The sequence below is a fragment of the Ambystoma mexicanum genome, chromosome 12, assembly GCF_040938575.1.
Source record: "Ambystoma mexicanum isolate Mex_15411 chromosome 12, UKY_AmexF1_1, whole genome shotgun sequence".
Lineage (NCBI taxonomy): Eukaryota > Metazoa > Chordata > Amphibia > Caudata > Ambystomatidae > Ambystoma > Ambystoma mexicanum.
In genome coordinates this window covers 598,059,621-598,203,799 of record NC_090936.1, presented here as the reverse complement: position 1 = coordinate 598,203,799, position 144,179 = coordinate 598,059,621, and the positions used below count along the sequence as shown (strand labels likewise).

The 144,179-nt window shown below is 46.8% G+C and overlaps 1 protein-coding gene and 1 non-coding gene across 3 annotated transcripts; one reads left to right on the top strand and one right to left on the bottom strand.

The window, feature by feature from the left end:
- Positions 1 to 63,547: 63,547 nt before the first annotated feature.
- On the top strand, positions 63,548 to 117,866 carry ALDOB (aldolase, fructose-bisphosphate B). 2 transcript variants are annotated; one of them, XM_069628984.1, is made up of 9 exons: positions 63,548 to 63,804; positions 91,500 to 91,621; positions 92,200 to 92,411; positions 93,254 to 93,308; positions 101,443 to 101,603; positions 105,273 to 105,356; positions 112,001 to 112,175; positions 113,012 to 113,211; positions 117,482 to 117,866. In XM_069628984.1, the coding sequence occupies exons 2-9, from the start codon at positions 91,510 to 91,512 to the stop codon at positions 117,575 to 117,577; spliced, it is 1,095 nt and encodes a 364-aa protein (XP_069485085.1). In that variant the 5' UTR covers positions 63,548 to 63,804; positions 91,500 to 91,509; the 3' UTR covers positions 117,578 to 117,866. The 2 variants fall into 2 exon arrangements, with proteins under 2 accessions (XP_069485085.1, XP_069485086.1); XM_069628985.1 differs by lacking the exon at positions 63,548 to 63,804 and adding an exon at positions 64,644 to 64,727.
- Positions 70,626 to 70,756, bottom strand: LOC138514825 (small nucleolar RNA SNORA17). Its single transcript, XR_011281971.1, has one exon. It is a non-coding gene; the product is annotated as a small nucleolar RNA SNORA17 (small nucleolar RNA).
- Positions 117,867 to 144,179: the final 26,313 nt, after the last annotated feature.

Genomic DNA, 144,179 nt, shown 5'->3' with positions numbered 1-144,179 from the left:
CGCCACTTCTTCTTCTACCGCCTACACATCAAAATTGATAAATACCTGCAGACCATTTTTGCCCACTAACAGCTGTAACACCCTTGCAAGAGCTCTTATACTATCCAAACTGGACTATTGTAACATGCTCTCCTTCGGTACTAGCCAGAAGAAACTTCACAAGCTTCAAGTTCTACAAAACAATGCACTCAGAACTGCATTAGGTATTCCCTGATCTAGCCACATCTCACAAATCTGTCGCAACACCAACTGGCTCCCTATCCAAGATAGGATCACCTTTAGAACGCTTATGATTACTCTTAAATGCCTAAACAACTCAGCTCCCAAATATCTGATAGACAAATTCTCCAGAAAAGAGTCCACCAGAACGAAGTATGCCTACTGTCTTAACATTCCAAAATTTAAACTTAACAAATCGAGAGGAACTAGCTTTCCAGTATTCACGGCTAAGACATGGAACAAGTTATCTCTAGCACTCAGGAATGACCCCATGTTCCTCTCCTTCCGGAAGAAAGTAAAAACTTGGCTGTTCTCACAAGCTAACTAAAGTACCTCAGCTAGCCTGTGCTATCGTGACTACCTGGCCCTGCTTTCCTTTTGACTTGCCATAGTTCAGTTTGGAATTGCCTAGAACATCTGCAGCCTCATGTAACCGATGACACAAGCTCTGTTATGTTACTTACACATGTTGTATATATCCTCCGCTCTGTAATGACTTGTATATTTGTATATTATAACATTTAATTACTGCATATTCTATTGCATTTATTACTGTATTGTGTATATATTGTTACCATGTACCTAAGAAAAGCCCCTCGGGTTCAGTGCGCTATACAAGCAAATAAAACAAACAAACTTCCTGTTGTAAATTGTAAATCTGCCTCTGAGACACGTTAAAAAGATAAGACCTCACTGTTTGTATTTGGGGACAGAGAGGTAGAGCAGGGGGCACTAACATTTGTGCCTAGTCCAAATGTTAAAACCACCTTTGCACGGTTTAGGAAATATTCAAATACTGCTTTTTACTCTTAGCAGATGTACACCTTTGCCCGCAACCTTACAGGAAACACTATTTTCTCGTGTTATTTTACAGGTGTTCATGTTTCATTTGCAGCACTGCCTTAACAGCCAGCACCCAGGATTTACATCATACTTTCCAAACGAGACCCACAATACACATGATGTATTCTGTTTGTTGCAAACTATATAAAGTTACTCAAACAGTGTGAGGTTATAAAGTCAGTACTTATCAGTTTGAATCATGAAACTTTCTCGCAGAGTAGTGAAGGTTTCCACACAGACAAAGATGCATTATATTTAGGTTGGAGTCCCACTGCTAAGCATGCATGAGAAGATCTGAAACTGGTCCATACTTGCCATCCTAATCTTGACTTATTCTGGTTGGACCAACTCAGTGAGGTGCAGCTTGATTCCCTAGGAGTAGCAAGCAAGAAACCAACATCTAGGCATAACTCAATTTGACTGTAGCTGATTTGATTGTGGTAGGCTTGATTGAATGTGTGGGTGACCGTTTTGCCACAAATGTGGTAGTTGGGTTTAGGGTAATATTTAATATGCGGGGGTTAGAGGGGACAGCAGGGGTCTCCCCCTGCATATATTTGCAGCAAAAGCTACCCAAAAAGAAAATTCAATCAATTCCAGCACGATCAAATTAACTCTTAACAAATCACACGGATCCGGTGTATACACATTCCCTTAGGAGACAAATGGAAGCCAACATGCATTGGCAAAGCCAACAGCTTGGGCTTTTGATTAGGCATGGATAGGCATTTGTCAGGCACTGCCATAAGGGTACCACATTGCCATAAGATGGAAACATCTGTAAACGGTGTGAGTACCTGGCCATGTGATGGCATTACCTGGCAAATGTCTGTCTAATACCTATACTCTAGCCACAACTGTTGGCTTTGCGATGTATGTTTAAGAACTCAGTGCAAGGAACAGAGGCATTGACAAAGATATTGCTTATAAAATCAACTGGCTGAAGACCCACATTAAGAGATTTATATTACACCAGGAGCTCATTTACAAAGGCCATTAAATACTCAAATGAATGCTTAGATATAATATTGGCAGGCCCTATAAAGCAACACTTTTGGTGTTACTTTGTGGTTATGTTTTGGTGGCAAGGGGCAGGTAGTTGGTGGTAATACCATAGGCATTAACATAGCCATGGCTAGTCACTGGGTTGGTAAATGATCAAACGCACCCATATGCAGGACAAAGACTGATATATTGTGGATATTTCTCTTCAGTGAACGGGATAGTGAGTTAAATGATGTGGCTTGAGACTCCCCTGAGGCTGGTAGAGGGACTCCCAGAACCTCCTGTTTTGCATCCTCTCATTTTATCTCCATCCTATCTGTATTCCACTGCATGAGTTCTGGCTTGCACCTAATAAGCAAAAGTCTCAATCAATTATAACCACTGGCATTCCTCTGTCCAGTCACTAATGTGAGAAGCCCTTCTCAAACTGCTAGACAACAAGGCATAAAATGCATGTGTTCCAGTGCAGAGGGGACATGGGGCCTCATTACGAGTGTGGCAGTCCGGTGAAACAATGGTGTCAGTAAGCTTACCAGCACCCCTGTTGCCGGACCGCCACACTACAAGTCTGCCTGCCGGGCCGCTGCGCCCCGGCAGGCAGAGTTGTCATGGAATCACTGACTGCTGGTGCTGACTATTAACGGTGCTGGTGCTTCCGAGTCCCCATTCCCGTGGAGTCCCGACTCCACGGGATTGTGGACTTACCGAATCCCCTGCCTGACTTCCGGCTCGTTTAATTCGAAACCTTGCTAGTATCAACCTTATCTTTTCACTTCTACTCAAGTAGTTAATGCAGCAGAATATATACTTTAAATGTAATTTGTTAGTGCCCCCAGTCAGTTGATGCACCGTCTACAGAAATCTGTGTTCAAGCAACATCACCTGTCATTTATTGTTTGATATAGTTAACCATTTTATTAAGCATGATGTGAAAACCTGCTATATTCCCATAAAGAATAAACCTACTAAATACAGAAACCAAAATTGTGATTTTAGGTTTGAGGTTTCGAGTTGCCTTTAAAATACTTACTCTGGCCCATACATTTATTCTGGGAATTGCCCCTCAGTACCTTAGGGACAGGCTGACAGTACATCGGCCCATGAGGAATCTGCGCTCAGGAAAAGCTCTTCTCAAAATAGATTGCATAAGAAGAGCACAGGGAGGAGGACGCTCCTTCCCGGTCTTGGCAGCGCGGGCATGGAATGAATTGCCTGAGTGCATGCGAAAGGAGGAAAACCACCTGGTGTTCAGGAAAAGCCTGAAAACCAGGCTTTTTGTGTGGGATAGGAGCTTCAGATTATTTTTGGATTATTTTGAAAGTCTCTGTAGGGATGGTACCTGGATGCCTAAGGGCTATTGGCGCTGTATAAATTACCTGACATAGCATAACAGAAACGGTTTTTGACAGCCTACCAGCGCACCACGTTAATAGAGAAGTGTCGTGCCCGTGCTGTGAGCAGTTCACACCACCCCCCACACCTTAACCTGGTGCTCTCTCCCCCAGGATTGGTGGGGTATGGGTTCTTCACAACAGACATTATCTAACCCCCTAGAAGCACCCGACCATGTGAAATGTCCTGCTTAATAAGGCCCTCCTTTTCATCACCTTGAAGACTCTGCTCTCAGGTTGGCTACACTGGCAGGGAATTGAGTTGATGGTTCTGGCATATGGCAATTCCCTTGCAGAGCAACGAGGTGACCCTTTTGATTTCCCCCACCACAGTTACCTTCCGATGGCTGTAGACCGATGTCGCCAGAGCCGCAGTCAATCCTGTGGGTACCAAGTCCAATGTTTCCACATCACCAGGTGTGCTGCAGTCCCTGCCCTAAAATGAAACCCTTCGTTTGCAGTGCTAGGTGTGTGCATGGGCCTGCTCATAAACAGTCTACTGGCACCGACCCAGAGTTCCATTCACAGAGCGTTTTCCAGGCTTTTTGCCAAATCCCCTGCTTTGCTATGGATTCTTTCCAATATAAAGGTAATGATTGAAGGGAATGGCCGTTTTTTAATATAATGCCTAATGTTGGCGGTGAGCCTGGTTCGGAGTACTCACTTTTTTTCTGATAAGAGATGAGAGAACCGAGAAGCAGCAAAATCAAATCGTTTGCCAAGAGCACACAATGGAATAAAGTGCGGAAACGAGGAGTACCACCCATCTTTTTTGGTTCCAAATCAACACATTTGTTGCGATGCCGCGCAGTCCTGCATGACCAGGAGAACAGAACCATTTCTGACATTGTCCACCACCATGCCCCAGAGGAGAGAATTGCTCCAGTCTTGTTAGATAGTGGATCCCTGCCTCTCTCGAAGGAGAAGCATATGCTATCCTACTGTGTCCTGTCTCAATAATGCCGTTCAATCCTCCCATAGAGCAAGCCGAACAGAGCGGGTGAGTAAGGCATCCACACTACATTCTGAGTTTAGGGCCATCACACCATGGGACTTGGTGATCCAATAGGAATAGCTCACCACTACTTCCAACTGTTGATGTAGGAGTTGGTATCAATTACTTTACACCAATATTTCATCTGTTAATCAGACTGTCCTGGACTATCATTTCCAACTGAGGTATGAGCGATATCTCTTCTGTTAAGCTGACTATCTTTGACTGGCTATTATTTAAAGCTGAACTGGAAGTGATCTCTATTCAGCTAAATACCACCTCGAACTACACATAAGTGTTGTCTGCTTGAGGGGACTAAAATGAGCAGAATACCGATTGATCGTCAGAGAGGCGGAAGGATTTCAGACTGGTACAACGCGCCACTTCACTCTCTCTAGTGACAACAGCGACAGGTCTGGACACAAGATGGTTCTTGTACTATTAATTACGACTGGACATGGCCTGACGCAGAAATTAAGTTTATTCCGTCATAGATGCAGCCAGGAAGGTGAACCACCATAGCAAACTAGCCATGAGAGAACTTCTGCCATCTTTGCAGAGGACTGAGCACCTCCAGGGGGAGACAGTTTGTATCTTTAAACTTGCTGTATCCCAGGCGTTCACTAATAATTAGGAGACGTCATTGTGGCATAGTGTTCGAGGCAAAGACTGGGGAAGCAGGTGTCCAGAGTTGCAGTCTTGGTCTCCTTACTTGAACACACGGCGATGATTCACAAACAGACGGGTTACTCTTAAAGAGAGATTGTGTCACAAAGAGTGTACCAAGAGCAAATCTTATTCTTGGAAAGAGAAAGTAAATCGGAGTTCGTAATGGTGATTTAGTTGTACATCGAATAATACTGCTACAGAAGGAATTCTGGAAACTTCTTTGTTGATCGACTCTGATCCTGCGCACACTCTTTGGGTCAGCTTCCCATAACATTTTTCGAGCATGTGATGTGATGCGATGCGAAGCGCCTCTCATGCGCCAAAAAGGTGTGCCCTTTTCTCAAGGGGTATCGGAATGTGCATGCCACGGAAGTGCACCCTCAGAAACCCGTTTCTACCCCTTTGCCCATGTATGCAAGTAAGGGGGCATTCCTGCGCACTACATTGCATATTCCGAATGCAGATGCACAGAAATGAAACTCCGTCTCCTGCCCTTAATGGAAAAGGCGCAGTGGCAAGCAGTCCATGACAGGGACCCTGCCGCCATCTTGCTTTAAGTGGAACGGCTGCTGTCCCACTTCTGTCCCTCATACATGTATAGACTTTTTTTTAAATATATATATATATATTTTTTTTTTAATGCAGGGTTGTTTTTGAGAATCTGACCCTGTGTCACATTTCCTCTCAGCCCTCTTCTTTCTTTATAAATATTAGACGAGCTAAGAAACAGACTAAGATGTATTATTAAAGGCAGCAAACGATTGACAACACGTAAAACATGAGTTTCACAAACGGTGAGAGCGTTTCAAAAGGAGGGCCACAGCTGTGCCCAGAAGGGCGTCATGTTTGTGTAGGACTACTGACTAAACGTTAATCTTGGTTGAACATTTCAAGGACTCCCCGCCTCTGTTTTAGGGGCACTTTAAATTGTATTGCTAATAAACACCTTCAAATGAGCACCCACAGGCACACACCTAAACGCAAAGGTGGATTGTAGAGCCGCCTTGGACAATGCAATCTCCTGTCACCTGACAAGGGGCCCCGCAATTACCATTCCTAAACCTGGTCAGATGTGAGGGCGTGGGCCCAATGGCAAAGCCCTGCCAAGAGTGTACAAAGGTACCAGCCCGGGTGGGCTCCTTGAATCCAGCAATGTGCATATGTCCATTAAACGGATGTCCTAATGAGGGCGCAGAGGACCCCACCCCAGATAGAGGGAAGTGTTGCTATTTTATGTAGTGCTTCGCGGTGGATTCCTGGTGCTATTAAGCACTTTAATAAAAGCTGTAACTATTTGGGCGCTACTCAGCAAATGGATCTCGGAGGGATCAGTGACTGAGTTGGCCATTGAACCTGTGATGGCACAGGTTGGGGAGGACCTGAGCCTCAACTAACCCCCTGTGCTATTTGACTCGCAGAAGCTAAGCTCACTTTTGAGTCGTGGCTCATTTGGTGCGTGGTCTGCAGCCTCAGGAAGCAGAGTGTATTCACTAGTCATTTCTGACTTTGCTCGAGTGTGAGAAACCAGCTGTTTAATTGAAAGGGAGTCACAACACAAGTGCCACTTGTCGTTTAATAACGTTATTTTTTGTTCTCTTAATATCTGTTTGTAAAATGAGCATTCTAAATGCAGGCATGCAACTAAATGTCAAGGTGGAAACCTCCACTAACTCACTCTGCTGTGCCTATAGTTGGTTGGTAAAAACGTAACTTTGCCTGCAGGTGTCTTCCGCCCCCCCCCCCCCCCCCCCCAATCATTGGGTTACTCCACTGCTCCAGGTGTTATGCTCGGCTGCAAACTAACGAGATTAGCTGTGCCAACACGGTAGGTCGGGGATGCTCTCCGGGGTGGGCTGGCCCATAGGGAACTCTGGAGATTTCCTGGTGGGCCTCTGCACCCTGGGCCTCTTTTGTGTGGTATTTTCAAATGTTCCCATAGGAAAAGGGTTGGGGTTGCTGAAAATGTGTGACATGGGGCCACTTTTGCTTCCCTGTCCACCCATGGATGCTCTGAAGGTGACAACGGGGACCGGAGGGAATGGAGGGGGCACCCCGATAACCGGGGCAGGGGCCTTCCTCCTTCCGCTCTCTCGTCCCTCCCCCCTCAGGGGCAGGGGAGAGGGCGGCAAAGGAGACAAAGAAGGAAAGGGTGCCAAAAGCCCACGAAGGGCAACAAAAGAAGAGGGAGGAGCTCAGGCTACATAAGCGACGGGCGCCCGGCACACGAGCACTTGCAGCTCTTCCAGCAACCAGGCGCCCGTCAATGTCGGAGGATTTCGTTTGCGCTCCCCCAGTCCGCAAAGACCTGCAAGGGCAGGCGGTTCTCAGACTCGAAGGCCTTGGGGGAGTTGTGCCTGCAATGGACATGGAGGTAAAGGGGGAGGCAGGACGAGGAGCAGTCGCCACACTTTTTGGAACTATTTTTAATACCTGTTTGCAGTGGTTGTGTATATGTAAAAATAAATCTGCGGCCTTGTTATGCCAAAACAAGAGAAATGTCTCATGAAGCACCTTACTGGAGGGGAAAAGAAAGGGGCTTGCAAATGTGAAATGTTTTATAGAAATGGCATAGCTAATGGACAAATGCCCAGGTTATGGGTGGGATGCGAGTCCAAATGAAGAGTGCTAAGTGTGCTAGTGCGCTATATGATCAGACAGGCCATTGTGAGGCGCGTGCTTTCGGGCTGATGCATGGGGTGTACGGTGACAAGAGGGAGAGTGGTGACGAGGTTCATGGGTGGGGGGAAGGTTGGTCCTTAGATGCCCTGTCCATGGAGCCCCCGGTTCCTTGGGTCAACGCATGGGTCAGTAGAACCTGGGCTTACCCGTGCGTCCCTGAGGTTGCCATGATCAACTATACCGAGGAGGTATTCCCTTGCTTATGTGCAGTGCCTTAAATGGAAACTCAGAAGTGCAGGTACTCACTATATCAGAGGACCGGCTTACAGTTGAGAAGTACCGGTACTACGCCATTAAAAACATTGGCTTCCTGCTGAGGAGTGCCAGTACTATGCCTTGTAAATAAAAGACGTGCAGGTGCTCGGGACCGGCAAGTACCTGCCCATTTAAAGCACTGCTTATGTGGCTGCATGAGTTACTTGTTGCACTTGATTTGCCTAAGCCTTCTTTGGGCCGACTCCTGTATTAAATTGTAGCAAAGAAGTATCTCTTCAGTGTGAGTAAGGGGTCCCAGAAAGGTAATGCTTACTTGATCTCGGGGGATTTGGAGCCATTTTACAAGGTGCCCGAATACAGGGATACTCTTCTTGTGTAAGGTGACGTGCTGCGTTAGGTCCTGTTTATAAGCATTATGTAAACAATTAGCTTATTTATTTTTTATTATGATGTTTTAATTTTATTTTGAGTGATTGGGAATTAGCATGCTGTTGTCACGTAAATAAGCTGGTGCCTATCCTGTGGCTATAATGTCTGGTTGAGGGATGTTTTCCAAGGTGCATGCTGGTCTGTGTAGTTGCCTGTCCATCTGAATTAGCAGTGTCAAGCAGTCCATATGTTTATTACCGGGCATCGAAAGAACCTTCTGTTTCCGGCTCATGCTGCTGGTGGGATGCCCAAGTTGTGGGATGTTCTTCTAGACAGTGCTCTTCAAACTGTGGGGCTGGCACCGAATATGATACTCAAAGGGGGTGGGGGAGGGGTGTGCGCAAAGTCCTTTAAAACAGGATTTCATGGCTGTTTTCATTATAAAAATATAAGCAGGGATACCCTTCTGGTGTAAGGTGTCATGTGTTGCATTAGGTCCTGTTTTATGAGCATTATGGAAAACTATTTTCTAAGGTGCATGCTGGTCTTTGTAGTTGCCTGTCCATCTGAATTAGCCGCATCAAACAGTCTGTGTTTATAAATGCAAATATAAGCATTTATGGCTTGTGGGGGCCCAGAAACAATATTTTTACTCAAGGTGGGACTCGGCATAAACAGGTTCGAAGACCACTGTTCTAGATTCTTGGTGTGTGATGTTGCCTCTGAGAGAGAGAGAGAGAGAGAGAGAGAGAGAGAGAAAAAATATTCTCAACTTTTGGGTATGTGAAGGTTGTTTTCATTGGTATCACGCGAGGTATTTGGTTCATGGTGAGTGTTCTTGTTGAATTGTCCATAGTAAGTTGAGGGGTGTCACCCTGGGCACATGCTGGTGTGTGCTGTTGCTGGCCCAGTTTAATAAGAAGTACCACAAGGCATGCTTTACCTTTGGGTATTTGAAGCTCCTGAGTTCACTGGAAGCGGGTGGGACAGCTGGTTCATGTCCTGAATGTGGACTGTCCAGGCTGTGGTATGTCACCCACTGTATGTGGCAGTGTTTGTTTGATGCCCCCAGATCGCTTGTCACAGGGATGGGTGTGTCTGAAATTTCAGTCCTTCGCAGCTTACATAATGGCATTCTTACTTCCCATAGCCTGGTAAAGAGCGAAGCTTTCAGCAGTGCATTGAAGGTCAGGCGGTCTCCCTCTATTCAAAGCTGTCTGGGCATGGTCGTTCAGGGTTTAGTTGACATAACAGCATACGAGGCCCCTTCTTGTCCTTTCCTGTTGTACCGTTTGACTGTCACCAAGGCTGCCTCACTGGCTTGGCATCTTGCCCAGGACCTAATGGGAATACTCCTTTAGAATTACTACGAACAGCTCGGTGGGCAATGCAGGTTGTTTCGAATTGGATCTTGCATTTGACAAAAAAAGGGTGCAGGGTTCAGACTGCCGGGGGGGAGGGGGGTGGGGGGGCTCCCCCATCTCTTCAGGGTTGGGGGGCTCCCCCATCTCTTCAGTGTCTAGCAGGTGTCTGATGTGTTTTGTGCTCTTTGTAGGCAGCCCAGAAGATAATCCAGCAGATCCATGTAGAGGCTGTTGGCCGAGTCCAAAATAGATAGTACAGGTGTGATAACCACAAGGGTTTGTTGTGGCAATAATAACAAAGGGGATCATACATTACTGTGCATTTTTTTTTACTGCGACAACCGAAAATGTATATTTTTGAACATTCCGATTTCACTCCATATATATATGTGGGGTGATGGGTAAAGTATATCATGAATGTAGGAGGCAGTAGGTGGGAATGCGGGTGTCTCCCCAATATATATGCAGTGAAAAGGGGTACAAATAAAAAATAAAATTGAGCATTTTCAGTTGCTGCAGTAATGCCTGCCTTAAATTCTTACGATATCCCCCTGAGGAATATAATTAAATAAAGAGATAAAAGTGGAATTATTATTCCGGTTAGAAAAACTGATTTTCATGTTATGGTCTCAAGTCCCACAATTCCCAAGTACGGGGATGAGGAAGAGGGTTGCAGAGGCCCAAGACTGCAAAGTGCAGCCTATTGGTGGTAATGACCCACATGTAAGGGAGAGTAAGAGGCATAAAAAGCCCTCTGAGATGCAGGCCAGAAGGGCGAGCAGTAGTAGAAGGTGGGGTCGTTGTAATACCTCCACGTGGCAGCCGAAGCAGAGCAGAGACGCTGGGACCATTTTGGTGCATCGAGTGGATGGCGGACCTGAGAGGGTCTTTGCTGTTCCAGACCGTGAATTCAGAGGTGGCGCAGTGGGAAGCGTTGGAGTTGATGGCTTTTCCCCCCGAGGACCATATCAGCAGAGGTCGCGCAGCAGAGAGTGCAGAATTTGAAAACCTTTCCCTGTCAGTCAGGGTTTCAATGTCAGACGAGCACCGGTGGGCCGCAGGAGCAAGGAGAACTCCTTTCGTGACTGGCGCTAGTCACAGGAAGCCGGGAAGTGGATTCCAGAGTGTGAGGAAAAGCAGCAATAGAGGACTAGGAGGCAGCGAGGCGAACGGACGCACACGCCAGACCCAGTGAGTTCACTAAGAGATTGTGACCCTGGAGCGCTCCGTAACCGCTCGCTTGCCAAGTCTGGGTACCTAAAACTTAGAAATAATTCCAGCAAAGTCAAATTCAAATGGAAACATGATTTTGAATGCCAAACTGAACTAAAGCAGAATAAACATTATTTTGTGAAGCAAGCTGACTGTAAAAAGAGCGAGTGGAATAATAAGAACATAATTACCAGACCATAAGGGTGTGATTTATGTATCTGGGTTTGATAAGAGACCAATAGGCGGGGGCACTAGGGCAAGAAACTAAGTCAAACAACCATTACTAAAGACGAAAGAGAATTCTAACAAGGCAATTGAAAGAGAACAACTATTGCCAAAAGTCAAGAAGGGGCAAATGAGAGTCTCGATGGTTGTAAAACCCATTGCCCAAATATAAAGAGGCTCAGAAGAGTAATTGGCTTAAGACCACATAACCAAAGCCGCAAAGGTGTAAGAGAGAGAGGGAAAGCATCATAGTCAGCATTGGACCAAAGCAGAAGTGGGGAAACAAGAGTGGCATGAAGGCTGCCCTTCTGATAGAAGGAATTCAGAGGGAGTGGTGCATAACCTACATTGTGTGTGGCAATCGGGAAAGGTGTAGCACACAGCACCAGTGTGGTTCTTGTCCCCGAAGACAATTTGAACTTGATGTTGTGAAGCAAGAGGCATTACTAATTTGTTGAAGGTTAACCTTTACCACAGAGGTACTTGCAGCTAGCTGTTTATTTTGCACTGATAGGGGAGTAGAAGGCGTTGCAGTACTTTTCTCTGTTCCGGCAGGAGAGTACACCAGAGCAGAGAACTTTGTGGTAGTCGGCCTGGCAGGAGAGTCGACCAGGTGGAAGTTACTGAAGTACTGTGGTGTGGTTAAAAATCTAAAGTAAACTAAAGGTATTTCTTTTGAGTTGTTGATAAATCATCCTGACATTACTGAAGCAAGTTGTGTGAAGTGGTGCAGAATTATATACAAATGCTGAAACAAGTGTTTATGAACTGTTGCAGAAATATTCTCACAATAAGAGTTATTTGTCCCATGTGGAAAGAGGGACAAACACTGGTACACTATTTGTTAAAGTCAAGTTGAACCAAACAGAACTGTGTTGGAACTTTTGTCAAACTGGAACTCTGGGAATTGAATTGGAATTGTATTTCAAGACAGGATTTCCTTTTTTCTTTTTGAACTGTTAAACAGAATCCTGCTCTAATCTGGGGAAGGGGAATCCATCCAGATTATAAGGAGAGACACATATCTGATTGTGAACCTGTTATAATTTGCTTTGCCACATATTGCCTTATTGAGTTGTCATATGTATAAGTGTGAGGGATAGAAACCTTTGGTTAGAGTGTTTCCTTCTGATTATTTTAAGTAGGGAAATCCTTGCCAGGGTAGGGATAGTGAGTCGTTTATCCAACCTTTTGAGTTAATAAAATGGCATCTTTTGAAAATCTTCACAAAGTTGTCCGCCTTACATTTCTGACCCCTCACTCACACTCCCTTTTGCTCACCTCGGTCTCAGGCTTGTACGCATCTTCCGACGGTTCTTTGAAGTTGTTTCCTGTATATGTGCAGCCATACATGGCTCTTGTGAGAAACCTGAGGGTATTATCCCAAGCAGACCCAGATAATCCCTTGTTCAGGTGGCCAGGAAGAGACTGTCGCTTTCAGATTCCAACCCTGGAGGCGGACGAGTGAAGGAGGATCACCTGAATAGGGGAACCCGGGTTCGTGCACAGGGAAATACCCCAGGTGAGACGCGGTATTATACCGAGGAAGCAGCTGAGGGGGACGAAGTTCCTGAAGCTTTTATAGGCTGTTCCACATTTATCTCCCTTCCACCCAAAGAACCTTTTATCCGAAACCAACAACCCCTCTCTACCATATCTGGTAAATCCACTAGGAGCCCAAACACTGTTGCACTTGAAAACCACACCTATCACATTTCCTACCCGAATACCCCCAATTGTTCTTCTCCACGTCCTAATTATTCTTTCCCGAACACCCAGTCTACTTTAACAAAACACTACCGTTTCCATAACCCTCCCCCCGTTCATTTCATGATATGTCAAGGATGGAGTAAGGCCTAACTTGCCCTATGCTAAGGTGGGATTTCCCTTCCCAACAAAAACTAAGGATAGTCTTTGTCAGTTTCAACTCTGTCTGTGTCCAAAACCTATGCTTGCCCTCACAAGTAAATATCTACAATATGTAGGGATGTCCGCAACAAAAACAGTGTTCCAAATAAAGTTCCCAGCTTCTTCCAGCTCCTGGTGTAATTTCAGCTTACCCTTCCCCAAGTTCAAAAAGGTTAAAAAAGGCCTAGGGTTTCCCTTCCCGAAGAGTTCAACACAGTTCACAAAGTCTTGTGGTCCCCTTCCTCAAAAACTCAGCTGTTGCAGCTTCAGTTCAAATCTCTTGGCTTTAAAATAAAACAGTTGCAGTTCATCTTCTTAATCATACAGGCTTTTCAATAGTTCAATTGCTCTCTTTTACTTATGCAACTGTTATAAAATGCAGCTTCATTATCTTTGCTTTCCTTGGCTCTTTTCAAGCAGAGGTCACTGTCTAGGCGTAGTTGTCAGACCACACGGGCCACCCATTACAATTCATGCAACCGATAAGCCTTGGCACTTTGTTATGCTTCTGTATTATTCAAGCTTTTTGCCAACACAGGTTTTTTCTCCCTGAACCTGGGTCATTGGTCAACACTCATTTTGATTCTCCTTGGCAATCTCTTGGCTTTGCCACAACATGTATTTCACCCAACTCGCTTCGTGGTGTTCACCCTTTTCCACCACCTTGCTTTCACATTATTCATAAGTGCTCATCACTTGCTTTTCACTTTATTCATATGCTCATCCTGTCTTTTCTTTAGTTCGATATTCAGTAATACTTTTTGCACTCTTAAAAGTGCTGATAACACTTAGCAGCTTGTTCAGCATTCAAACACCCTCCATTTGGTCTTCCAAAGTAACTGTAATAGTTTTCAGTTTGTTTGGCATTCAAATATGCCTGCTTCCAACCCCTGAAGTGCCCCGGTATGAGTGCTCCCTTCTTTACACTCATCGGTGTGCTGCAGCTACTCCGGGTGTCTTGTTTCCCCTTTCCGGCTTCCTTTCATTCTGCTTGTGTTTAACAGGAGCCACAATAAGCACTGCTCGCCGTCCTCGATTCCTCCGCGTAGCTCTGCTCTTCTTTCACGGAAGCTACTGGCGGCCTGCAGCGACTTCAGTGTCTCACAGCTCCAGCAGTGGACACAGGACAAGGAGGATTGCAGGCTTCTTGACCCTCTCATGGCCCGCTCTGGTCCCAGTGTCTCTTTTGCCCTCCTGCAGTCAGCTCTCCAGCCTGCTCGGCTTCTGCCAGCCACGTCCTTCTCTCCAGACCAGTTTCTCTTCTGCTTTCTCAGATGTGTATTGTGCACCATGGGCTTGTTAAATGGCTGCAGGTGTAAATCCGTCACTTCAGTTGCCTGTCCATAGTTAAGCCTATTAGATTGACATGCCTGGCTATTACAATGCTACTCCTCCACAACCCTCTTCCTCGTCTCCGTACCAAAGTGGTGCAAATGAATGGAAGTGTGCATAACTCCCAGTTGCCGCCTCCTCATCCTAGTCTTAAAGTGAAATGGCTGTGGGACATTTTTGCGCAAGAAAGAGGTAAAGACTGACAAAAGCCTATGACGGTAGGGTTCATAAGGGAAAGGGGGATACCATGTCTCACTCAAAGACATCCTCTCCCCATTCCCCAGATTCCCTGCACCCAGGTGATTCTCTATCACATATCCATCCCGGTTTATAGTCATAATGTCGAAAAAAAAATGTCGACAGACAAAAATGTCGAAAAAAAAATGTCGAAAATAATAATGTCGACATCCTATACTTATAATGTAAAAAGTCATTTTTTCGAAAAAAAAATGTCGACTTTTTTTTTTTGACATTATGACTATAAACCCTTAAAACTATCAACACCTCACCCAACACCCCCCTGCCACCCCCCCCCACACCCCCCAACCACCCTTTCACCCCTCATACTCAACACATACCAATTATTTATTTATTTATTTATTTATTTATTCAATAATTAAATAAATAAAAATTGTATTTACTATGGGGGGGTCCCCCCCCAACCCCCCCTCACCCAACACCCCCCTGCCGCCCCCCCACACCCCCCCAACCACCCTTTCACCCCTCATACTCAACACATACCAATTATTTATTTATTTATTTATTTATTCAATAATTAAATAAATAAAAATTGTATTTACTATGGGGGGGTCCCCCCCCAACCCCCCCTCACCCAACACCCCCCTGCCACCCCCCCACACCCCCCCCAACCACCCCTCATACTCAACACATCATATATATATATATTTATTTATTTATGCATACACTAAATTAATGTCGAAAAAATATCGAATAATGTCGACATTTTTGTTTGTCGACATTATTGTTTTTCGACATTAATTTGTCGACATTTTGACTGTCGACATTATTGATGTCGACATTATGACTGCACACCATCCATCCCCAGGGTCAGGATCCAAGAGCGATGGCCTTTCCCTGGCTATCGGAGAGGATCCAGGGGAGTAGAAGTGAGGATGACTTCAGGTTCCTCACACGCCTCCCCAACTAATCATGTCACCCTTCAAACTACCAACAACCTTGCACTCCCCCCCCACCCTACAGACAGACAGCTGATTGTTTTGCCTCATAGCACAATCCCAGTCTCAATAACTTTGGAGAAGCTGCTCAGAACCCACTGCACAGCCCACTCCTGTTTAACGTGATCACATCCCCCATCACCAGTGCATTAAGTGGCATTGCATATCGAGGTGGTGGGGGCTCTTCTAGTGGGGATGACCTAAAGGTGTGTAGTGTAACTGGTGGCAGGCGGCATAGGCAAGTACCACTCGCTGATTCCTCAGCCCGAAATCTCTCATGTGGCGAAGGGACAGCAGTCGCTACCTGATCCTGACCCTGGGGTGGTATCATGAGGAAGGATCACATGGACGGAGGTGGCTATCAGGGAAAGGTGGTGAACCCATCAGGAGAGACGGTATTCTTCCCCTTCCAGAGAAGAAGACCTCATAATCCCTGAATTCCTAATGGTTTTGAAGAGAGGGTACCTGGACTGTCCCTTTGACCCCCATATGCATGACCGCTTGAAGAGCCAGAAATGCAAGATGCCAGTCCCTGTTTGCCCAGCCCCCCAGGAGGACCAGTGACCTCTACATATGCAAACAGATATTCTCTCAGACAACCATTCAAACCTTATCCAGCTGACATCTTCCTGATCATGGATGCATGTGCCTCACTGGACCTGATCGACTAATGATCAATATCCAGCTGTGCTGACGTCATTCGAGACACCACGGCATAGTAACATTAGCCACAAAGCAAACTTGCATCCCTGCATGAGGTTACACTGACACACACAAAGAACGTGCTTGCACAGTTCTGTAGATAAAGAACATATATATACATATATATATATATATATATACTGTCAGAAACTTTTCCTTTGCACTAGTAAAAGGCAGAAATGCTAGAAAAGCAAGAGATGCAGGGCAAGCTTGCAGCAGTTTATTGCGCCTAACCATATGGAACTACAGGATCGTATTGGGAACCTAGAAGGACCACGTACGACTAACCCATGAGGAAAATAATACAATATAGACATTTAGAAATCATAGTATAAGTATAGTATTACATGAAGCCACAGGCCTCAGAATATGGGATGAAGTAAAATAGATTTTGCAGCACACTGTCCAGGGCTGGTGCTCACAGCCAAGGTCAGAGGTGAGCAGAATATTCCTAAACTCCAGAGACCAGGAGCCACCTGCAAAATAACAGAATAAATCCTCACTAATTTCAGACAGAAAAACTCAATTTTGCAGACTTTATCCACGTGATCCGGCCAAGACAAACAATGGGCATTTAGCCACAGTGGAAAGAGGAGAGGTTCCCAGTGAAACACACAAACTGATGCATGTGTTTTACAACGTTGCGACCTGCAGGCGCACTCTAAGGCAAAATGGTTATACCAGTAGCAACAATGGGGACACACAATGGGGACACATAGTCTTTCTCATCACCTTGAGCAGGTACACAGAGTGCTGAGAACAGAGCTGGGTCCCAGGACTGAGGATACCCACTCCAGCCAATCGGCAAACACAAATACAGGGGTGGTTGGCAAAGGGCAAGGGCCAGTGGTAATCCTGTGACCCTGCAACAATGTAATAGATCGTTTTTGGGGAAGGCACAGACAAAGCCACCTGATGAAAGGGCCAGTCAGCTAACTTCTATGGGTGTCGGCTGTAGGTACTTCCACCCAATCATGTAAGCTCGTAGGTTTTTTGGGGAAGAGCCCAAACCTATGATCACACACCCCAACAAAATCCCTGGACACAGGCTCAGGAGCTGTGATAGTTGGAGATTTTCCTATTTCGTGTATGATCCCTGTCTATTATGGAAAATAAGTTCTAACTTGCCGTTGGCTGAGTCCTCCGTCTGTACACCGGGGCAGGGTTTGTTGAGCCTTCGGGGCTCCAAACGGTGAAAGTGTAGTGTTAACCCCTGTCCTCTGGTATAACCTAAACAATTGGTAGCAGAGGATGGTTCACTATGCCCATTCGGCATAGAGCCGCCTCTTCTGTTGGAGTGCCTGGAGGGCTGTGAGGCACCCTGCGGTGCATGCAGAAGCCGCCAGGAGCCGTCTTGGGAAATATCCTTCCTGTGATCCATGAGGAGCCCAGCAGACCAGAAGGGCGGTGTGGCAGTTTTGGGGAGAACAATAGGAGGCTATAACCTGGCTCGAGTCATTCTTGAGCAACAGGACCATGAAAGTCTTCTCACCATTGACCTCAGCAGACCCTATCCCTATAACCTGCGGTGTACCACAGGGATCTTGTGTCACCAACACTCTACAATGTATTCACTAAGTCCCTCTTAGACGAAATGGACCATTTGGGTATCGCCTACACGAACTATGCAGACGATACCCAAATCCTCCTACCTCTTACTGGAGAATACGCCGTGGATTTGGCTATGGTGAATAGAATTTATAGCATTGTTCAGGCGTGGATGGCCATCCATGGATTACGCCTGAACGATGACAAAACATCTTATTATCTTAGGCACTTCGACCCACCTATCCAAACCCAGCCCAGATTATCCCAATTTCACTATTGATGGAAAATAACATAAAAGTAGCAAAGGAAGTGAAGACCTTAGGCTTCTATCTAGATGCCACCCTGAAATTCACCAAAAACTCCCTAGCCTCTGCTACCGCTTATACGTGCAGAGCTAGTAAACAATTCCTCTCCACTGACAGTTGCCTTACTCTCGCTAGAGCTCTCATACTTTCCAAATTGGATTACTGTAACGCGCTATACATTGGTGCGAACAAACAGATTATCCATAAAATACATGTTCTCCAGAACAATGACCTGAGAGCAGCACTTAAGATCAACAGAAGTGAACATATTTCCTCCACTAGAAGAAAATACAAATGGCTATCCACCTTTGATAAAATCCAACTTAAAATTGCCTCACTCACATACAAGTGCCTTAATAATAGAGCACCGCCATACCTTACTGACAGAATCTGCAGAAAAACCTCTTTCAGACTGACCAGAACAGCTACCTCCAAGTGCCACGATTCAAACTCTCCACTATCAGAGGACACAGCTTCCCAGTTAAGGCTGCGAAATTGTGGAACTCCCTACCTCCTGGTATTCGAGAACCTCAGTCCTTCTCTAAATTCAGACAAAATCTAACTAACTGGCTAAAAGAAAACGATAAATAATCGTTTGATAATCATTCTCTTGACATCCTATACTCCCATCACGTATACCCTTCTGCATATTGATTTGCTTATCATGTGTTAGTCCTTTGGGACACCCTCTCTGATGTACTTTGATCACTTTAATTCTATTTGCTCATGTAATTTACATTGTATATATGCCGATGTATCTCATTTACCCATTGCTGCCTATGCATTTCATGTTTTCATGTAACCACATTGTATATATGCCAATGTATTTCATGTACCTATTGTTGCCCATGCATTTCATGTACCCATGTAACCAAGCTGAACATATCCTTGTATCCTGCGCCCTGATGCCCCTGGGTCTGGTGCGCATTACAAATAATAAACTAAACTAAACCAGTGACCGAGCAGTGTCAGTGGATCACAGAGTGAAGTATTGACTCAGCCACACAGCAATTGAGGGGGGTGGTAAAGAAATATTGGGTGTGGGATGGTGATGAGCATTGTTGAGTATCATTGAAGTATTGTGAAGTATAGTGGAGAAAGGAGCAGTAGTAGATTTCATTTGTTCGTGCTTAGGGAACATCAATCTTGTGGTAAAAGGTTCAGGCGGTTAGCCTAGATTATTGACTTAAGGGTACGGATAACAGAAGTTATGTAAATATTGGATTTCCTGTGGATTGGGCATTTTAGCTTGGGTCATGGATGATGGTATCCCCGTGTACAGGGTTTAGCAACAGAGGTTAGCTCAAACAGGGGAAGGTGTTCTTCTGGTTAAGTCTCACAGAAGCATTTTATCTACAAGGCGACGCTGTAGGTACAGATTGAGCATTTGAAATATTGATATGCTCTGTTAGGAGGCAGGGCGACGACTATGGGTATATGTTGGTTTGGTTTTTGAAAATATCTGTGTAGTGGGACAATATTGTTGTGTGCTCTGTTAGTGATTTCTATCATTCCCTTACTTACTGAAGAGGTGAAGTCACCAATGAGGTCTGTGTATAGGGCTAGGATGGCACAAGAAGGTGCAGAATTCGGTTTTGGCAATCAAAAATTAACGGAGTAAGCTGTTGAGGTGCGTGGAAGGCATATGCTTGAGATTGGTGGGTGTGCCTCAGGAGGCAAAGAGTTGCAGAAGGGTGGTGCACGGAGCACGCCTGAGAAGTTGGTTGGGAGCCAGAGAGGCTTGTGATATTTTGTAAAGAACTGGTATCTAAAGTTGAAGAAAAACAAGATAAACTGTATTTTTATATCTGAATAACAACGGAAGTGTTGAAAGCCTTGACTTGAAGTAAAGTAAGTATTAAACCGCAATGTATTGTGGCAAAGGTGTGGGGGACACACCGCTAAAGCACCTATGGAAGGCCCTTTCACAATATAAGGACAAGATTTGTAAATGTAGCGCGGAATGGACGAAAAGCATAGAAGGTAAATTGACTAAGCCGTGGCCAAGCTTCTCCAAATATGTGAGGAAACCATTACACACACATTTACAAGAGGTTTATAAGGGGGGAAAAGTTGAGTAATCGTATGGCAATATTTGAGCTCTAGAAAATGTTTCTGGAAGACGGAGGGGATGTGGCGAGATGTCTATGGATGCTGAGCCAACAGGAGGCCCTGGGCGAAAAGCACTCGGCCCCTGCTTCCCCACCTCCTCCTGAACATGGGAACGAAGGGGCTGCTTCGTATAGGGTATTCTCATATACCCTATACGAGAATTGAGAGCAGCAGAGGGGTACACAAATCCAACATTCGCACCTCCACAATGCACCGAGGAGGGGCAGAAAGGGGTCACGCCAGCAGGTGATTGGAAAAGGGGTGCACAGCGAGACCCAGACAAGCGCAAGGGAGGGCCTGGAGAATATAGCATCGAACGAGTGGGTAGGAGGACAAATGCTCCTGAAATTAGACCAGAAGGCAGCAGGAGAAACCAGAGGGGTAAGGAGGTAGCTGGTTGCAAGGAGAACAGTGAAAGATGAGAGTGGTGTGAGATAATGAAAAGGTGGAGAGACAAGAAAAGGAGGACCGTGAGAGAGTGTGAAGAGAAAAGCAAAATGCAGAAGAGATGGAGCAGGAGCAGTGAGAGATGAGGAGAAAGAGAGAGCTTGAGGAGAGAGAGGAAAATGGAGAAAGACGAGAAGGAAAAGCAAGTTTTGGTAAGGAGGGAAAGGGGGAAATGGCAAATAGAGCAGCTCATAAGGGAGCGCATACGCAAGGAGGAGGAGCGTGAAGTGAGAGACTTAAGACTAAGATGGGATCTACCCCTTTTGATGACAACGTGGGAAGGGATAGGCAAGCCGAGCAAGATCGGGGCAAGAAATATGATAGGCCAGCTACGCTGCCAGACAAAACCAACACAGAGTCCTCCGTGAGGAGGGACTGCGACAACTTGATTGACATAGAAGTGGAACCAAAGGGAAGCGTGCTACTGAGGAGACTGAGCGTCCATGAGGATTTGGGCAGTGACTTGGGAGACACTGATCGTAACTCCACATGGGGAGCAGACAAAGATACAGGGGATTGCGGAGCAACAAGGACGAGAAACAACGGTCCAGGGCTACATCGTGCAGCACAGATGACATAACCCTGTATGTGCAGAGACTTCGAGACCTTCTGGCACGATGAAGGGGATAAATGGCAAGGGCATTCACTGCCACCGAAGACACCATGAGATTGGATAGGGAGGATTGGCTGACACAGTTCCCGTTACTGGAAAAGGGAGGTGAGCAACCTCAATACATACCATGGAAATATCTTGACAAGGAAAATTTGAGGTGTAGGCTAACCTCGTTGACCGCAGTTGCAGGGAAATGGATATATGAAATGGAAAGGATGACAGCAGGGCAGACGTTTAGTTTATTATTTGTATAGCACAACCTAACCCTAAAGTATCTGGGCGCTTTTAACTTAGAACATAAAACAGGTTGCACGTACAATAAAAGAAAAGAGAGTACAATATTGATACAATGCGAAGAGTATAGATACAGTATGAAGACCAGGTTACATAACGGTCAAAGCAGGATGTCAACACAGGTATTACAGATGCATTAAACATTATACATTAAGTGAGGCAGGCAAACCATTTAAATTGGCTATAGAGATGGTGAGACTGCGATGCAATGTTTTATCATTGCTGGGTGAAGAGAAAATCCTTCACCTTAGCTCTAAAAGACCAAAAGGAGGATTCAGCTCTAATGTTGATGGGGAGCGAGTTCCAGCACTTTGATGCTAGCAGAGGGAAGCTCGCTCCACCATGTGTTTTCAGGTTAAATTTGGGGATGTTCAGTAGGTGTAAATATGGGGCCCTGGTAAATCTGGTGGAGCACTGTCTTGAGAATTTGTCAGATATGTATTGGGGAGCTGACAGGGATAGGCATTTGTGAGTAATGACAAGGGTGCGTAGTTTAATTTTATCACGAATTGGAAGCCATCGAGCATCATTGCTGATGGTGGAGATATGGGTGGTATGTGATAGGTTGAAGGCACATCTAAGGGCATTGTTCTGGAGAACTTGGAGTATGTTTAGGTTGGGATTAGTGGAGCCGAGAAATAATGTATTACAGTAACCCAGTTTGGACAGAATTGGTGCTCTTGCTACAGTGAGGCAGCTGTTAGTGGACAGAAAGGGTTTGCAAGCATTGATGAGTTTATTAGTGTAGGCTGTGGTGGAAACTGTAGAATTTATTTGATTTTTGAGCGAAAGAGTGGAGTCCAGATAGACTCAAGGTTTTGACTTCTTTGGCCACTTTCATGTTATTGCCATCAATAGTGAATGACTGGTACCGGGGGTCAAGCTTGTTGAGACGGGCCTGGGAACGGACAATCAACAGTTCAGTCTTGTCGTTGTTTAAACAAAGCCTGTGGGTAGCCTTTCAAGCCTGGATTTCAAGGTACATTTCATTTAGTTTTACAGTATCTTTTTCATAGCCGCCGGAGAGCGTGATGAGGACCTGGGTGTTGTCTGTGTAATTCGTATATGTGACACCCAGGTCGTCAAGATGGTCAAAAATGAGCTTAGTAAAGATATTGTAAAGCGTGGGAGAAACACACTCCACATTGGATAGGGACTGGGTCAGCCGCAACAGAAGGTACAAAGACCCTGGTCGTTCTATTGGAAAGGAGGGATTGTATCCAATTGGAGGCATTTGGGGAGAATGCTGCAGCCGAGGTCAGGTTTTTATTAGGATTTGGTGATTGACCAAATCGAAGGCTGCAGACCAATCCAACAGGATGAAGATGGCCAGCTTGCCTTTGTCTTTCGCTTCGTCCATTTTGATTTTTTGGTCCAGGAGGGCTGTTTCAGTCCCATGCCCAGGACTAAAGCCAGATTGTCGCAGACCTATGCGGTTGTCTTCCAAAGATTGTTGTATTTGGAGATGTGCTACTCTATCTAGAATCTTCAGGAGAAAAGGGACAGTCGTGATAGGTCTATAGTTAGTCGGGATGTTTGGGTCTAGGTTGGGTTTTTTGAGTAGCGACGTGACCCAGGCTTCTTTAAGGTTATTAGGGTCTGAGGAGTTCTTAACGGAGGAATTAATCAAGTTGGTAATACAGGGTGCTAGATCTTTGGCACCATCCTTGATAACTGACGCTGGGCAGAGTCACCTTGACGATTGGAAGGTTTGAGACTTGCAATTGTATTTACTACTTCATCCCTGGTGACTGGGGAGAAGTAGAAAGGGGGACATGATGGCTGAAGAGAGCTAGGCACATTGCATAGGTGGGCTTTAGGAGCAAGGCTAGCTTTTTTAGACTCTCTCTTGGCTTGCAGGAGAGCTATTTTGTCTGATAAGGCTTGCTGGATGTTGTCGCACCAAGCTTTGTCCTTGATGCAGTCATCCATGGGCAGTGCCGGGGATTTTAGTTGTCTTAGGATAGAGAAAAGTTCTTTCGTACCAGATGTAGCATTCTGAATTCTGGTATATGAGTATCTCCTTTTTTGTGTTAGTAATGGCAGGTTTGTATGTGGCAGCTGCGATGGAGAATTTTTCCTTGGTGGGGGAGGAAGGAGCTTTTCTCCAGCTTGCTTCCGACGTTCTTTTAATATTACGTAGCGCTTTTAGTTCAGCAGTGAACCATTTATTTAGATGGGCAGTTGGTTTAGTCTTTCTCAGTTTTAGTGGTACAATCTGGTTTAGGGCTTGTTCCAAGTTGACATTATAGAGGTCAACCCGGGAGGCTGGGTCTGTGATGGCATTGGGCTGAAGGTTGGTGATTGGCTGAAGAAGTGTTCTCAGATTTTCCAGTGTAATGTTGCGTTTGTTCCTGGACAGCACTTGTGGTGCAGAGGTAGTAGGTATGCTGTGGTGCGTATCTTTGGGTATGGTAAAGATAATACAGTGATGGTCTGTCCATGCACAGGCTGTGATGTTAAGTAAAGAGATGTCACAGTTTGTGTCAGCCAACCAATCCAGAGTCCTGCCTCTGGTGTGGGTGGGCTCGTTGATGCGTTGAGTGAATCCTAATTGTGTGATGGTATCGTCGAGCAAGGAGGCATTAGCATTGTTTGGGTCATGAAGACCTAAGTTAAGGTCGCCCAATAAACTAATTTGGGTACTTGGTTTGGTATTTGATAGTAGAAGGTGGGAGATGCCTTCCTCAAAGGAAGAGATGGCACCTGGGGTTCGATTAAATGAGATGGAGTAGTATGATGCGGGTGTTGGAGAGTGAGAGTTTGACTGATAAGAGTTCAGCTGATGGTCGTCCTGGACTGGGGACTTCTCGGAGGTTCTAATGGGATTTCGCTATGAAGACCACTCCGCCTCCTTTCCCTCTATTTCTGTCTGCACGGATAATAGTGTAATTCTCCGGAGTGGCAAGAGATAGAGGGGGGCCTGCAGCCAGGTGTAGCCAGGTTTCTGTAACCGCAATGAAGTCCAGATGGTTGGTTGTGATTAGGTCAGCAATATCGGGGGCGTGTGCCACTAAGGAGTGTGCATTGATCAGAGCTCCCTTGAAGGTGGGGCTGGTGGTAATGGGGTCTCCTTGAGGGGTATCGCGAGACGTGATGGGATTAACCTCCCTATGTAGGCCAATAGTTGCAGGGGGAAGCACTATGTTGGACTCGCTACGATTGTATGGAGCAGGTGTCCATCAGGATTTGGACTTAAAGCAGAAGCGAGAACCTGGTTTAGTGTTTCTCAAGTGGGTAGGGCATGGAGTCAGCGGATTTGGAGGGGTGGTGAAACGGGTAACCCATTCTATAGGTGAGAGCATGGTATCTAGAGGCTGGAGGATCTTGAGGCAACGGGGCAGGTAGGAAGTAGGTGGGTGTTATGGCATGAAATAGTGGGAGAATAGTTGCCATTGTGAACATCACTCCCCTTAAAGCAGCCATAGATGATGGGTACGATACTAGACAAGGTGATGGGAGCTAGAAGTAGGCGGGAAGGTATTGAGTTGGTAATAGAATAGCCACAATTCGGTACAGCCCCAGTATAGATCCAGTACTGTGAATGACACTTGGGTAACATTGAGGCAGTTGATATGCACAGTACAGCCACGGTATAGATCTAGTGCTATGAATGACACTTGGATAACACTAAGGCAGTTGAATTGCACAAGCTAACACAGGTACTTTGTTGCACACAGGCAGTGTGTGGGATAGCATATAGTGTGAAACTATTGAGCAACATGAATCAAAAATGTGATCAAATCGGTATGATTCGCAAATGTTGGAGTGTTAGCCAGCGAGCATAGCAATGTTTCACAGATGTTAACCGGCAAGGCGTGGCAGCATGTTGTAATGATGTTGACCAATCGTGCCTGGGGAGCCGTGACTCGTAGGGGTGAGCATGGGAAGCACGGATGCTTATTTTGCTCTGAGAAGCGAGTGGGAGGTATACATCGATAATGTTAGCCAGTGAGCATTGCGAGAAATACAGTGATGGTAGCAGTAGAGTGGGGTGAAACACAAGGCCAAGTAATGTTAGCTAACGAGCAATGCGGTAAAATACAATAACGGTAGTCAGTGGGTCTCGAGATGAGGTAATACACAACAGGCCAAATAGGACGGGAGGTGTTGACACCGTGCAAAGCAGTATCATTCAACCGTATAATGCAGCAGTATAGGTATACGAGCGGTTGTATACGAATTGTTCGTTTTACAACTGTTCGAATTACAATTGACCTTTTCACAATTGACCGAATTGTGAAGGTCAATTGTAACATATATGTGGGGGGAAACCCCCCACAACCCCCCACCTAACGCCAAAACCCATATATATATATATATATATATATATATATATATATATATATATATATATGGTCAATTGTGAAAAGGTCAATTGTGACCCTTTAAATTCGGTCAATTGTTCATTCGAACAATTGTAAACGAACAATTTGGGTAATACCATACGCGCGCAGGGAAGCGTTACTCATTGATGAGCATGTAGAGCAGTGCGTTTAGAGCATATAATAAAAAAAAAATTATTTGTTGATCTTCGAGAATAGTGCACCGATGCCTCAGGGTCGAGCAGAACAGCGTGTGAAGCCAGTGCTGCAAGACAAGGTATGAGGCATCAAAGTGACAACACAGTTGCTAGAAATACTGCTTAGTGTGGAGAGCATAGAGTTATATGTTCTGAAGTTTATTCCATGAAGTAATCAGACTACAGCCATGGTAAGGAGGGACATTATGAGCAGAGTGCGGGGCCGCGTTGAAGTGCCGTGGGGTTGATGGTTTTACCATAGTTGCGGTGCTGGCACACGGCGGGGGTGGCGGCTTAACGGAGAACTTGCTCCCAGTGTGCTGAAGGAGGCAGGGAGCTACGTTGTAGGTAGGGGCATTGGGGAGCACCCGCATTTCCAGCACTCAGACAGGCTCGGACAGGAGTTAGCCTTCCTCCTGTGCCTTCACAGTGGGCCGGCGTTCGCCTGCCGGCGACCCCGATTGGTGGATATGCTGCAGGGCAGCCAATCCACAACCAGGGACAGATTGGAGGCAGCAAAAGAGATTCAGAATTGGGCGGTGGCCATCTTGGAATATGTTAACCCTCGTGGTTAACTGTAATAGCGCTGGTTACAAATGCTGGAAGGAGTACTCGGCTGCACTCAAAATACCTAAGATTCAAAGGCAATGAATTGTAGGATGGAGCAGCAGGCTAGCAATGGGGGCCATAAAAGGTTTACTAGTGGTGACCCTTGGAGAGGCTGCCGATGGCGTGTGGAAAAGGTCTGGGTACCCAGGAGTAACCACCCAGAACATGGCCCACAATGGTTCAGCGTTTGACAACTGCCAAGCAGAAAATTGGCAAGCTCCAAGGGCACAGTACCCAGACTCGTCAGCTGTTAGTGCCATTATGGAATGCAGAATGGGGGAAGACGAAGACCGCCTACAATATATTCAGGCTATTCAAGAGTTATGGCACCTTGAAATGCGTGAACCGTGGGTCAACACTGTGGCATTATTCTATCATATATTATGCCAAGGGTTACCAGTGCAGGTACAAAGGCAACTAAAGAAGTGGGGGGGTGGAGGCAAAACCGTCGTCAGAAATACACCTTATAATAGAACATTACTGAAGGTTAATGCAGGAAAGCACAAGGAAAAAGCGTGAGGAAAGGAAGCAGGAGGAGGTGAAGGGGCAGTGTTAACCTGCATGGGAGGACAAGGCACACCACAGAAACAGTACCCACCACTGCCCGTGGGAGGAGGGTTCATGGGGCAGAGGGATGCGCAGCATGGGTTCCGATGAAGAGGGGGGCCACCAAGGGTATGCGGGTATGGGCATCAAATGCAACAAAGCCAAGGGTGATTTTTGGGAGGGTACTGCAGATATGGGCACCCAATGCAGCAGTGTCCAGAAGAGTTCTCTGGAGGTTATCAGAGGCAAATAAAAGAACCACCCCAGTGCTGGGTGTATGGACAGATAGGACATATCTCTAGGGTATGTAAGAGCATGGGGGGGATACCATAGAATGTGGGAATGCAATACCAGCCAGCATATCCAGGGGAAGAGAATTGGTTGTATGGCCAGGACCAGACACAACAGCAAGGACAGGCACCAAACGCATACCCCCGGACACACCAGCCCTTGACTCGGATGCCACAAATGCAGTTGCCAGTGCAGCATTACCCACTGACGTCCCAGGCACCACAGATACGGCAGATGCAGAATAATACACAAACATCATACACAGCACAGCCAAACTACAGGACAGTGGCACGCACGGACTCCATGGCAACGACTCCCATTAGGAAACTAGGGGGGGGGTTACTGTACTGGGGGGGATCGACCCATTCCCAGGAAATGGAATGTCATTATATCCTCAATAGGACAGCCCACAGAAAGACCTGATGTGTTCTATCCTATCGATTACACCCAACACGGCGGAGGAACCACGCATAAGGGTGACGATAGGAGACAAACGTTCTCCTTTCTCTAGACACGGGGGCAACTAGATCCTGCATCCGAGAAGGGAAGTATAGAATGTCAGGCGATGCCATGAATGCTCGGGGATTCTCTGGGGTGACAACATTGGTTCCATTTAAAGACGATATTGCACTTTCTGTAGGAGAGCACGACCTAGCTTTACCCTTTTTTTTTTTTTCCCTGACCGATGGCGGTAAACCTAATGGAGAGAGACATCATGAGCAAACTTAACATGACCTTCTCATTCACTGACAAGGGGATAGTGTGTTCCACACCTAGGATACACCTTCTACACGTGAGGGAAAATTATTCAAGCTTATTGTGGACGCAATGTACAGGGGGGGTGCCAGCAGATGAGGAACTATTTTGATATGGGACTGAAATAATAATAGCATGGCACCCAGAGATTAGGGGAACAATGTGGCGCCTTCCAAATGAGTATATGTTCAGGCTAGAATTGCGGAAGGAAGGAAGGAAGGAAGGAAGGAAGGAAGGAAGGAAGGAAGGAAGGAAGGAAGGAAGGAAGGAAGGAAGGAAGGAAGGAAGGAAGGACGGACAATCATAGTGGGGGATGACTGGACAGCAGTACATGGGACAGGTGACCCAGGACGAGCATGGCAATCAATGATCACTGTGGCAGAAGGGTACAGATTGACTACAGTTACAGGTGAAGAACTGTTCAAAGACAATCAATGAAATCACAAGGTAGTGTTTGAAATTAGCAAAAATACATTACACAGAGGTACCACAGAGAATGGCAATGATGCTACGAGCACCGCCGACATTTCTCGAGGAAGACTTGGCATAGGTCCCCAGCATTTTATGGACCACAAGTCCCGTTGATGTGGGACTTCTGAAAGGGATCGGAGCAGTGAAAATAGAACTGAAGCCAGGAGCCCTTTTTCCACGAGCTAGGGAAATATCCCCTATCCAGGGAGGCAGAGAAGGGTATTTATGAGACTATTGCAGCAATAGTGAAGCAAAGCATCTTAATACCATCAGAAACACTGTGCAACACGGCGGTGTACCCTGTCAAAAAGGCAACGTGGGGTCATGGTGTTTTATACAGGACTTGCGCCCTCTGGACCACATTGTCGAGGCAGAGTTTCCTTTAGTTCCGAACACAGCAACAATTTTGTGTAGCATTCCAACAGAAGCTACCTACTGCATTGTCATAGATTTGAAGAATGCTTTCTTCTCTATACCAATAAACCCAGACTCACAGGACTTAACTTGATTTCTATATGGAAATAAGAAATGGAAACATACAAGATTTTCTCAAGGGTACTGCAAATCACATTCCATATTCAACACTTGTTGAAACACTTGTGTACGAGCGTGATAGAAATTAAATATAAAAAAAATATCAAACTGGGTCCTTCAAATGGACTTGGGGAAATGTAAAATTAGAGAACTTTGTTATACAGTACGTAGACGACATATTGATTTGCAGCAAGACTTGGACACAGTGTAGGGATGACTCTGTGCATATGTTCACTGTACTAGAAGAAAAAGGGTACAAGGTAGACCAGGCTAAATTGCAATATTGCGAGATAGAAGTGTTGTATAGTGGATAACTGATATCACAAGCCAGGGGCGAAAAGTGACACCAGAAAGAGCAGAGGCAATACGCAAGACAGAAAAGAACACAACCATAAGACAAATGCAGCCATTTCTAGGACTATGTAATTATTACAGAGCATGGGTATTTGACTACAGCACTTAAACTAGGCCCTTACTGAGTGCACTAAAGGAAGCACAAAGAGGGGAGGCTACAATAAAATGCACAAAAGAAATGACTGAGGCATTTGACCAGCTGAAAGAAGAAACATGCACATCTCCAGTGTTAGGGATCCTAGACTATCAAAGTGAATTCTTATTCTCGCGCTCCACTGGAGTGGTTATTACTGCAGTACTGACACAAAAGACAAGCATGGGGCACAAACCTCTAGCATATTACAGTGGGAAATTAGACCCAGTAATGAGAGGACAATACGCATGCGAATAGGCGTTGGCTGTTGCCACATTCGCAGTAAACAAATCGGTGAGTATCACCATAGGATGCAGTACCACTGTTTGTGGAGCACGCTCTCTTCGAAATACTGGGAAGGTCCATAAGTACAGTAACAACACGGAGAGCTTCAGGGTATGAGGTGTTACTGTCAAACCCAGCTCTCAAGATAGTGAGATGCCGACTTGTCAACTTGGCGACTTTCATCGCTGAATCCGTAGGGGAGGTCGACTATGTGCACAACTGCACAGCCAACATGGAGCAATTCAGCGACATCCCTAAGGTACAGGAGAACACATTGAGGTGGGAAATGTGCTTTATATTGACAGGTCATCAACAATTGACCAAACAACTGGGGAAAGACATACTGGGACAGCAGTAGTGCGATTAAAAGAGGACGGGACAAGTGAGGTGGTGACAAGCGCACGTCTACCATCACATTTATCAGCACAAGCAGCAGAATTAGTAGCTTTAATATTGGCACTAGAGCACAGCAAAGGCAAGGAAGTAACAGTCTATTCAGATTCAGCCTACATGGCAGCCACAGTGCATTCTGGGCTGTCGCGTTGACTCAGGGGCTTCAGACATGCTAATGGGTCACACGTGCAGCACGTACTCCTGTTGGGCAGACTGACAGAGGCACTCTACCCATTGCGCATGGCAGTGGAGAAGTGCCAGGCCCACACAAAGTTGGGACCTCATCTCTCGGGCCAACGAGGCAGCGGGCACAGAAGCAAAACATGCCGCCTATTTTGGGGACATTTTAGAAATGGATGCTTCCTCACCAGCACACAATATTTGTGCTAACCATTATACTAAAGGAAGGATATAACACATTACCATTGACACAGATTATGGAATTGCAGGGATCTGCACCCAGGGAAGAAAGGGAGTTATGGGTAAAGAGGGGATTTACAATGTCTCCGACAGACGTCTTGTGGCAGCAAAATAACACAGGAAAAGTGGTAATACCCTTCTCATTATTGCACACTGCAATGGCACAATTGTACCATCTGACCCATATTTTGGCGGAACAGGTAGCAGAATTCATGACTAATTATCTAGTCTATAAACCATTTACAGCAAGTCTTAAGTAAGGGTAGTAAGAGGAGCCATACCTCGCCCAATGGGTCTATTCCAGCACCTGCACATTGACTATGTTGCATTGCTCCAAGTATGCCAGGGATATTGATACATGATGGTGGTTGTGTGCCCGTTTCCCCAATGGATTGAAGCCGGTCCCTGTTCCCATTCTGATGCCCATAGAGCAGCAAAATTCCTGGTTTGAGTAATCTTCCCATGATGGGGCGTGTGTGAGGTCCTGCGGTCTGACAATGGTCCTCGCTTCGCCAGTGAGATGTTCCAAGACATAACAACCTTGTTGGGAATACAACACATTATCTTGGATCTATCACCCCAAGCAAACTGGGTGTGCGAGAGCCTCAATAGGCTGTTCAAAGAAGGCATCACCAAAATTAAAAAGACACTTATTAAAAGTTGGCTGCATGCACTGTCTTCCATTAGCATAATTCGCATTACGTAATAAACCAGGGTCTGACCACCATTTAACCCCACATAAGGTGGTGATAGGACGGTGCATGAGACTTCCCCTGGCTCCTCCCAGTAGGACTCTAAAAGATGCAGAAAAAGATTTCTGATGTATTGGGTCAGGAAATGTATGAGTACATCGCTTCCTTGATGACTAGTGCCTCTTTTATTTCTCGCCAACTGCAGGGACAACAGGAGAGCCCTGACGCAAGAGGAGAAAACAGTGACCCTGAAGCAAATAAGGACCTTTTGAAGCAACCACAACTGTATCCGGGGATCAGGTTTTGCTAAGGGACTTTACAAGACTGTGTTATAAGCCACGCTTTACCAGACCTTACACGGTGGAGCAGGTGACTGATTGAGCAGTAAAACTAGAAGGGATGAAGACTTGGAACTACCTGGTGGTCATCAAGCCCTGCAAAGCGATGGCCTCTCCTAGCACCAACAATGAAATGGGCCAATGATCCACAAGCAGAAGAACAAAACAATTGCCTCGAAGCATCACAAACCAGCAGAGGCCAACCTATGATTACACTCTCCAGAGCAAGAGAGATAGGGAAAGGACTTACTACACGTCCAGAGTGAGGGCACACTGTCTGTTTTATTATTTTTCTTTCAGCACATGGACTGTATCCATTATTGCATTGTTGAATGCTTCCTCCTTTTTCCTCATCCCGAGACCTTCCAGGGAAAATTACTCCAATTTGTTAGGAGATCCAATAGCTCAAGAAGGCACCATCCTAATTTGTGTTTTTCATGTTTTTATAGTTTATCTGGTCCACGTATGCCCACACCTAGAGATAGGTAACCTGTCTGTGCTTGCAGTACTTTATTATCCTAGAATACACAGTTTGGGAACAACTATTCCTTCTTGCAATGACCCAACAATTTCCCAGTGCTTGAATTAATCAAATACTAATACAATAAAGCCTTTTTTGGCACATTTCAGGCAAGCAACAAACATTTTCAAGACTACACAGGAATCCAAGTAGGCGTCAGTGATGGGGCATGGGGGGCATTATTAAAAGAATGCTTACTGTTTCCTGTATCTTATTTTCATGTGATATTTTTCTCCTTCTCTTTTGGCGAATGTCGCAAACAAGGGAGAGATGCTATGTCTGATCCCTAATCCCCTGTGCCATGTGTGCCTCCAGAACATTTGTAGCAGCTGAAATACCAGCAGAAAGAGCATAATGCCTTTATGTACCTGTCCATATTTACAACCCGAGGAAGATTCCAAGGGAGAACAGCAACATTGCGATGGGTGTCCAAGGCAACCGTCCCCTAAGAAGATAGTTATATAAGAACACTTGACCTGATGGACGATTATTGGAAACAAGACCAGGCTATACAATACATAGCTGACAACCCACAGAAAGGAGAAACAATAACACTGAAAGAATTGCCATGTCCTAAGAAGGGAACCAAGGAAATGGGGGGAGAAACAGGATGTTGGGAACAACCACAGATGCTTGTATATGGCCAAGTGTACACAGCTGAAGGATGGAAGGGGGGGGGTAGTAGGAAGCAAAGCACATATGCTCCAACAAGTTTCAGTAAACACCATACAAGCAGAAAATGATAAATGCCTGAAAGAATGGGCTGCAAGTGCAAAGTTACTGACATGGGTGGATAATGAAGCTGGACCACTGTCCATAATACCACAGAAGAAAGCAGCATTGTGTTTGCAGAATGATGGTGCAGTTAAGGTTGGAGAAAAGCAAAGAGCGCAAGTACACAGAAAAGCATCCAAGCATGAAGGTTGGGATGCCAGTATTAATGGATCATTATTGAGCGTGCGGATCTAAGGTGTATCAGAAGCTGCCACCAAACTGGGGAGGAGTATGTTTGTTGGTACACATCAATAGTACCACAAATGAACATCAAAACAGAAGACTCCCTGAGATGGATAATGTGAGAAGAAGGAAGAGGTCAGTAGAAGTGAGTACAGTGTAAAGAGGGAACTTCTTCTCATCAGCATCGGAAACCTCTCTGGATGACGTACCGCCTGAACGTCGATTGTTCAGTAGGACAGATATGTTCTTCACGTCAGTAGTTCCAGCTGTACAGACATACACAAATGCAAAATGGCTCCAGATTACAAGATGGGAGCTGATGAAGACCATAAACTCAACTATAAATGGCTTCAATGTAATAAAAGAGCTCTGAGCAGTAAGGTTGATGGCTCTCCAGAACAGATATGTTCTAGACCTTCTCAGGGCAATGGAAGGAGCCGTGTGCGCCAAGATCAGGTCTTCTTGCTGTACATTCAGCCCTGCAAATGATGAAGGAAATGGCACACTCACAGAAGCAGTTACAAGATTGTCAAAAAAAATGCATGCCAAGATGGATGAAGAAGCCAAAGGAACAGGAAAAGATAAATACTGGCTGTCATATATATTCTCATGGATACCAACATGGATGGAAGATGGACTAAAAGTATTACTAGGAGCACTAATATTGGTACTAGTAGCACTGTGTGATTTAAGCTCTCCATCATGCAATGCTGCAAAACGACACACAAAACAATAGGGATGAAAGTACCAGTAGATATATACAAATGGTGAAGAAGATAAGATAGAAAAAGAGAGAGATAAAATATGGACACAGATAAGAGTGCCCATTATTCCCGCCTGAGATGATAACATTCGATGATCCCGTGGACAAGAGGTACCGGGCAAAATGTGTATGGTGTAACCCAGAAGGAGATTGCAGTTACATGACATGGAGTTTCGATGACCATGCAAATTACTATGGACATCTTGGAGGACTCACAAAGTTATGGCTACCAAAATCAACAGTGAATTGGTTTGGTAGAATGGTCGACAAGTCGACCAGAGGGGGGACTGAAGAGAGGGTCCCTGGAATGCCCCTCCTTGCCCACATAAGCATGACAGTCCGAAGAGCAAGAAATGCAAGATGCCAGTCACTGTTTGGTCAGCCTTCAGGAGGGCCAGTAACATCTACATATGCAAACAGATGTTTTCTCAGACAACCATTCAAACCTTATCCAGCTGACGTCTTCTTGGATGCAGGTGCCTCACTAGACCTGATCGACTAATGATAAATATCCAGCTGTGCTGACATTATTAGAGACACCATGACATAGTAACGTTGGCCTCAAAGCAAACTTGCATCTCTGCACAGAGCTACATGGACACACTCGTGCACACATGAAGAACGTACTTACACAGTTCTGTAGATAAAGGACAGATACATATACATACTGTCAGAAACCTTTCCTTTTCACTAGCAAAATGCACAAATGCAAGAAAAGCAAGAGATGCAGAGCAATCTTGCAGCCGCTATTGCAACTAACCATGTGGAACTACAGGATTATATAAGGAATGTTCATGTTAAAGGATATTTGTACCACGCACTTTCCCCACCAGAGTGGTCCCCTGGTGCTCTGGTGGATATGAAAAGGGATGTGGTGGGGGGGGGGAGAAGTTAGTGGAAATGAGTGGGATAAGTGTAAGAGAGCAGTGATGTGCTGTTGGCAGCTTCAGTTCAGTTAACACCGTTCACTGAGCTTGGGGGTGCTTTCCTTTCAGTATCCATTGTGTGCTGTTTTTGCAGAGCTATGTGTGGTTTGTTTTGTTGTTGCAGTTTAGTGATGTTTGTGGCGTTTTAGGGTTGTGTTTGGTTAGTTTGAGAGGTCTATGCAGAGGGGGAAATTGTTAGTGGGTTGGTTATTGGCCTTGCTATCTAGAAGTGATGTGTGATGAATTTCTACGTTCTTTCTAGATGAGGTGTGTGATTATCTCTGCATTTCTATCTTGATCCTGCACTGGCTAGCATTCACAATCCTGTCTATATGACCCATGCAAATATTCACTGTTATATCCAGATGTGGCACTAGCCCTCCTTCAAACCTATCTAGATGCAAATCAAGTTGTATTCACAGTTCTATCTAAATATGGTAGTGGTAGTATTCTTAATGCAGTCTAGATGTGGCAGTGGCTAGTATTCGCTACTCTGTATAGATGTGGTACTGGCCGACATTCACACTCCTGTCTAGATGTGACGCAGGCCAATGTTCACAACTCTGTCCAAGGGTGGCACTTGCCAACATTCACAGCTCCATCAAAGAGTGATATTGCTAACCCTTGCAATCCCATCTAGATGGGACGCAAGCTAATGTTCACATTAGGTACTTTCTATCTTTTGCAATTCTGTCTGGGTCCGGCGCAGGCTAATGTTCACGATTCCATCCAAATGTTGTCCTTGCTATCGTTCACAACTCTGTCTGGGTCCGGGGCGGAAAAACCTTCCCAATTCTGTCTAAATGTGCCATTTGCCAACATTCAAATCTCTATCCAAGTGTGGCACTTGGTAATGTGCATGGAGTGGGTAAGGTTGTAGGTAGTGTTGGGCATGTATGCTAAATCTGTCCTCATGGGGTTGTTGCTTGTGTTCTATTCCACCTAGCGTTATCTCTTTGTTGTTGTAGAAGTTTCCTTAGTCAGTTATGGGTGTTGTCTGTGCCATCATATATTCTGTCAATCTGTTCTATGTGTTTCCTGTTAGATTGTTTAGTTGTTTCAGTTTGGTTCCAAGGTGTTGAAGAGCCAGGTTTTTAGAGGTTTTCTCAATTTTAGGTGGTCCTTGGTGTTTCTTATTTCTTTCAGGAGGTTCTTCCAGGTTTTCACAGCCAGGTGGGTGAAAGAGGAGCCCCCTAGTTTTTTCTTGACATATGGTTTTGGTTCCAGGCGGAAGGACCAAGTACCACTAACCCAAGAGGAAAATAATACAATATAGACATATGGAGATACAGAGCATAACTATAGTAGAATTACAGGAAGCCACAGGCCTCAGAATATGGGATGAAGGTAAAAATATTTTGCAGCACCCTGTCCAGGACTGGTGCATGCAGTCAAGGTCAGAGATGAGTAGAACCTTCCTGACCCCAGAGACAAGGCAAAATAACAGAATAAATCCTCACTAATTGCAGACAGAAAAGCTCAATTTTGTGGTCTTCACTCGCATGATCCGACCGAGCCGAACAATGGCCATTTAGCTACAGTGGGAAGAGGAGCGGTTCCCACTGAAGCACACAGTCTTCCCCATCCCTTTTAAGTAGGTAAACGGAGCGCTGAAAGCAGACCTGGGTCCCATGCCTGAGGACACCGGCTCGAGCCAATCCGGGTACACAAATCCAGGGGTGGATGGAAAAGTGCAAGGGCCAATGGTAATTCTGTGGCCCTGCAAAAACGTAATAGTTTTTGGGGAAGGCTCATGCAAAGCCACCTGACATGAGGGCCAGTCAGCTAACTTATATGGGTGTCGGCTATAGGCACTACCACCCAATCGTGTAAGCTTGTGGGTAAGCCCTAACTTAAGACGGAGCACCCAAAAAAAAGCCCCTGACAGAGGCTCAGGAGCTGTGATTAGTGGAGATTTTCCTATTTCCTCTGTTATGGAAACTAAAGGTCAGTACTAACTTGTCCTTGGCTTAGTCCTCTGTGTGTATACTGGGCTAGGGTTTGTTGGGTCTTGGCTGCTCGGAACCGTGAATGTGTAGTGTGAATCCCGGTCCTCTGGTATATCTAAAGCTGAGGAATGTGCGGCAGCAAATCTGTTGAGGACGCGGTCGTGCCAAACAGCATCGTAACCGGTGAGTGAATGCAGAGCCAGCTGAAAAGCTGAAAGAGGGTCTGCAAAGCGAGAGACGCTATCCCTGAGTGAAGACTTTGTTGCAGCCACATGCTGCGGGTGGGAAACACTATCAGACACAGGTGAGTCTGGCCAGTGGTGGTGGGGACCCTGGAGCATACAGACAGGCACATGAACAATAAAAACTCTGTTTCAATATTGACCAAGTGAAATGGAAAGACAGAATTTGCACAAATCCTCATGCATTTGCTGTCAATACGGGGAAAGTTGGAGCACGTATTACCACAAGCAAATGAATAATGACGAAGAAGTTAAACAGAACTTAAACAGGTCTCTGTATATGAGATGTCGATATGGGGAAAGTTGAAACATGTAGTATCTAAAGACAATGAATTATAGACAGTGCAGGAATACAACTGTGTTATACTGAAAGACAGAGAAAACATTGAAAGAAGTCCTGGTAAATGAAATATACCAGGCAGTGAGCCTTTGGTGGGAAGATACCTGGCAGGAGAGTATACGAGGGGATCAACAAAAACTAGAAGGGGATTCCTGGCCGGAGAGTACACCAGGAAGTTGTCCTTAAGAAATTGTTGTGTTAAAGAGACACTTGTGCCATCCTTGAAGTAGTTAATTAAAAGACACTTTTTGAGGAAGTTGTTGAATGGAAGAGACATCCCTACCCGCCTTAAGGAAGCATTGTTTGGAAAAGACACATTTGCCCTCCTTCCTGAAATAATCCAGGGGAAGGGAAACACCCTCTGGATCCAAGGACCCTTCTTTAGAGGAGAATATTTTGTTGGATCAATCTATTTGCTTTACACGTGAACACTTTCTGCTGAACCTAGATCAGAGATATTTTTCCTTGCACTTTTCAGTTGTTCATTTCTAGTGTGAGGATCAGACATATTTTGGACACAAAGGGGGTCATTCCGAGGTTGGAAGTAAGGAATTACCGGCACCGGTAAGGGTGCCGATGCCGGTAATCCCTTACCTCTGTATTCCGAGGTCCCTTTGTGGGTCCTTCCTTACCTCCTGCTTTTAGCAGGAGTAAAGTACGGGACCCGCAAAGGTACTTCGGAGGTAATTACGCTACCGTAATTTACGGTGCCGTAATTACCTCCTTCCCCATTCCCAATGAGCCCTAAGGGGCAGAATGGGAATGGGGAAGGGCAAAAGGTGAATGGGGAATTACCGGTCCCTCCAACCCTGGAATGGACCGGTAATTACTCCATTCACCATGCCGGATTTGGGACGGTTTCGGGGGCAACCATGGAGCTAATTACTCCATGGTTAACTCCAAACCCGGAATGGGGCCCAAAGACAGTTTACATAATTTTGATGACGATACACAGGCCCTCATTACGACCCTGGCGGAATACGAAAAACGATGGCGGAAATGCAATACCGCCATCGAATACCGCCCGTTGCGATCATGACCCGTCACCGTAAAGTACGATGCCATTAGCGACACCGTAGTGAACGCCAACGCTAACTGCACCAAGTACGCGCACGCGCGCCTTGCAAAACCGCAATATCCGCCATGGCGCAACGGTACGCGAATGCTGACCCCAGCGGACATTCACTTAACGCCATCAAGCATGGCGGAAAGTACCATTCCGCCATGGCGAGAACTACGGCATCGCGAACCAACCGTAAATGGCCCCACTGAGTGCCTGTACTCCACTCCCTGGCCACATTGCACAACTCCTCGTAGGCGCAATGTAGACACACCATGCAACCAGTGAAATGTACAAGTCACCCATGCATGCCAACGAACAAATGCATGCAGGGGCCCCAAGTGCCCTGTGAGTGGCCATCCACATTTGGCAAGACACCATTGCCGTACTGATGCAGCACAGGCATCTGAAGGTGCAAGTACACCAAAATGAACTGAAAATCCCATGAGACAAAACAACAACAGTCCCCCATCGCCTGCCACCAGTGTAAATCAACATCCAAAGCAGTAACCTGAGGGAGACTGCACCAGCCCTGTACACCTGCCAGTAGTCAAACCAACCATCAGCATAAGCACGTACCACACAACTGTACCCAGAAGCCGGAACCCAATGCAGATCACCTCACAATACATCGCGCCACAAATCGGAATATGCCACATTACTAGCAAAGAATAACGCTACACGGTTAATATCTGAATATAAATTTAATGCACATCAAAATCACCAAGCCCATACAGCCATTTGAACATAAACTCCCAAATGATCATCATTACTGTGGGCTGCATCCGCAATAAATGACCAGCTTCCCCTTGTGTGACGCCCTGTACCTTCATGGTACACAGGGGCTACATCAACGTCCAAAAAGGCAACATGGAAGCGCCTAGGACCGCAGGGCCGTCCCATGAAGTAGGCACTAGTCCAGCTGGAAGGTAGGTATGCTGCTCCTAGCCACTAGTACTGCGTAAGGGCATGTGGCCCATTGGCGATCGTCCCATAAGATCGTAATGGTGCTCCACTGATTAACTCGAAGCTGCAGGTGTCGACTGTAGAAGCCATCTGCAGGAGTGGCGTACAGATGGCAGCGGCAGAAGGGGAGGAGATACCTATCACCCAAATGAAAAAAATAATAGTATGGGCATCCGAACTTCATATGTATTACTCACTTCATTCAACACACCAAACCTACAACCATATGCATGCTAGCCCACTCATAAGGATCAATTGCACCCAAAAAGTCACTTGCGAATCATAACGACATAAATCGAGGTGAATACACTATTACAAACGAGTGTCTGTGTGCATGCGCCTGTCAGAACAGGATCCATCAGATGGGATTATCAACGTGCATAGACACAAGTGATTGAAGGCGCGTCGAGACAGGGAGGGTTCAACAAGGGCAGACAGACGATGATCCCACTATGGCAGCCTTGCATCACATAGAGCAGGGGAAGGGGATAGATTCCAAATAGGCATGTACATGGCAGACTCCCAATTAAATCATCTGTCCATGCATCCATTCATCATTCCCTCCTCCCGGTATGAAAACGCCTGAATATTTACTCACATAACATTCGAAATTTCCATTGAGTCTGTGCGTAATGCAGTCTTCAAAATCCACTGTGCTCCTGCCCGGATCCCTTGTGTAGTGAAGTTACATGTATTTGGGAACGTCCTGCCTTATCGTCCACTACGCTATAGCGCATCCCATTCAAATCATATCACTCATTGCATTCCCGTCATGGGCCCTGTCCCAAGGACATTCAACAATAGAATGTTATATTTCCAGTCAGACCTGTGGGCGTCTCCACGCCGCTAGTTGAAAACCGAAAGCGCTGTCCTTCGAATTCCTAATTTGCAACATCACGTCGAAAAGGCATCTGTGAACGCTTGTATTCACAAATACATCTATGTAGTGCGGCTGTGTGTGAAAATGGTAACTGGCCTCAATCACTAATGGGACTCCCCGCCCGTCGGTGAACGTCGGTACAGTTGCAACCGGAAACAATATCATTCTATCAATGTACAAATGGTGTGTGACTCCAACAGGATCTTTACACATTGTTGTGCCCGATTTCCAGGATCAACCCATGATTCTATGGTCTTGCGGAACTCTACAATACCACGCTACATGGAGCGACACGCAGGGCACCGATCCTGGCTACTCGGTGAGTCTCATTTAATGCATGAGTATGTGGGGTAGGTGATGCGTGAATGACCTGGCAGGAAGGGGGGGGGATGCGTACGTAGCAATGACATTCCACAAACATCCTTTGTTGTCCACATACAGGTGATGCCGGGTATCCACTGAAGAGATGGCTCCTTACACCAATCCGGAACCCACAGGACCAGCATGAGGAGGACTATAACCATGCCCACTCACGTACCCGTGTGGTCATAGAACAGGCATTCGGCCTACTGAAGGCTCGTTTCCGCTGCTTCAGCAGGTCTGGCGGGGCACTCCTGTACCGCCATGAGAAGGTTGCGAAGATGGTCATGGCATGTGTCATGCTACACAACATGTGCGTACGTAGGAATGTGGCCATGCCCCCCGACGCAGAACTGCAAGCACCTGAAGATGGTCATGATGAGGGTGGGGATGTGGCAGCACCTCAAGGGGTCCGCGAGGCACAGGAGGCCCGTGAATTACGTCAGAATATCATAGATGCATGCTTCTAGCACTCACGCCTGGTGGCTGTTACATGGACACGGGACTTGTGGCACTGTGTGTGTCTGGAACATGCACAATGTGGACTGTACGCCAAGATAGGCCTCGTACACAGAGATCAATGTCCACACATCTCATTGGATGAATATGTAGAATTGTATTGCAGATGTGAAATGACATTACACACCCAATCGACCCGCCACCCAATGAAGCACAACACACCCCCTCCACCCTCCTACCTCCCCCCCGAACACCAGTGTCCAAAGACGCTCATTGTCAGTGGGCAGACGCTATTGCAAGCCCCCTCTCCGGGTATCAGGGGCACCCCTGCCTGTGGAGCGCCGGTTCCTCCCAGATCTACGTTGGGGGCTGCCCTGGACGGAACTTGCAACGGATGATGTCTCTGCCTGCTCACGTCCATGCATGTCCCTAAGGGTTTGTGAGAGCTCAGTGAGCACACGGCGCACAGCGGCAAGTTCACCACATACGTCTTTGGAGGTCGCATGCAGTTCCCCCCTCAGGCTCTCGGTGCTTCTCTCCATTTGTCCCCTCAGGCTCTCGGTACCTCTCTCCATTTGTCCCCTCAGGCTCTCGGTACTTCTCTCCATTTGTCCCCTCAGGCTCTCGGTACTTCGCTCCATTTCTGCCCTAAGTGTCTCAGTAGATGTTTCAATGGCTGCCTTAGAACCCTCACATTCAGCAGCATGCTCCTTGAGGAGCGTGGCCAGTTGCTGCTGTTGCACAATCATCTGCTCGAGGGACTGTTGCCTCTGCTGGGCCATGCCCATTTGCGGTGGTGTCACAGAGGGGCTGGACGCCTCATGTTGCCTTGCCACAGGCCTTGTGGGGGTTTGCCAGTCGTCGTCTTGTGGGTGCCCCTGCGTGGTTTCCTCATGGTGTACGGGATGATACAAACAGGGGGATTGAGACAGGTCATGGATGGGTCCTACTTCGACAGCACCGTTTTCTGTGTCGGAGCATGCTGGCATGTATGCAGTGTCACCTAGGGTGCTGCTGCCACCAGAAGCAGTGCCTTCTGTGGCATCCATTGGGGGGACCTGTGGTGCTGCTGTTGTGGACATGCTGGCTGCTGGGGTGCCTGTTGGAGTCCCCTCCAGTGTGCTGCCACTCGATTTGTGCTGCTGCCGTGTCTTGATCCGTGCAGCTGAGGTGGAGGGTCTTTGGCCGTTGGTCTTGGCCCTCTTTGCAGGTGTGCTGGTAGGGGTGTCCTGATGCTCGTCGTTTGAATCGGACCCTGTGGTGGAGTAAAGGAGGGCGAGCGTTATTTATGAGTCTGTGGTAATTGTAATGGCAATGTATCACATGCATTGGGGTGGTACCTGGGGGTGATTTGGGTCAGGGCCTTGGTGGTGGTCTCATTTTTGTGTGGATTGGGGATGCAGTTATTTTGCAGTCTGCAGTTAGGGTGTGCATGCTGCACATGTGGAGTGTGTTTTGGGGATTTTTAATTATTTATGTATTTATTCTGACTTTTAAAGGGCGCTGTCATGGCAATGTATGTGGTCGTTCTCCTGGTCATGTGTTTCTATTGCACTATGGGGACACATGGTACTTCACATGGTTGGTAATTGTGGATTTAGCATAGTTTTATTTGGGACACCTACCTGATTCTTCGGATGTCTGCACTCCTTTCTCCATCCCTCCGACTCCCTCTATGCTCTCCATTCCAATGGTGGAGGCACAGATTTCTTCCCAGGGGGTCAACTTGATGGGTGATTCCGATCCTCCCCCGGTAGCTGTGGCAAGGTTCCGGTTGGCAGAGAGTATGCTCCGGACGCGTATCCGTAGGTCGTCCCATCGCTTTCTGCATTGCTGTGGGTTGCGGGGTGCGGTCCCCACCGCACTTACCCGCTGTGCCACCAGGGCCCATATGGCCTTCTTGTTCGCAAGTGCCGTCCTGGTCATTTGCGTCGAGAAGACGACGGCAGCATTCTCCTGGAGGGTCTCTGTGAGCACGGTGAGTTGCTCATGGGAGAAGTGGACCTGCCGCTTGCGATCGCACGCTTTTTTAGCAACTTTTCCCATATTTATTTTTTTGAATGGGGTGGCTAACGGGTTGGGATGTGTCTCAGGGTCGGTTTTGCAATGGTTGTGTTGGGATTCGGATTTTATGGGTGTACGCCGTGCTGTTTCCCGTTCCGGCCCCATGTTTTTACTTCCGTTTCCGTATATTTACGGTGACCGTAGTTTGCGCTGGCCGGTCATTACGGTGACCGCTGAGATGGGTGGCGGAATTGCACCTAGGGCGGCGTACGACGGCGGTAAGGGGCGTTTTGGGGTCATTTCCGACGTCGCGGACTTTGCACTTCCGCCATGGCGTATGTCATGATCTCTGCTTCCAAAAGGTCAGGGTTTTCCCAACTCCCTTGGAAGCAGATCCATAACCCAGGTTCCGAGTGCCAACCAGTCCCAATGGGGACCTTTTGGACCCAGTCCTGGCGCCAGTGGCACCAGGCTCATAAATATGCCCAGTCCCAGCGCTGGAAGCGCCGGGCTCATAATGCTTGGGTGGACTTACCTGCAGCAGACCATGCTGCTTACTTGCCTGCCAGTTGAGCCTCTGATCCTCTTCTGTTTGGAACTACCATTCCTGTTGGGTGGGGCTGGAGCCACTCCCTAGATTCTGAACACTGGAACTCTTCTGGAAGGCAGGAACTCTTTTCTTACCAGGAACTCTTTTCTTACTTAGGCGTGGCTGTGGAAGGAGACACCTAAGCACTACAGGAGGCTATTTAAACCACACCCGGTGGATGAATCTTGCTTTGCGTTATTCTGCATCCTCTGCAGCAGAACGCTCATCGTGTCTTCTGCATCTGATCCTGGGCCTAAGGAAAAAGGCTTACCATCCTGAATCCAGTCTTCAGCAACACCTATAAAGACAAGAAAGAACAGGTTAGCATTCCGGCATCTGAAAGGCAAAGGCTTACCTACTCTTCGTGCGCTCCGGAGGTCTTCACACTGCATTCCGGCATTTGAAAGACAAAAGCTTACCAACTCTTCGCACGCTCCGGAGGCCGTCGGCGCTGCATCCCGCATCTGAAAGACAAAACAAGGTGCGTTTAAAGACATTGGGGAACTTTAATACTCACGTGCCATTACTCCTTTCCACATCTAATCCAGTGGGCATCCCGGCACCCTGCAGCCGCTCTGAACTTGTACCTGCAAAATAAAAAGACAGTTAGAGCGCATTGTGAAGCTGGCAACAAGCGCTTACTTACGTGCTTCCAGGCGCTTCTATTCATCACACGGGCTACATCTTCAAGGCACTTCAGCCCGTCATCCGCCATCGCCGGAACCCTGCAAAACAAGAGACATCATTATTAAAGACTTTAAAGACATTTGAGTTACTCGGCACTTACCGTTCGTGCAGTAAACGACGGACAGCAGTCCTCTGAAGTCAAGAGGCCTGCGCTACCTATCCGGTGAAGAAACTGGTTACAGCACCCTGCCCCGAGGCAGATGGAGAGCTCGGCATTCACTTACCTAAGGTGAGAGCGTTAACCTGTGGGGGTCTACAGGAGAGGAGAAGAGGAAAGAGATAGGGACACCCCAATAACCCCAGTTCATTAACCCCGTATTTTCTATCTGCAGACATCTTACTCTGCACGTCAGGCATACAGGGCACAGAGGTCCAGCCCAAAGAGCCAACCGGGTGCTGCACATCACCTTTGAAGATACGGTAGTCGCCCAGTCAAGACCGGCGCCTCTGCGAGAATCAGGTGAGCGTTACAGCGTAATGCTCGTGCCCGATGGGTCGGAATCAGCCGCACTTTGCTCCATCGTGCAGTGGCGGAAACGCTGTTTGCGCTATGGCGGTGATGTCAGTTACTTTCCGCCAGGGTCGTAATGAGGCCCACAGACTGTTATTTAGTTTTAGTTTCCTAGGTAGGGAGACTCTTTAAAATAGGGACAGAAAGGTCTTTATCCAACCCCTTTATTTTAATAAAGATGTCAAATGTTGAAAACATTACAACTTTGTGTCCGCCTCTCATTTCTGCCCCTCACATTACCCTCTCACCTGGGGTTGAGGGTTATGATCCCTGCATTTCAGAGATACCTGGTGGGAGTCATCGCCACAATTAAGGAAGACATGGAAAGGCTGCTAGACGCCAAGACCTTTTTTCTACAGCCTGAAGTTATAGCTTATGCCATAGAATTGTCTCAGGCACCAATGCAAAAGTGGCCCACAGATGAAAATGGCAATTCATTACTTTTGTGACAGAGTAGTACCCAAGGGGGCGGGGTTGATCAAATGTGATTCGAAATTGTGCATTTTAAAGAATATTTATTCAGTAGCCCTGTTCAAAACTACAAGCTGCATGGTGAAGTAACTTGACAAACTGGCCCACGAGTGCCAAAGGAACTGACCCACACTAGCCTTTTTTCTGTTTTTGGATCGGACGTTGCCCTATAGGCCAGTACGATCAGTAACCTTGAAGTTGTTTTAAGTGATGTGTTGCATGTGAGACTGTCTTTCAAAGGTGAAATGGTGTGGCCTATGGTGGCGTAACACCATTGAGCTGACCAGGATTCAGCCTCCACCCAAACCCCAACCCCGCCCACTGGGATAGCAGGGGCATGTGCTGGTGGGGGGGGCCCTCAAAATTTATTTTTGAAGTCACACACCTTCATAAATAGTGACTATTGTTTAAGTCCGATGGCTGCCTCCACCCCATGACATGGAAACCTCCAGGATGGAGGTCTCCATGTCATGGGGTGGGTGGAGCTCTAGGACTTAAAAAAGAAATAGTTTCTTTTTGAAGTCACTCTGCCTTCATTAAGAAATTATTTCCGTTGCGGTTCGGTCCTCTACCAGAAATAATGTCTTTATGAAATAAGAGTGACTTCAGAAACCATTTCTTTTTGAAGTAATAGGACTCCCCTTCACCCCATGACATGAAGGCCTCAATATCCTCTGCAGATGATGGGAACAAGCGTTCCTAGCGGCTGCAGAGAGCTGAAGGCCTCGTCCCTAGACCAACGGATTAAAGGTAAGAAAATGTATTTTCTTTAAATGTGTTTGTGTGCATGTGAGTGTGTTTGTATATATGTACTTGTTATAATGTGCATGAATGAGTGAGTGTATGATGTATGGGTGGCTGCCTGGATGTGCCTCTGTGAGTTTATGGTTAAAGGGTGCACACTTGAATGTATGGTTGGTTTAGTGTGCGTGTGTGCACTAGTGTAGTGGGAGCACCTGCGTTGCAGGGGGGCCCCCTGACCAGGGGGCCCCCTCAGACAAAAACTTTTTTTTACTAAAAAAGAAATTGTTTCTTTTTTAAATCACTCTGCCTTCATAAATAACTTTTTCTGGTAAATCAGAACAGAATAATGTCTTTATGTAGGCAAAGTGACTTCAAAAAGAAATTACTTCTTTTTGAAGTCTGAGGTCTCCCCGCACCTCATGACATGGAAGCCTCCAGGCCGGAGTCCTCCATGAGGTGGGGACCCCTACGACTTCAAAAAGAAATAGTTTCTTTTTGAAGTCCCGTTGCCTTCATAAAGAAATTATTGCCGTTGCAGTTCGGTCCTTTAAAGGAAATCATTTCTTTACGAAGTGAGAGTGACTTCAAAAATAAACAATTTCTTTTTTAAGTAATAGGGCTCCCCTGCCCCAGTATCCTCTGCAGATGACAGGAACAAGCATTCCTGGCTGCTGCAGGGAGCTAAAAGCCTTGTTCCCTGGACCAATGGATTAAAGGTAAGAAAATATATTTTCTTTAAATGTGTGTGCATGCATGTGAGTGTGTGTGTATATAATGTAATGTGCATGATGTATGGGTGGCTGCCTGTGTGTGCTTGTATGGTGAAATTGTGCACACTTAAATGTATGGGGGTTGTGCCTGTATGGTGAAAGGGTGCACACTTAAGTGTGTGTGTATGGTGAATGGTATGTGTGCTTGTGTTCAGGGGTGCAACAAAACTTAAATTCCTGGGGGAGAGAGGGAGGGCTTCCCCTTCAAATGTTGGGAGAGGCGCTAACTTCACAGGTTGTGGGGGAGGTGCAAACTTATTTGTATGGGGCCATCTAACTTCTGTATGCATTCTAATGAGACTAGTCTAGTGCAGCATCAATTATACAAGCAATAACTCTCTCCTTAAGTCTGAAAGCTCCCACTCTTGGAATGCTATGAGAATGAGTGGTCTCCTGTCCCCTCACTACCCTTTTAATCACTCCCCTGGCATACAAGTACTAAACCCACATTGCAATGTCAATTGCCTAAATAAATATACATTTGAATGCAGGTACTGACAGTGAAATGCTTAACGTTATTAATTGCCAGGCCTTTGTTAACAGCAAAACGCAGGCGCCGTTTAACATCTGTGTCATTTGAGGCAAGATAGCACAATCTTTCGAGGAGTGGTGGAAGAGGGCTGAAGCCCAGTCAGCTCACTGGTGTGGCACCACTGCTTGTGTTTAATGCATTGATTATTTATTGATAATCTTAATTACTTCTGACCCTATTCTTCCTCGTCCCAGTACTTCTGTATGAGGCACTTTGCCCCATGAGCTCATTTTAAGTGTTGCCAAGTAAGCAGTTGTTCTGTGTAATTGGTAGCTTTGCCATGCCTTTATCTGATTTTGCTATCAATTATGTCTGCTTTCCGTACCAAAATGTCTAAATATACCATCCCAGAAGTGCTTATCTACAGTGAACTGCTGCCAAAGAATATCTGATATCTGCATGAGTAAGGGCTTTGTGCACCTGGTCTCACAATGCCATTTTGTATTTGGTATCCATTTTAGAATCTATCTCAGCCTGTTCAGCCGTGCTACCAAACGGTGAGTCAATTTATTTTTTAGCATAACTCATTTTCTAGCCAGTTTCCTGCAATATATTTTTACATATTCATGATGTGTGTGTAATACCTGAGACACCCTTCACTTCCTTGGTCATCCTAACCCCAACAAATATGTCGCCCCATATGCACTTTTTATCTTCAAAAAGCACTATAATTCTGATTTCTTTGCAATACTGAAACCATTGATCGACCTATCATGTTATCTGTGCTCAGTTTGAGGGTGGGAGGGGGTCTGGTACCCTCATACACAGGTACTAACAGTGAAATTCTTTACGTTAGTAATTGGTCGGCCTTTGTTACAGCAAATCCCAGGTGTTTAACATCTGTGTCCTGTTCTGTCCAGCAACAGCTCTATAGGTCAGCCAGGTCGAGCCAACATAGCCCAGAATTTCAACAGGGGTTGAGGGGGTGTGCTGCAGCCCAGTCAGCTCAATGGTGTTGCACCATTACTTGTGTTTAATCCCTTGGCTACTTATTGGTAATCCTCATTAGTTCTAGTGCTATTCTTCCTCATCCCTGTACTTGTGTATGAGGCACTTTGACTCATACACAGGTACTGAGATGAGGTAGAGGGACATGGAGGTAATGCTGGGCTTAGTTACCTGTAAACCTCATTACTCCTAGTCCCACCCTTCCTCATCCCAGTACTTACCTATGAGGCAAGGAGACTCATTTATGTAAGCACTGGGACAAGGAAAAGGATGTGGAGGTAATTCTGGGCGGAAAGGCTGATTTTGGGGGTTGGGGCAGGGGGTGGGAGGGAGAGGGGAAGTGTTGGGGTGGCGGAAAGTGTGCAATAAATCATAATGGTCATCCATGCCCAGGCTAAGCAGGCATGATATGTGGTATTAGTGGCTAGAACGACGGTTTGGTGCAGCCAGTGTAGTCATTACTTAGTTTGGCTTGACTTTTTTAACTGGGCATCTCCGATGAAGCAGTCCTGCAAAATGTAATTACCTTGCTAGTCTGGCATTTGGGTGCTGTCATTCTAGCCGTTTCTTACTGCAGCATTGTATCTTTTTCTGGGCATCTGTGATGAAATAACCATGATAAGTGTTATTGCTTCGACTGGCATTTTCGTGCAACCAGTCTAGGTATGTCTAAATGTGGCCTTGTATGCTTTACTGTAATATGCTATTATGTGTCTAGACTGGTCTACATTGAGCAGCCAGTTGGACATGTTTTCATTGTTGCATGGCATTTTTAATGGAAAAGCATTATATTAATTAAAGCATTAATGTTTGTGTGCGTTTTTGGTGACTTGCATGTATTGGATTTTTGGATTGGTGTTACCCTACAAAACAATTGCAAACGCTCTGCCCTTTCAGCCAATTTTTCTCAAAGTGTGCTGCATAATGCATTAAAACACATTCATATGTTTCTCTTAGTGCAGTGTGTGGTGTACCCCTGCAGCAGCACTTTTGAACATATTGTGCAAGCGTGGCAATCTAGGCTGGCCCAGAGTGTAGAGCGACTTGTGATTTGTTGCTGATCTGGGGGCAGGGAGGGAGGCCCTCACATTTTGTGCTACGCCACTGACCCCCACCCTGTCTCAGAAAATGTGCTATGTTGACTCGACCTGGCCGACCTACAGAGCCGGACAGAACAGGACACATGCTGCCTGGGCTTCACTGTTAAGAAAGGCGGAGCAATTACTAACGTAAAGCATTTCACTATTAGCACCTGCATTCAGATGCACACAAATTTGGGCCATTGAAATCAAATCGTAATGTGGGGTTAGTACTTGCATGCCAGGGGAGTGAATGGAATGATGGAGAGGGGATAGGAGACTGCTCATGCTCACAGCAGTCCTTAAGTCGGGTGTTTCAGACTTAAATGATAGAGTTAACTGCTTGTAACATTGGTGCTGCACTGGAATATTCTCATTGGTATATGTAAAGATGTTGGCTGCTCCCACACAAATAGGTTTGGCCCTCCCGCACTGTCTCTGAAGTTAGCGCTTCTAACACTCGCAGGGTTTATCCCACCCCCTCACCAATCCCAAAATTTAGATTTCGTGGCGCCGCTGGTGGTCTATATTTTCGTGCCGTGCCCTGTTGACTGGAAGTTTGTAGCATTCACATCTCCTGCCCGGTTGATTCAAAATCTGTAACCTACAGATCCCTGCAGGGCCTTGTGGACTGCGCCTGTGACATGTACGTGTGTGCAACATGTACATTGTTTCAGTTTTAGGCCTAAGTTGCACGTCCATGGGGTTTTACTTTTAATTTTAAATGTTAAATGTTAAAGGTATTTGTACCGCGCACCGTCACCAATGGAATTGGTCCCCAGGCGCTCTGGCGGATCTGTAAGTAAGGGGGGGGGATTGGTTAGTGGGGTGAAGAGGGAGTAGGATAGTGAGAGGAGTGGTGTTCTGTTGGCAGCTTCAACTCGGTGTACACCGGTTGCTGAGCTTTGGTGCAGGTATTGGATCGGTGTCAGTCCGCGTGTGCTGTTGCTCCGGCTTATGTGTTGTTGCAGTGTTGTGAAGTGCATGCGGCTTGTTGTGCGAGAGATGGTTGTGTGAATTTTTTGAGTGAGATAAGTATGCAGAGTTTGAGCTTATATTGGTTAGTGGGTTACATGACCTTTAGCATGCTAGCATTCACAGTTTTGTCTAAGTGTGGCATTTGCTGGCCCTCACAATCTCATCCAGATGCGGTGCAGACCAGCGCCCAGAACTCCATTCAGGCGTGGGCATGCCTACACCCACAGTCCCATCTAGATGCGGCGCAGGCCAGTGTCCAGAAATCTGGCTAGGTGTGGGCATGCCAACACTCGCAACCTAATCCGGATGCTACGCAGGCCGGTGCTCACAACTCCAGTGTGGCACATGCCAACATTCAAGTTTCATCTAGGCGCGGGCATGCTATCCTTCAATTAATCCTATCCAGACGCAACGCAGGCCAATGTCCAAGTGTGGCCTGTGCTAGTCTTCAGGTCTCGCGTGGGTGCGGGCATGCCAACATTCAAGGTCCCATCCAGATGCGACGCAGTCCAACATTCACAACTCCATCCAAGCGTGGACATGCCAACATTCACAATTCTATCTAAATGCGTCTGCCAGTCTGGATATGGTCCGTCCGGTACGTACCAGTGGGTGAGTCACTTGAGGGCTTTCGTCTGGGTCTAAGTATGTGATCAGTCTCTGGAGCCTTACTTTTGTGGCTATTTTCCATAATTTCTTATGCTCTGTCGTGTGGTTGGTTCTTTGGTTTGAGTATTTTTCCAATTTGAGAGTGGCCGAGGTTGGAGTTATTTTCATCGTTGTTTTAATGTCTGCGCATTCTAGTGCGTCTCTGTTGTGGTTATGCTGTGGAGAGCCATGATTTGGGGAGTTTCCTGAATGCTAGGTGGTTTGTTGTGTTCCGTATATTCTTAGGTAGGTCGTTCCAGGTTTTGGGTGCCTGGTGAGAGAAAGAGGATCCTCCAAGTTTTTCTGTTTTATGGTTTTGGTTTCAGGCGTATGTCGGTGCTTGATCTTAGTGTTCTTGTCGGTTGATGTAGGCGTAGTTTGTCGCTTAGGAATTCTGCGCCTTGTTAGTGTATTGCTCTGTACCTGATGCACATGGACTTGAACTTTATTTGCTGTTTTAGTGGTAGCCAGTGTAGTATTTTTAGTGGGGTATGTTGTGTTCTCTTCTGGGTAGCTTGAGGAGTCTGGCTGCTGCATTTTGTATGCGTTGCAATTGTTTTAGAAGTCGTTCTGGCATGCCCAGGTATAGGCTATTGGCATAGTCTACTCTGGACATGATCAGAGCGATGCTGATAAGTGTTTTGTTGGAGAACGACAGGAACGGTAGGATCCTTTTTGCTGCTCGCAGGAGGAAGAAACATTTCTTGATTACCGAGTTTACTTGTGGCTCTAGAGTGAGGTTGTTATCTATCAGGACCCCTAGGGTTTTTACAGTTGATGATGGTTCTGGTGTGGTGCCGAGCTCTCTTGGCCATGGGATGTAGTTGATAACTCCTCCTTTTTTTTGAAACAATCATTATCTCTGTTTTGCCTGGGTTGATTTTGAGTTGGTTGAGGTTCATCCAGTTGAATATGTCACAAAGGCAATTCTCTAGTGTGGTGTTTTCTTCTCGGGTATCTTGTATGTTGAAGATTATTTGAGTATCGTCGGCGTAGTTGTAGCATGTGAGGCCGTGTTTTTTGATGAGTTTGATTAATAGGTACATGTAGATCTTGAATAGAAGCGGGGAGAAGGATGATCCTTGTGGTACTCCGCACGTGGAATCTCTGGGTTTGGATTTAAAAGGTTTCATCCATACTGTTTCTGTTCTGTTTGTTAGGAAGGATTTGATCCATAGTAGGGCAGTGTCTGTTATCCCTAGTCCTTCTAATCTCTTTATGAGGATGGCGTGGTTGACCGTGTCGAAAGCTGCAGACAGATCAAGGAGAATCAGGGCGGTACTGTTGTCCGAGTCTGCGTTTGTTTTTAGGTCGTCCCTTATTGAGAGGCGAGCTGATTCTGTTCCTCTCATAGGTCTGAAACCAACTTGTGCCTGGTCTAGTAGGCAATGCACTTCTATGAATTCTTGGGTTATTTGGTAGATGTACGTTTCTAGCAGTTTGGCTATGTAGGGTAAGTTGCAGATAGGTCTGTAGTTGGATAGGTCCTCTACGTTTCCTGTTGTGTCTTTGAGTAGCGGCTTGATGTAGGCTGATTTGAAGGCCTGTGGTATTTTACCTGTTGAGATTGAGAGGTTGAGGAGGTTCCTGTGGTATTCCATGGGGGTTCCTTGTTTGAGAATTGTTTTGTATATGTCTGGGGTGCATGGGTCTTCAGGAGAGCCTGATTTGTTGCTTTGGTTTACCAGTTTGACGAAAGCCTCAACTGATATTTCTGGGAAGTTTCATAGCTTGTTTGCGTGTTCCTCGTCGGTGTCGGTGGGGTTTGAGCTGTGATCGCTTGGTCTGTTTTGTACGGTGTGTTGGATGGAGGTTATTTTGTTTTTGAAGTGGTCTCCGAGGTCCTCGCAGAGTTTCATTGATGGAATTGGTGTGTTGTTGCAGCCCAGTGGGTTTTTTATTTCGTTTATGATTTTAAATAGTTCTTTTTGAGCGGTTGGTGCTCTGAAGATTTGGTTGTCGTAATGTTTCCTCTTTGCTTTTTGTATTTTCTTTTTATATGAGCGGATCTGTCGTAGGAATTTCAATTTGTTTGCGGTGGTGTTGTTGGTCCTCCATTCAGATTCTAGTTTTCGTTTTTTTTCTTTTCATGGCATTGAGTAGTGGGGTGAACTATTTTGCTGCAGTTTTCTTACGTGATGAGGTGAAGGGCTTTTCTTTGGCGATGTCGTCTAGGGTTGTTGCGATCCAGGTATGAAGTAGGGCAACTTTTTTGTCTAGGTCTATTGTGGTTTGCTGAGTTCTAGGAGCTCGGTTAGGTTGGAGTTTTTTGATTCTCCAATTTCTTTTCATCATGGTGGGTCGTTTTTCTTGTTGCTTTTTTGTTAGAGCGGCCATTGTGATTATGAATGGAATGATGAGGTGGTCGCTCCAAAGTATTTGAATTGGGGGTGCCGTTGTCATGAGATCCTTGTTGGCGAAGATTGCGTCAAGTGTGTGCCCTGCTGAGTGGGTTGCTCCTTTGACTAGTTGAAGGTTCATGGCTGCTAGTTGGGCGGTTAAGGATTTTTGTGTGGTTGTGGTTTCTTCGTCGAACCAGATGTTGAAATCTCCAAGGATGATCAGATGATTGTATTTGATGGCTAGGATGGTGATTGCTTCCGTGAAAGCGTCTATGAAAGTCGCATCGTAGGCTGGTGGTCTGTATATTAGAATGAATTTCAGGTTAGTTTTGGGGTTTACTGAAAGTCGTAGTATTAAGGATTCACATTTCTCGATGTTTTGTGGATCTTCCATTTTGATGGGCAGTTGTTCCTTGTGGATGATCGCTAGTCCCCGCCCTCTTCTAGATTTTCTGTTTGTTTGGATGCATTTGAAGTCTTCAGGCAGGCAGTTGTTGAGGGTGATCTTGTAGTTGTCGTCTAGCCATGTTTCAGTCACAAATAGGATGTCTATGCCTCCTTCTGACAGGAGGTTTTATATTTCAGTTGAGTGTTTGGACATTGACCTTGCGTTTATTAGATTACAGTGGATTCTCCAAGTGAGATTTTGTTTGAGGTTATTTGTTGTTCAAGTTTGTAATTGTCTGTTCATGGTGTTTCCGCGTTGATGTTGGTAGGATGAAGAACGGCGGCGGCTGCTTCTTCATTGAAGCGGTCCAATAAGTTGATAACAGGGCTGATTAGTCGTGGTGTTTCTGCTGTGATGCTGCTCGGATGAAGATCAGCAGTGGTTTCTTCATTGAGTCCGATTGTTGGGTGGGAGGTAGCATTGCCGGTTGTCGGTGCTTCGCTGTATTGTGCGGGATGTGGTGGAAATCGACGTTGCCTCTCTGTTCCTGTGATGTAAGGGGAAATGGGGTCTGAGCCTTCCCACTCTCTTGTTGAGTGCTCCCATCTTTTTCCCGCGTGTTTCAGGAAATTCTTTGCATGTTTCGAGGTTTCCGTGTTGGGGTGTCGGTGTACCGTGGTTGTTGCGAGGTAAGGTGTGGGGTATAAGGATTTTTCTCTTATAGATTTTGTTCCGGTTATGGCTGTGTTAGGTGTGTTTCCTTCCAATGGGGCTGCTTCTTGTGGGTTCTGTCGGTGTTGTGTGTTTGCGTCTCTTGTTGCACGATCTTGTTCTCTTTCTCTGTGTCCTTTTCTGGGTTGGGCCATTTTCCAGTTTAAAGTGAAGGCGTAGCAAGGTAGTTGGTCCTCTATGCTGTGTTGTGCTGTCGCAGTGACCTCAGTTTTTCCTTCTCTGGATGTGCTGGGGTGTTCTCTGGCTCAGTGTTGCTTTTCTGTTGGCGGGTAGCGTGTGTTTCCTAAGGGTGCACTGTCGGGGGGGGGGGATTAGGGTGTTGACGGTCTGCTGGAATGGGACTTAATTGTGTTAGGTTGTGGTGGGTTTCCGGGATTGATAGAATACTGAACTAAGCGCAGTTAGGTTGTTTGAGAGACCTGTATAGTGGGAGAGAGGCCTATCAGTGCAATCTAAACAACATACAATGCAATTTGGAGACGGAACCCCTGCTAAATTTGAGAGGCCTATGTTAGGGAGAATTCTCTGTTAAGGCTAATTTCCCAAACCTAGTGAGTCCCCCAGCAGCTTTGCTGGATTTTTTTTTTTTTTCTCCTGCTAAGAGTGAGACTCTTTTTTTCCCACTCTTAGGCATGATTTGAGAATGTCCTTTGAATGTGTTTTATGGGCTATGGGGTCTTTTACTCTATAGGGATTCATGTGTTTTGGTATGTGTTACACAGCACCCTCAGTGCAGTAACACAGGGGTGTCATAGTGACCCCCAAACATAGACTCCATACCCTGGGACTGACTACTGTCTCTCAGGGCATGTAAAGTCACCATTGGCTTTACTAGTCTCAAATTGTGAACAGAACCAGTACAAACCATCATATTGTAGAATTACTGGTAGGGGTAATTCGATTGCCCCTGGGTCTGTTTTCCAAGGGGGCACTGTCCAGTCCCCCCTTGTCCAGTTTCTGGCTGGTGGCAGTGTATACCATGCAAAATATTCCACCAGAATATTTCTTATGGGATTTTCCCATTGATTTTAAACGCACCACTTTTTGGTGCAATGTTAAAGATACCGCTGGATTATTTATTTAATATTTATTCCCCGGTTGGGTCTTTTTGCCAGGGCTCGGTTTTAAAATGGCGTTTGTGTTCGCCTCTGAAACTCTAACCCAAGTTGAGACCTTTGTTCCACTTTTTGGCAGGCTTCTGCACAGAAGCCCTCCAAATGGTGCCACTCTGTCTGGGGTCTACAGGGTGTGTGGGAGGGGGGGTTAGGCACCTTGGACTGAGTTGCCTTGGCAACTCAAGTCGCACTCTTGTGTGATTGGCCCAGTGGTGAGCCGCCCGGCTCACCACTTAGCATGTTTGAGTGACAGCTAGGCTGTTGAATGGGGGGTTTTCTGCATAAAAGCAGTGCTTTGGGGACTGGAACTTCAGAAGTCGCCACAGGACCTAAAGAATCCGAAGGGGGGAGAAGCTGAGCCATCTACAACGACGACACCACCGGTGGAGCCCTGCTGTAAAGAACTCACCACTTCCCCGACGACAGAGGAGATCTTCTTCCAGGAGAGTCTTCTTCCCTTTGAGCTGGTGGGACCAACCAGTTCGTCTTTTTCGCTTTCCAGGACGTCTCGTGGTCGAATCGCCCGTGCCAAGCACCCCCGGCGTTCGGATAGCCACGCTTCACCACTGACCGCAAATAAAAGGGTCGTACTTTTTAATAGGGAACCCCGCGGCTGGTTTCTTCCCTGGCAGTGCCACAACCTCCAGCTTTCTTCCTCGTCGAGATCATCTCTTCCTCTGGTCGAAGCCATGACTTGCACCTGCTGCCAGGAACAACTGCCCCTGCTGGAGCTTTCTCACCCTTTCAGGTACGGTGTCCCGCCTGGCCTCCCTTGCAACGGACTGTCCAAGGTGTCCCGTAAATCCTTGACTTTCCAACAGGGTTGGCCTCCAAACCTTCTAACTTTATCTTTCTGAACTGATCCAACCTCTTTTGACATTTTCTGCAATGAGTGCATTTCCACTGTGTGATCTTGGGCACATTCCGCCTTGCTCTCTCCAAGAGTGGGCCTGGCCTATGAATTTTGGCTCTACAGTAGACCCTGCCTTTCTTGACTTGCTGTGGTTTCTTAAGAGTTGGCACTGTGTTATTTCCATACTCTGCCTTTTCTCTCCCTTTTTAACGAAATATTGGAGTGCCATCTACGGTTACGCACTCACCTCTGTTTTGCTAATAAGTGGTTTCTTAACCTAGACTTGTCGAATAAATAACTCGGGAGGTGTATATACTTATAGTGACTGTGTTTGGACTTGCTTGATATATTAGTGCCAGTGTATTTTCATAAGTGTGTTTTAAATAAATAATTATATACTTTTAATACCAAAGCTCTGGTCAGTGTTTGCTTGTTCTACTGTATTTTTAGCCCTATTGTGTATGCTCTGTATACTGCCTAACTCTTCTTGAGAGAAGTCTGACTGATCAGCCACAGCTACCAGGTAAATCTGGATGGTGCAGACTGCTACCAATTGGGTTTACTGCTAACTCCTGTAGTCTTAAACTCAGTGGTCCCTAAGGGAACTGCACAGGTTTCTGCCTAACAGCCTAACCATGCAATCTAAACATACAATGCAATCATCTTCTTTACTTTGGGTTTGGTAAGTGGCTCGGAGTCTGGGGTAGAGTAGTTGCTCTACTCCTGATCCAGGCCACACCTACCTTACTGGTCCTTGTAGATGATGGTTGACGGCCGGCCACTGCTTCCCCTGCAGACACTGGCTGACACTTCTTGGAGCCACCTCTGTTGGAGCCGCCCTTGGCCTTAGGGCCCTTAGCCGCAGGGCTGCATGGGCAGGAGGGCTGCCATGGGAGAGTCGGTAATGACCTAAATGGGGTACCAATCAGGGAGCGGGGCGGGCTGGAAGGCGGGCTTAGCGGAGGGAAACACGAAAGGGAGGCGAACAGGGGAGTGGGGATGATGGGGCTGCACACGGGTCTGGGGGGGGCCTCTGGCCTGGCGGGGGAGATAGAATCAGAGGCCTAGAAAGTCACACTCACCAGCAGGCTTCCTGATAAAAGTGGCACGAAATGTGCAGCTGCTTTTATAGTAACAAAACCTTTTTTGTTTAGTAGAACAGGGATTTACTGTCTTTCGCTAGAGGCGCTCATGCAGAGTGGGTTGAGGGGGTGGTGTTGGGGTGGGGGCAGTGGAGTAACATTGCTGAAAATGTTGGGGGGGACATGTCATCTGAAAAAAGAATGCCCCATTCAAATGAATGGGGACACAATCGTGTGCCATGAAAGTTGGGGGGGACAAACACCCCTGTCCCCCCTAAAATTACGCCCATGGGTGGGGGGAACGGGGGTGACATTCCAGTGTATCGCCCTGGGCACCAAATGGACTACAAACTGCCCTGCCACACACAGGCTACCGGGATGCAAAAATGGCAGAGGTGCGTGTAGTAAAATGCTTATAATGAAGACAGGAGTCTCTGGGCTTGTAACGTTGCATTTATTCTCTCATAGGTTTCATGCAGAATGCACGCAACACGTGTGCCGCGATAACAGGGCCAACGGGCCTAGGATGGCTGAGAGGATGTGGCCTTAAAGTCCGTGTCCAAGATTAATGAGGAGCGGGCCCCGTAACAGGAGGGCTCGGCAGGACGCACCTTATTGCGTCCTCCGCTCGTCCCGTAGTGCGCGCGAAGCGCGCGGGGGTGGAGCTTGGGTCCGCCGCGAGATCTCACGAGAGCGCGGGCTCTCGCGATATCTCTACACATCTCCCTTTTTCAATGCACAGCGAAATCACTGTAAAACATAGTCATTGTATCTCACTGGTCTTCTGTGTACTCTTCTGGGCCGATCATCAGTTCTAGTGCAGTTCTCCTGTGGCTCCTGATCGGGATCTGCACCCAGTGCTTCCGGTTCGACCTCGGTTTCCACCCTCTCTCTGTCGTCTCCTTCTGGTTCTCTTTCTTCACCTGCTCCGTAGTCTCTTTCGGTTTCCGTTTGTGATCTCTCCGGGGTCTTCGCTCTACCTCGAGTCTTCTGGTATAGTGCCACTCTTTCAAGATTCCACACTCGCCCGTCTTCCGTGCGAACATGATTTGCTCCTTTGTGAATCACTTTGATGGGTCGGCTAAACCGAGACCCTGTGACCTGATCTTTCTTCGGTAACTGGATTTTGACCAAGTCTCCTTTTCCTATGTCGGACGTATGCTTGGTTCTTCTTCTCCGATCACTCCATGATTTCATGCGTGTCTTATCGCTTTCGATTCTCCAGACTACTTCTGCCATGTCCACCGCTTCATCCTCTCGTATTTTCGACAAACATGGTGGAATCAGCGTGGATGCCGCACTTCTCCCTCTCAACATTTTGAACGGGGATATTTGGGTGATCCCATTTGGTGTGAGTCTGTGGGCCGCTATGGCCTCCTTGGTGGTTTTGAGCGAGTCCATGCCCGAAGCCGTTGCCAATTGGATGGCGCCTTTTATGAACCTGTTGGCACTCTCTACAAGCCCATTGGCTTGGGGGGTGATATAGGGCCGCTTTCTTTTGTTTTATGTGATTCCTTTTTAAGAATTCCTCCATGTCTTTTGAGACTAGTTGCACCCCGTTGTCGGTGACTACTTCCTTGGGGAGGCCTTCCCTCTGAAAAATTTCTGTAAGTACTTCTATAACGGTTGCCGTGGTTATGTTCGGGATGAACGCGGCTTCCACCCACTTGGATAGGTAATCAACCAGTACTATACCGTACCGGTGTTCAGGTGCCATTGCTTCCAAAGGTCCTATGAAGTCAATGCCAACCTTTGACCACACGGCTTCTGGAATTTCCGTGGGTATTAGGGGTGCTTGGCGGACCTTAAGTCTCTTGTCGCTGTTGAGACATTCATGGCAACGTTCTATCATGGATCGAATTTCCTGGTCCATGGATGGCCACCAGTAGGCCTCTCTCACTCTGCGACGGGTCATGGTGTTTCCCAAGTGGCCTGCGTGGGCTCTACATAGGATGATACTTCTCATTCCTGTGGTAAGAATAATCTGATCTGACTTCATAATTATCCCCTCCGTTTCAGATAGTTCGTCCGACACCTTCCAGTAGGGTCTCATGCCCTCGGGCAACGCCTTTTCACTTGGCCAACCTTCCTTGGTCCATTTGCGAATCATGGCCATGGTGGGGTCTTTCCCATCTTCCTCTTCCCAGTGTCTCTCACTGAGTTTCAGGTAATCTGGCGCTCTCAAGTCCATGATGGATGCAACTATGCATTCTCCCTGAAGGAACGTGGTGGCTTTATCCTTACCCTCCGGCAGTCTCGACATGCAGTCAGCTTGTGAATTTTTCCAGCCTGAGATATGCTGGATCTCAAACGTGTACTCTTGCAGCTTGGCTGCAATGCGTGCCAATCTGGGTGTGGATACTTTTGTGCCTCCCGGGCTGAGCATATGGATAAGGGGCTTATGATCAGTCACCAACTTGAATTTGGTGCCCCATACATACGTCCTGAAATGTTCCACCGCCCATGCGCAGGCCAACATTTCTTTTTCAATGGTGGAATAGTTCTGTTCCGCCTCCGATAATACCTTCGATGCAAAGGCCACAACATGTTCAGTGTCACCTTTCTTTTGTGTTAGCACTGCTCCCAGTCCATAAGCACTGGCGTCGGTGGTGACGACTGTTACCCACGCCGGATTAAAAGGTTGCAGGCATGGGGCATGGTGCATCTACGATATGCTGTTTTATATTCACCATCGCCGTCTTTTGGGGTTCTTGCCATACAAATTCTGAGCCCTTCTTGAGTACATCGCGAAGGGGTGCCGTGGTCTCGGGAAACTTCGGTATGAACTTCGCATAGTACTCAGCCAGCCCCAGAAATGACCTTACTTCCTCTTTGCTGTTTGGTTCCGGTGCTTTAATGATTGCTTGCATGAGATTCTGTTTGGGACTGATACCTTTTTCTGAAATCTTATACCCTAAGTATTTAACTTCTTTCACTCTGAACAGGCATTTTTCATATCGTAACCGCACCCCTGCTTCTTGTAGCTTGTTTAGGACAATTCTTAACGTGGCGTTGTGCGTTTGTTCATCCTCCGCATACACGAGGATGTCATCCTGGAAGTACACCACGTTTTTAACTTTCTTTAGCAAGACATCCATCATGCGTTGGAAAGCCGACGCTGCTGATGACAACCCGAATGGCATTTTAGTGAATTGGTATGTGCCAAATGGAGTGATGAATGCCATGAGGGGTTTCGACTCTTCATGTAGCTGTATTTGGTGGTATGCATTCCTCATGTCCAGTTTTGAAAATATTCTGACTTCTTTCATTAACAGAATGAGTTCATTTATGCTTGGAAGAGGGTAGTTATCTGTGATGACTTCCAAGTTTAAACTGCGTAGATCTATGCATACTCTGAGTTCCTGTGATTGGGGTTTCTTTATAAGCACGACGGGGCTCAGCCATTCAGATGCTTCGATTTCTTCTATGACACCCTCCATTTTCATCTTTTCCAACTGACTTCTAAGGATGTCCCTTGCCGTGGCTGGTACTGGCCTCACTCGGTACTTTACAGGGACCGCATTCCTTTTGAGCACTAATTTGTGCAGAAAACCCTTGACGTGCCCCGGCTCCTCCGAGAAAAGTGTTGGGTAGTCGCTTTTAACGACAGGTCCGCTCGTCACCCTGACCGACAGGACTTGATCTTGGGTGCTGGGATCCAGTCTGATTTTCAGCTTGTCTTGGTCGTCCCACCCTAGCACTGATGGGCCTTTGTGACTGAAATAGACCCTGGTTGTGGTTTCCCTTCCTTTGAATTCTACTTTGGCTTTGATGTATCCTAACAGTTCGACTGACGCCCCTCCAAACACCGTGGGTTTGTGCTTCGTCATAAGCACTTGCACCTTTTCTTTTCCCACCATGTCCTTATACGTGCGAAGGGGAATGATCGTTAGATCCGAACCTGAATTTGCCATGACCCTTGTTTCCATGCCATCGATCTTGATCATGCAGTGAGGTTTCTCTCTCCTTGCTCTTGTGCTGTTCACCATGATGACTGTGGGTCTTCCTTCATCTTCTGAGGATGATTCTTTCTCCATATTGCGATCTGCATTAAGGCTGGAGACTTTCTTGTTCCTCCACCGACACACAATAGAGAAATGGCCAATGCGTTTACAAATGGAGCACTCCTTGTCTCTGGCTGGGCACTCCCTGTCAAACGCCAGGTGTTTCGTGCTGGTGCACCTGTGACACTTTAGGGGTTCTTTCCTGTTCCCTCTCCCTTCTCTCGTGTCGGTTGCCGGCATTTCTTTGTTTGCATGGAAACCCACTGCTTGTATTTCTGCAGAACTCTGGGCCCCAGTAAGCTCCTTTCGTCTTCCCGCCGTTTCCTCGACTGCTCTGGCGATCTCAATCGCTTTCTCCAACTGCAGTTCTTTTTCAACAATAAACTTATCTTGGTCTTTCAGACTGTTAGTGTGGACGACCAACATGTCGCATATGAGGCTCTCCGCATTGTTGCCAAAATTACACAGCGCTGCTAACTCCCTCAGCTTGGTGACGTAATCGTCAACTGGTTCCGACATTTCTTGCCTTCGCGTGTAAAACCGTATCCTGTGGAGCACTGTGTTCTCTTTACTGGCAAACCTTTTTTATGATTCTCCTGACCGCCTCCTTGAAAACATTGTCATTGTCGCCAGTCACCGGTATCGGGGTGAGACTCTCGAATAGTCTTTGTCCTTCCACTCCCAGGGCATTTAGTAGCATGGCCCTGCGCCTTGCCGCTGAGAACCCTGCCCCACCTAGGGCCTCCACATATGTCGTGAATAGGGGCTGCCATTGTGGCCATGGGATGGCAGGCCTACCTGGAGTTTGGAGAAAGTGTGGCGGTGGCGTTGCTCCTTGCATGCTCCTCTGTGAGTTCTGGTGGTGATCCTCGTCTCCAATTTATGTAGTAAAATGCTTATAATGAAGACAGGAGTCTCTGGGCTTGTAACGTTGCATTTATTCTCCCATAGGTTTCATGCAGAATGCACGCAACACGCGTGCCGCGATAACAGGGCCAACGGGCCTAGGATGGCTGAGAGGATGTGGCCTTAAAGTCCGTGTCCAAGATTAATGAGGAGCGGGCCCCGTAACAGGAGCTCGGCAGGACGCACCTTATCGCGTCCTCCGCTCGTCCCGTAGTGCGCGCGAAGCGCGCGGGGGCGGAGCTTGGGTCTGCCGCGAGATCTTGCGAGAGCGCGGGCTCTCGCGATATCTCTACAGTGCGCCATGCAAGACTAATTTACATTACTAATCTCAAGAGTGGCACACACTTGGCCCCTGAGGCATCGAAAGTCTGCCTAAACCAAATGTGGTTTGGAATTTGTGTCACGTTGTAGTGTGTGTTTTTGCGCATTCCTCGGGTTGCGCGCCAGCAGCTGTCTGTGTTATTTGTACCCATTACTTTCTCTTCCAGAGTCCGCAGTCCGCGCGCGAGGCAAAGCCTGGGGCACGCACACGCCATATATCAAGGAGTGGCAAATTTGCAGGTGAGATAAATGCAGCTGTACGGAAGGACATACGTGAATCTTTAACGCCCAAGAGCGGTTAGGCTCGTGTTAGCCAAACGGAAGCACGTGTTTAAAGTTACTTTAACTTTTGGTTAATGATGGGGACGTATCGGTATCAGGCCCCTCCCATTCCCTCCCCCCTCTTCTTGGGCCAAAGTGCCTGAGTTCCTGATGTTTTCACAATCCACCCCTTGTACAGAGAGGATCGGTGGGTGGGTGCGCGGGGTTAATAGGCAGCCAATCACTGGGGAAGACCTTACCACCGCCCTCCCGGACACTCCCCCTGCGAGCAGGAGGGGGTGGGCCACACCGGACAACCTGGGAAACTTTATAAAATCTGATGAGGTGGAAGATCCGGCCTGTTTCGCCTGCAGGAGCAAAGACAGCAAGACCGGAAGCAGTCCGCAGCCGAGGAATCAGGCCGTCGCCCGTAAGTGCACTTCATATCATCCTGCATTGCAAACGCTGCCGCGCGTCCCGTGCCTGACCCGCACGGCTAATGTAGGAAAGATCCACATGTCCGCAGTAGTCGCTCAACCCACCAGGCTACCTCTCTCGAACAATGTGTGGGGGATGGCTGCGATCTCTGGGTTAGCCTGCCACCTCGATGAAAAGCACTGCCAGGGATGGCAACCTCGGCAGAGAGGCCATGGATTGGATGGGATTTCAGTATTGATGATACCCCCAGAGGCGAATGGGGGCTGGGGGGCTGACACTGCCAGGGGGACTTAGCTTTCTAGTGTCCTCGATCTGGGCGCTCACGGGGGAACTTCAGTGCTGAGTGTATGCTGTTCGGAAAGAGGACCACACTCGACTTCATTATAGAACTGTAAATACTGCATGATTTGCATGAAGATTGCGACCAAAAGCAAAGAATCTCACTGAATTGTCGTTGGCATGTCTGGGCTCAGGGGAAAGGTTCTTTTTTTTTTTTTTTTTGCCACATACTGGTGCGGCCACCATCGCCATGACGCAACATTGGGGACTGTCAGAGAAACCTTTGATATATGGGGAGGCAGTGGAGTAACTTTGCTGAAAATGTTGGGGGGGGGGGACTTGACCTGTAAATGAAAGGGGCCCGTGCCAAATGGGTGGGACACATTGGTGTGCCACAAAAGTTGGCGAAGGGGCAAACACCCTTCCCCAGCCCACCCCCTAAAGGATGCCATGTAGAGAGGTTTAAAAGGGAGCTATGTTTCTAATTGTGTCCAATTCAGGCTGTCTAGCTTAAAGTGTTCTGTTTTGCTTCTGCGATTTATGCAGCGCGCCTCTGAAATTTGCACGGACTCCAGGCGCTCTTTTGGATCTGAAAGAGGAGGGCTGGGACACGTTAGCGGAGGAGGTCGGGGGGAGGTGAGCAACTGCTGTTTTGATAAGTGCCGTTAGCAAGTATATGGGTACTGTGTGCGGGTGTCACATTCTGGAGGCCACACTTGGGAGCATTGTGCCGAGCACTGGGCAACACACCTGGAAACAATGCCAGTCCCAGAGGCTCCGTTTGTAGCAGTGGGTCCCGTCCCAGAGGCCGAACCTGCAGTGGTATCTAGTTCTGGAGGCCAACTCTGTAGTCTTGTGGAGGGCACTGGCGTGTGGCCACTTCCCAGGAAGCCTCGTCTATTTGGTCAAGTTCCGAAGGCCACTGGTGTTCTCGTTCTTGGATGCCACTTATGGAGAATGTCGTCATTTTCTGTAAGCCGCATCTGTAGTTCAAGTATTATCTGCTTTTCAATCATTTTGCTCTCAGCTGAAAGTAGAACAAGAGCCAATTAAGATTCTAAATGTGTTCTTCTTAGTACTAATTTCCTGAAACTTCTCATCAGCCGCTGGGACTGTGGGACTCCAGGGCCACCACACTACTGAAAACAGCAAAGGTTTCCTTGTATGTTGAATAGTTTGCAGCAAAGAAAGCATGTGCCCGTTAATGCCAAACCATACCAATCCACGAGTGAGACTTTGCTTGCAATAGTGTGCCTTGCAAACAGAAATATTTTTATTAACTCCCAATTTTGACAGAAAATGCACAGTGAGATTGGACGATTTGCCCAGGATCATACACTTAATGTGGTGTAGGGAGCATTTGAGCACAGTTTGTAATTCAACTTCACCACAGATTGTCCCAGCTCTGACGGGCACACCTGTGTTACTTTTTATATGTAAAGACCTCACATAATTATCTATTTTATAGTGAACATTAGAACAGTACACAGATAACATAGCTACCATGACTATATATAATTCGTCATTGCAAAAAGTATGGCTGTAGCCTTATTTTTTCCTTCCTGAATGGGGGCCTATAAGCTCCAGTGCAAATAATGCGAACCTATCATAACCTAGTGAACACAGTGAAAGGTCTGGTGAGGTCACCTGCTTGTCGACATTGCTTCTCACGGCATGCAGCTTGTTATATACACTCCCCCGTGTAAAATCACCCAACTTTCACACGTCGTATGCTAAGGACAATAGCAGCTCCCAGTTACTCAAGTCCCACCCACTGCAATGTCCACAGCCATCTACCACTCATTGCTTCCCGTTTTAAATACACTGCTGATAGCAAAGAGATGGTGTAAAGCTAGATTTGCCAGACTCCAATGTGAGCCCCTGCGCTACCCGGTTTCTTCCTTCGAGCATCAAATGCAGAATGAAAAAATACACACACTCATTTGGAGTTTTGTGTCCTTGTCTGCAGGCCACATCAGGAACATATTGCCCGGTTCTCGAAGCCAAGTCGTATGTACAGTCCCGGAGGTCCCATCTGGAGTGCGCTATCAAGTGCTGGGGGCGATGCTTATGGCGTCCAGCTGTGAAGGTCACTTCTCTGGGGGAGGGGAGCTGTTGGGAAGGAGAGTAGCAGAAGATAGTTTCGGGCAGGTAAGGTGGGGGGCAAGCCAATGAATGGAGCTAAAGCCAAGAACTGTACATTTGACAAAGCACAGCTCCAACACCACAAGAAGGTCAGACATAGCCATCCTCCAACCCAAGATCCAGAGGACACAACCAGGAACACTGCCACACCTAAACCTAACGGATAGATAACCAAGAATGGTACAACGTCCTTTCATCGGAAACATTTTTTGCAGGGTTTTTTACCACCATTTTTTTGCAGAAAAAACATTGTTTTTTTGGGGGGGGAGTTAGAAAAATATATAAATTGGGTTTGGGTGTTAGGGAATATATTAAACATTTAAAGGAAATGGGGGGAACCCACCCAAAAATAAAAATGTGATTGTTTTTTCGTAAAAAAAAAATCAGCGGTAAAAAACCCAGCGAAAAAACATCCCGCGATGGCGATGAAATGACATGAAACCCCAAGAATACCCACAGGTACGCCACCTAAACTAAACAAGATTGGGAAGAACCAGGGCATACAACCACTAAACCACCCTCAAACCTCTGCTTACTTAACTTGCCCAGGAAACCACACCACCATCTCTCGCCCAGCAAACCGCACAGACTTCAGCACACTACAACAAACACATGAACTGCATCAACCGCACACAAGGTCTGCTCCGATCCAACACTTACACCAAAGCACAGCGCACAGTGAAAACCGAACTGATGCCGCCAACAGCAGACCACTCTTCCTCTCCCAACTAACCTAAGCCCACCCCCTCCTCCCCCCACCCACACTTTTGTTACAGATCCACCTGAGCGCCTGGAGACCAACTCCGTTGGTGACGGGTGCTACATAAATGCCTTAATCATTAACATTAATAAAGGACCGGAATGTGACGGTTTTGGAAGGTGGGTCAAGAGCGGGGAAGATGAAAGCCCTGCTTCCGAGCGGGAAAGCAGGGCCTGCCTTCCCTTGTGAAAGTGATTCAACTCGTCCTGCTTTCCTGTCTTGCTTTACCAGTGCTCAGAAGAGGCGTCACTTGACAAACGGGAGCACTGCACCCAGTGCACAGGCTTTAGTTCGGAGGACTTCCGGTACAGACTTCTGGGGGTGCAGGAAGTGCGTGTGTATGCGACAGCCTTTCAAAGCTGTGAACAAGGCAATTACAAAATATAAGCAATACAGTGGAATTATTTCACCACTTAAGTTCCTGCATGGGGTAACCACTGTGAATACAAGCAACTGTGACAGTAGCGACCCCGCCACCCCCCAGTAATGCTAAGAAGCACATCATACATATCCAATAGCCCGAGACTGTGAAAATAAACTCGTTCTTTGTACTATTGACGCCGGGCATTCTACTAAAATAGGCTTCCTTGTTTGCAAAATGTCCGCTTTGCATACGTCACAATGGCAAACACACTGGAACCCATGGCTGATCTAGCCTTTAGCCCCCAGTTAACACAAGGTTTTGGCCTCAGGAATTCGGTCCTATATGCAGGTAGAGATCCCAATGGATTATCAAGTACAGACATGCTCTTATGCAGTTTACGGGCTCTCGCTCTTTCAATTGTTCCAGTTTCTTTTTTACACTCACAGGATTTGCATGCAAGGTCTCTGCGGACCAATCACAGCTCCTCAAAATAGCCTGAGCACAGACCTGTACATAGCTTTCATGTTAAGCGACGGGGATGTGTTCAACACAATCCTTAGATGGAAAACGGGACAGAAGCACTTGAGTTTACAGGCCTGTGACGGGAGGCGCGGAACGTGCATTAACGAATGGCTATTGCTAAGATCTGCTACACCTGCTGACAGCGTTACACACCCAGACTTGGGCTGGGGTGCATTGTGTACATTAGGGGTCTGATTAGCAAAAGCGTCTTATAGTGGTGCAATCCCATTGGAAACCGCTCTATGAATCGGGCCATGCATGATAAGTCTTAAGATAAATACTGAAATGGTTTAAAACAAGGATGCGTAATTGCACAACTGCAATTTTAACTATATCTGTCAGATTTTTCTCAGGTGCTTTAATGTGCTATGGTGTTGCTGCCAAAAATATTGAATACCTAGACTAAGGTACTGCTCAACGCAGATAAGACCATATTAATTGACGGAATAGCAATTGGTCTGCAACGTGGAACCGCAAACATTGGCTCTCCACATGTTTTGCACTACAACTCCCATCATCCCTAACCAGCATAGTCAATAGCCCGATATCATGGGAATTGTAGCTTGAATCATCTGGGGAGCCACAGGTTGCAGACTCTTTACAATGTTCCATGATGGCATTTGAAAAGTATGGCACCTTGAACCATCAATTCACCGAAAGGTGCACCATTCACCCGTAGTAAGAAAAGAAATGCACTACCCGTGGTGATTACATGTACACAAATTGATATTGTGAATGCTTATCAATAAATGGGAGTTCGGTTCGATTGACTGAAATGAAAACGAAGTTACAAATATGAATTGAGACTCAAGTTGGTGGTGCAGTGGGTTTGAAACTGCAGGGGGTGGGGGGTATTGGAGCTACTTAGCACCTTCTTGTAACCTGGAGGAGCCTAGTGAGCTTGACTCCAACATTTACCAGGAGCTACTTTTGGCTCGCGTGTAGTGCCATGCAACATACCGAGGCGACATCCGGTCTGTTTGGGAATTTGTTTACGGCACATTTTGCAGACATTTATTGCAGAGGCGTAGCCAGGATAGTCAAACAAGTGGGTCCTGGAGCTCTTCACTGGCTCCCGGTTGCTGCACGTATGAAATTCAAGTCCCTCTGCATCGTCAACAGGGCTGTCTGGGCCCAGAGACCACACGATCTTCAGCTCTGTATCACTAAATACTCTCCCACTAGACCTCTTTGCTCCTCTGGCCCCAACTCTTTGTGCGTAAAGTGTTTTGCTAAAAAAAAGGACAGGAGGTCGCTCATTTTCCTCTGCGGGCACCCTCCTTTGGAATAGCCACCCCATGCGCATTGAGCAGGACCGTCTAAAGTTCCGGAAGCTCCTTAAGACTTTCCTCCTTCTTCCCACCTTCTCTCCTGCTAGTCCCACAGTTGTTGAATCGCTGTCCTTGGCCGTTATGCATCTTCGGGGCCGTGACCTCCCTCACCAATCACTCCCAGCTCCTGTCTATCCACAGCACTTTGCATCTGCACACCCTCCAGTCTGGAGACTCACACTTACACCCAGTGCCTTAAGTGGCACTACAAATCGAGCCGGGGCCCATCGAGGGGGCGTGGCCTAACAACGGGGTCTTGACGGGCCGTTAGGCCACGCCCCCTTGACGAGCCCCAGCTCAATGGGCTACTGGCACCCCTGCCAGGCAGCCTTTTGTAGAGATTAGCACCCTCTCCCCTATGGGGGAGAGGGTGCTGATCTCTGCATTTATTTTGTGTAGGCTTGCCTGGCAGGGGACAGCGCCTCGCCTATTCAGCCTTAATGGTGGTGCTGCCCCTCGCCAGCTGGGGAGGGGCAGCGTCACCATTAAGACTGAAAGGGTGAGGCCACTGGAAGCAGAGGCCTTTTTCCTAAAGACTGAAACTCCCGCGAATCCGTGGGAGCTTCAGTATTTAGAAAGCAAGGCCTCTGCTTCCAGCGGCCTCACGTTTCTCCATAATGGTGGCGCCGGCCCACGTGCATCCCTTGATTAAAGGGATGCCTCGCAGGTGCGGCGCCACCATTATAGCTGAAAGGCATTTTTTTCTGAAGCCTGAAGCTCTCGCACACGAGCGAGAGCTTCAGGCTGTAGAAAAAAATGCCCTTTCGTGTAGTGGCCGGGGCTGCCCGGGGAGATTAGTGGGCCCCGGCAGGGCCCTGCCTCAAAACGAAATTTCGGAGCCTGCCGGGGCTCAGCCCCGGCAGGCCCCGGCCCACTTAAAGCCCTGCTTACACCTCCCACGGCTCTGGCCGTGTAGCACTCAACATTCTTAGCACTACCACCATGGCTCTCCCAAGAGCTTGGACTCCCCAGCGCTTAACCCCTCTTCCCTTTTCCTTTCTGCACTTGCACGTTCTGAATACTCACAAGGCATAGTAGTTTCGTCCCTCTTCCTCTTGGCTCTTAATATTGTGTTGTAATTTACCCTCCCTACCCTCTGGGCGCTTTGAAACAGTATATTCTTACTATATAAGGGCCTAAAATAATGTAATTGTGCCCACTGCAGTGGCATTAACATCTGTAAATGCCCACACAGTGCTGCTGAGTGGGCATTTACAGATTTTGTGTGGGCCATGACTGCTCGGTCCCTACGCCTCTGCATTTAAGCCACAATCGGTCAAACAAAATGGAACTAAAGTTATAGCTCATATCTTCTGTGGAAGTTAGATTTGCAGCATGCTACGTATACTAGGGTGGCCAACTTTTTTAGATGCTTTTGCCGGACACAAAGCGGTGATGACGTCACAGCGTCCACGTTTGGCCCTCCCCCTTCTGTGCACTACCGCAGAGCACCGGGCACGGGCAGAACCAATGCATTGCCCCCGCAGCTGCCGACGTGACTGCACAGCAGGCCGGTCACGTCAGCAGCAGCTGCGGGGGCAATTAGAATAGGACTTTTATTCACAGATTTAGCTGCCACTTGCCAGTCACTGTCATTACGATTTGCGGAAAAAGTATGTATATGACCCCCGCCCCACTCGGAGCGTGGAGGGGGTTATATACATACATTTCCCGTGAATCAAAATAACAGTGGCTGGCAAGTGGCAGCTAGTCTGTAAAACAGGGATGGCTGCACAGCAATTAGCTGTGACCTGCCCGCCCTGCAGTGGGCGGCCCCAGCCCCCAGCATGCCTAATTGTGACTCTCGACTTGCTCTGGGACAACCCGCGTCCGGCAGTGCCGGCAAACTGCGCGACAGAGTGCCCAATTACGGGTAAATCCCGCAAAATACGGGACAGTTGGCCACCCTAACGTACACACACCTTATTCCAAAGAAGTAACTCCTGCTCACTGGGTGATGCCAGAAACCAGAGGCGTTGCTGCGGGGGAGGGGGCTAAGGGGGCTATAGCCCTCGGTCTTTTGGTTGTAGCCCTGGATAGAAGCTCAGGTTTTACAACCAAAAAGGCTAGCTAGCCCCCAGTCCTGACAGTCCCAAAATTAGCATAGCCCCAGATCTTTTTCAGACCTAGCAACACTCCTGCTAGAAACCCAGGATCTACTTTTCGCTCCCACTAATCCTGAACCATGACTGGGCAAGGGGTGCGATGCCCAGTGCAATATATATTTTAACCTCCAGGGCAATGTTAGGAAGGCTCTATAACCTATGAATTAAATTGTTTTCAATAGTCTGTAGTTTGAAGGGTCTTCGTTACCCAAGCGCTCTGCTCCATATGTCCTTATTGTCTTGACTCATAGATGTTCATAAGCATCTGAAATTAATCAAGTTTAAAAGATTTTCGCTAATGTATCAACAGCGCCCACAATTTGAATCCTCTTTCTGGCAGTTGTACTTCTATGTTCAAAGCCTGTCAGGAATTTTGAGAAAGTCACCACTAGTTTGGAGAAACAAATCTTTCTCTGGTATCTTTCCACTTGACTCTGCAGAATAAATGAAGCGCCTTTTTAGAGGTTTTCTTGGGGCTGAAACTAACAATCCCAGATTTAGTGCCATTCACTATTAAATCCAGAGAGGGAGTGCGTTTTTTAAGTTATTTATGTATGAGGAAAACAGAAAGGGAGCCATTTCATACATACAGAAGGCTCCAGAATTGAACAGCGCAGACTGTTAGTCTTGCTGCAAATGATCAAACTATTGATGTAATACCTGGGAATCCGATCAACAACTAAATTATATTGCCTCATGAAGAGAATTTAAGCACTCTGTACATTTAAGCTGTAAAGCCGCCTTGAAAAATTTCAGAGTTTGGGAGCCGTTCAGACTTAACATGTCCGCTGGCTTTTCCAGTGCTGCCTGATCCGCCAAGTTTTCCACCAGCATGTATTTTCATGCTGGCTGAAATCCATAGATTCCTGTGGAATCTGCTTGAAACTACCACCTGGTAAATGCAGGTAGGTTCCATAGGATTCCATTATAAATACCTCCTGCTGTCGTTAATTGGAGGAGACATTCAACAGCTTTTCCACTGAGGTAGTAAAGGTGAGTTTGCCCTTGTTCGACTCCTTTTACACTACGTAGTTGAAAGCTTAAAAATTGCACGGATGGAAAGTGCAAACGGAAGTAGTCCCCTTCCTGCAACTCACGTTTGAATTAAAAATGTCCTCTATTAGTGGGTGTTGGGGGCCTGACCTGGACAACCGGGCAGGCCCCATCCACATGTCAGGAGCACTCGACAGCCCTTCGGGGCGACGGTCACGCCGCAAACAATAGTGGGGATCACCCCACTCGCTCCATGATCACTGGAGCGACCCACGTGGCCAGGGGCATCTAGCTCACGGCAGCCCCGGCTCTGGGGGCACCCAGGCCGTGGTTGCATCAGTCAGCCACGTGGCTGGGTACCTGTGAGGGTGGCGTTGCCCAGCATGGGGCGCCAACCTCGTGGAGGGCCCCGTCTCTTGGCCTACTCCATGCGGTGCTGTCCCAGCAGGGGCACCCAAGAGAAACGACACCAGAGTGAAGATGGCTTCGACTGACGAGCGTGGCTACTGCTACGTGACCCATTACAACAGGAGGGGTGCTATGCAACAGTGGGTGTGATCGAACACAAATAGGGGAGGGGAGAGGAAAAGGGCGATACTTTTCCCTCCCCCAAACCCTTTCCGTGTCCTTCGAGGAAGACCGAGTGAGGGCGTGCTGGCTCTGTCTGCCAGACATTCGTTTTGTCAGAGCACCAAAGGAACCAGTCTGAACTGGTTAAAGAGGGCTCCTCACGAGTCCAAGCTAAGGTCATTCGGGCGGAGGGTTGAATGGTCTGACACATGAGATCAAAGGTCTGACCCTCCCCCATGACCCAGTGACCAGGCCCACCACATAAACACATTGTGGCTTCAGCAGGCAGGAGATAACCGGTCAGACTGGATTGTTCAAACGTGCAGAAGAATAGGCGGCGCGTCAGCATTTTTGCAATCTCACGAATTCTGTTGTAAAGCGGAGGAGACGTGCGGAACTGACAGTCACGTGTCAGCGCTGTGACGCAGGGGAGCGTGACGACTGTCACTAGACGTGTGCGCTGAATTTATTTATCCAATGTCCACCACACGGACTAAAAGTAGCGCCTGTGCCATCATCGGAGACCCCAGCCTCTAACGCTTTTTACACAGAATTGCTGCAGTCCTACTGTCGCGATAGGACTAGGAGTGAACTTTGTTGGACGTGGTATTCTCCCCCAAACATGCTAAGCCCCAAAATACGAAGTAGCTGTGTGCTCAAAGCCTTAAACCAAGCTGTGCAACCGGTTGTGCTCTGGCCTATTTTTGACACCAAACTCGCATGCTTTGCTCATTACTCGACACGGATCCACGATGTCCAAAAGTGTCCACCAGGGCAGCACCATTCAAGATGGTTTCCCGGGGGGGGGGGGGGGGGATCGATTTAGCCCCAGCTGTCCTGGAGTCCAAACTAGCTCCAGACTAGTAGTCCATGCAAATCACACACCAGGCTCTTTAAAACTACAAGTAGCGCTCACCAGCCAATTCTAACTAACCCTGTTCACTAAAGGCAGAAGGAGAACTAACCCGTCCAGCTATTACTCTGCAGTAGTTGTTTGTAACCAGTGGTCATCCATCACACCACAGGAAGGACTTCTGCTAACACTCATCCAACACTGTTAGGAGGAACAGAAATACTGAATTATAATCCTAAACCGTTACCAGGGTTGTTGCTTACAGAAAGACAGGATAAAGTACACAGTGACCCTATAGATCATTCTTAAAAGGGTTTTCAGAAGTGACTATGGGGAGGGGTTCTCAGAAGCCAACTTAGAGGTGCAACAAAGGGGACACTAAGTCTTGACCGAAGTCAACGTGGTAAAGTGACTGGCAGTCAGGCTTGGCCTCAGAAGGAGGCAGGCTTGGTGTGAAGTACAATTAATGGTTGCAAAACCTGGTAAGTAACAGGCGTTTGGACAGGAGAGTGCACAAATATACTATTTATGAAACGCAGGTTTGCATAAAGTTCAAGACATGGGGTAAGTAAAATCACAGCCAAACCTATATGTAGCCACACTTGGAAATGGGTTACACACCACTTTAGTTTTTGACGGGTATTCGTTGAAAAAAATTCTGTCAGTGAAAAAGTCGTGGTGAAAATACCTCGGCAGTGAAAAAGTTGCCAAGCAAAAAATAGTCAGAAAATGTATCTGGAAAGTAGCCAAACATTTAGTGCTGCAAGGGTGTTTCATGGGGTTAAGGAGAGTTTTGTGGGCTTCTGATTGCCTGGTTTAGGGTTAGGATAGCGGTTAGGATAAGAATAGGGTTTAGGGTTGGAGTAAAGATTTTGGTTAGAATTAGGGCAAGAGTTGGCATCAGGGTAGGTGCTGCAGGGCTGGTGGTGTCGGGGTTTGGTTCGTCTTTAGGTAGATTAACTGTCACAGTAAGTGTTAGGGTGGGGGGACTATGGTAATATTAGGTCTAATAAGAGTAATGGTGTGGGTAAGTGTTAAAGAAAGGGATAGGGAAGTTGGGGAGGGCCGGTGATGTTGGAGTATGATGGGGGTTGGAATAAACCCAGTGGTTAGAGCAAAGTGTTAGAGTTGCAGTTACCGTGTGGCTAAGGTTCGGATTAGAGCAAGGGGTTGGGTTAGGGCAAGGGCTATGTCATTTTTGGCAAACTGGTGATGGGATTGGAGTTCTGTTCAAATAATATGCTTTAGTGCACTGAAGGGTTCGTGTCTGTAAGAGTTCATGGTAGTAATTAGACTCCGGGGAGGGTTTAGGAACAGTTAGGGTGATTGTGGAAGGTTTATTGGAGGTTTGGGCCATTGTTGGAGCTAAGCCTTGTATCTTTATGTATTTAAAAATAGGTTTTTGGTGACCTTATTACTGGCAACATTTTCACACTTTGCATTGATTGTATTGAATGGCTACAGTTTTTAAGACCACTTTTTGCTGGGTACTTTGTCCCATGACTACATTTGCCTTTGGACATTTTCGGACAGAACCTTTTGGCACGGCTAGAAATGGGGATACGCATAATGGAATACCTAAAGGAGGGGAAGGCGTGGTTGGAGATTCTTCCACAAGCCTCAAAATGGCCATCATACTCTATCACACATGAAGAATTCTTTGGAATTCCAATCCTACTATTACTCGACTTCAAGTCTGTTAGAGGCAGGTGATCTTAACATACAGGTTTCTATAGAAAGTTCCCAGTCAGTTCTCCAGCTGTGGAGAATGTAGACGAACAGTTCCAAGGAACTACGCAACAGTAGGGAGGACTCCTGACGCGGATTCCACTGTCGATTGACCTGGTAAGGTAGCTAATTTTTTGGATAGGACTTTATGCTCCATGCAAGTCAATGGGATAGGCACTTAAAGATATATACGCTTTATCGACCTCCAGACTCTGACTTGTGAAACCACCAACACCACATGACCGGATTTGTAGTGTCAACATGGTTCAACGTAGGCTTTGTTGCTGAAAGCTCACAGACTGTAGGTTCGTGGCTACCACAGGTGGCTAGATCAAGCTCAGACAGAGACCACAGGACAGGGTGAAGACTTCTTGTTTTAGGACTAGCATCAAGAGTGGATCTTTCAGAAACGGCTGGGCCCAGTTTGGCGCAGAACTTGGCATTTTAATATGGGAAGCTGCACTAAAGTTTGAGTAGAAAGCATGTGTATTTATGCATCCCTAGACCAACTGTTTACAGTTGAGGGCACTGCAATACTTAACATGCACATCATATGTACATTTGGTAAACATTGCATGACAAACGGTACATTATAAAGCATGCATGTTTGTCAGACCAAACTGATTCTAATGCTTTCAGAATGTGCTCAAACGTAAGTACTAAAGTAATGTGAAAGTTGGACTTATCCTGTTATTTTTAATTGGTGAAATCTATTTTTTTCTGGTTACTGAACTTGTTTCTTTAAAAATCAACAGCTCCTTGTTGAGTTTATGCGTTTTATAAAGAATTGCTCCACATGAATACCTGGTACATCTTATACTGGAATATTATTTCTATGTAGTCATAGTTTTCACTGAGCATGTCTCTTATAAGGCCAACCTGTGTTTCGCTCCTTATAGACGCTTCCTCTGGACCTTGAGATTCACAAAGCTGTGCAAGTCTTCTCCTGTTTGCCACTTCTTTAGCCTCTGATACATTATGCATCCATATTTAAGCAACTCGTATGCAGCTCCTAGAACCTGACCGAAGTGGTTCCCCCAAGATATACTGCATTATAAACATCATATCAACACATTAAGAATTGGAAATGTCTGTTGTAAAGTGTCATTCCATAAGAGAAAAGGGAGACCCAAAAACCAGCGTTAGTGTTATATAAGCCACGCCTGGATTTACAGCTTTTTCGGTCGCTTTATATGTATGTATAGGAAAGATCCAAAAATGGATTCTTCGTTCCAATTGTGTATATTCACTACCTTCAGTTAGCTTATATACTGACTTTTTGATTGAAACGTACACGCCATCTAAGAGTTTGACTTTATCGCCCAATGATGGATTAGTTGAACATTTCTTGTGTTGGGGGAACTGCAAATGAGAATGACGAGACACATGGTAATGTGTGAAATAAATACTATCCGTTCGTTCAAGTGCCGCTAAGAATTATTGTTGGAATCGTGCTTCTCTCCCGTTCATGAATTTTTACAAGAATTGATAGACAATTGTATAAATAACTTGTTAGTCACTCCATCATGTTTGGTCATTTTGTGAACTGATTGTTCTGAACCCAAAACATAAAAACAACCAACACAAGTTTGTGCTCAAAACACTCTTATGTGTCCGAAATTCTTCAATTGTTGAGTGATCGGAGTTACTTACAATGTTTTTTTTTTAACGTGATCCGTTACCTTGAAGCAGGTATTACTAACTATCAGAATCTGTAATTTCTTCCTAGCAGCGGCCCGCAATGCCCTCGCATATTGACATCGTTGTGATGCCATGTGTTAGGTTAAACGGAAGCACGGTGCTGACGTCACGTTATCGCGTCGCTTTAGTATGCGCTGCAGCCATGTTTGCTAATCTATGTTGCATACGATCCCTATTTTAGAACGAGCCGTAATCCTTAGCTAATGCAAAATGAAGAGTAGGATTCTAAATAACGTCTTGGGAGTTTCCTTAGGTTAGAGTGTACCTTACAAACAAAACCGACATGTTGAAAATGCTACAGGTTAACACATTGATCTTGCGGATGTACTTTATTTTAAACATATTAAATGAAGTTTGTTAGGTATTTAGGATATCTCTGAAGTTGGAAAGAAGAACGGATCCAGATGTTCAGAAAGCTCCTCCCGCCCCCCCCATCCATAACACCCAGCAGACCAGTCACATTTGCATATTTCCACATTTGGTAATCATTGCATACCAAATGCAAAGGGAAACCCTATCAAACTATGTCGCTGCATTGCGCACACATCTGGCTGACGATGTCCCATTCACGACAGGGTGCTAGTGCAAGACCTTAATCCGAACACACACGAAAAATGGCTCGACTCATTGGAGCTGAAGGAGTCCACATGCGCCGAGGCCTCTGCAAGCCTTTCCATCGCGTGCACATTTGGCAAATCTGCACCAGAGACATGTGCAGTACTTGTATAACGGTACATTAAATGCCAGGATGCACGTGGGAAGCATCAAGACCTATGCAGTAACTATAGTGGGTGCATTAAATCCATGCGGGTTATGCATGAGATTATGCAGTATGTAGGAGACTGGGCTTTTGGATTTCATCTGGAGGCAAAGTCTTCGGTTCTGTCTGAGTAGGCATGATCATGCTGAGGGTTTTGAGTCCTTATCTGTGCACCCTGCCACGCTGAGATATTCTCCCTCAAAGCAATCCGCAATCCAAGTGGGTTTTTCTGCAGGCACATCACATTCTGAGCCCTGAGAAGCTTGGCTGGTGCCCAGGACCCCAAGCCTTTGCCAAGCGCACTGCCGTGCGCCGGGTTAATGAAGGGAGCGGTGAGGGGATAGGGGAAAGGGAGGAGCAAGTGAAGTGCTGAGGAAAGGGCGCGCTGAAGGGAAGGGAGTAGTGAAGGGGTGACCTGATAGAAGTAAAGGGGGGTGACATGACTGGTGTGAAGGTGAGGGATTGCGTTGGATCTTTCGTGTGAAACTTGAACTTCCGCTTAACTGATAAATATATAAAAATGAATTGGAAGTAAAGTGGGCAGATATGTTGATATCTAATTATTTACCACTTAATGCATGCATTATTATTCACCTAATATAGGACAATATGACCATGAACCGGCAATAGAGCGTACAGGTGTTTTAAGTATCTAATTACTCATCCTTCTTCAATATGTATGTACATCCCAACGGCAATAAAAGGGCTCCTGGCACCAAGTTCATGATCAAATGAGAATGTGTATGGAGTTAAGAGATCTGAACAAAGCGGTTTGGGGAGTGTCTCTAAAAATTAGCTAAGATTAGCTAAGTGTTAACTACTATGGGCAATGCCATGGCTTTGAACTCTGGAAGCGCAGTGGGGCCACCAATCGTGACAGAAGGGTGCTATACAAGACCATTTGCATTAAATTACATCTATCGTCCACCTATCGGGGAGTGTTTCATCTAAAGTCGAGGTCACTCACATCAGTTGCGACCCCCGTGGGTGCCTACTGCTATAAACGTATGCCACTTGGTTTTTCATCCACCTCTGCAGCATATCACAGGGTGATGGAAAATTGGAAGAGATACCATACTTCCAAGGCAATATTCTGACATATGCCAAATACGAGGATGAACATAAGTTGTTTTGTGGTGTAATGAAGAAACTGGGAACCGTGACTACTACTACCAAAGACTGCGTGAGTGGAAGGATGCATATATTACCAATTCCACAATTGCACCATTCTGCACCAAGTCTCATCACTTAGCTACCACACCAAGAGGAAAAGTTGCATCAGATACCTGTGCGGAAGACCTCAACCTAGGATGGTGTAGGGGACACCACGTCACCCGAGGGCAATGCAAGGATACCAAGAACATCCAGGAGCCGCCTGCCGCGATGGATGAAAAACCTGCCATAACAGGGGAATTGGAACATCGCAGTACTCCTTTCCATGTCCACCCATTGAAAACTCAATTTTGTACAACTGAAGAACATTTCCTACAGAACAAACAATCTAGATTCTGGCCACGATGCAACACAGAAACATCTGCTATCCAAGTTGTCCAGTGCTCTAAACTTCCTGGACAAAGATGACACCTGCCTACTCAAACTCTCTGCTGCCTTCAATACTGTTGGCCATGAAACCCTCCTCAACATCCTCCACACGTGTGTGGGCTTTAACATGAACAAACATGCAGTGATTTGCAACGTTGCTCTCAAACAGACCAACTCAACCTGATGGCCCCAACAGATCCTAACACACCCAGTAGCCTGCAGAGTTCCATAAGGATACATCCTGTCTCTTGTCATATTCAACCTCTATATGAAATCTTTGGTGGAACTTCTCAACAACACTGATATCAGATACTAATACGTAGATGGCACAGAGCTTTACCTAAAGATCAATTGCATCAGCAACATCCATCGATTTAAGCAAAGTCTGTCCATCATCGAAGGCCTAGATTCCAACTGCCTACCTGAAGCTCAACCCGACAAATACTGAAATTCATTCTCGTAAGAAACCCTACCAAGAATGCTCAAATCCCGTATTGGATTCCTTGGATGGTGACATGGCACCAGGTGTATTCATGTATCTGTCATGTTTAGGGAGGCATTTCATTTCTTCTGCAATGTGGTAGTTCAGGTCAATCAGATCAAGTGCTATGGCTGTCTGAAAACTGTGTAAACCAACCTCTTCCTTGTTTGAGCTCCTCAAGATGTGTATGGTGGCAATAGTGCCTTTTGCGTCTGTGTAAGAGAGCATTCAAGTTTGCCTATGGATGGCAAAGGTCAATTTACACCCATTGAAACATTGTTGCTATGGATGGTGACAGCTGACATCTGTGACTGACGTTTCAGAAGTCTTGTTCTTCCATTATGTTGATGGTAGCGTCTGTGTCGATGATGTTTTGTGTGTCTACACCAATTGTTAACGTTACTTTTGGGCTGTTTTCATCTTATCCTGCTTCATCCACTAGATACAAATGTGTCTGTGATCTGTGTTGAAGTAGAATCTTGTTCCTGACCATTGTTGTCCTGGGTATCTTCCATCGCACAGATTGCGCTCCACTGTCTCTGCATTGCATTTTTGGTGGTCTTGGCATTGCATGTTTCATTTGTCTCTTCGGTGGGAACGGTTTTCCGTCCCGACAGATGGATTGATGATGGTTGTCTCTGCCACATTCGTCACATTGTTGGCCTAGCGCTGGCGATATGCCTTTGTGTGGAACGGTAAACCCACCTCTGTAACGTGTTCAGTTCTGATTCTCGTTGGCGGCTGATTGTGTTGCATGAGGTTGCCTCGTCATGTGTCTGCTGGTTTGTAAAGCCGCTATTGTTAGTTGTTTCTTTGGTGCGTCCATCGTGGGTGCTCGTATGCCCACTCTCGTGTACATATGTGCCAGGTCAGTGATTTCATCTAAAGGTAACATTTGTAAGAGGATTCAATTCAACACTACAGCTAAGTCAATGCCTAGTCTGGGATACTGAATGGAAACCCTTATTGATATATCTTTATGTCCAGTTCATGCGTTCTGGATGACTACCCCTATATAACACCCCTCTCTTGGAATCCCCCTGACCCCACTGAGCCAAGAAGTAGTTCTGTTTTGCAAGTTAAAAGGTTTATTTGAGAATTTAAACTATATATATATATCACACTTTATAATAAATTAATAATTGAATATCACACTTAATCTGATATGATAAAGATTAACAACAGAGAATCTGGCACTAGCACACTTCTTTATAATCACTAAGGAGTTGACATGCAATGGATAAGGTAGCACACTGGTAAATAGGGACAGAAGAATAATGTGGTAGAGAATGCTTTATAGGGTTCAAGGAAATGCAAGGTTGAATGAATGAAATGCAGTATAGAAGATAAACTGATATGGTTTCACAAAAGACAAGGTAATCACTTTCCCTTTGTGGCAATTCCCCCCCTATACAATGTAAGGAGATGGAAGGAAGAGCACACAGTTCAGGTATACAATCACAATGTAACACAGAGTTCCAGTTTCCCAGCAAGCTTAGAGGAGAATAGATATGAGTTTTACACAGGCTCAAAATGCTTTAAAATGTGATAGCAATATATTGGAAAATGTGCTAAAATGATTTTAATTCCCTCTGGAGGTTCAGGTTGAGGATTAGTTGGTTTAAATTAGTTCAGGCTTACTTTAGCAATGTTCTAGGAATGATTGGCAGGTTAAACAAATTTTTGGCAAATGAAAGCAAGGAAGCTGCTGTTTTCACACGTGGAGAAATTTGCAAATCGCGGCAAATTCGTGAGTGCGTTTTTCGCGATTGCGGCAAAAGTATAGGGAGTAGGAATGCGGTTCTAGGTTGAAAAGCCAAGATTCCCAGCTTTCAGAGGAAAGTTACTGCAAGTCTCTAAGACGAACGGTCACGGAGATATGAGCGATATGGTAAAGGTCGTTTTTCAGATTTCAAATTTTAAAAGTTCAAAGTGACAAGTTACAGCTAGCAGCTAGAAATGACAGGTGACAGCTTTGCAAATGACAGGTGACAGGAGACAGTTCTGGTTAGATTAAAATAGATTGAATTATATTATTTTAACTAAGAGATTGGTTCTGCACAGTTCTGCTAGGTACTCACAATATATTTAGAAATAGAATGGGCCTCGCCACGGATCTGGTCAGGTTTTCTTCACTCGCCATGGATGGTCTCTGCGCACAGCGGTCTGGGTCAGCTCTCTGGTTCTGCGAACAGCGGTCTGGGTCAGCTCTGCTCTGCCTCTGGTTCTGGATACTGCTCTGCTTTCTCTGGGTACAGCACTGCTTCTGGATCTTTCTGCACAGCTTTCTCTGGACCCAGTGCTGATCTGCACGGCTCCTGGATGCTGCTATCGCTGTTAGGTTTGCTGGATGCTGAGGCCCGCTGAGAAGAGTTCTCAGTTTGTGGGTTTAGGCCCTTGCTTTGAGTTCTGAATCAAGTTCTTTGGAGTTTTAAAGTCTAAGTGTTGAATCTAGTATCTTCTGGATGTTGTGTGGTCCGGCAGAGCGCGTTGCAGCAAATGGAATTGAATGTCCCTATCTGTCCTGACTGTCTGCTTTTATGTGTTTTGAAAGTGGGTGGAGAGGCTAGCTTTCTAGGCCCAACCCCTTCAGAGTTCTGATAGGTTGGAGAATTCTTTGCGTTCTCACTAGAGAGAAGGATTGTGTGTCAGAATGATGTCATTTAATGGCTTTCAGAAAGGACACTCCCCTGTCAAATTGCACACAATCTATATTTGATCAAAAAGACATATTTGCACAGGTACACATTTGTTTAAAATTACATGCACCCATCACATATCACAGGAGGTATACCCTATCCAAATCTGCTCTTCCTGAGAGCTTGCATTGAGAAATGGCAACATTTTGCACTTTTTAACTGGTTTTGCAATATCGGACATTAACCCAAATTTACACACATGTGCGCAAGGAGTATGGACATTAATTGATGAAGTGTCAGATTTTTAACATGCATACATTTTAAGTAATACCCTCTTAACTGCTAGCTTGCCTCCAGATCATACCACCGGTTCTAAAAACCTCTTAAAATGTGGGCAGAAAATCACAAGAATTATGGTATCATTTATAAAATTTTCACAAGTCCGCTCTATGAATGATCCATCTTTTTAGAGTTATGTTCTGGCCCCAAAGGGGTGTGGTTTCCCCCCAGCACAAGGTTGAATTTCTGGTTTTTCCAGTTCTGCCAATCTCAGAGACCCTGCCCCTCACAGCTTCTGCCAAGAGGAAGCTGTTTTACGGTCCCCCCAATAAAGCATCTGCCTGCGTCCTGGAAGGCCCATTGTTCAAGAGGAAGCCATTTATGGCCTCCCCCCTATAAACCCTCTGCCTGGGTCCTATGTTTAGTCTCTAGCAGTCCCTTGGTAATTCAATCAGAGAAGTGTCATATCCCTTTTTGGTGGGAACAGCAAAAGGCAGCTAGGCCTGGGAACACAGCTGTTGTGCAAGTCTCAACTCCTGTCGGGGGTAGCTGGTGGGCAGAATTCAGTTCCTTAAGCCAGGCCCCAGCTAATGTCACTTTTAGTTACCTAGTTTTCTGCATTCAAATAAAACTAACAATTTTTACATATGCAGCTAGAATGCTGATTCTAAGTTTAAAACTATGACATTTAAACAATTGCAACCTATGTAACACTCAAAGTAGGTCACTCATTTCTTTTAAACATTTAGATTTTTAGTGTCTTTCAGTCCAAATTTACTTAAACTGCTGAAATCCACAGCTCAGCCAGTCTTGTTATAAACCTTCAAGTCACTTCAGAATATAACTTTACATTGGATCCACCTCTCAGTAAGTCTTTCTTTGGCCTGCTTTGGGTTCATTTATTCAGTTTTATACAAAAAGTAAAATCTGGTGTTGTTTTAAAATGCCGGCTTTTGGATAGTGCTGAGTACTGGTAATGCACCCATTTTTGGGATTTAAGAAAATGAATTCCCCACAATTCTAGGTTGCTTTTGGCAATCAGCATTGCCATTCCCAATGGTTTCAGGCTACTGTGTGGGTAGTCCAATGGTGGTTTTAGGCAGTGCCCTTCTGTGCCCATAACATCGGCAAAATGCGTGGCAGCCTATTCTTCATGCACTTCCCTGGGCATTTTCTGGGAATCTCTGGCCATCATGATGTTTTCAATGCCAGTACTGCACAGTTTTTGAGGTAGGGCTCGGATGCATGGGTAAAAACATCCCACACGGTTTCCCAAGTAAGTGTTTGCGGAATGTAGAGGAGGTGCACCCTTCTATGATGTGTAATCGGATGGCTTCTTCATCTGAGTAAATTTGCAAATTGGCAGAATGTAACTTTCTTTTGGAGTCTAGAGATGAATTTGTCAATTGTTTCGTGTGGTAATTGGTTGCATCATTTGAAGGTGTATCTCTTGTCCCAATTGGGCTGCATAAATAACTTCGAGTTGGGGGCTGCACAGATGGTGTCGTAGGATGTTCTGTCTTTGGTAGAAAGGGCCTGATCATAGCTTTAACCTCTTTCACTACTAGTTTGATGAACATGTCTGGAAACTGTCGTTTTATCATCCCGCACAGCTGTGGAACTCCTTACACCCTCCCCTGCGAGTAGATCAATATTACCCACAATTCCGGCAGAACCTCATAAGTTGGTTCAAAGATTCTGACAAGTAATGCTGCCTGTGACTCCCTTCCTGCTACACCCTTGTATATGACAATGTGTTACTAAAAAGTTATATAGTATCTTATTTGTATCCTGACTATGTAACATCACCTTATTCTGTATCGTATTATTTGTATTATGTAAATGTACTTATCTGTAACCAAGCAAGTTGTCTTATGCAATGCGCCCTGATACCCTCGGGTCTGGTGGGCAATAAAAGTAATAAAACAAATAAGCTGTAATAAAGTCTTGGAACTTTTCCAGCTATTCAACATACCTGGGGCCTCGGTCTTGTTGGGTCTGAAGATTAAAAGGGAGTGTATTTTTTGTAGGGCAGCAGCCCTTGAGGTGAATGTGGGCAGTGCACCAGCCCAGGCAGGATTTGCACCGGTGTCATCCATGGCTGCCAGTTGCAAAGCACTTTCTCTGTGTTGTGAATGATTTGTAGGCAGCATTGCCTTTTTATACTGAGGTTGATTGGTCGGGCATCAGTCCACAGCAGTGTGCAGATTTGGCTTTTCTGAACGCATGCTGGCTGTATCGCGTGGTGGAACGTTCACTCGCCTGTGCCGGAGATCGTGGCAATCGGTAGCCGAAACAGCGAAGAGAGCGGGTAGCAGATCCCTTATGGCTCATCGTCGGTGATGTTCTAGGGCAAGGCAGCGCATTAATACAAGGAGCTGCCTACTCTTTATCCTACTGTAGAGCACTTCTTCCCCCCTCCATGCTGGCTTCCCACACTCTGTACAGCACTCTGCTGCTCTCGAGCCATGTCCACGCTTTAAACAATCAAATAAATGTGATTTGGGTCTCTGGCTGTCTCTTAAAGGTATAACACAGACTTCCAGTCCTTCCGCTCAAATCTTCAACCCTCCTCCCTCCGTCGACATAGATTATAGTGCTAGCACTGCAGGCGGCCTGCCCCAGGAGCTGACTGTGCACTAGCAACTGCCCTTTCTAATGCAAAAGTGCTAGTCACGGCCGTTTCCTGCACTTTGCAGCCCAGACACTGCTGCTCGTTTCTGGCGTCGGTAATTGACCATGCAGCAGCCCATGCTTCTGGTCACAGTGCTTCCTGCTCAAGGTCTGGTCAGGAAACTGACATCAGTATGAAAGTATTGGTTACCCATTCAGTTGTTAAAACTAACGGGGAGTGGAAAAGTGCATAGCATCATCTCACATGCTTTTGGTAGGTGCGACCTGCTATGTGATCAGTTTGCTCCCTCGCCAAACCACTTGCACGGCAACACACTTCAATGGACCTCACTAAACCTAAATTAGCAGTTCTCACCAGCCACAGGGACACGTGCTTCCATCAAGCGGAGCACATATTAGTAAGAGGGGAATCATCGGTTGAATGCAGACTGTGGTGGAAGGAGAAACACAACCAATGATCCTTGATAAACCATGACAACACCCCGACTAAACCACTCCCGAGTAAAATGGCAAAGAAATCCAAGATCACGACCTAGGGTTTTCGAACCTTCGCTCCCTGGATCATAGCAATAGAATGATGGTAGTAAGGAAGAGCCAAAAGACCTGAACGCTTTAAGAAGGGGTGTGACGCGCACAGGGGGAGAAGCTGAGGAGAACATTTAGAGGTAACACAGAGGCAGTAGCTGCTGAAGGCTGGCAGAGATGGCACAGAGAATGCTGTGAGGAGGAGGGGTTCTGACTTTGGCTGGGCTGGGCACAGATTGCAGACTGTACCAGAGAACCCTGAACGTTGGAGGGGTACCGAGGCCTGAAGGCAGTGGTCGGAAGTCAGCAGAGAATGGAGGAGAGCCTGGGGATGCTGGCATGACATCTCTGAAAAGGTCCTGCAAGAGCTGGGGAGACATGACTGGCATCTGGAGAGAGCAGTGTGCTGTGAGAAGCCAGAAAAGCCACGGATTATGGGGATTCCATAGAGAAACCCGAGGGAGGAATGAGGACACGCACACATGGAAGAGACGCTGGCTGTACAAGGGGATGTGTGGGCCTTGCACAAGGGGGTGAGTGGGCCTTACACAAGGGGATGAGGCCTTACACTGCATTTAGGGAAATGAGTTTAGTCATAGTGCCAAACTGGTGAATAAAGGATGTAAGTGAAAGAAAGCTCAGGCACTGAAGGCTAGGAATCATACTTCAAGTACCAAAATGGCCAATAAAGATCGGGAGTGAAGGCGCGGTCAGACACTTACTTCAGTACAAATGTATCCAGTAAAGACTGGGAGATGAGGAGCCCACAGACACTGAATTGTGGGAACTGTAGTATAACTACCAAAGCACCTAGTAAAATCTTAGGGAAGGAAAACTCGGGTACTGCTTTCTGGAAGACGAGATACTTTGTGAAAGAAAATTATTTGACTGCGCAGAGGTTTTTCTCGGGAAATTAGATGAATTTCCTAAAGTAGGCGATGGGAGACATATAGCACTTTATGCAGACCTCTTTCGCCAGCATTTTTACCTGAACGCCTTCCTTCGGACAAGGCAGCAAGAATTGCAGACCTCCTCCCCCTGATCCTGCTCGGCTGGTATCAGCGATTGAAACATATCCATGGAGCTGTGTGGATGGAAGCCGGGAGCCGGCTCCTTCATATGCATACATGCCAACATTCTGAGGCACATAGGAGGGAGATTTCACGGGAGAATTCGGGAGACATTAATTTCCCCATAGGCATACATTGGGGCTAGAATTATTTTAGGCGGGAGAACGTGAAAAATGGCAATATTTTTCAGTTCAAAATCGGGAGTCTCTCGCCTAAATCGGGAGGGTTGACATGTCTGCATGGGGGAGTGACGCACAGTGCTTTTTTACGTCATGATAATTCAATTTCCAAGATATATCAACTTTATTGCTCGTGTGTGTAGTTAGACGTAATCTGCATATTGTTTCCATTATTATTTATTTACAGCATTTTGAGCATACGCCAACAAGATGGCCTATTCTCACTAGTTGGCAGAACGTGGTGGTAGGCTGGTCACCCATTTCCGACAAGGTTTCTGAAAAATGCGTGCGCTCACAGAAGAAACAGATTCATGCACACTCAACTTTTGCCCACCCCCACTCAATGCCTCTGTTCAGCAAGGTGGTACAGGAGCTACTTCTGGAAGTGTTTACTCTAATGTTGGTTGCGCAAATGTGGGCAAGACAAATATGGTATTTCCACCTTTTTTAAAGCATGGAAATTCAACCACTCCTAAAACCTCAGGTAGTGCACAATGTACTAACGGAGCAACACAGACAATGCCCACAGACATTGAACTTGGCAGCTTGGCTCCTGAAGTTATAGAGTTCGGACATTTGCAACTTCCAGCAAGATGTATGGCAATACTAAGGGAAGCCATAAAACCCAACACTAGACACTGTTATTTAAACAAGTACCAACATGAGAGGGTGGCACTCTACTTGTAAAGGAAACATGCCACTGGGATTGGTCCAAAGCAAGCCTGCTGTAAGGCTTCCAATTCCTGTTGCTGTAACAAGTGCTCTTTGCATTTATGACATCACACCCAGAGTCCATTGCCTGCAGGAAATTCAGGGGACAGGTAAAAGCAAGAGACCTCTCACACAAACCAAGTTGGTGGGAGGCCTCTCCAGGCTGACCTTCCCTCTCTACCTACTTTAACCCCACTTCCTTCCCATGCCTGCTGACATCGAAGTGTCTCCCGTGATCAGCAAACTGGTCTGAGGGAGGCTTTTGTTATGCCAGTCCCATCTTTGAAGCATGATTCCCAGGGGAGCCCCTGTAGATGTTCCTGTGCACTGGCAATTGTTGCACATGGCTTTAGTGAAAACAGTCAAACCTATGGTCAATGATGACCCTAATCATTTTCAGAGTCTCCAGGAAGATTCAAGGGTTTTTATTTCTCTAAGCATTTTAAGAAGTACAGATTGCTCAAATACAAGCATACTGGTTGCTTAAAATACAATTGGATTTCCAGTATTAGGACAGACTGATGGATCCATTTTCAGACCAGTTGTTCTGGTCAATGGAATGCTCCGGGCTGGAAAGGGGTTTTGCTAAGGCCTGCCCCTCTTTCTCTCTCATCTAGTGCAGGCCATTCCCTTCCTAGACCAAGCACCCCTCAACCCCGGGATGATGTCTAGAGATTGGGTAATCCCTACTGTCTAAGGTCCTGCCTGGCTGGTTATGGTGGCATAAAGGCAAACGCTGTATCTGTCTAGCTTCCTGAGGGAACAATCCAGGTTATCCATGCTCCAATTTCCCCAATGAGATCTAACGTAAGGGTTTGTGCCTTCCAAATACTCGGTACCCTACTTGGTCTTATCCTTCTGTGCCCTTTCCCCTATGTTTCTCTATTGCTCTCCCTTATCTCCTCACTCTCACTGACACGCCTTTCTCAATCCCTCTGATGTTCCTCTCTCTACCTCCACCATCCAATCAAATTCCCTTTTACTCTCTCCCCTGCCCAATCCCTACTACTATTTCTCAACCCCTCTCCACACTACTGCAACTCTTCTCACGCCAAACTACTACTACTCTTTCCTCACTCCACTGTTACTACTCTCTGCTTGCCAATCACTACACCCTTCTTCTCCATCCATGCTTACCACACTCACTCGGCTTCTCTCACCACTACCTTCACCCCTCCTCCTGATTCACTTCACCCTCACCTCTACTCCTGCTACCTCCTTGCACTCTTTCCACTCCCTCCTCTGTATCTTGCTTTCTCTCTCCCTCACCTTTTACAGAGCCCCTGTCACACTACACGACACACACACACACAACTGGTACCACTCTCTCAAATAACTGGTCTTCACTCAAATTCTGCCACTGACTCTAAAGCACTCTGCTCCCCCGTCCATCCTCTGCCTGGTCTGTTGGTCCAACTTCAGACCACCTCCTGACCTCATCCTTGTAACACACTCTGGTTCTTTGTCTCGTTTATACCGTGGTCTTGCTGGTTCTGTCTTCCCCTCCCGCTTCTATTGGCAACAGTGCTCACCTGACTCTTGGAAGCAATCTGTGCCAGTCTTCTCCCTGCGTCCATTTTACATAGGTGAGAGGCTTAAAAAAATCATCCAAGCCCCTCCGCCTTTCCAGCACTTTTTAGGAAACGGCCACTGGTGTGGTAGCAGCCAGGAGCTCCGGCTGCTCGTTATCCCCGTGGCTTTCCTTAGTTGTTGTGGAGTTTTGTTGACAATTCGGTTTGGGAAGGGTGTGTGTGTGTCTCCTGTCCCCTGGGGTCTCTCCTCACTATCAGCTGTTTTCTATTGCGTCTGCCCCCATTTCCCTGGGGTTGTTAGGTCAGGAGTTAGGTGTCTCCTGTTTTCCCCAGTTGTGCCCTGGTGTATTGTGGAAGTTTGAGTTCTGAAATGGAAAAGAGAGAACACTGGCCAGAAACATGTACTTTGCAGCATTTGGTGATAAAGAACGGTACCAGTGGTGACATTCATGGCACCTCGTGTGTTTTCAGGGACTTGTGCCCCCCAACAACTTCCTTCATTTTGTTATGGTGAGCCCCACTACCTCAGGTCGAGAAGGGTCGCTGCCCCCCCACTCCGTCCTTGACAGGATCAATACCCCGACTCTGTGTATCTGGTCACACCAGGCACCAATTTACATTAGTCCCATCATAGCTGTTCCTGCTCACACAGCGGTCTCTTTGGGATATCAAATTGCTGTGTCTGTATAATTGTGTGATTCTAAAGCAGGCGTGGCAAATTTTTATATTTACATGCCCCTGTACTGTCTAGATTACACACAAATTTGAATGGATTTAGAGCAGAAGTGCAGATGGTTAAAATTCCATCGCTGCCTGCAGTAACCTGGTCTTAAAGCAGCTGTAAGGGATGCACATATGGCCTTTTTAAACTTGCCCTGTGCCACTGCAGAGCTGGCAACGTAGATGTCAGGAGGCTGGTTACAGCTAGGCACATGTGCACACTATCATGTTGGCGTGGAGCACTTATGAACGCAGGATCTGATTAGCAGACCACCCTTTCAGAAACAGAATTACTTGCACCATTTTATTTTAATAAAAGAAACAAAAAAAGCCTGGGCTGTGAAACCCTTACTGATGCCAACCCATCACACACAAACCAGGATCCTCAGCAGCATCCCATGTCAGCTATCTCCAGGTTGAGTATATGAACGAAATTGTGGATTGCACAGGGTATCCCACTGAATACCACCAACCAGCGTGCAGCATTCAGGTTTTGGCAGCCAGCCAAACTTCCAAACACTCAGGCATACCCCACATTTGTGGATTGGGAAGTCTGGAGCGCCTACACCCAGTACAAACCTGTTTAGACACAATCGGATGATGATTTGTTGGCCTATGAAAGCACTTATGTCATCAAAATGGCAATTTTGGCCGTTCCTCATAATCCTTATAGACCAAGGAAGGCCACAAAACAAAACGCAAGGGTGTACAACTTGGAGAAAAGCCTTGGTACCCAAATAGAACAATCTGACTAGCAATGAGGTAAAAGGGAATATAACTGTTGTGTAGCCAAAACAAAAGTACAGCTGCCACCATCCTGCTCACCAACATACTTTCAGGGTGACCGAATCACCAGAGGATCAAAATGGGGTGCCTAAAAGCACCCCTTCTGCACTAGCCATAGGGCTCATACGGCAGCACATCTAAAAAAAACTTTGCAGTGGCAGGGGAACCTCAATAGAAGTGTCTCTGACCACAAGGTTAAAGTTGAAAAACCATGGAACCCAGCAAAAAGTTTTGGAGACCCACAGTTAGGAAAAAGAACCCCATACACTGAAGTGTGCTCTAAGTTGAAGTGTGCCGCTTTCTGGTGAAATGTATAGCTCCTACATGGGTGCTAGTTTGACAATTTAGCACTTTGAACCCTTTTTTCTTTCAATTTAATCGATATAATTTATATTGAAACTATCCAGCATGGACTGTCTAAAGACACAGCTTACTTTTGTCCCAAAAATTAATGCATGGTCTTTCTCTCTGCCCCCAGATCAGCCATCATGACTCACCAATTTCCAGCACTCACTGTGGAGCAGAAGAAGGAGCTCTCTGGCATTGCCCAGCGTATTGTGGCTGATGGAAGGGGCATCCTGGCAGCTGATGAGTCTGTGGGTGAGCATCTAGAATCTGTGTGAAGCCAATGTAGTGTGCGGGTAAATCTGTATGGTCTGTGGGGAGTGGTTCTGTTTTGTGTGTGATTAGGAGTATGTGGGTGAGAAGTTAGTCTGATTATGAAGAATGAGTCTGGTGACTCCAGACTATGGTTGAATATACAGCGTCAATGGGTGGACATGTGTAGTCTGGATGAGTATAGGTAGTCTGTGAGGGAGTACAGAGAGACTATCGGTGATCAGACATCTTGACGGCCTCAATGGCTGGAATTTGGATACTTATTCGAAGGACACAAAAAAAAGAGGGGGATCCATCTATGGCAGGGCTGAGTCAGGTTGGTGGAAGAGTGTGTCAGGGAACATTGTGCAAGGTTTGGCTCGATTGTTGGCAGAGTGTGTGTGGACGGGTGTCAAGGCTGAGTCACATTGTTAGAGATTTGTGCGTGTGTGTGTTGGGCACACTTCCGTCAGTGGAGGTGTGGGGCATGATGCAGTGGTGTGTGCATAGAGAATGCCACATGCACAAGGCGATAACTCCGATTGGGAGATTCTCGAGACTGACCTGGCCTGTCTTTCCAGGGACCATGGGAAGCAGGCTGAAGAAGATCAATGTGGAGAACACTGAGGAGCACCGGCGCTTCTTTCGCGACCTCCTGTTCTCTGTGGACCCATCCATCAATAAGAGCATTGGCGGAGTCATCCTCTTCCATGAGACCTTGTACCAGAAATCCACCAGTGGCAAGTTGTTTCCAGAAGTGATCAAAGAGAAGGGCATCGTTGTTGGGATCAAGGTGAGCATTGGCACACTGCATCAACACTCCCCGTAAGCGGAAAATATCCCACACAGGGCCTTAAGATAATTAAGTTTGTGGTGTGTGCTTTTATTGTAGATGATGCACATTCTGTCATACAGGCATTAGGTGCTCCCTAAAATGAGCTCCTAATTGGACTTGCAGAGCAAAAATCGACATTCCCCAAAATCAAGAATCTACCATTCAGCCCCTGTCTTAAGGAGAGCTGGGAGTATTAGAGACTGTGTGATCCCACTCCCACAGCTAGCAATTTAGATTTGGGTTGATTTACCAAAGTCAAAAGAATCGTGGCGGAATTGACCGTAGTAGATTTTGCCACGATTCTGTTTTTATTTCAGCAAAACAACCCTGATTTTACCCCTAAATCAAACCCCCTTAATTACCTTTTCACTGGCCGCCGCAGCCGCTTTCACCCATACCCCTGCAGCATCAGTTCCGTCCCTCTAATGTGGGTCGGATCTGAGGCTGCAGGGTCCCCTTTTCTTTTTTTGCTCGCGTTCTTTATTTTTTTGGAGTCCCCCCGCTTCCATTGTCAAGGAAGCGGGGAACACCCCTGAAACCCATAATAGCGAACATGGGCCGCGGGGGACAACCCCGCAACCTGTGCTCCTCATATTCAGTATGCTGGCTTTCAGTTAAATCAAATTACCCGAATTAGGTCAAATGGTCTATATGACCATTTTTATTTGAACAATTTGGGGGTAACACCGGCAATTCTACACCATTCCCTGGTGCAGTTCTAAAAGCTACCAGTTATTTTAGAACACACGTTGTACACTGATTTCAATTATATGATTATATTTGTTTCTACTCCTTCACAGGTGGATAAAGGCACAGCAGCTCTGGCTGGGACTGATGGTGAGACGACAACACAAGGTGAGAAGTTTCCCCAATTCATTCTGAGAACATGGTCTCTGAAAAAGGAAGGGAATGAAAAGGTTCCTGAAACATACATTCGGAAAAGTGCTTGTAATCCTATATTGGGAGCTCTTACACAAATGATCACTTAGATATGGAATATTCATATGAAAGGAGAATTTAGAAGTGGAATATTAGCCAATACATTTAGAGGTTTGGTATTCCCATAACATGAACAATTCAAAGTAGAATATTCTTTGAAAAGGACTGTTTGGAAGTGCAGTATTCCTGCAACTCTTAAAGGTGGAACGCTAGGAACAGATCTTCAAAATGGAAGATTTCAATAATATGGTCTGGTTTAACAGAATTACTGGAGGAGCTCTTAGAACTGTAATAGACATTGAATAGTTTGTTTCACAGGGTTCTTCAAAGTAGAATATTTAAAATAAGATCTTAAAAGTAAAATATAAGAAGAGCTCTTTGGAGTGCAATGTCCCTGTGACAAAGGCTCTTTGAAGTGAAATATAATAAGAAATGCTTAGAAGAATAACATTTCTATATTACATCAAAATGTTATACGTGGCATATTCCTATTATGGGAACTCTTCTACATAGAATATTATGGGGAACTCTTCAAGTGACATGTTCCCACCACACTAGTCAGTGGAAGTGGAATATTTTTTATGAGCTGAGGTAGTCAAAATGGAATATCCATTTAAAAATGAGTGCTTGGAAGTGGAATAGTCTTGTAACAGGAGCTCATTCAAGTGCATTTTCCTCATAAGGAAAATGCACTTTCTTTAGCTAATGTAAACTGGATCCTGTATAAGGCATCTTCTGCCATTTTGGGGGCCTCTTAGTGCTTAGTTCTGCAAGAGAGGGGGTGCGTGAGGGTTAGTGGGATCAGAGGGCACGGCAAGGTGTGAATTCTCAAGTGATGCCTGAAGATTCCTACATTCCTGCTTTTCTGAGTGGCGTGGGATTCTAGTCCTGTTGAGAAGGATATGTGCAGTTTGTGTCGCCATATGGGCCTTAGGTCTTATGCTTTGCTGTGTGGTAACTGGGTTCGCCCTATGAGAATCGGTAGGTGTGTGGAGGTAACCTAGTGGAATATTAGAACAGATATGAGCAGTGAGAATGTTGCGGCGTGCTATGTAAGCAGGCAAGCCACTGCAGGGTTATGTCTTAGCTGTTCGATGTATACATTCTAAGGTGGAAAGGAAGTTCAGTAGCTCACAGGTTCCTCACTGCATCCTTGCAGTTACTGTGAATTGTTGCATTTGCTTTCCATATGGTCCAGTGTGTGCTGTGCATTGTTGATCCATCAGTTGAACAGTGATTGTCTGTCCTTTATTTAGGATCTGGATGGGTTTGCTTTTGATGAAAGTCGGGTAGAGTGTCCGGTTCATGGCAAATGACCAGTTTGTGGGATGTCCAAGTTTGGTATCATCAAGGCGCGCAGTGCCGCATCTTGTTCCCCCCAACCTTTTGAATAAGCAGTACCAATGTTTTCCTGCTGATTTAATCTTGTTTACAGATACTAGTGCTTGATAATTTAACTGACAGCTGGGAAGGACTTTGGTTCATGTTGGTCAGTGCAGAGAGGTTCACTTCCATGTTGAGGGATGGTGTCCTAGCCGTTGTGGTGTGTATTGTTGATCAACCAGTCGAATAAGGAGTGCAAAACGGCATTCATGCTTATTTGTTTGATATCTTAGGTTGCTTCTCATTCAGAGCCAGAGGGAAAATTTGATTTCCAACTGATATGGGTGAGATGTCTGCCGTTATGTCTGTTATCCAGTATTAGAGGTCACCGAGTTGATAAATGCTGCTAGGGTGTGCCGAGTATTCTGTAGATGTATCGGCTTCATGTGTGCTTTCCCTTGTCCTATATTCTTTCTTATGGATTGAAAATGAGACAGGATTTCAACAGTTTCCAAAAGTAACATGGTCCTCCTCTATGTACATTTGTCTGGGGGTGGTGTTCCAGAGGCTAGTGGCCATCTCGTGATGGCATAATACATTGAGGGGCCTCATAGGATCATTCGTTGACGACCACCATAGATTGGGAGTCTAATATTGGTGGATAATTTGGTGAGATTAAGTATTTGTTTGTTTGAAGTTTTCATGTTTGGACATGCTGCAAATGTACACAAATAAATTGGCATGCTGAAGCCTAGCTTCATTATCCGGAATGTTGTAATATGTGGTTACATTATAATGTATTAAGGAAACGATAAAAGGTGCTATAAAAACCCGGTGAAAGTGGTCTCTCTTTATAGGTTTCTTTTACTACTAGAGAACCATCTCTAAGGCAGCCCGGCTTCATTGTAGCGTCTTGCCCAGAACATAGGGGGAAACTCTCCACAATTACTTCTAGTACTTTGCTGTAGACCTGATGGGCAATGCAGTGTGTTTTGAATTGAACCTCGCATTTCACAGGAAAACGGTGCTGGGCCAGAAGGGTTAGGGGGGTGTGTTCACTTCTTTACAGTTACAGAAGGAGTCTTACTGTAGTATTTTGTACTCTCTGGAGGTGGTTGTGAGGGATCAAGAGTAACACTCGGACACCGTGGCATTATGGGATTGGTTATAAACTTTTATTAATAAAAGAAAATAGGGAATTGGGGAAATCCTACCTATCCCTAACTCTATGTATGTCTCTGAACTTCCAAACAAAATGAGTTTACCGCCCTGAGTCCAAAATGGTAAGCTGATCCTCGCACAGTAAACGCAATATAATATGACAGTGTGAATGTCTTTCAGCTGAACACTTTCAGCTTCTTTCAAAGGTTTCAAACACAAAGTTCTTAAAGTGCAGAAAAAGAAAATCAACAAAGCTCCATGTAAAAGTGGTCCTCCCTTCCCCAAGATTTCTTTGGTTTCCTTCAATGTTATTTAAACATATTCCACAGTCTGAAGGGGGATGACTCTTCCCTTGAGATTCTCTTCCAATTATACAGTTCAAAGATGTTCACACTTCAAAGGAGTATGGTTCTTCCCATTGAGACTTCCACAGTTCAAGACACTATAGTCCTCATTACAAGTTAGCCGGTCTGGATTTAACGGTGCTGGTAAAACCGTACCAGCACTGTTTTCCAGACCGGCTACCTACGAGTTCTCTGGCCGTGTGGTGTTACACCCGCCAGGTCTGACCTGGCCGGTGTAACGCCACCGGCCGCAGATGGATGTGGAAACAACGGCACCATTACTGCATGGTGCAGGTGTTTTCGTGGCCCCCATTCCTGACTCCACGGGAATGGGGAGTAACGGAATGCCGGTGCCGGAATTACGGGACCACCGGGGCTGTAATGCCCCAGTAATTCTGGCAAGTCTGGCGCCGGTAATTCCCTACAAGGCCTTACATCTTCTTAACACACTCCAAAGGGGTATGGATACTCACTTTTCTCTACGGTGCCTGCTATACTCTCCTGCCAGGACCTTTTTATATTCAGTTCACACTCCAAAAGGAATATGATTTTCCCCTTTTCTTCCAGTGCCTGGTTCACTCTCTGGCCAGGGCTTTTTATACTTGACACAACAGTTTAACACACTCCAAAGGGGTATGGTTTCTCCCCTTTATTTCAGTGCCTGGTTTACTCTCCTGCCAGGGCCTTTTACAATTAACACAACAGTTCAACAACAGTATGTAGATGACTTTCCTCTTTTCCTCCAGTGCTTGTTTATTCCCCTAGCAGGGCTTTTTCAGGTGATTCAGTATTTGCTTCTAAATTTCAGATTTACAGTTTCTCCATTAACTGATTTCTTTCGGATCCAATTACTTAAAACATTCACACATTGGGTCAACGACCCTTTCTTTCTCAGCAATACTTAATGTCACAACTTTCTTATTTAGGTCTCCTTCACATGTTAACAGTATGTGGCATCCACCCTGAAGCTCCCCAGTGTCCCATACCCTTTCTCTGGGCTTTCCAGTCCTTGTTGGTGGCTTTGGCATCCTTCGCATTCCACGATTTGTACTGCAGCCTGCTCGCTGGGTGAGAGTGAATCCCGACAGCTCTTCGGTTCCCGTCTGGTTTCTCCCTTTGCTTGCCAGCTCCTGTGGCCTATGGCATTAGCACTGTAAACCTCCTGCCTGACTTCTCTGGGCAACGCTCTCAGCAGCCCCTCCGCTCTGGCCTGCAGTATGCCTTCCTCTCGTGCCCCAACCAGCGTCAGGAAATGCAAGTCTATTTCTGGGTTCAGGTGTGCCGCTTTTGAATCTCCCAGGACCTATTAATCTTCTCCAAAATCTAGAACATGCCGTTGGCTTCCCGCTTCTAGTTTTCTTCCTTACTACATCCCCCTTCCTCGTCTCAGTAATGTCGGGGAGGGGGGGGGAATTATAGTTGGCTATTTGGTTAAGTTGAGCCTTCATAGCAGAACTATGACTGGTAAACTTGGAGGAGAGGACATCACATGAGTATAGTTTAGTAGTTTCACAAATCATTAGTTTATGCTTCTCAGGGGTGGATGGGTACCTTTTTCTCCCGTTCTCTATATAGGGTTCACTAATTCCCGAATTAAATATATAAGTAGTTTTAAAAGGGAGGCAGGATTGTTGTTGGAGCATGTGGTAGGGACAGTCAAAGATGAAGGGGGATCCCATGTCTCATCTGGCTACGTCCTTCCACCCCCACAAGGGTCGTCTCCCTCAATGTGGTCTTCCCTCAGATAGCCACCCCGGGGGTTCGGATCAGGTAGCTTCTGCCTTTCCCTTGCCACATGAGGAGAGACTTTCTCTGGAAGGAATGATGACATCGCCAGATTCATCACATGGTTCAGAAGGTAATCAGGAAGGCCTATGAGTATTTGGATAACGCCAGCATGATGCATGCAAGGGCACTGCGTGGGAACAACATATAAGTCATGATTGATCAAATAGATGTTGGGTGGGGGTTGCGGGGGGAACAAGTTCCCGGCCAGTGCTTGTGGTCCCATCGAAAAGGAGTTATCCATCGTAATCCTACAGCTTTTTACCCTCTTGTTAGTCTAACTGCAGATTCCAATCTCTTTCAGCCAAGAGTAAATAAAGGAGTGTTGGGTCTTGGCTGAGCAGACCCATTGGTTCTGATTTGTTCCGATTGTGTGTTAGTCTGTTTTTGGTCATCCAGTTTATCAGAGTTAAGTATTTGGCCAGGTCCGGTTGGTGCTTTGTTGAATACAATTCATGTTTAAAGGTGTTATTGCAGTCATCTGCAGTTGTAGCAGCCCATTAATTACTTGTTGATCATCTTTAAAAAACGAAACAAGCCATATAGCTGAAGAGGAGATGAAAAGTAGAGGAGGGAGGCTAGATTCCTGTAGGAGGCTGAACACGATGTTACGCAAGATTGAATTGAAATGAGGCAGGTGGGCTGCTTTCATCCTGTTGGAGGGAAATTGGGTACTATTTGCTCATGCCCTCCGTCACCTTGTTTGCTGATCAGGATTTCATGGCTGTTTAGGTTTAGATAAATATATTCAAATGAATACTCGGGAAACTTTGACCCAATCTATTTAATAAAACAACTTGGCTAACACATAATCTAATGTGTAGACATTCCTTTTTGGGGGCTTGGAGATTCACTGTACCTAAGAACCAGCCTGCATCACCCCCATTGAGTCCCAGCCTTGGTTGCTCATCCACTACTACCATTTCAGAACCTTGGCTGGGGTGCCTCTGTGCCTCTATCCCAACCATATAGTGGGAAGTATCACAGCTAAACCCTGTTCAGTTTTTACATCCTCACTTTGCAGGACCTATCGACACCACAACACAACTCCCTGAAACTGTTTTCCCTTCTGTTCTCCCCCCCCCTTTCTTCTTGTCCTCCTTAACGCCTTAGAATGATCAGGCTTACTTCATTCTGGATCTGAGTTTTCACACTTCGAAGGTTCTCTCCTTTTATTTTTTACTCATTATTGTTCTTATGCTCAGATAGTTCTTGTAATCATTCTGCCTTCAGATCAGAGGCGTAGCTAGAATTGTCTAACATGTTGGGCCTGAAGCCAATGAAGTCGGGCCTACCACAGTGATATTAACACCCGTGAATGCCCACACAGTATTCCTGAGTGGGCATTTACAGATATTGGGTGCACCTTGCCCGCTCAGGGCCTACCCTGTCTACGCCTCTTCTTTAGATGGCCGCTGCATTTTCTGTTCCTTCTGTACATCCCTCTGTTTGGTGCCTGTGAGGAATGACCACATGCCAAGAGGGCAAGGTGTAGAAGCCCTAGCTTTTTTGATTTGTATTGAGTTAATAAAAGTATGCAGGTAATTCCTTCTCAGAAAGCGTAGTCTGCTAATCTGATCCCTTCTTCATAAACTCCATGCCAAACGCATGGCATGTGCCTATTCCATGCTGCATCATTACCCTGATCTGCAGCGCCTGCTCCCCTCTAGTACTGAGCAAGTCCAGGTCACAAGTGTCCTCTTGATAGCTGCAGCGGCTGCATTTAATGTGCACCCCTGTTCCAAAAACGACATAACTATGAGAGTGCTGTCCTGGTTGGTTGTTAAATTGTAAATATAAGCCATACCTCAGTTTAGGGTATGGTAGCCTGCATCTCTAAATAATTATCCAAGCCACATCAGGTTAATATCAAACATGTGTCGGCCCCGTGAGCCCAGTTCAGGTATGGACGGGTTATGCGTATTCTCCAGATGGACTGTTCTTGGTCCTACTAGCAAGACTGTCACCTTGGGGGTTGCCCCTCTTTGTTACTTTTGTGAGGGCAGTGAACACCCTAACCATAGAGACAGCCTCTCCAGGGGCAGCTGTCCTGGGAACATGAATCAAATGGCACACCCATTCACAACAGGAGGAGCCTCACACCAGCCTCTACTTACCCGTGTACTCCTGCAGGGAAGAAGTCAATTTGTCACAGTGCCACCTCCTCCACATTTTCCCCTCTCCTTTGCACCACTATTCTTACCCTCACATTGGTTTCTTTCTGTTAGTCCTTTGTCTGTATAGAGCTGTGCCATCCTGGTTTGGCCTCCCGGACCCCTCCCATCGTTCCCGGTACCTTGTTCTCTATCGGGGTCGCAAGTTCCTTCCTCTGCGATTTGACACCTGCGCGGCTTGACGGCAGGCGGTCTCTGCACTGTTTCCAGACCCCACAGTCCACCTTTCTGCAGTCGCACCGCCACCTCAATTGCTTCTTCCTTTTGGTGAGTTGGCTCTCAGCCAGCTCCTGGGACGTTGTAGTGGTTTCCCATTCTTGGCAGCCTCCGCCTGGAGGACCAGCTTCTCCACATCTCTGGTCCTCCCGGTTTGAATCTCCTGAGCAGGACTTGCGTTCTGCTGGGTTCCGCAATGTGAGCTCTCTAGTCCGTTATTGCTTGCTTCTTTATATTGATTCCACCCTTGCGTAATGTCAACACCATCTTGGGGAGTCCCTTTGGCACTCTTCATGCCTCCAGTGAGCCACCTCATTACATCATCATTTTGAAAGGGGGCAATTCAAATAGCTGGTGTATTTAGGGTGTCATTGACCCTTGATAGTGGGCTAGTCTTCCCTCAAACTCTGATTTTAGTTTTGTGAGAAAACTCTAGCTGGTCTTAGTTCTAATCACTGCTCACTCAATGTGAGCTAAAGAAACGCAGGAAGGCTGGTAAAATCTTTTAAAGTGAGGAAAATGAGTGAAGACCAGGATTAGGGATCGTCCGTGCAGCACTTCCTGCCAGGGACTGTGGTGAGTGACACTTTTCACCCGCTGGAATATTAAAGCTGCAGCAAAATTCCAATGGATGGTTGCATTGAGATCAACCTAAATGCAACTCTGTACTAAATGTCTAACTTTTAATACAACTAGTGAACTTTTAGTTGGTGAGGTTAACTCCCAAAACATGTGTGCCGCGCGCAAGGCTTCTTTCCTGATTCTATCCGAATATAGGCCACTTTTCTGGGCATACTAACGGGGTTGGCACGGGGGAAGCTTCTCAAGGAATAGTAAAATATCCCCCACCTCACTTGATATAATCCTCAGAGCGAATGCTTCTCCTACACCTTCATCCTTATTTTAGAACATGGTTCTGAGAATACCCATAGTTTGGCATTTGCCTGTGATTAAAAACAATATGTATTGGAGTGAAAAGATCTGTATGAGTTATTAATGCCAAACCTAACTCTCTCCCATATTTGCTCTGTGTCTCGTCGCTCAAAGGCCTTGATGGGTTGGCGGAACGCTGTGCGCAGTACAAGAAGGACGGCGCTGACTTTGCCAAGTGGCGTTGCGTGCTGAAGATCTCTGATACCTGCCCCTCGCAGCTGGCCATCCAGGAAAATGCAAACGTTCTGGCGCGTTACGCCAGCATCTGTCAGCAGGTGAGCGTCGGTTGGTGGGCAAGGGGCAAAGGGTGGTGCTTCCAAACACAGCAGCCAATGGGAACTTCCTTCCCTCTCAATCGGTCTGAACTGCTCTGCGCATTGGCTCTCGCATGCCTGTGTGTTAATTAGAAGACTTGTTTGAACCTTTAACAAAATGATAACGGCAAACTTGTTGAAGGGCGAGTAATAGATCAGTTGCAGGAGAGTACTGGCAATGTTGCAGTAATAGTGGCTCTTTTGTTTTCCGTTCCCCGGATATAAAAAGCCATTCGTTTTCGTTTTTGTGTTGGAACCGGACAAGCATTTGCAAGGGACTGCCATAATGGCACTCTTTGGCAATAAAATGGCAACTGCTAGAAAATGATGAGTGCAAGGGTGTTGGGCGGAAAGCCCAATTTTACCACATGTGACTCCCCTGTGTACTTTTTGATGGTTTTCCTGGGGTCTTCCAGACAGGATTAATTTCAATCCGAGATGAGAGTATAGCTCTGTTTTTATCCTCTGCCTTATGAGTCCTTGTAACTCCTAAGGCAGTGGCACCCAAAAGTACCCCTTAATCTTCCAGAGAGAATGTTCATCATATGAAGAAAGACATGAAAAACAGATCAACATTTGTTATTGTCAACCAATGCATCATTGGGGTCAATGCATCATTGGTGTCTTTGAAAGGAAACTGTGACGAAGAAGAACATTGGAAACATACCGAGTATGAGTCCAAAAGAAAAGGACTTCGGTAAGGTACCGTGGAAGCCCCATGAAGAAGTCATAAAACTGAAAGACAGTGCCCTGGGATATGAGAGAGTCCAGGAGTTGGAAATCAGCTGGCCAAGATCTGCTGAAGGAATTCGGGAAGCTCCGCGTCCTGCGCAATAAAGAGAGCTGAGTGAAGCCGCCAACCTAACATGTTGGGAAATGGAAGAAGTGCAGAACATCGAGGTGAAGGGAGGGCGCACCAAGAGCATCCTGAATCAAAGCGAAGGAAAAGTGGTGACATGACCGCTAGCCGCATGTGGTCGACCGGTAGGTCTATGAACAACACCAATGCCACATTTGCAGAGGTTTTGCAGAGTAAAGCGAGCACAGAAGCGGGTTTTGACAGTCCTGAAGAGGCAAGAAGCCATTCTGACACGAGGAGAAAATCAGTCTGTTGACCCTGGTGATGTTATCTCCACAGAATAAAGGTAACGCGGAAAACGGGAGACGGGAATCCGAAACAGGAACTTTGTCAAACTGAAGCGAGTGAGATTCATTTTTAGAATGCTCAAACTCTTCCCAGGCAAGATAAAGTATTGAAAATACCTGAAGAGAGTGAGAATCGTTACTGGAACGTACATACTCGTCCCAGTCAAGATAAGGTATTGAAAGGAGAAGAGAATTAAAAAAGAGCTTGCCAGTGAAGGATACGATTGAAACCTGGAAGAATCCAGTTTCTGAACTCACTGCATGATTGGATGAAAGTGGTTGCTAAGAAGCTACTTAAAAATCCGATATTGAACTGATCTTGAGGAAAACCCACCATACAGGAGAAGGGTGTAATTCTCCTGTGTCTTAGTTCTAATAGTGGTAGGGTAGATTAGTTTTAGACAGTGGACTGAATCTGATTTGGGCCTTTCACTGATGACTGACGAGCACCTTTGTTTAGTAGATAGAGAACACCTGTAATATAGGAAGTTAGTTTTCCCTTTTCTTTTAATAAACCACTACAGTGATATGGCAAATCAGTCTGTGTTCTTCTTCTAACCCGCCACACTGGCAAATGCCTATCTAATACCTATACACAAGCCCAAACTACTGGCTTTGCCAATACTTGTTTTTAACAGGACTTCAGTGCAAGGAACAGTTGTGAGGATGCACATATTGCCTATATATCAAGCAGCTGAAGGCAAACTTGGTGAAGACCTTTTTATTAAATGAGGAGCACATTTACAACTTCTATTAAGCTACTAGCTCTGAGAAGACTGCATAGAACTATCACTGACCGGACCTATATAGCGCAATGGATGATGTACTTGCTTGATAAAGCAACCTCAGAAAGATACCAGGAGAGAATGTGGTAGGCAGGGAGGACAGGTTTGGATGGTTCTATGTGATATTCATAGGTCGCCTAACTAAAAGATCGATTCTTTTAGGCTGATTTTAAGCGACCTATAAAAAAGTGAAAAACCACATTTCCAACCCCCACTCCCTCTGGCGGGATGAACCTAAAATCGGAGGGGGTCATCCCCTGAACCCTCCTCCCTCTGCCCCCGCAACCCCACTCCCCACCCAAGACCCCCCCATCCCTCTAGCCCCAATCCAACACAAACGCCTAACACACAAACTTACCTCCTCTTCCTTGAAGCCGCTTTCGGGTCCTGGAGTGCCTGTCCGCCGCTGCGCGCACTCTCGTGCAGCAGGGCAGTGACAGTTTGTTTTAGAAAGACTGCTCCATGTGGTCACAAAGCAGTCTTGCTAAATCGATCTTTTTTGTAGTCGGTTTCTTTCTTAATTTAGGACCTCCATTAATATGTATGCAGCATATAAGAGCAACAATTTCAATTATGTTGTTTCCCCATTAGGAATTGAATGAGTTCAGCACCTCGGCATTCAAGTTTTTGTTTACCTTCCTTTTAATGTTTATATGTGGTGAATCGCAAGGAATGGACACACGCAGCAAAGATGAAATCTAATATTCGGAGCGTTATTTCACCCGAGCAGAAGATTGGGCCAATCAGCCAGCAGGGGCCAAAGTGCGTTGCTGATACTGGGGCATTGCTGAAAATCCGTAGATCAGCACACTCCGGCCGAGGTTGGGCAGACCTTCCAAACGCGGAGCTAGCAGTAATGCAGCAGAAGACGTATCAAAGTACACAGGGAGAAAAAAATAAAAGTGGCTTGCGTACACAGTGCAGTGGAAAAACAGGCACAGTAAGCAAACAAGCACAGGGAAAAGGTCAACCTAGAAACACGAAATAAAAATGAAAAAATAGGCAGTCCTCTTGTGGGAGTGGGGAAGAGCCCTTGCAGCGTAAAACAGTGTGCGTTACTCGAAAGAGACAAGCCTATGTCTGAGATGGGGGCAGCAAGGGGGTGCAGATGCGCCCCAACTCTCTGCCTCCTTGCTGTCCAGTTTTACTTTGTATAGTGGTTTAGCCTTTGGATGGTTTACTTTGTATGGTGTTTAAGACTGATTTCTAGGACCATTCAATTTTCTCAGTGAATGGAATTGAGATACAAGGAGGTGAAGTGATTTCACCAAGATCACACAGTTCACTCAATTTAGGAGGCCGGAATTGAACTCTGGCAACCTGGTTCTCCACGGAAGAGAATGTGTTACACAGGTTACATGGGTTACTGATTCTTCCCTTCTCTAAAAACCCCATTTATTCTGCCTCATATATTTCTTTTCTCTATTTGCAAACATGTTTATGATATTTTGAATGAGCTTGTCAATTTGTGATGGCTTCCACTGAGAAATGAGTCATTCTAATGTGCTTCTGTATCCACTTGTCCACATACCCAAGTAACTCCTCTGTCTTGCATGTACTTCTTTCTTTGTATTTATGTTCCATCCATTCTCTGTCTCTGTCCTCCAAAAGTCTCTTTTGCCCCATATCTACTGGATGCAACAGCAACCTTGCCCTTCTCCCCATGGTGGCTCACGATCACTTTGATTTCTCCCCATAGAATGGATTGGTTCCAATCGTAGAACCTGAAATTTTGCCGGACGGGACCCATGACCTTCAGCGCTGCCAGTATGCTACAGAGAAGGTAAGGTGTTTCTCCTTGTTACCAGCTTCTCCTTCATTTCATTAGGCCACCACTATTGCCCCCTCTTTCTCCATGTCCCTTTCAGTTTTGGATGCTACTTTATGGTCTGTCTTCTAGTATTGTTATGCGATTGGGATTTGTACTGTGCAGCACTGTCATGTTCATGGCCTCCGAGCTCTCTGGCGGATCTGAAAAGGAAGTGGGTTGGGAGCGGTTAGTCAGTGGGATACAGAGGGAAAGGTGCAAGAGAGCCTTGATGTGCTGTTGGTAGCTTCAGTTCGGGAAAAACGGTCACTGTATGCTGGTTTGTTTTTAGTTGGTGTGTTTGGTATGAGGTTGTATAGGGGTGATGTACGTGTGTTTGGTTTGGAGACCTGCTGGGTGTTGTGGAGCATCAGTATAGTTTCCAGTGGTTTTTGTTTTATGTGGTAGAGGTATGTGTCCGGTCTTTTCAGTTTTGGAGGGTGGGTATGCAGGGTATTGGAGAGTTTTTAGGAGGGTTAGTCGGCGGTCGCCTGAGTCTTTCTTTCTGCAGGTTAGTTTTAATCTATGGTGTTTTTCAGTCGCATGCTTTATTTCTTTGGGTGGTCCTGTTTCGGGGTTTCTATTCTGTTGTGCTGGTGGTTTTCCTTTGCTGGTGTTTCCTCTTTAGCTTGGAGAGTTAAAGAGTAGAGGCATAGTCAGGGTAGGGCCTGAGCGGGCAAGACCCACTCAAAATCTGTAAATACCCACTCGGCAGCGCTGCATGGGCATTTACAGATGTTAATGCCACTGCGGTGGGTCCAGCTACATTAGCTTCAGGCCCCACTTGTTGGACAATCCTGGTTACGCCTCTGTTAAAGAGCCATGTTTTTAAGTTTTCTGAATTTTAGGTGATCTGTTATTCATATTTCCTTTGGGAGCGAGTTCCAAAGTCCCACTGCTACACAGGAGAATGCTGATTCCCCCGAATGTGTGTTTTGTGTATTGTTTCGGTTCGAGGTAAATGTCGTTCCTGGACCTTAATGTTCGTGTAGGTTTGGAGATGGAGATTTTGCCCTGTATGTATTCAGCTCCTTGGAAATGGATTGCTCTGTTATGAAGAAAATTCGTTTTTGTTTTAAATTTGGTTTTATTGGTTGACAGGGTAGCCAATGCAGTTTTCTCAGTGCTGGTGTGATGTGCTCTGTCTTAGTGAGTCTGAGGAATAGACTTGCTGCTGCGTTCTGTATTCGTTGCAGTTTTTTCATAAGGTATTCTGGCATCCCGAGATTAGATGCTGTTGGCGTAGTCTATTCTTGGCATGACGACAGGGGTGACGGTGAGAATTCTGTGTGGCAAGGTGAAAAAGGGGAGTAACCTCCTGACTGTGTAAGTGGAATAAGAATTTAACTACTGCGTTGACTTGAGGTTCTAGTGTTAGTTCATTGTCCATTAATATTCTATGATATTTGACCACTTAGGATGGTTCTGGTGAGTTTCCCAATTCGCTAGGCCATGAAATGGGGTGATGGTTCGACTGGTCATTGGGCGCAATCATGATTTCTCCTTTGTCCAGATTGAGTTAAAGGCTGTTGATGCTCATCGAATGGTTTATCTGTGAGGCAGTTGGTAAAGGTTAGGTTTTGTTATCCGCTGGTGTTAATTTTTTTGATTTGGGTGTCATCTGCCGAGTTGTAGCAGGTGAGGTCGTGGCATTAGTTTAATAGGGGGGCATGTAGATGTTGCAAGTTTTGTGATGAGAATGACAAGCCAAGTTCTTTCCGTCATGAAGGATTTTAGCCAAAGGAGTGCTGTTTTTGATTCCAATATCTTCAAGTCTTTTGATCAGTGTTTTGTGGAGGACTGTGTTGAAGGCTGCTGATAGATCGAGTAATATTAGTGCCGATTTGATGTGGGAATGTACGTTGCTTTTTAGATCGTCCCATATCTATATTAATGCTGTTTTCATTCCTCTCAGGGGTTTGAAACCTACTTGTGCCTAGTCTAGTAGCTGGTTATTTTCTACATGTTCCAGGATTTGTTCGTAGATGTAGCTTTCTAGTAGCTTCGCCGGTTATGGGATGTTTAAGATTAGTCAATAGTTGGTTAGGTCTTCCGTTTTTCCCGATGGGTCTTTAAGCAGTGGCTTGATGTATGCCGATTTCAAGGCTGTCAGTGATGTTGAATCTGTGATTGGATTTCTATTCCTTAATTTCCTTAATTTCTCTGGTTTGTTATCAATAATGTGATCCGTGGTTCCTTCTCTACCTTAAATTCCTAATTTCATCCAATGCTTAAGCCTGTAGTCTTTTGTTTTCAGCAGTGGGTTGGATCTTTGAAGTCCTACTTTCTCTCTCACCCTTTGGTATTCATACGTGGGTATGTTAAGCCCTTCCCCACTGATGTCTAGAATATGCTCCTCTTTCACCATAACCACTAGTTAAGTGGTGTTGAGTGAGTTATCCTCTAGTCATTTTCCAGTGATGGCTGAGTTGCGTATGTCTTCTCTGTAATCCTTAGGCCTCCCACTACTCATTTTCAGTAATGTGGATGCCTGGGATTACCTTCTTTTTGCCATTCCCCATCAGGTTTTCATTGATACCTAAATGTCCTCCTCTTCCCACTCTGGTTGTTAGTAATGGCTAATCTGCCAGGGTTTCCCTCTCCTATATAGGTTCCATTGATGGTGACGTTGTCAGGGATCGATTCCCTGTGGAATCATTGGCGGCTGTATCGCAGCTGTCTCCATTTGTACGGTTGACACCATCTCCATAGAGCACATCACGTTCTAGACGCAACAGGAGTTGTGGTCTAGTTCTTCTTGTGCTCATCGTCCTATTTAGCTTCCGGTACGTTCTCCTCGGCGTGTCTTAACATTGCTGTTTCCGCTACAGACTTTGCTTGTCTCTCAATCCTGTTCCCTCTCTGCTCTGCTACTTCCTGGACTCCTTGTAGTCTTCCCCTCACTTTTTTCCCTACCTGATTCCTTGGATATCTCCTGGTCTTCCCCCTATTCTTATTGTTGCCGCAGCCGCACTACGTACCAGCCAGCAATTGCATGCCCTGCTAAGTGGTTCCTCTCTTCCTGGTGAAGCCATTTCTTCTGCAACATCTCCAGAGGGATTTTCTTCCTTGGGCGGATTTTCCCTCAACTCGGATGGGTCGTCAGAGGTTAGTCTGTACTCTGGTGGTTCCATTCCCAGAGAGCAGGATGGCATCTGAAGAACCCTCACAACATTACATTTCCTAAACCTCACGAAGGATCCCTGTACACATTGACATTTTGCTGTTCTGTAAATAACAAGTCACTAAACTCAATGGCACTCAATTATTGTTTGCTTGTGAAGATGAAATGCATTGGGCTTGTAACGAGGCTCTCTTGCTCTCTTGCTCCCTTGCTCTCAGTAAATGTATCTACTTCATGTTCTCTCCAAATTTCATGGACGGGCCTTCCAAGTGTAATTTCCCGAAATCCCTCTGACGTCCTTGAAACTCTCCAGAATGTTCGCTCAAACGTTCCGAGCAAATCTCACACCAATCTTCCACATGTTCCTAGCAGATCCCCTGGGTGTGTAGATGTTCACACGCTCACAGATCTATTCTGGAATAAACATTCTTACTGTAGTCCTGCAAGGGGGTGGGGGGTGTAAGTTGAGGTTGTGGGGTATTTGCACTGATTTCAGAAATTGAGTGCGGGCAGCTGTGAGAAGAATGCAAGTGGAAGGCATCGAAGTGAAAGCGCAGACATCCCCCTGAAGCAGTACATGTGCCAGAACCTTCCACCTACCTCTATGCACAACATTACATGGCCCAAATCTCTTCAATGCATGCTGCAAACACCACTGATCTTTACTGTGAGATGTTTCATAAAAGTGCCGGTGGTGTTTCTCAGTGATGCTGAAGGATTCACATTTGGGCTTCAGGCCATACAGTGGACATGTACAGTCTGTTGTGGGAAATGTAGTTTCCATTGCATGCTATCCAGCATCAATCTCCCAGAAAGGCTAAAAAGTGCAGATTCCTGTTCCAAGGCTTCCAGTGGAGTAGCAGTGTGCATTTCGACTAATGTGTTACAAGTGCCTATTTCTGTGACAGGACATCCAGTACCCCAGTAGCTGTTCTCCGTCTTCCAGTACATCAGCACAGTGCATTATCGTAGTTGTTGTAATGAAAAGTACATATTATGGTTACAGTTCTCATGCGGTTAATTGTGGAAAAATCAGTTTTTATCTTGTGCATCTTAAATAACGCAGGTTATGGTTGAATGCTTCTTGGGTACATTTCCTTTGACTTTCCAGTTCTGAAATACCAAGCTACTCTATCCTCTGACCACAGACCATAATCCTAAGGGACATGCCTAGAGCGTTTGGCCATGTGCAGAGGGCGATGACCTGCAGACAGACGAGCCCTCCTACCTGTAAGCGGACCCACCCGCACTGTCATTGGTTGTGGGCAGGGAACTGGGAGGTTTGATGGCTGCAGGAAAGCTGACTAGTTCAGCAAAGGCAGGAGGTCAGCCGTTGGAAATGTGAATGGAAGGGTTTGTCCTTCTGTCACTCACACTCCTTCATAGACCCAAAGCTGATTTTCTGCTGGAATAATTTGCCTGCTGTTTGGCTTGCCAGAACTCTTTTCTTAATGCTTTTTTTCTTAAAACAATGTGCTTCATAACTAGTATGCCGGTCTGGAAAAAGGTGCCAGTAACAGCCAGTAGTTCAGGCCCCTACCGGGCGATACTTCACTGTTAACAGTGATGTTGCTTCATTGGTTCCCATCCTATGGAGTCCATGCGAATGGGGATTTACCGTTACTCACCCGCCCGTAATATCCCAGTAATACCGGAATATCGGGTGGTGGAAACAGTAAGTCGAGATTGCCGGTAAGCCGCCGGTACTAACCGCAATCTCGTAATGATCCCCAATGCCTCTGTCGGGGAGCTATTGCCACTGCCCTGTGAAGACGCCTATTCTTAGTGGGAAACCAGGTGTACACAAAGTTGGACAAAAAGTCTCTAAATTGTTAATTTAGCAGGGCAGCGAGTCGGCCTTCACTCTTAACGGAGGTGGGGTGGACTGGTACTAAAGTACAATTCCTGCCAGACACAAACGCAATAAAATACACTAACCATAATGTACTGTAAAATACATTCATTTAATGATTTAAAGTCAAGGTAAAAAAAGTAAATGGATAAGGCATTGCTGTTGCTCCTTCACTCCAGGGCATACAACTCTAGAGACTAGCCTAACTGGTGAGTAGGCCTATATAAGTCCCAAAAAGGAGGGAGGAAAGGGCTAACAACATATAGGGAAGCAATCAATAAGGAGCAAAATTAGAATAACAGTACCAGGCCTGAGCAGGCTCCAGTTCACCTTTAGCAACAAGTCAAAACAATGTAACCACTAGTAGTTACTGTAATGGTAGGACTTTCTACTCACAAAGGCCATTTGAAGCCTGCATAGTGGGTAGACAGGCAAAGGAATGACCAAAGGTAACATGGCAGAGTACATGTCTTACAAACATGTATTATAACCCCAGTGGCCACCATATAGGTGGATTGGGGTATAAAGACACCAAATGTTGACCACATCCTAAACAAAATGAAATCCTAGCCTGTGACCAGGCTAACCCACAACATAATAGCAGGGTGACAAAGTCCCCCTGGTACCATAAGGAAGGGCCTTAAAAGCATCCCTGCCCTCGGAGCCATATGGGCTACTACAGCAGGACATCAGACAAGCATTGGCAAAGCCACAAATGTTGGCTTTTCTTTAGGCATGGTGTAGCCATTTTGCCAGGCACTGCCATAATGGTACTAAATTGCCATAAGATAGCAGCAGCTAGAAATGGTGTGATTACTGAATCTGTGTGAACATAGCTTATCCTTTACTGCCAATACCCCAAATCCTGACTTTTGTTTCTCGTTATTTTGCACGTTTCTGCACAAATAAATGCAGGAGAAGCCCCCCGCAGACCTCCCTACATCCCCCATTCCCAATGAATACCCCTACCCCACTTACCATCTATATTTATGCAAAAAAGTGCAAATGTTCAACCAAAAAACCTTCAATTTTCACGTTCGCAGTAAAGGGTTTTGATATTTTAATGCTATCCCTGATTACCTGGGCATATCATAGAAGCACCCGGTAAATGGCTACATAATACCTCTACACATGTCAAAAATGGTGGTTTGTCATGCTTATTTTTAACAGAACTTCAGTGTAAGGAACAGATAAAAATCAAGTGATTGAAGGCACACTTGGTTGAGACATTTTCCTTCCCTGTAACTGTAACTGTGCTACTAGTGTAAGCCAGTAATTGTTTGCAGACTGCTTAGAAATTACAATGTCAGGCATTAGTATTGTTTTTGATAGTAAACCAAGGACACGCTGTGCACCTTTTCTTTGATGTTCCCAGGCTTTGTCCCACAATGGTTTTCAGTGATAGTTGAGACTATGCTCTCCTACCAATGGCTAAATCAAACGACCTCCTCTTGTTGCACCACCCCCAATATTTATTGATGGTTGACGGCTCCCACCCCACGGTTTTTGGCAAGATGAGTTATCATTCCTTCGATTGAGTTTAAGCTGAAATCCTTCTTTGGTAGGTAGCCACATCCTGGAGCAATGTCCGAGTCCATGTTGCCCGCGCCTCTCATTGGGTTTTCTCTTGTTCTTGCAATGTAGGTGTTGGCCGCAGTGTACAAAGCTCTCAATGACCATCACGTCTACCTGGAGGGGACCCTGCTGAAACCCAACATGGTGACCGCTGGCCAGGCCTGCCCCAAGAGGTACACTCCTGAGGAAGTCGGCATGGCAACAGTGACCGCTCTCAGTCGCACGGTTCCTGCAGCGGTGCCAGGTAAATATTGTGTTCTCCTGGGATAGTTTCTTCCTCTTCATGTAGAGCCAGCCCTCTCTCCAACTGCCCTCTTTCACTGACTTTACGATACCTATCGGTTAGTGACTGTTATTGTTGTAGTCCATTTCAATTTTACTTATTTTCTGTCTTTATCCCTTCACAACGCCCGCCCCCCCCCCCTCTCTCTCTCTCTCGCTCTCTTTCCAACCTCCCTGCTGCTACATGCCCTACCCCGGCCACAGTTTGACAGTGTCTCTTCTTTGTCTCTCAAATCACATTTTTTCCCTCGTTCTCACCTCACCGCCTCGCTCTGTCTCCTCATTGACCCTCCCTCAGTCTAGCCAGTATTTCACCTCGCCCTATTTTCTCCTTTCACAGCATGCACTTGTCCTTTTGTATGTATCAATCATCGTTGTTCCTGCCTCTCCTTAAGTTCTCCTGTCACTATCTGTTCTCTTCCAAGCCTCCACTATTCGACTCAGCCCCCCACACTTTTTTGGGTTTATCTACTCTGTCCCCACCTACAGCTGCCCAGTGTAGGCGCTATTGCAGCCTTCGGCTTGGACATTTATTTCGTAACTTTCGTGGCATCGTTGCTTATACTTTGCTCTGCCTGTCTTTTTCCCTCTCATTCTTTGGGTTATATCTCCATCTGCTCTTAGAACCTCCTCTGCATGAAGGCTGGCATTTTCTTTCCTTCACCTTAACCCCACTTTCTTTCTCGTCCCCCTTTTTATGCCCCCCAACCTAACATCCTCTTTGCTTCTCATTCTGTTTCCCTTTCCTCCTATGGCTGTTCCTCTAACACGGCTGACCTCTGGCACTTTACATTTCAGGGATCTGCTTCCTCTCTGGAGGGCAGAGTGAGGAAGAAGCTTCTCTGAACCTCAACGCCGTCAACCGCACCCCACTGCTCAGGCCCTGGAAGCTCACCTTCTCCTTTGGGCGGGCTCTGCAAGCTTCAGCACTCGCGGCCTGGGCGGGAAAACCAGAGAACGTGAAGGCTTCTCAAGAGGCGTTCATCAAGAGGGCCAAGGTATGGATCCCTCCTCAGTGACTCCCCTCAAACTTGAGGAGAGGAAAGGTGGCGACATTGAAGACATGGGCACCAGAAGAATAGAATTCTAGTGTCAGACCGAATTGACTGACTAGATTTTGAAATCCTGGGTATATTACGTTATGCCCTCGTGGTGCACTTCCCTTGCTTACCCGCTGTTGGGAGCGCTTAGAAACAGGATAATCGACCGTAATAAATGCTGTGTAAAACTGGAAATCACTGACAATTAACCGGTCTGCTGTCTGTGGCATCAGGCCATTTATGCTATATGGACTTGGCGATGTTCCCGAAAGGCACTGGAGCTCCTGCAGGGTGTGGTGGAGATACTCAGGCTCTTCATTTTATAGTGTGGTATTACCATCTCGAGGTGTGGCTGGGCTGTCGAGCTTAAAGCACATCAAGTAAAAGATTGCTTTTTACTCGGTGCAGGATCACTTCCAGGCAAGTTTGCCCACCTGGTTTAGTAACAGTGGGGACTTCCCTGAGCAGGGTGACGGACCACAGTTTGTGCAGTTACACAGATCATGTTACATGATTTTGAAAACTCAGAGAGAGGGAATCTTGAGAGCCATAGAATGTTTTATTTTAAGAGCTTTATTGTAATAGTCATTTATATATTGCCCTTTCCCCATTTTTATGGCCTCAAAGCGCTTTGTGGTTGGAATGCCCTGGGGACCAATGCCATATATGGGAGTTAAGCTTAAGGTGCATGTGTGCATTCTGCCAGGCTAGGATTTAGGAGGGTTGGCTGGGCCCCAGTAAGCAGCACCGCAGTCGGGCATGTGGGTGAGTGCTGTTGGTGGATTAGGATTGAGTGCTAGTACAGGAGATTCCCAGCTAGACCGAATTGTTTACGTAGGTTATCGCTGTATACAAATGACAGAGGTGTTTATGTACGTCAGGGGTTTCAGCGTGGACAGTTATGGGAGCTGCTAGACAGGATTTGCATAGCCATAACTGCATTCTAGCATAAATGGATGGGGAGCCGTGCGTGTGGCATGTGTCCAGACATGGTGCGAGTTCTACATGCATTAGTCTCGGACAGATTTTCATTCTGTGTTGCTTTCTTAGGTCTCTCAAGATGATAGATGGATTGGTTGTTTGAGTGCATCTTGATGGTGTTGGCATGCTACCTTTGTGGAGGACCTGGCTGTTGCCTTTCTTTGAGTGCAACAGGAAATAAATCTTGCCACCTATGGCGTAGACTAATAGTATTGGTCCCGTCCCAGACGGAAAGAACAGTTTAATTGCTTCTTAGTGTGTCTCTTTTCCTATCCCAACAGCTATTAAACTGTCCTCCGTGCCCAGTAGCCCCGTTTGAACTGGCGCGTTTCCTCACTACCACCAATGCGAACTATGGGTTTAGCGTTCTGTGTGCTCGGTTAAGCCCTTTGATGATTAGGTAGGGACATCCAGCTGAGTGCGCGAATCGTAGCTGCCCTCTGTTCAAACTGATCTTGCTGCTGTTGCTTTCTCTACTGTCCGTCTGAATGAGCATTCTGTCCCTGTGTATTTAGGTTGCCACATCCAAGGTGTGTCAGATTTATCGGTGCTGCTTAGTGACTATATTACACCGGTTATAGAGTTGGTGGTTCGGGCAGAGGGCTAGGAGGGATGGGGTTAAGTATGAACGTCTGGGGAGCCTAGAGAGTGAGGCCAGGGGATAAGTTCAGGAAGGAGCAGGGTTTTTCCACAATCTAGGATTTGTTTTCTCAGGGTTGAGGATGAGGTGGTTGGTCGTCATCTTGTGGTCAATATCCGAGAGGCATGATGACAGAGCTGGATGGGTGGAGCCTGGTGATTTTGCCATTTTTAAGGATGATCTGGGTATCGTCTGCATAGTTGTAGCAGGTGAGATTGTGGGAGTGGATGAGTAGCGGAAATGGTTTCCGATAGATATTGAAGAGGAAGTGAGATGGGGATGCTCTCTTTGGGACCCCTTTCAGCACTGGGCGGGGTGCAGAGGTGAAAGGGTGGAGGAGCTTTATTTGTGAGCGATTCGAGATGGAGATACAAGTGTCATTGATTCCTAAAGAGCGTAGCCTGTCTAGGAGAATCGTGTGGTCAATGGTATCGAAGTCAGTAGAGAGGTCAAGGATAATGAGTACAGTGTATCGTTCCGCATCTGCTGTTCTTTTTAGATCGTCCCAAATGGACACTAGGGAGGACTCAGTTCAGTTCCTTAGATGGGTCTGAAGCTGGATTGGGCAGGGGGAAAGAGGTTGTTGGCTTCGGTGAAGTGACTGAGTTGCTTGTATGCTGTGAGGTCCATGGGTTTGGCCATGAAGCATGTATGATATATATGATGTTATTCATAAGGCGCTTAAGTGCCAGGTGTTGGCAATGCACCGGTAGTTCTGTGGAAGGAGTGGGTTGCATGTAGGTTTCTTGAGGCAGGGTTTGATGTAGGAGGTTTTTAAAACTGCTAAGATTTGTGATGTGAAGGATTGGTTAAGGATTGAGCATGCAATACTGCCTGCGCAGATTGAAGTTAGAATGTTTTTGATGAGGGTGGGCAGGCAAGGGTCCTCCGGGGAAACTGATGGATGGCTTTGTGCTAGGAGTGAGAGGAACTCCTGGTGTGAGATTGAGGTGGCAAATGTTTGCATCGGGAAGGAGTTGGGACAGCGGATGGGAGGTAGGCGGGCAACGGGCGTGGGGCATTATTTGTATTTTAAAGATGATGGCAGAATCTGTTGATAGCGATGTTATTAAAATGTTCTGATAATGCATCGCATAGGTTTTTGGGAGTTGGGTGGAGGAGAAGTTGAGCAACCTGACGATTTGAATTCAGGTATAATTCTATGCAGTTCTTGCTTGGGTTGCAAGAGTTCAAGAGTCTGTTCCCATATAATGCATTTTTGGTTTTAATGATTTCCATCTGTAGGCCCTTGTTAGTCTTACCAGGGCTGGGTTTGTTTTGAGGGGTTGGGTTGGTTCTCCATGTCTGTTACATGCAGTGCTTCAGGGTTTTCAGAGAAGTGTGGTGGGTGGTGTACCCACCTGGGTGTGGGGCCTGATCTCTGAGAGGTCCATTTTGTTGGGGTGAGAGTGTGAGGGCGCTGGAGAGCCAGTGGTTGAAGAGTTTTATGGAGGGGGCCTGGAAAGAGTGCTGGGGTGAGTTCAGGAGGGAGTTGTCTAGATCAGGTGTGATGACGACATTGTTACAGATAGGGGTGAGAGGTGCAGAGGTTGGTGGTGGCTGGGCACGGTCTTGGGAGGGGGCCGGCGGTGAAAACAGTAAGTAGAAGAAGATTGCTGAGTGACCAGTCCATGTTAGGGGGTATGGGGGCAGAGTGGATATGATATTTGTGGCACTGAAGACCGCATTCAGGGTGTGGCCTGCAGTGCGGGTGGGCAGCGAAATATGCTGTCAGGTTGAAGGCTTCTAGGTTATCTGTAAGAGAGCTGGTCATGGGCTTTGAGGGGGGGGGGGGGGGGAGTCAAACCGGATATTGAAGTAACCTAGAATGGGTAGTGATGGATGTAGGTTGAAGGTAGTTGACAGAGCGTCCTTGAGTATGTCTGCAAAGTTGTTGTTGTAGCCAGGGGGTCTATAAATGTGTAGGAAACTGTGAGAATTGGAATTTTACAAGAAGGGATTCATAATCTGTAGTGCTGGCTGAGGTGTCTTTGATCAGCAGAGGAAATTGGTGCTTGCGTAGGATTGCTAGTCTCCCGCCTCTTCTGAACAGTTAGGTTGTAGCCGGGGGGGGGGGGTGCGGCCTCGTGTGCAATGGGTTCTTAGTCATTAGCAAACCAAGTCACTGTGATGAAAAGGATATCTGTGTTTTTGTTCAAGATAAGGTCAAAGATGTTAAATTTGTTTTTAGAGACTGACCCGGCATTGATGAGAATGCAAGAGATTTGGTGGGATGGCATGGGGACGCCTGGATCGTGGTGGGGATTGTTGAAGAGGTGGGAATGGGGGATGGAGTGGTACCAGCAGGGTGAGGGATGGGGAGGCCAGTGGAGGCATCGTAGGTGGAGGTCGACGGCGGGATTGGTGGAGGAGGGGAATAGTGCAAAGACCAAGTTGGAAGCCAAAGGGGAGGTTTGGGCACTATAGCATGGGGAAAGTTTTGGCATCTGGGGTGGAGCACAGGTGGGGCCTGAGGTGGCTGAGGCCTGGGCAGTCAGTGGGGTGTGGGTGTGGGTGAGGGTGGCGAGGGTATGTTCATGATACATTTACCTCCTTTAGAGGCAAACCACTTTTCTTTCTCATTGCTGCTTTTTTTTATCCTCACAGATTAACAGCCAGGCCTCCAAGGGCGAGTATGTGGCCTCCGGAACAACGGACGCTGCGGAGGCTCAGTCTCTCTTCACTGCCAGTTACACCTATTAACTGTCAGCATCTCTGGCACTTCTCCATTGCTCCGCTCATCTTCTCTCATGCTTCCATTTTTTTCAACATCCCACTCTTGCCCCTGTTGACCAATACGGGAAGAAACGCACACATCAAAGAACATTCCACTCTTTCTCGTAAATGCTCATTTCCTTCCAACTTGTACCTTCTATTCTATTTCTTGTCCAAGTTTTCTCTCCCTGCTCCACTCTGGGGAGTGGAAAGGTTTATCTGCCGGGTGGTAAAAGTGAAACTGTGAATAAAAATAAAAAGTCCTTGAAAAATTCCAGCGGAGTGATCTGTGTGTATTTATTTCCTTCTAGGCCTCCAATCTACAGTTGGACGTTAATTTTGCACAATTCTTTCAAATACACAAATTTGACATTGATGGACAGAGTAAATTAAACACTTATGATGTGGGTGACTTTATTCACAGATGACAGTTTAGCAGCCTTGTCCGTCACCAAGTGGAGAATGTCACAGTGGGCTATGCGCTCTGGCTGACTACATTATAACACTCAGTTGTCCCCGAGTGTCACTAAATAGAATTATAGATGTGTGGCTATCAACTACAGGATATTTTTCACCAAGGGGATTTGATAGACAAAGAGAGCAAAGCTTCTGTTGTCTATTTCACGTTGGAACCTTTCGGTATCATCCTCTCCATAGTTGAAAGTTACCCGTATACAATCAGGGTTCCAAATTATGGGGAGCTGGAAGCTACTTAGCTCCTGCTTGTATCCTAGAAGAGCCTGGTTAGCTTGACACCAACAGTCACCAGGAGTTACTTTTGGCACCCAAAGCTTAGGGGTGCCAAACAAACCCACATATGTGAATGCAACCCTGTGTATTTAGGACGATCTTGGAAGTAAACATTCAGACACATTGTTATGACATCCAAAGCATAAAGGGTCGTAAATAATGGACAAAATAATGTTTGCATCGTAGGTGGAAGTTACATTTGCAGACTGCTATGTACTAGCTCCTCGTTCCCCTGTGGTAGCTCCTGGTCGCTAGTTAATGCTGGATACCCAGGCGTTGATTTTAGCTCCTGTTTAGCCAATTTTAATTTCGAACCCTGCAATAATCTGCTGTATATGCCCTCTGCATCTCTTTGTCACCCTCTGCTCTGTCCCTTTTGGACCCGCATTGGAGAGTATATAGAGTGGATGGACGAGGACACTATACACAACACAATAGCAAATCTATTTGTATTTTTACTCTCTCCCCACTAGCCTAACCCACTCCCCTCTTCTTCAGGCACACAAGCACCTGGAGGCCAAGCAAATGGCAGTGGTGGGCAGTATAAATACCAGTAACATAAGACACAGGGCCGACAAGAAGATATGGAGGTTTCAAAAAACAGTAAAGAAAAAGTGCAAGAGGTATCCCTTTGTTGCAAAGTTTTGATCAAGCAATCATTGTGGATCAATTATTCTGGGATGGTCTGGTTTGCAGCCCTTCACTTTGCATCAATGTGCTGGCCATTGTGTGTCCGTTTCATCTGAAAGTTGGGTTTGTCACCTTTCATGACGCATGTTCAAAGCAAATGTTCTTCAGTTCTTGCTAAATACAGGTCCTGGTATCTCCTGGCAACTTAACACAAAAAGACACTTGGATTAAATTTACAGGTTGGTCAAAACACAAACCACTCTGAAAAAGTCTCTTAAGATTCTGCTCACATTTTCTCAGGGTCTCTCTTCACCAGTCTCAGTCTTTGGGCAAAGTCTGACTCTCTGATATCTGCAGTTTCCATGGCAGGTTTCTTGTGTAGCTACGGTTGGGAGGGGAGTCCTCCTAGGACTCCAGTCTGAAATATAGTATTTTGCTCGTTCTGTATTCAGCATTACATGGGAGCTGACTTTTATCCAAGGCCCAAAACCACAGGAAAACCGGCCTCCACCCAGGAGTGGCCAAAGGATTTCCCTAGACGATCACAGCTGCTTTTTTTCTGGTTCTACAGCTTCCTTCCCAACATCTCGAAATGAGCTCATAACTAGAGGACCATCTCTTATGCATCCCCCTCTCCTCTTCCACTAGCCTACTGCTTCACCTGCATCTCATTAATACTTCATCTTATGCTAGTTTCTTCAACTGTGCCAGGTTCCCCAATTTATACTGAGGGTATTGCTCTCTACACAGTACCACCTTAACTCTTTTAGTGTCGGGTGTACCCTTCTTCTCTCCTATCATTTCAGCCTGTTTCTTCTACTCTGAATCTCCTCTATTTGCCATTTGATCTTTCCCTTCTTTTTTGTCTCACCCTCTCTCCAACTCCTATTATTTATTTTCTTCACCTCTCGCTTAACTCCCCTCCCCCTTTCTTCTATCCTCAATCTCCTCCTTATTGTTTATCACCACCTCCCTGATCACTGACTTCTCAGGCAAATTTGTATCACGGGTCATCTCCCCCTCACTTTTTATGACCACCTCCTTGGGAACCACTCTAACAAGTGCAACCTTGTTGGCCGGCGGAAGCGCCGTCCCAACGAATAAGGCCAGAAAAAGACCCCGTTTGCCCCTGCACCAGACAGAAGCTGTGTGATTTCGATGTAGAGGGGGCAGGAGCCCCCACCACTCCTCTCCTGGAGGCCCACCATTACCTGAAGTTGTTGGCCACCCTGCCGCATGAATGCTGCTGCCTGCAGCCTCCCATGCACCAGATTCTGTGTTTACCGGATTAAGGGTGAGGCCGTTAAGATATATGTGCCCCCTGTTTGCCCACAGAAGCCTACCTGCCCCTTACATCCGTTTCCAGCCCCCAGTGTGATGCGCTTTGCCTCCGATTGCATTTTCACCAACTCTCCTAATTTCAAAATGCCGGGCACGACGCGGCACCAGAACGAGGCTGTTTATGCTTTGTTGCCTAGCAACTAAGGCTACAATAACGAGTTACATCCGCCGGCAGGCGGAAGCGCTGGCCAGGGAATAAGGCCAGAAAACGGCCCCGTTAGCTCCTGTGAGCCAGACCAACCCTGCGGTGCCCTTGTACACCAAACTTGTAACCTCATACTTGCACCTTCCGCAATCTACGGAAAACCCATTGACTCCCCTACCCGTACATCAGACTCCGTGCCCCAATCTACCAAAGAATCAGCAACCCGTCGAACTTGCCTCTCCTACATATCTCAGTCACACGGCCTCCGGTACGCCGCACTGACTAATCCTAACACGATTAGACCTCTGACTTCTCCCGGCTTCACTAACACACTACCAAATTACCTACCTGCGGCCCTTCAATCTCTATGCTGAGCTATTAAACAATGTCCATACGTACGCATATCGACTGCACTTGACCTGCCGCTGAACACTTGGCCGCCTTATAGTGCACATAGCCACACTGCACTATATTCTGTACCTCATTTGCTGCACTATCGTAGCCCGATCACCTATTAGATTCTTAACATTCTACCAATATTTAACAACTACTGTGAAGTCCTGTACTGGTATTTACACCTCCCACCTGCTAGGCCCTTGCCCTGATGATGTCCTGTATTGATATATGCATTTTTACCTACTAGGCCCATGCTCATGAATGCTATTATCAGCTGTAATTATGAGAACATTCCCAGAACCTACTTGCATCATAATGAATGCAAGAATGCCCACCCCCATTAAGCTAGTCGCACAAGTCCGTGCTACCGCAAACTCACTTTAGTGCCCACTAATCGTGCCATGAACTGAGTAGTCTAGTACATGCAACTACAGTTTTGAAAACGGTACTGAATTACCTTGTTGTAAGCAACTATGTATGCTTCTAAAATTATCACTCCCATTTTGTCAACCTTCCTCTATATCCTCAAAACCACCAGAAGTACTACCACTACCTTCCTCCCATCCTCCTTCCTGCCTATACACTGCACTATGGAAAGCTACATTAAGCCCATCTTTCTCCCACTACTCATCCTCCCTACCCAGATTAAACCAACTCCATTCCTACCTACTCAAGACCATGGCCAAAATCATCCCCATCAGTACTCCCACGCTACTGGCAGCATTTAATCTACCCAATAACCATTACATGCCTGGTGACCCCTAAAATGCCCACCTCCAGGGCTGGCAAACTACCAGCCCCATGGCCCATTTTGACCGTATGTCACATATCCTCAACAGCCCATGCCCTACCAAACTAAGAAACCCTAGACTTGGCTCAAGACTACGCAAGTCATATCAAATCCTTCCTGGCCCTCTACTTGTAAATAACCATCAATCACGTCCCATAAGACTCCCTTCCAAACCCCACATAGCCCCTAAGAGTACCAGACTGATGCCTGCCTCACTGAACCTCCCTGTCCTGAATAATGCTTCCACTGCTATCCATGGGGCATTGATCAATGCCAGATCATTGGTGGCCCATGCAGTTGACATTGACGACCTAATCTTAGATAAAAAACTGGACTTCTTAGCAGTTAGAGACTTGGTTACATGCAGCAGCAGGCCCATCTCTCTTCACTGCCACGCTCGATAACTACACAGTCCTTAAATCAGATGGAGAATCTGCAAGAGGAGGCGCCATTGTCTTAATCGCCAAAGCCTCATTGGGTCTCAGGTTGGCATCATATACCGTCACTGAATTTTGTGAACTACAGACTGTCAAACTTCCTCTCTCCAATTCGCGTACCATAACAATGCATCTGATGTATAAGCCCCCTGGACCTAAAGGCTCATTTGAAGAAGAAATCATCTCCCTCCTCTCCACTAATACTAAGCCACTGTCTCAAATCCTCATACTAGGAGACTTCAATCTCTGCTTTAATGACCCCATTGACCAATCTGCAATGGCTTTGGCCAGCTCCCGGGCTGACCTACGTCTCACCCAGAGAGTCGTCCTCCCCACTCACGAAAAAGGAAGGATCCTTGACTGGGTTGCTGACCTTAACTGTGTAACTGACATTATGTCCATTGAACCACTACACTGGACCGATCACTTTCTACTCTCATTCAGTCTCCAAGATTATACACTTCCCAAAAGAGAGAACCCTATTGCTCCACCCATCCCGACTAGAAACAAAAAGAATATCACTGTGGATAATCTCAAACCTTTTCTCCAACCACTACTCTTATCCTTTACCTGCCACCTCCAATCCAGCCAAACTAGTGGGCCTCTATAACAAAACCATTGCCACTGCACTAGATGGTATTGCATCATTAAAATGTGCAAAAGTAAACCCATCGCACACCTAAATACATGAAATGTGAAGCAACTTGGAAAAACAACCCTTCCACCACTAATAAAGCTGTCCTCCAAAAAATCTCAGCTAACTACAAAGAACAAATTCTATTAGCAAAACGGGATACCTTCAACAAAAGGATTGTGAAAGCAAGCTCAAACACAAGAGAACTCTTTACCATTCTAAGAGAACTTTAATCCCTAACCCCACCAACCGATAACTGTACCAAGGACAAAATATGGTGCACCAAAATTCAAAACGCATTATCAAGTAAAATCACTCTGCTCCAAAAGAAAATAGCCATCAAAATAGCTCCCACCTTAAGCCAACCGACCAAAACACAGTCCCACTTCACCTAAACCTCTTCACCGCTTCAGTTTCAAGGCAGTGTCTACACGTGAAGTGCATAATATTGATATTTTATTTCTATCGTGCTCGTACACAAGTGTTTCAGAGTGCGACAAGGCAAGGGAGGGGAACAGGGGAGAAAAAAACATGCATGGGGGAGGGGAAAAGTGCATGGAAGGGGGGAGAAGTGGAAAGTGCGAAGCAGAGGAGAAACAGATAGATAAAAATAAATAAATAATAAAGGCAACAAACAGTTTTAGTGCAGCCAGCAATTTGCAAGTGCTATGTTTAAGGCAGCAGACAGGGTAGGTCTGATAAGTGCAGGAAGAAAAAGGGGGGCTGTATGGGTACAGATACAGACCCCAGTGCAAAGGGTGGCCCGGAGGCAGGGCAGGAGGGTGGCAGGGTGAGCAGGTACCTGGGCCCGGAGGACAGAGGGTGGCCAGGTGCACGGTACCAAGAGAGAACCGATCAGCAGGGGGTAGGGAGAACGAAGGCAGTAGAAAAGAGGAAGGTCTTGAGGTGCTTCCGGAACCGGAGATGGTTCTCCTCAAGTTTTAGAGGAAATATTAATAATAATAATAATATATCATAATATAACCTCTCTCAAACCCTCCAATTGTCAAGGTGATTCATGCCCAGCATCTGTCATAAAGGAAGCAGCAAGTGAACTTGCCCCCTTTATTACCAAGCTAATGAATGCCTTCTTCCTTGCCTTCACTGTCCCCACTAATCTAAAAAATTCCTTGGTCCTCCCACTCCTAAAAAAAAAAAAAAAACCTTGTTAGACCTTAACATCCCCACCAACTTTAGGCTCATCAAGACAATCCCTTTTTTACTAAAGATCATTGGCAAAGCAGCGTACAATCAAATACAATTATATCTGGAAAACAATAAGCTCCTTGGACTCCGTCAATCTGGCTTTAGACCTTAACATGGCACTGAAACAGCCTTGATTGATCTAAAGATTCAGATTGATGATCTGAAAGAGAAAGGAAAATCAGCCCTCTTGGTTCTGCTGAACTTGTCAGTCGCCTTTGATTTGGTTGATCGCAAGGTGTTATGTAACCACCTTTCATCTACGTCCCATTTTTCAGCAGAAGCAACAGCCTGGATCGAATCCTTCCTTAGCAATAGATCCTTGAGAGTGGACCCCATTCCCATATCCTGTGGAGTCGCTCAGGGATCCTGCGTATCACCTTCTATGTACAATGCGTTTATCAAACCATTGTTAGATGATCTGGGTGTCGCCTACACCAATTACGCAGATGACACCCAGATCCTCATACCTCTTACAGGTGACTTTGACACAGACTTGGCGCTCATCAACAAAATCTACCTTATCATTCAGACCTGGATGCCCACACATGGCTTATGCCTGAATGATGAGAAGACTGAGCTACTACTCCTAGCAACACCTACCAATCAGAAAAAAATGAGTGATCAATACCTATCCTTTAATATCAATGGGAACGACATTAAGGTGGATAAAGAGGTAAAAACCCTAGGCCTTTACATAGACTCATCTTTGAATCTGCGCAAACGGGTCAGTGTTACAGCCTCAGTTTACACATGTAAGCTTATCCACGTGTGTAAACCCTTCCTTTCCACCAAAAGCTGTATCACGCTGGCCAGGGCATTAGCATTGTCTAAAATTGACTACTGCAATGCATTATACCTAGGTGCTAGCAAATATATTACTAGCAAACGACAGATCCTGCAGAATAATGACTCCGATGTGCCTTGGGGATCCAGAAGACAACACACTTCTGGGATCAGACGAGACAACAACTGGTTCTCAATCAATGAGAGAATTTTCCAAAAATAAGACCTCCCGACTAACCAGATCTACAAACTGTGGCTGCCTAAAAGTGCCCAGATACCAATATAAAAAGCAGGGGGCAGTAGTTTCCCTGTAATGGTGGCTCAACACCGAAACTCTGAAACTCAGAACCTACTTCCTTAACAGCTGCCCAGTCTTTCTGTAAATTCAGGAAAGAAACCAAACTCTGGCTCGCTTCCAAAGGTTCACCAGAATAGGCACCCTCCAGAGGTTCCCTCACTACACTCCCACAACCGTTCCTACACTTTATAGCTTTAAACTACCACCTTACTATGATGATTCTTAGTAACTCTGAATTGTATATTATTGTAGTTTAATATTTTTTTTGCAATTCTCACTTTCCTAGACTTTAAGTAAGCCTGAATTGTTTTTATTGTATATTATTGTACACTCCTTTCTGTGTTAATCTGACATTCTTGTAATTCACACTATTGTAATACCATCTGTGTAACTAAGAAACTAAATATACTTGTAAATTGCGCCCAGTTACCCCCGGGTTGGGAGCACATTATAAATAAACAAACCTCCTCCCCATTATTCAACACCACCACGTCCAACCTCTCTCCCTCACATATCCTGGATCTCTCCACCAGTCTCCTTCCAGTTTACTTCCCCACCCTCCTGTTTCTTTCTCTTCCCAACCTCCTGGGACTCTCCTCCAACCTGCTGCTCTCACCAGCCTTTTGTCTCTTCCCCCTTCTCTGGCTCTCCCCAGCCTCACTGGTCCTTCTCCTCTCTTCGCCATCCATCTCCATATGAACTCATTCTCCAAACTCCCAGAGCCTACTGGCACAGCCCCTTTCTTTTACGGGACCTGGAATTCGAGCTTCCCCCTGGCCTAAGGGTATTTAGGTGTTTCTCTCTATGCAACTGGCATGGTGACTGGTTGACGATGGCTTGCAGTTTTGATATGAGACTTGGGGTTTGTTAATCCCTCTCCATGGGCAGTCCATTCTGTGCTTGCCACACCCTGACTCGCTCTTGGAGAAGTCTTCCTTCGCTTAACAGGTCGTAGGCGTCTGTGTGTAGATCTTGTAAGGGGACTGGCTAACTGTTTGAGCTTTCTGTCTCTGTTTGGGCCCCACCCTCGTCCCCTCTGCGGTTCTGCAGTCTGAGCTGATAAAAGCTCATAGCACCATTTTGGAATTGATTCCCACACTTGCATGCAGGAGTTGCGGCTTTGTGGGACCACCCCCTCTTCTTGGCCTGTGTTTAAGCCAATACCTGAGTGCCTTCTCCAATGTGGTCCAGCATTCATCATGATGGAGCTTCTCTAGGATCTGCATTAATGATACCCATCTCCCACCATGAAGGGAATCGCCCACTGACTTGGAACATAATTGTCCAGGTGGATAACAAAACTAAAATAGGATTTCCCCCATAACCAGTGTGACAAATTGCAGGATTCAGTCACTTCTCCCAAGGGGGGAGCCTTTCACTTTGAGGCTAGGGAGGGGAGCCTGGTACATGGTACCCTCCCTAGGGGTAGAGACAAGTGGAACCTCACCGGGAGAGACTCCCACCTCGGGGAAAAGGACTCCAGTTCTGATGAGGAACTCCCTAACCAATCCTCTTCTAGCCCAGTGTTGAAAAAAACCTCCTGGAAGAAAACATGAAGGACAAGTTGATATTTGTTATTGTCGTACAAAATCTTTGAGAAAACCTGAAAAGAACTACGTATGTAGTACTGAGGTGAAGCAAACCGCTGGAGTAATATCGGGTACAGGTACAACAAAGAAGAAGGCCTTTAATGCTATACTGGGGCAGTCCCAGTGCAGCGTCAGAAAACTAGGAGGAGCAGTAGGAGGAGGACAAAGATGGGAGTTACAAATCAGCGGTCTGAGTGAAACTGAAGGAAATGGGGAAGCACGGTTTCCGATGCTGGATGGAAGTTGGCGTATGCAACTTAATGGGTTGCAGTCTGGGAAACCCAAGTTGTGACAAGGCGAACGACTCGAGCAATGTCCCAGTAGGAACCGAAAAAGAAGTGGTGGCATGACCAAGTATGCAAGGGAGTACCCCAGCGATGCAGAGACCACTTACCAGAGAGAACCATGGAATGTGCCGAAAAAAAGAGAAAGCAGTAAACAGACGCCATTTTCTTCTCTCATTTTCGCTTCTGAAAATGAGAGTAGAGAATTCTGTCTGACCCACAGGCCCAGTGACGTGATCCCCAGGTTAGAACGGTAACAGGGAGAGCGGGTGGGCACTGGAAGTAAAGAATGGGCTGTGCATACACGTCCCAGTGAGGACCAAGTGTGGAAGAAGAGTGAGAAAGTTGGCTAGGCTACTCCTACTTGTCCCAATAGAGAACCAATCATAGACCTGATTCCTTCTCGTCCCAGTAAAGAGCAAATATTGGAAAAGACTGAAAACCGTTGCTGTAGAACTCATACGCATGCCAGTAAAGAGGAAGTTTTGAAAACGCATGAGAGGAGTGAGAATTGTAATTGGAACATTATTGATTGTCCCAATCAGGAAAAGGATTGGACATTAAGTCAAGAGAAAGCTTTAAGTTTGTACAACAAGAGTGGCACAAGAGCTGTAGGAGAGGAGAAAACCAAACCAAGAAAGTCCTAAGAGAACAAATCAAGAGAAAGAAAGAAGTGGAACTGTCCAATATGTTAAGCTTACGACTTAAAAGTAGTTACAAAGAACTACCTACGAATACTTCAGTAAACCGAACTTGCAAAGAAAGAAGCACACAGGAGAAGAGATTCATTCTCCTGTGCCTTATTTATTTTGATAGTGGTAGGGTCAGCATATATTTGTTTTTGGACCGAGGATAGATCTTGCTTTTGGATTCACTGACAACCGACAAGCACTTTAGTTAGTTTGGTTAGTTAGGAAAAGCCCTTAGTTTAGGAAAAACTAGGCATTTACAGCTGATCTTAAGATGGCTGCCGCTGCATACGATCGGCCAATGTTTATATTGGTTGCCTAACAACCAACTCTTACACTGAGCCATAGGCAGAGAGGTAAGCCAGAGGCGGAAGCTGGCACACCTCGCCTAAGTCCCATGCAGACAAAGGCCCCTTCCTGTCTGCACCTAAGCCTCACTTCCTTCCAGGGCTGGAGCCCTGCAACATCAGCAGCCGAGTCCTGCTTTGAGCCGTTCGTGTTGCCGTCTTGCTGCAGGAGCAGCTTGACATTACAGAATCACCGCCGATGCCTCTCGCAACCCTGATGTTCCTCTGATATCTAATGCTGGTAAATATATTATTGTGGCATCCTGGCAAGTCTCTTATTGCCTCACAAGTCACAGCACTTATCTATCCTGCCCTGTACCATGAAGAGCAGCTGACGCTCGTTTACAGCTGATCTTAAGATGGCCGCCGCTGCATACGATCAGCCAATGTTTATATTGGGTGCCTAGCAACCGACTCTTACACGCAGCCATAGGCGGAGAGTTAAGCCAGAGGTGGAAGCCGGCCCACCTTGCCTAAGGCCCATGCAGACAAAGGCCCCTTCCTGTCTGCACCTGTCTGCACCTGTCCGCACCGGCAGCACGGCGCAGGACACTCGACCTCAACATCCTGCCCACCTCACTCGAACACGATCACCTATACGACTTTCGATCCGCCTCCACCCCTCTGGCTCCCATCCAACTGCAACTCCGGATCACCCCCACCTACCGGAGTAGAGCGAATCGCAGCATTTCAGTGAAAACTGACCCGCCGCAAGTAAGCTCTTATCTTTAGTATCCTAATTAACTGCATCTCGATCATGGCCGAAAGACAATTCCCACGGGCTGTTTAGTATTTCTCTCGCTACGCCCACACGAAGGAAACCTCAACCATCATTCACCATTCCAGACTCAGCGTGCAGCGCTCTGCTACACCAGGCATTGTACCCACACACAAGACTTTGTGTGTTTCACTTGTTGCCAATAGTTAGTCTACTCGCAATAATGATCTATTTTTGCTGATTCATAAGTTTCTGAACTAGCCTAATTAAGAATGTCGATATATCCAACTGCCACACTCAACCCAACTAGTTAATTGGGAAACTTGACATACTCTGTTGCCATTCATGTCTTAAATTAGCTTATTGTGAAAGTTGATTTAGCTTGTTACCATTCATGTCACAAATTAGCTTATTGGGAAAGTTGATTTAGCTTGTTGCCATTCATGATTCAAATTAGCATAATTGTAAACAGTTATACCCTACCACCCCTTATAATTCCAGTAAGCCTAATTGAGAAAGTTGACCTATTCTACTGCTACTCATGAACCAGCCTAAACAAGAGACTTGCCCCTTATGTTGACACTCTCTAGCTGGGTCAGTCCAATTACATTAAAAAAAAAAACACTGTTAGCTGCTAAGCCTGCTCTCTAGTGCATACCACCACTATCTATCCACCTGTCCAGCCCATAATGTTAACCTTTCTAACTACTATAATGTTCCCTTTCTGCATAATGCCCCATTCTGTGCCCTGCACAGGAGGCCACTTCATCAAGGTTAATGATGGCCTAGCTAGGCTAGGATGCCAGCGCCAGTACCCCGCCCCACCCCATTTCTTCCATTCCCCTCCACAACCGTACACAAAAATATTTCGAGGACCAATGCCACCACTCCAGCTGAACTTACCATCCCTAGCCTGACCCACAACCTCACCATACTCCCCCTTGGCACTAAGACCAACAACAAAACAAGACCCTCCATGGGCATCACCAGACTTAACAGACTCTGAGCCAGAACCAGATCTAACCATCCAGCGCCCAGGCTCACTGCAATCACAATCACCTCCACCATAACAGCAACCACGCCAAATAACTGCCAAATCAAAGTTTCCTCCAAAAATATAATAAATCAATCACAAAGATAAAAAACTCTACTCAGTCTTCCAACCCAAAGACTACACCACCCCAGGACCTCGCTCTTCAGATTAAAGGTGCACTTATCAACACGATCACTCGGGGCACACGCCATAGAAATCCATGACCTCATCGTAGATCAACAACTTGACATGCTAGTAATCACCGAAACCTGGTTACACCATTGCCATCCCCCAAGGGTATAGTATCCTTCGATATTACTGCTGACTTTGCTGGAGCCCTGGCTGCCCTGCTTTACAGCTTCTCCCCACCAAGGAGTCTTGGCAGTGTGCCAATACCTCCCCGAAGGGAGAAGCTGTAATGCAGCCTAGCTGCAACTCCAGGACAGTTGGAGGTGATCTACCCAGACGGGCCATTCCCACCCACACCACCAACAATCCAGCCCCAGTCTCACCCACCCCACTGACAGTGGGCCCTAACCATAGAATAATAAAAAACAGTACTCGCATAACGTTGCTGCTGCTTGGGTAGAAAAAGCTGTAAACAAAGCAAAAAACATGTGTTACCTACGGCCACACCAGCAAAATGTAGCCCTCCCTGGGGGCAGATAAGGGGGGGGGGCTGTCCTGCACTCCTCCCTGGCCTCAGGCGTCCCTTCCTAGGAGCAGATATCTAGTCCCAGGGAGCGCTGCATGACATGGCACCCACTCCATTGCGGGTGGGGGGGGGGTCAATGCCCCATCCCATTGGAAAATTCCCCGACCCTTTGGGGTGCCCCACAGCCCCCCTAAAAGCGTTCCACCATTTTCACTTTTTTCCTTTGGTAACCCAACTCCCCTTGGTGCAGAGAGGCACATTGATGTGCCAATCTGGCCCCGGGGTGCCCAAACCTTACTGCCCCACCCACTGGGGGCCTGTCCCACCATTTTTGGGGGCCCTCTCCCCCCTCACCCCAAATGGGTGGCGGGGGCACCTCATGCAGGCCTCCCTGGGCCTCCTAATAACGGCTGCGTGAGGTACACCCCCTCCATTTGGGGTGGGAGGGAGAGGACCCCCAAAAATTGTGGAACAGGCCCCCCCAGTGGGTGAGGCAGTTAAGGTTGGGCACCCTGGGGCCAGATTGGCACACCAATGTGACCCTCCGCTCCAAGGCAGGTTTAGTAAACAAAGAAAATAATTAAAAATGCAAGGCTGCCCTTTAGCGAGGGCGCAGGGGCCCCCTACACCACTGTGGAATTTTCTAATGTGAAGGGGGGTGCACCTCTCGACCCCCACCCCAATTGGAGGGGCGGCACATCTCATGTAGCCCTCCCCGGGGGCAGATAAGGTGGGGGGCTGTCCTGCACTCCTCCCTGGGCTCAGGTGTCCGTTCATAGGAGCAGATATCTGGTCCCAGGGAGGGCTGCATGGCATGGCACCCACTCCATTGTGGCTGGGGGGCAGGGGGTCATTGCCCCATCCCATTAGAAAATTCCCTGACCCTTTGGAGTGCCCCACAGCCCCCCCTAAAAAGCATTCCACCATTTTCACTTTTTTCCTTTGGTAACCCAGCTTCCCGTGGTGCAGAGAGGCACATTGATGTGCCAATCTGGCCCCGGGGTGCCCAAACCTTACTGCCCCACCCACTGGGAGGCCTGTCTCACCATTTTTAGGGGCCCTCTCCCCCCACACCCCAAATGGGTGGCGGGGGCACCTCATGCAGGCCTCCCTGGGCCTCCTACAAACGGCTGCGTGAGGTACACCCCCCTCCATTTGGGTGGGGGGGAGAGGGCCCCCAAAATTGGTGGGACAGGCCCCCCAGTGGGTGGGGCAGTAAGGTTTGAGTACCCTGGCGCCAGATTGGCACACCAATGTGCCCCTCTGTGCCAAGGCAAGTTTCGTAAACAAAGAAAAAAATGGAAAATGGTACACTACACTTTAGGGTGGGCTGAGGGGCACCCTAAACCGCCAGGTAATTTTCTAATGTAATGGGGGGTGACTCTCTACCCTCCACACCAAATGCAGGGGGGGCATCTCATTCAGCCCTCCCTGGGGGCAGACTAGAGGGGGCATCTCATGCCGCCCTCCCTTAGGTCAGATGCCCCTTCCTAGGAGCAGATATCTGCCCCCAGGGAGGGCTACAAGGGGTGCCCCCATTTCCCCTTTGGGTGAGGGGGGAGGGCCACCCCCTTTTCTGTAAAATATATCCCTGGTGGCTAGTGGCCCCCCCACTCCCACCCAAAATTCTCTTTATTTTTTTTTGTTTTAATTTTTTTTATTTTGCCCCCTACCCTGGGGGCAGATGATCAGTCATCTGCCCCCAGGGGGGCCCCTTACCTGCAGGCCCCATCCTTTCAGGGGCCTGCACACTTATTCCTGGTGGCCCTCCCCCAAACCCCCAATTGGATGGGGGGCACCTCATGTACTCCTGCCTGGGGGCATAAATCTGCCCCCAGGGAGGGCTACAAGGGGTGGCCCCCCTTTCCACTTGGTGTGGGAGGGGAAGGAACACCACCATTTCAGGAGGCCAAAAAGTCCCAGGCCCCCCTCACCCCCACCCCCGTTGCTTTCCGTTTTTTTGTATTTTTTATTTTTTTTGCCCCCTTCCCTGGGGGCAGATGATCAGCCATCTGCCCCCAGGGTTGTACACATGTGCCCCCATGCTTTGGGGGTTGGGGGGCGAGGGCTGCTTACTGTAAGCAGCCCCCACCTCCCCCCCACATTCAAAGACATCCCTGGTTTCTAGTGGGAATTGCTGCCCACGCATCGAGCGCTCTGTGTCCGATCCACGGGCAGCAATGCTGTCACACAGGGTGTTGTTGGAAAGGGGAGAATCTCCCCTTTCCTACGACACCTTGCCCGAAAAAACCCCTGGTGGCTAGGGCCCCGAAACCACCTCCCCCTTCCCATCACGTTTTCTTATTGCCGTTTTGTTTTTATGCCCCCACCCCTGGGGGGGGCAGATGGTCACCTGTCTACCCCCAGGGGTCTTTATATATGTGCCCCCATGCTTTGGGGGCCGGGGGGGAGAGGGCTGCTTACGGTAAGCAGCCCCCCCCCACATCACAACCGTTTCCCTGGTTTCTAGTGGGCATTGCTGCCCATGCATCGTGCGCTCTGCGAGCAGCAATGCTGTCACACAGGGTGTCGTTGGAAAGGGGAGAATCTCCTCGCTCGATCTCCGGCTTGAAATACAGCCAGAGATTGAGGGGGAGAAAGGTGAACACTCATCTTTTATTTTCACCGGAGCAGCCCGAAATGGCTGCTGCAGTCAAAATTACTTTCAGTTGCTGTCATGATTCCTGCCCCCCATGTCCCCAGCCCTCCAAGATGTCAGGCTGGAGCCGGGCCACAATCACCTACATGGCCCTCAAGTGCTTCTCCATCCCTCCAAAGACCCACCTGGAGTCAGACTTGGCGCTTGTGGCACCAGACTCACTCACTCCCATAGGATAACATTGGGGATTGGACTTGTAGTGCATTGATGGGGACAAGATGGATGCCCCCACATATTTCGGTTCCCAGAACTGCATGTGCAGTCTAGTCTTTTGGGTGTGGTTCAGCCCAGAGACACCTGGGATACCCAGAGACTATTTAAGCCACACCCAGGCTGAGAAACATGCTTTGCATTTTCTGCACCTGCAGCGTGACGCTCACCGTGTTCGGATCAGTCTCCAGTAGGCCTGCATCTTTCTTCTGCGCTCAGCTCCTGCAAGAACAAGAACACTGTTAGGAACAGCCTTACCTTGTGGCGCTTCTACCCATCATTCATCACTCCTTTTGTTCTGCGGGCATCTTCGGCGGTGTCATTCCCATCCCGGCACGTCGCTTCCTAAGGAAAAGGGAAAAGAACAGAAAAAAGGCATTAGTAAGCATTCCGCAAATCTACTTTATTTTTAAATACTGTGCAAGCTTCAAACGGTTACCTGAATCCCAGCCACTCTGGGGGAACTGTCTCCGGAACTTCTCATCCATCTGCAAGAGGGAAAATACACTCCAGGTTAGCGTGGAAACATCTAGAGGCGCTGCATATCGCGCTTACCCACCGCATTTGTTCTTCATAACCGGCATCCACGCTGAAAACGTTGCGGCACCTAAAAGACACAGAAAAAGAACTCAATTCAATACAAATACAAAATGGGTGCATCGCGCTCTCACTCACCTTCAGCGCTACTCATCTCAGCAGCACGTCGCCATCCCCGGACGCCGGCCATCATCATCAGGAAGGAAAGGAAAGAAGTTAGAGAACTGTTCAAAAGACTCATTATACTTACCTGTCGGACTCTTGCCAGTGAAGTAACTAGGCAGCAACGAGCCCGCATCAATCAACGCGCCCTGCGCTGAAAGCAGGACAGAACAAGAACACAAGGTGAGCTGTGGATCAAAGGGAAGGGTTGGACCCCGGGGAAGAAGGGTTTCAAGCACACAGAGACAATAGGTAGTTATACTCTACCAATCCTGTGTTTCAGGCCCAGTCTCCAGTCGAATAGCATCCAGGGAAGGGTTCGAGGTCGTAAGAGGTCAGAACAGGCTGAGTGATGTCCCCATGGATACCAGGTGAGCGTTACAGTTTCACGCCGACGTGCGTAATGCGCGCTGGCATGAAACTGAAGGTAATCCAGCCCCCTGGCAGTGAGGGGGGACCTCCCCCTCACATAGCCCAGGGGTTGGATTACAGTTTTGTGTGATTCCTGCTTTGCAGGGATCACACAAAACAAAGTGCCGAAAAGGTCGAGGTATCTCGTCCTTGGCAACAGGGAGGGAATTCCAAGGACAAGATACCTCGTCCTTGGCACTAATGGGGTTAATAACTCAATACTGCAAAGGTGATACAAAATAAGTGTTATACTGACCTCAAATGACGTCACCCCTTGGTGCTGGAAAATGTGTAACATATGAATGAATTACTCAACTGCTTTATTGTTCACTTTTTGAATTGAATCCTAACTTGGGATTAATGCTTTTTAAAGAATGCTTTAAATATCTTTGTGTATAAATAAATATGTACTATATAACTTTAAGTGTGAAAGTGTTTACTTGGATACCTGTATTTACTGATTTCATTGTACAGCTCTACAGCTCATATTACCCCTCTTAAAATAAGCCTGGCTGCTCAGCCACACTACCAACTTGGGTAGTACAGGCCTTTGTTAAAAGGTCAGTTGCATAATACCAAGAGATAAGTCTTGTGTAGTCCCATGAATTGTTTGCATCTTCATGGTGCCACCTGGAAATGAAAATGGGTTGAAGTGGGAGAATGGGATAACACCCTCCCCCCGATCTCATCCAGACCATGGCCTAGGGGATCACGGCCCAGGCACCCCCCACGAGAGGAGTTCACTTATTTACCAGATGACAAAGTACCCTGCTTCAAAAACATGCATATATGAAGAATATGCCCACTAGTACGCCCGGGTCAAGCCGACACCTGCAACATGGATCAGCTCGACTAGAACAACAGCCACAAGTATTCACATCGTTAGAGATGCCATGACGACATAGCCAACAGACAAGAACACACGTGCCACCATGCACACTGGTCACTCACACACCAACCAACACGAAGAATATACTCAGTGCTATGACGTAGCGGACTGACATACCCACGGATATGCATCATTGTTATTTTTCACATAGGCCTTCTACAGCACTGCAGAAACGCAAGACGCCTGAAGAGCTTGTGTATATGCTTGCCGATGCTTTTTCCTACCTATCACCATGAAGATGCCACCATGTATATCTAATGCTGCGTATAACACTCTGTCACCCTACAACCCCCACGGTATGGATTATGTACCGCCACCCATGGACTAGGCCCAAGTAGGCCGCAAGCAAGAGTCCCCAGGCAGGAGCCTCGCAAACAAAAATCCTCTCACAACAAAATACAAGTGCCCGACCATGCAGAACGAGCCCCAACGAGAGCCCGCAGCCAAGGCCACAATGTTGCAACCTGCATGCCGCGCGCCCAGCGCCAAGTTTATACCTACAGATGCCAAGCCCTCAGAGACAAAATAGAAATCTAATGCTCATAATTCTACTACAGCTACGGTCTCCACACACGTGACTAAGCTGAACTGACAAGGTGCCAAGCATACGAGACAGAGAACCGCCAGGGTCCCACAGCTGTGACAATCTGCAACAACGAAGCGGCAAGTTGGACACCTACAGCAATGGGAAAGACCTGCTCACTAGCCCGTAAGCAGACCTGTCCATTGTCCGCACAAACACATAGTTGCACATTGTTGCTAATGTCAGGTGCACCGCGAGCTGGGAATGACGATGGTCCCAGGCTTGGGGGCTCGCAGGAGAACCAATCGCAATACAGGGGGGCTCATCACTGACGCTATTACTCTTAGCCAATCACCAAAGGTCCCCTTGTAACAATTCCAATGTAACAACTGTTAGGGACAACCCAAGTGTACCACCTGACCCGTCCTCATCCACTAACATTTCTTCCCATAGGGGATCTATACTAACCCTACCACTCGGGGAACCAACCCGAAGTGGCGATAGGTTTTGTGATGATTTTCCCAGGTGACGCAAGTAGCGTGCCATACTGCTGTAAAAAGGGCCTGCAAGCCCCGCTAAAAACGAGAGCCACTCTGGATGCATGCGGACTGAGCGTATCCCTGCCGTTACTCTAATAAACAGCAGTAGTTGCCTTGCTCCTTGTGTGTGTCTCATACTCCTTTTGGGACGCGGGAGGAGTTGGAGCCTCCCCAGCCCAGAGGTCCGTGGACGGCTCTGCTGGCCCTCGGGAGATCACCCCGACAAGTTGGAGGCACTGCTGAGATCTGTTTGAGGTCTATTACCCTGAGAGCACCACTCCAAGACCTCTTGCAACGTGGAGACCCCCTCTGCCGTTGCCACCTTTTGAGGACTACAGGACCATCGCGGAACTGCGAGAAGACCGGACAGCGCAAACCGGATATTGGCCCTCGGGAGCCGACTTGAGAAGTATCCCGCCCGCGGTTGCGAGTGTCCAGACGTGGTCCAGACGAGGGGAGGTGGCGAGCTGCTTTAGAGGGGTGCACGCAGTCGGGCGGCCCTGCCTCAAGAGGAGTTGGTGAGTATGGCACACCCAACAAGCAATGTAATGATGTGCGGGAGGGGGGAGGAACTGGAAAAAGGGAGGAGGGAGGTGTTTACAGTGTGCCACAAAAGATTTTATAAATAAGTGACGATAGACGAGTGAGCGGTAGCTGGACAGGCACGAGGGCCGTCTCCTACCGCGTCACGGATCGTATTGGGTGGAGCCGAAAGGTACCATGTGTGGTTGTCAGAAGTCACTGATTTGTTCAGATCGCGGGCACCTGTAGGGAAGGGGTGTGGCTTTCCTATGAATTGGCGTTATAGATCGATGAGTAGATGAGAATCCCTACTAATTGAGTGTTGAAGCTTGTTAGGTAGATGAAGTTTCCCAGCAGGAGGTAGCTAGTTTGGTTCCAAGTACGGAAGATATTTGGCTGGTCAAGCTCCCCTGGTGAGGGGCGTATCACATGCGAGGTGACGCAGCATGCTCAGTCCGATTATAAGAGTTTATTGTGAGTTATCTTGCTCCGGTGGAAGCGAGAGGACAGCTGTGGGGTTTACAGGGGACAAAAAGGGTTAAAACATATTGTGCGCTCTTCTTTCATCTTATAAAGGTTTCCTACCGGTAATAGTTGCAGAAGGTGGTGACCTCACCCGCAGGGCTTGTATAGGACACCGCGACCATCTCAGGTTGATCAAGGAGTGGCCTGGGGATAGGAAAAGGGAAAGGGCGGGATAGAAGAGGTGTGAGAGGGCCGCACACGGAGAACGCTGGAAACAAACGATAAGGGATGGGCGAAAAGGGGAGAGGTGGCCGCGCACAGAGAACGCTCTTCACGCTCAGCAAGGGGGTTGGAAAAGGGGAGGGAGAGGTTTGAGGAAGAAGGAAAGGTTGGGCGGCTGTAAAAGCATGCCACACAGGGCACGCAGCTGCAGGGGGCTTCGTGCGCCACATCCATAGGGGGGCCATACTGGTGACATCAAGGGGGACAAATAATAAAGGAAAATAACTGTATATTTTGCAATTGTATTACCTTTCAGCGGACGGTCGGAAGTACCCAGTTTACGGGGCCAGGTAAAGAAGGTTGATATTGAGAAAACAAATCTGTAACATGGCCACATATTACTGTTCGGGGTCTGGGGTGAGGGGGAACGCTTTAACTACACCCCTCTAACACATTTGCACGTCACTGTCACCATACAAGGAGAAAATTATCAAGTATAGTATCGACTGGACACAAGGAACAAACAACAAAATACTGACACCATAGCCGCATAACGGCAGTTTTGACTCATACACACAAAACTCACTATTGACATATATACACAACACGTACAAGGGAAAGAAATTAGCTCACCATATAGAGATGTTTAACCTATGGAAGGTGTTTCAGGGAGCCAAGCCAGGGGCAATGGGGATGTTTACTATGGAAGGGGCAGCAGAGGAGAAAGGGAGCAAAGAAACAAAGGGAGGCAAAGAGGAGGAGAACGGAGAGCGCATGGGCACGGCGAGCAGTAACGCACTATGCGCAGAGGAGAGCAAGAAGGAGAAAGAAGGATCGGGTACAGTATCAGAAGAGAAGGTGAAGAAGGAAGGGATAGAAGATATGGCTCTGGCGAAGGTAGTGAAAAAGGAAGAAGGGGGTTGTACCCAGTAACGGAATTAAGAGAAGCCGCCAGACAACAACTGACAGCCGCTGAGGGGTACTCCAACCCCGCATACAGCCCTCCGCCATATGCCCCTACAGATAGCTACCAGAGGGGGGAGGAGGTAACGAGCACGATGAACGTAAACTCCACACAGGCAGGAACGAAGGGAGGGAAGGAAAGTGGGGAACACATCGCAACCATAGGACCAGACGAATGGGTAGCAGCACAGGTGCTCCTGAAGCACTGAGGGACATTAACAGGGGAAGAAGAGGATGTAGTGAGGAGGATGGCAAAGGATGAAATGGGTATCACACAGACAGGGACCGAGGTGAGTAAGACAAGAGAAGGTCAACTGTCGCAGGCAGAGGAAGAAATGTTGGAGGAAAGGTTGGCTGAGTTAAGAGACGCACGAAGTGCACTGATCAGGCAGTTCGAGCAAGAAACACGAGGAAGGAAGAAAGAGAGGAAGGAGAATAGGGACGAGCAGGAGAGATGAAGGAACGAATGGAAGAAAGGAAGAAGGAAGCAGAGCGGATGAAGGCAATAGCAGAGAGGGTGTCACGAGCAGAGCAACGAGAAATGAAACGGAGGGAGGAAGAGAAAGAAAGGGAAATGGAATTGTGGAAAAAGAAAATACTATCTGAAAGCGCCCGGAAATATGAAGAAGGTAAAGTAATAGAGAGCATATTAAAAAGGAAACGGGCCAAATGGGAAAGGAAGGAAGAGGAAGATAGGATATTAGCGAAGGTAAGCGCAGAGGTGTTGGAAGAACTAAAAAGGAAGAGAGCAGAAATAGGTGGTGAAATAATAGGAAAAAAGGACGAGGAGAGTGGAGATAGGAGATTGGAGCACGGGGTAAGAACATACACATGCCAGGATTTGGAGTTGGCTACAACGTCAACACAAGGGGCAGCAGTTAAAGGAGGAGAGCACAAGGAAGCAGACTTAATAGATCTAAGGACGGTGACAGTGGGTGGAAAACGCACAGAGTGGGGATTGTCTTTTCCTGATGGATTTTGCAGCGAGGAGGAAGAATGTTTAGGAAAGAGTGGAGGAGATGGCAGTGGGGAAAGTTTAGAGAAAGTGTACATTACACGCACCAACCAAGAGTCACCCTGGTTGTGCGAAAGGAGGGAAGAAGATACGAAAGGTGAAGAGAAGGTAAAAGAGGTAGCAAGGAGAGCGTCACAACTATTAACACCGGTACAAACGCCACGCACTCTAACAACACGACCTCTAGCACCACGCCCACTGACACCAACCCCTGAGTATACCCCATATGTCGACATACTTAGGGACCTCCCAGGACGCAGACAGGAAGAACGGGTAAGAACGCCCACAGTGAGAGAAGAAGGTAACAGGAGAGGGAGGAAGAATGAAGAGGAATATAGAGCAATTAACAGTAATATTGATATGATTGAAGAATTACCCGACACAGAGGAAGAGGATGAATACACAGACATAACCCCAAGGGCATGGGGGGGACTAAGGGGGTACAATTTAATGCCACTTCTGCAAAGGGGAGGGCCCAGACCATAATATGTCCCCTGGAAGCATGTCGATAAAAAGAATATTAAATGCAGACTCCCATCACTAAGTGGAGGAGCAGGGAAGTGGATACATGAAATGGAAAAACACACTGCGGGGCAAAAACTAGCAGTAGGGGATGTGAAGGGACTCCTAATATCAATATTGGGGGATGCTGCAGATGACATTTGGAAAAGGGCGGGCTTCCCAGGGGTCACTATAACTGACACATCACATGATGGAGCGCCATTTGCCAACTGCAGACATGTGCTGTGGCAGGCTGTAAGGGTCCAGTACCCAGACACGTCAGACATAGGAGCTATAACGTCACACAAGATGCGTGAGAATGAAGATCCTGTTGATTACATCCAGGAGATTCAGGAGAAGTGGCGCCTGGAAACTCGGGAGCCATGGGATAAAACACTAGCACATTTCTACCATATATTAGTAGAAGGGCTCCCGGAGCAAGTACAGAGGCGGCTGAAGAAAATAGTGGGGATGGAAGCTAAGGCCTGGCCGGAAATACAACTAACAATAGTACACCACTGCAGGATGTGGCAGGAAAAGATGAAACAAAAGGAAGAAGATAGAAAGGCAGAGGAGGCAAAATTGGTACAGAAAAAGTTATCTAAAAATGCAATGGAAGGAGCACTAATAAGAACGCCCGCGGTAGTAACACCAACCCCCACACAAGTAACGGTTGCACATGACACAACACAACAACAGGTAGCACAATTACAGCAGCCAGCCCAAATTATAACACAGCAGATGCCCCCGCCCCCATAATACTCAGCAAACACAGGGGGAGGATATATGCCAATGGGGAATGGATACTATAACAACTACAGAGGGAGGGGCGGCATGATAAGAGGGAGGGGCTATGGCCAACCTGCACAACAGCAAGGGGGAGGGTTCTGGGGCTACTACCCAAACGGACAGCAAGGGTACCAGGACAACACGGGGAGTTTCCCTTGGCAAGCTAGGGAACTACCAATATGTTGGGTTTGCGGGATGTTGGGATACATGTCACGCACTTGCAGGGTGAGGCCCACACCAACAGCCTGGGGGGAACAAGGGCAGCAAGGGCCTATGGGGGAACAACAAGCTTACCTACAACAACAAGGAATACAACAATGCCTACCACAACAACAAGCGCCACTGCAACAACCACAGCAGCAGGTACAAACATACACACCACCACAGCAACAGGTGACAGCAACGCAACAACATCAAGTACAACCGGCACAACAGCTTACACAGATACAGGACAATGAAATATCAACAACTGCTGAACCACTACAGCAGACACAGCTGGCGAAGGTGATAATATTGGGTCACAACCCTTACACAGGAAGCGGTCAATCACTATATCCACAATAGGACAGCCCGCAGAGGTCTTTGATATGTCCCATCCTATCAGTAACACCTAATACTGCGGAGGAACCACGCATACAGGTAGCGATAGGTGACAAAACATTTTCCTTCCTAGTTGACACTGGGGCCACTAGGTCCTGCATAAGGGAGGGTAAATTTAAGCTGTCAGATGAAGCCATGCACATTCAAGGATTCTCTGGGGCTCGAGGGCTGGTTCCCTTCACTGATAACATCTCTTTATCCATAGGAGATCACAACATGTCTCTCCCACTCCTGTACTTGAAGGAGTCACCAGTAAACATACTTGGGAGGGACATAATGAGCAGGTTGAATGTGACCATATCCTTCACGGAGAATTTGCAGGAATTAACATGCTCACAGCACGACAAATACTGCAGGCTGACTGTGGCCAAACAGTGGCCCGGGCTGAGCCTGTAGATGCAGAGATCTTCCAATATGGGACAGACATGGCAATTGCATGGTTGCCTGGGATTGAGGGCAAAATTTGGAGGCGGCTAGTAGCATACCTATTCAGACCAGAGACACCGGCAAGTGAAATTGAGGGGAAAATTATTTCAGTGAGCCTCGAGAGCATTATGGCTGACTACATCGCAGTACATGCCCAGGACAGGGAGGGGAGAGCTTGGAGAGCTGTAATAGCACTGGCAGAGGGATGCAGGCTTACACAGGTGTCTGATGAGGAGCTCTTCTCAGATGACAATGGAGAGGGAGAGATGGTGTTTGGGATGAGCATTAACATTTGGTTGAAGGTAACATACAAGCAGGTGGCACAGAAAATGGCAATGGCACTCGAGGCACCTGCCCCTACACCAGTGCCATTTTACAAGGAAGACATGTCAGCTGTACCAGCATCACTGTGGACCCCCAGTCCATATGACGTTGGCTGCATCAAGAGCATTGGTGGCGTAAAAATAAAACTGAAAAAAGGAGCAATGCTACCAAGAGTGAAACAATGCCCACTATCAAAAGAGGCAGATGAGGGCATATATGAAACAATAACCGCCCTAATAAACAATGGTATACTTGTACCATCAGAATCACCTTGCAATACTGCTGTGTACCCTGTACGCAAAGCGAAAGGAGGGTCTTGGCGTTTTATCCAGGACCTAAGGCCCTTGAACCACATCGTAGAGGCAGAGTACCCAATAGCAGCTAACCCGGCTACCATACTATGTGGGATCCCAGCAGAGGCATCACGGTTTACCGTGATTGACCTCAAAAATGCTTTTTTCTCAATACCTCTGCCCCCAGACTCACAGGATCTGATGTTATGACTTGATGGTCGTGAAGATAATGGGGCCTCTGTCCACAAGTTCCACTCAGAAAGATACAAATAACTTCCTGAGTGATCCTTGAGGCCACAGGTTTTTTGAGTGCCGAAGAACGCAGGAACCAGGAACACCGGTGACCCCTCGACCGCTGTAAAGCAAGCAATGGGTCAGTACAATGGCAAACAATACAATGAATAGCGAGGTAACAAATGTCAAGGGGCTTACCAAGGGTCTGGGGACGGGAAGAGCACAGGTGAGAATGGAGGTGTTCCGTGTGGTTGCAGAGTGTAGCAAGCGGCAGCTGGTAGGCGTAGATTGTTGTAGAAATAGGCACTGCAAGACCTGTATGGAAAGGGTATTCCAAAAGATAACAGAAGAGGAAATCCGACAACAGTCCGTTAAGAGTTCCAAGGTCAAAAGCCAGCCATGTTCGTCGAAACCGGGGGTAATCCAAAAGGAATCCAAAAACACAGTTCAAAGGTCCTGAAACAGCAGAGCAAAACAGTATTCAAGGGTTTGACAGAGGAATCCAAGAAGAACAGTCCGTAGTCCAGAATCAAGATGTGGAGACAGGAAGACACCGAACAGTGCCTGATTGGGTCAGCTGTGAAGCACTGAATGAGCGTTCCTTCTCCGGTTTTAAAGGGGCCTAGGAGTGTCACATGACCCCATCACGTGACTGATGATGTAGCACGTTTCCTTGTCACATGACCCAAGTTTTCAAGAACGCTGCCGGGTCTTCGTGGGGGCGAGATGAAGCAAAGAAAAGGGCCGACGTCTCTGTCGACTGTCTCCAAGACGCCAGGGCAGTTGCCAGCGTTGCAATGAGTGAATATGACCATAGCACGTTGGATGCCCTCGTGTGTTCTTGTTGTAGAGCCGCTGCAGTGCTGCTTGAGGGATTGAGGACATGAGGTTAGAAGGTGAAGGCAGATCAAGACCTGAGATGGAGGGCTTAGTGGCTGCACGGGTAAGGTGACCAGTGGATGGTGTAACATCTGACAAGCTGCACATACCGCAACACAAAATGGAAACACACAAGGTTGCCCCAAGGGTATTGTGAGTCACCATCCATCTTCAACAGAGTGATACAAATGGATTTGGGAAACATCGAGATGGAGAGCACGGTGCTGCAATACGTAGATGACATCATTATTTGCAGCACCACAGAAGAAAGGTGTAGGAAAGACTCTATTAAGTTGCTCACAGTGTTGGCTGAGAAGGGGTACAAGGTAGACAAGGAAAAGCTACAGTACTGCGAAGAACAGGTACTATACATTGGTCAGCTCATCTCACAGAATGGAAAGAGCATTGCACCACAAAGGGCACAAGCAATAACGAACACCCCACAACCACAGACAGTGAGAGAACTGCAGCAGTTTCTGGGCCTATGCAATTACTTCAGGGCATGGGTTTTTGATTACAGCTCATACATAGGACCCCTGCTTGAGGCCCTCAGGGAGGCACAGAAGGGGGACAAAAGGTTGGGGTGGACAAGAGAAATGAAAGAAGCATTTGACAAATTAAAACATGCCATCTCAACAGCACCAGTACTAGTCACTCCAAACTATGACCATCCATTTTTTATCTTCTCACATTGCGACTCAG

Coding starts and splice junctions, on each gene's coding strand:
- ALDOB (XM_069628984.1), top strand. CDS start 91,510: ATGACTCACCAATTTCCAGCACTCACTGTGGAGCAGAAGAAGGAGCTC. Junction 92,412..93,253: donor GCATCGTTGTTGGGATCAAG/GTGAGCATTGGC, acceptor ACTCCTTCACAG/GTGGATAAAGGCACAGCAGC. Junction 101,604..105,272: donor ACGCCAGCATCTGTCAGCAG/GTGAGCGTCGGT, acceptor TTCTCCCCATAG/AATGGATTGGTTCCAATCGT.